This window comes from Anopheles bellator, chromosome 1 (genome assembly GCF_943735745.2).
Source record: "Anopheles bellator chromosome 1, idAnoBellAS_SP24_06.2, whole genome shotgun sequence".
NCBI lineage: Eukaryota > Metazoa > Arthropoda > Insecta > Diptera > Culicidae > Anopheles > Anopheles bellator.
The window spans coordinates 27,932,721-28,048,274 of record NC_071285.1 but is presented as its reverse complement, the minus strand read 5'-3'; the positions used below and the strand labels follow the sequence as shown (position 1 = coordinate 28,048,274).

The window sequence follows — 115,554 nt, the reverse complement described above, 5'->3', positions numbered from 1 at the left end:
TAAGAAAATTCCCTCTTGCAACGATGTCCCAAGACAATCGACCATCAAACAGCAGAGCGAAGAAACCATTTCAAATTCAAATGAGCCCATCCACAATCGGCCGATCGGTCTTCACGATCACGAGAGGCCCCATTCATTAAGTCAAAAGCTTCGGCCCGGTTAGATCAGACCCATCCGACAGTTCCCGTGCACACCGACCGAAGACGTTCTTCCACCGGACCCAGCGGTTGGATGCTGCAACTGTCAATTGGCAGGGCAGCAATTTTCCGCCGCGTTGTCCGCGTTTCGTTTCGTGAAGAATGGCGCGCGCGTGCGCTCAATGCTCAATTTGGCCTCATTTGCGTCGTCTGATTTGTCCAGCGAGGGTGCACTTCAATCGCCTCGGATTGCCCGGGATTGCCAGGGGTTGTAAATTAATTTACCTCACCGCAAGTACCTCACGGTGATCTCGAAGGTGGTCACGGTTGGCACGGGGAGACATTTAAATCGCTAACGTTCGCTTATTTTGCTCGGTTTCGGTGGCCAAAAGATCGTCCTACCTAGATGGCCGTCGGTACCACGGAACACACGGTGGCAACCCGGACTGGAGCTCAATTGTGCCGTGAGTCATAAGGCACGCGGTTGGTGCCCAGTTTGAATGTTCCTAGACCTAGCTGTAGCAGCTGGTAGCGGACTGGCCTCCGAGGGGTTCCAGGCAAGTTGTGGGAGGGTCTGGTCCTAGGGCCAGCCGGGGGCCTATTTAACACGCCCCGTGGCCGAGGTACCTGCGTGGCGTGTCGATCGGTGAAGGGCGACTCCGGTGGATCTAATTTATGACCCTGGAAGTGGCATTCCAAGTCCGGGGCGCTATCCCCGAACCCTGTGGCCCGGGCTGACCTGGGGACCAATTTGTCCGCCTGCCGCATGTGATTGTGATTCATCGAGCGGAATCCAATTCGCCTCGCCCTCGGGTTGCTCGCTCGAGCCGGTGAACCTTTTGTCAGGGGCTCACTCCTTTGAAGTCATTTCCACTACCAGCCTCCGACCACGAGGGGGGTTTCTCGCCCCTTGATTTGAAGTCTTTTCAGCTCGGACCCTGGTCGAAACACCCTTTTGCAATGCGAACACTTTCGGTCCATACAGACTCCACAGGCAGTGAGAGCAAGAGAGTGATCTCCCGAAGTGTTTGTCTCTCCGATCGACGTCTTCAAATCCCGCAACGCAAGTGACTGTGGTTCGTCGTCGGCGGGTTCTTCATTGCGCTACCGATCGCGGTCGAACTCGAGTAAGGGCCCACTAAGGTCAAGTGAGTGCGCGAGGCTTCGTATGGGCTTTTTCTGCCTGCCGAGTGGGTCCATTCTAGTCTGGGTGTTTTGCATATAAACGGGAAAAGTACACATCCACTCCTGGGTGAAGTAGACCCAGGAATGCTTGAGTTCTGTACCGGGCCCGAAAGGTTGACGAAACGAGAAGAGCTTTTCGAATGTTTCTCTGTCTGAAATGAGTCTCTTGAAGTATATGGACTATGGTTATAATGCAGCCAAATGGAGAGTGATAGTCTTTTTAGGTCACCTAGCCGTCAGCCATCAGGTGTATCATTCAATAGTTCAATTCAACAGGGTTCAATGAAGTGAAAATGAAAGAATTTATAGAGGTAACTTCCAATGTCCCCCTCACCGTTAGGTTTCCCGCTGAAAGTGAAACAAAGCGCGAAGGGCGCGAGGTCCTACCGTGACTTCAGTCGCAACCGATGCTAAATTTACCATTAGCTAAGTCTCACCTTAAGTTTTCTTAACTGTGCAACGAACGCCCTCGGTGCAGGTGGCTTCCGAAGTGGATCGGTCATAGGTTTTACCGCGGCTTGATGGATTCGCGTTCAGCGTTGCAGAACGTTGTTCGGTGCCCATTGATCGACGGCTTGGAACAGGGGCATAAGGCTTTATGAGTGTCTTTCTAAGCGGCCACTCCACTACTGATTAAATTACCAATCGCGCCCGCCATTCGTTGGCGGAAGCGGCTAATTACTGTGACGAAGCGGACAGCGAGGTCACCGTGGGTGTTAGGCCATTTGAAGCGAAATGATCAATTCAGAGAAACAAAAACAATAAATGGCTGCGATCGAATCACAATGCGGCGATGCTTGCGCCTTTCCACCCGAACGGTTTGTGAGGTCAGGAAAATCAGGAAGCACTCGGGAAGGTTGGATGGATTATTAAAAATTAAATTACGCCACTAAATCGATCGATGCCCCCGGCCCGGCGATGGGAAGTGATTTCGATTTATTGTTCCTCGATCCGATGATCCACTCACGGGGTCCGGGTTCGTACGAATGTTGGGTCGATCCGAAAAAGGCAATTGTGATTGAACCACCAAAAGGTCTGGTATCCGCATGGCGTTGGTGGAATTGCTTCGGCTGCGGAGCTCATCGACAAAATCAAAAGTGTTCCTCGGTTAGTGTCCTTGACTGTAGTTGGGCAGGGTGTCGTAAATGGTTTTGTTAGTTCCTTTGTCAATTTCAAATGCTGTTTCTCACTGTTGTTTGTTTTTCATTTGAAGTTCGTATTAGTATCTCCATTCGTTTGATGTTTGATTCGTTTCGTTCAACTGTTTTTAACATGTTTCGAATTTTGTACAGGGTTTTCCATCACAATCCATTCTATTAAAGTGGTAAAAAACTTCGTTATTTGTCAGTCGATTTTCACAAATGAACAAGATTTATTTAGTATATAAAATGCCGTTTATTGAAATAGCAGCAATTTCCGCTGTGATGTTAGCTTTCAGTTCTTCAATGGTCTTCGGTTGGCTGGCATAAACCTTACTCTTCGAATAGTTTTCACAGTTGAACTTCGGTCTGCTGTTTCACCAAAAAATGATTTAAAGCTTAAACGGCATAGATTGAAATTTTAGAAGGTGTCTAATTTGTCAAAATCGACTAACACATAGTGGAGTTATTTTACATTTAAATAGTTGGGTCGTGATGGAACACCCTGTATAATTTCTAGCGAATACTTTTTTTGGTCCCTTGCAATAGATCTAGAATTTGGTCAAAAAATATGTTAAAACAAACAAAATCTAGCGCGTTAGGTGCACTTAATTGTCGACGTGTGAACTCGCCCAATCGCCCTCATCAATTATGCAACTGTATTCACGCCATCACCCGCCATTGCGTCATTAGTTAATTGAGCAGCTTTAAAGCACACTGCCAACTGCTGTCAACAAAAACACTCAACGTCGGACAAGGTAAACAAAATCAATGCGCATCCGTTGTGGGATTTAATTGATCGCCAGAGCAGAGTGACTGGCCCTCGGCTCACGGAGGTAGGTGTTAAGGGCTCAAATGCACCAAACCGAAGGACGCAAAGTGATGTTCTTTTCCTCTCAACATTTTCGAAGTTGCAGAGTTTTATCGCTCCCAAAACGGACCGACAGTGAGACAGCAACGAAGCCCTTCCGAGGCCTTCCAATCCGTCTGAATGAATAATGAATTGCTGCAGCAATTGTTTGCGGCAACGATTTCTTTCGGTGTCAATTCGGAAGACGCTCACCGGCAGGCACATCCTTGGCGGGATGCCCTCCAAATGCCCCTGTCAACCTGTCAATCTCTGTGGTCTGGGTGGGCGATCTGCTGACGACCTGCTGACATTTTGCGGGTGCTGCGGTGATATTCAAATTGCGCACCACACCTTCGCCCATCGAACCAACCAAAATGCTCGTGGCGCACCTTAAAAAGAATGCTGGCGGAAAATGAATTATGCACTACGCCGCTGCACAATGGCTGCAGCGCCACGCCACGAGGTTACATAAGCGGTGGGCTCCCCGATGCTATGCAGGTGCCGCTGCCGTCGACTCCAAATCAAATAAATCTGAGCAGAAGCCGAAAAACTTACCAGGGGCCCTTAGCTCATGATCGTGATTTCGAGTGCCGGTCTGATTACTCCGGGGCAGCCCTTTAATGCTGCACATAACCAGGCCGACCCCCATGCACTTTCGGGTTGAAACAATGGAATTAGGTGAGCTGGGTGGAAAAAAGAAACCGTTGCGGACAAAAAAAGAATCATGAACACATTCGATTCTGTGTAGGCAAAAATAAACGCATCTCACGACGGATTGATGGACGTTAATCATAAACGTGTGTTTGCTTGTAATTAATCGCCAACATATCACCAGAGCCCTCCAGAGCCACAGAGATGCAGCGGTGTAGAAAAGTTTCGTTTTCCCGAGAAGCTGGCGATGCTGGAGAATCGCGGCCAAGTGCAGGGTGCCCTCGGTCACGGCGCCGCAAAAAGTAGCGCTTGAGAACAGCATGTGGCCGAACAGAAAAAAACGGCTACCATCAACCGTCAACCGGGTTGCGCACACCGCGAGAGAGTTACGACAACCGCTAATTGTCCGCAGCCATACGCGCGCGCGCCCACCGAGGCATAAATATAAAGTCTGTGTCTGGCCGCAAACGGTGACTGGAAGCGCAACTAGGAAACGGTTCTCTTTCGTTGGTCTTACGGTTACGCGTCTGGCGTGGTTCCGCTGAGGTGCCGCCGGTTGGTCACAGCATTACGTCACGATGCACACCGCGCACAGTTTTGCTTCCCGCGGTGGAGCTTTGTGTTTCGTTGCTTGGGGCCGGCGCAAGAATCGAGGAGAATCTTTCGTGGCGCAGAACTTTTGCTATGGCACCGTTGCTTTTTTTGGTGAGCGTTCGTTCGTGATGCTAATCAAATGTGCCGGTGGAGGTCCACCAGCTCTATGCAAACTATGAAACGGAGTTGTGTAAACTGATGGCTCTGGACTGTCATATTGGACTTCCTAATTATGCTTCTTTGGCAGCATCACCTTGTGTTTACGTCAGGCAAATGATTTCAGGTTGAAAAAAAAAGAAGATTGGTTTGCAACTTATCTTTGAAGACGTTAGACCATACCAACTTTTGTGCTTGTAAATAACGTTTTGTGGGGATCATTGCTTTTGTGGGGATCATTTCTGCTACGTGTTGAAGAAAACGGCTACAGAATCACATCAAATGTTTGTCGAAGATTACGGTGATCATGTTTTCGGAAGATCGCAGTGCTTTAAGCGATTTATATAATTTAAACATTAAAACTGATTTGGAATTAACAAGACCGGAAGATTCTAAAATACATTGTGACAATAAAGTATCCGGAAATTTGTGATTAAAAAAATTTAAAAAAAATTATTCGATTTTCGATACGTGTTGAAGAAAACGGCTACAGAATCACATCAAATGTTTGTCGAAGATTACGGTGATCATGTTTTCGGAAGATCGCAGTGCTTTAAGCGATTTATATAATTTAAACATTAAAACTGATTTGGAATTCACAAGACCGGAAGATTCTAAAATACATTGTGACAATAAAGTATCCGGAAATTTGTGATTAAAAAAATTTAAAAAAAATTATTCGATTTTCGATTATTTTGTGGCGTTAGATTGCTACACATGTCAGTTAGATTGTGGCGTTATGGTGAAAAGTTCGGCCATTTTAAACTATCACTTAATCTTTGACAGCTGTTTTACTGTGCTCGTGTCTTGGCCCATCGGCGATTTTTTTCTCTTCAAAAAAATGGATGGCAAGGAATCTAAATCAAACTTTGTGTAGAAAATGAAATTAAGAGAGCGGACGCATTCAAAATGTTGACTATGGCTAATGGTGAAGCTATTAAAACCAAAAACAGTGCTTATCGGTGGTTCATAAATTTCTCAGAGGACCGAGGAAGATGTAAACGTCGAAAAGCAAAGTTTGGTCGAATGTGAACTGTTTCTCTTACTTTTCAATTACAGGGTCTTGGTGCCACCTGAGTTGTTGCCGATAGATAGAACGGTCAATAACGAATATTACCTACATGTTATGCGCAATTTGCGCGAAGCAATCCGCCACAAACGCGAAATCCAAACATGAAAACATGAATGTCGTGAAATTTTTTGAACAGACCACGTGCAAGAAGCTTAAGATCGTTGCTTGTGTGCGAATTTTCGGCCAAAAACTACAAACTAATGATGCCAAAGCCACCGTATTGACCAAATCTGGCCCCCTATGGCTTTTTCTTGTTTCCGAAACTCAAATTACTGCTTCGTGGTCAATTTATTTAGGAGAAGGCAGAAATCGCCGATGAGACAAAACTCTTTCACGCAAAAAAACTGTAAAAAATTAACTGAGCTTTAAAAATAGCCGAAATTTTCAACATAAGTGAGTGACATATGTAGCAATATTATACAACAAAAAATCGAAAATCGAATAAAGCATTTTCTTTAAATCACAAATTCCCGGTACTTATTTGACAGAATGTTGTTCAAGAACGTCAAAATACAAGAGCTTTTGGGTGAAAGTGACACGCAAACGCAACAACAACTCATGGATCGACTAAATGTGTCGCAATACGCCATATCCTTATATTTGATGGTTCTGGGAATGATCCAGAAGATTGGAAAATGGCTGCCACATGAACTGAACGAAAAACATCAGGAAAACCGAAACCACAAAAATGAAATTCTGCTCACCAGGTACAAAAGGAATCCATTTTTCCATAAGATCGTGATTGGGGATGGAAAGTGGATTCATTTTGATAATCCTAAAAAGAAAAAATCATGGGTCAGTCCGGGAAAACCATCTAATTCGACTACAAAACCAGATCGATTGGGTAAGAAGACAATGCTCTGTGTCTGATGGGACCACAAAGGTGTGGTGTTTAAAAGGTTCTAAAACCTGGTGAAACCATTAACACAGATCGCTACCGGTAGCAAACGATCAATTTGAATCATGCATTGATCGAAAAACGATCAGAATGGGCCAGATGACACGGTAACGCAACTTTGCTTTGATTTGCTTCAAAAGACGCAGAATTCTTTCGACTTTTTCGATCCACGATTTAGCAGAGAGAAGGGAGAAACGTATATCTTGCGATGCACTTTGAATGAAGTAGAGTTTTTCATTTCAATGTATTTCGGAAATTCGGAAAGTTTAAGACACACCGCACATTTGACTGACAAACGGCGAGAATGTCCGAACGACTAACAGAAACGACATCATGTGCTGTGTGTCTCTTCAATGAGGACACCCCAAAAATAAAGCTGGGTCCCCATCTCAGACTCGGTAATGCCTCTCCCGTGAGCGTGTGACCCGCGATGTCGAAGAATCGTACGTCAAGCCCCCCTGGTGCTCGGTCGGCGTAAATCCGTGATGGTCACAATGTGCGTTGTGTGTGACACTACCGCTATCGAGCCAGTTCCCAAGGGGTGCCCTGACACGACCGAAAAAAAGGAATTAATAATGTACTAAAAATAGAGAACCCCATGAAGATGGCCCAACGCAGAGTCAAGTCTCAGGACCGTAATTAATTTCCGCAACGAGCTATGCCCGCCATCAGAGTACAGCGCCAATGGGTGGCTTCGTGGTGACCCTTCGAGGCCTTCGGGCCCCCTTCATCAGAAGGTGTTGGCGTGTTCTTCTGCAACCATCTTCTGCATTTTCTGGCCGATTCGCTGATTTCATTATCGCAACTCATTAATCTTAATTTCATTGTTGTCGGTGGGTCCGGCCCAGCGAGCTACAGACAATGGACCGGGAGATGACCGAAAGTCTGTGGGGCTGGCTGCCTGGTTTGTACACTAGCGTCCATCCCAAAGACTCCCTGACATCCGACAAGCCAGAGGCAGAAAGGATTAGTCTGGTGCAGAATGGTGACGCCTACCTCCTCAAGAACCCGGGATGTTATCGCCGGGGACAGGATTTGCGGTACCCCAAATGCTCTGGACCACAATTTGGAGGTTATGTCACGGAATTCACAACTCCACGGGACAGCCGTTGACGGCGCGCGAATGATGAGGCGGTTTCGCGGCAAAGTGCGGGTGTGAGATGGGATTTTTTGTGGACTTCGCGCACACACGCCGGATGCCCGGTAAGGGAATTAAAGGAGGCGTACGCGTAATTCAAAGCAGGACCGAACACGACGCCAGCCACTGTGACAGCCGTCACGCAGCCATTATGGGTGTCGAGGGTGGCTAGAGGTCGAGAACGTTCTGGTGTTGCGGCCACCGACAACTCCATTCGGCCCCGGAATGGAGCGGCCGGGGTAACGGGGACCGACAGTAAATGAACGCCTCACGATGCGCTGAAGGATTTGGCTGCGGTTGGCAAACATCCCTCTGCTTCGCCCCGGGGAGTTTGATTGATTTATGATGCCTTCTCGGAGAACTTGGGTGTCGACCCCGCAATGGAGGGCACACTGCAGATGAGGCAATTTGAAGAACTCGGGTCTCACCTCACCGCTACCCACACCTTAACGATAGTAGGAAGTGGTGGAAGATAAAAAAACACAGTTTGTTCTTTAACTGCTGCGCACACAGTGACTGGCGCGATGTCATTACGTCATCCGGCAAATGATGAGTTAATTTATGATTTTTTTTCTCCCCCGATGGTATGCAAGTATGTTTCCTAATGGGCTCTGAGCTGCACTTGGGACACTTTTGCCCCTACACCGTGACGTGTCGCGTTAAAGAAGTGCTTCTTCTTCGCATGCTTCACCCAAATGGGGTTGCCCTTCGCAAGGTTCAATGCGGTGAGGTCATCGAGGGACAAAGTAGTACTGTGCCCTGCAGAGGTCGCACCGTAAGAGGTACTCGAAGGTATTACATGTACGGACGAGGCAGTGGAACTAAGGTTTCGGATGGAAGCAGTGTAAAATAATAAACATTATCGAAAATTTTCGTTTAGAGAATGTAAATTGGGATTGACGGAATGGTACGCATAATAAAGAAATAACTAAACAGTAAATTGAACAAATATGCAAAGAATGATAAAAGTACATTGAAAGTCGTCAAATACGCTATGTGAATACTAAAACTGACATAGTAATAACAAATGGTAAAACTAATGGTGCTTGGGTTGGTTTAACTTTTAATTGAACGAGGAGCAAACAGAACTTGAAAAAGAAAAAATATACTGCGATGTTTGATAGACGGAAAACATTTGTTTTGAATGAAGAGAAGTGAAATCAACATCAATTCAATCAACTTTGGAGTGCAAGCATAACGTTAAAATAAATACATGATTGTTTGATTGAAAATACGAGATGCAATGCAATGCAAATGGAAAACAGAGAGAAAATAATGTTTTCCACAGCCACATAAAAAAATTACAACAAATTGATCAAACATTTTAAAAGCAATTCACGACCATAAACATTTTTAATAACCCAACGATTATTATGATCAATTGGAGCTAGATTTTTCTTAAACAAACAAGCTCAAGCGTTTCATTTTTATCAACTTGTCAACATCGTTCTTCTATTGTTTCCCGTGAGCCGGAACCGGATGATTAGCTAAATAGAGGTTCGTTGTCTGTGTTGAGTTACCATGCCACACGATATTGGAAAGAATACACAAAGGTAAACAGAACATTTGAACTAAATAGTGATGGACAGCATGGCTCCGATTGAATCGGGATAAAGGCCTAGAACCACCTAAACCTAAAAAAAACAGAGTTGGCTCAGTTTAAATGGTGTCCTGCCGTCACCAGCATACAATCGCTTGGCGCATTGGTCCCGTATCGCCCGACATATGGCGGGCGGGTCGTGGTCTGGCTTTCTGCAAAAACCAATAGAGCCATCTGTTCGATGGTCATGCTTCATATCAACTTACCCGTTCCACTACTCGTCAATAGGCTGGCCAGACAACGCTGGAAAATGATTTTCAGGAGCGACCAAGGAACCGGCGGACGATCTGCGAAAAATGATTGCAGAAACGCAGGATTAATAAAAAAAGAGCCAAACACTTGGAGGACCATACGAGAGATGGGTTTCAAAGTTGATTCGCAGGCCACTGACAACGACTGCGACGACGATGCCGACGATGAGCGGATCGATGGCCGTCGTCATCGTTTCCATTGCGAATCGATTTCACCGTCCGATATGGCGACTCATCCCTTGTCCTGGGGTCGGCTCTTCGGCTCGGAGAGCAATCGAAAGATTCTGATTCAATATTTGTAATCCTAACATTTGCCCAGCCATATTTGATCCGGCGTAAGCCGGGTAGCCTCCTGAAAGCATTGTCTTTCGCGAAACTTCAACAGTTGAGTCGTTACTCGTTGCCGTAGTTTTTTTTAAACATCCTTGTAAAAAAACCGGTTCTTGGAGCCGGCAGAGTTTGTTCTCCATTTTTATGCTGCGTTGCGGCGGCGAATGAGACGAACAATATCGATTGTTCGTACGCATGGGACTACCAAAATAGAAGTCTAAAATAATTTGAAAATAGTTCCAATTCTGGGCTCGCAATAGGACCAGCATTACTAAGGAATTGTTGTGTTTTATCTGTTTCCATGGTGGACGTTTACATCCTGTTTTGCTCACCCCAGTGAAACATGTCCAGGGGTTCATCGTAGAGTGTTAAGGATCAGGATCCGTGGCTTTATTATGTTTCTGCACATAAAAACACTTTCCAAAAGTTTTCATTCAATGTCAACTGTGAGATCTTAATTTCCAGCGGACTTAGCTATTTGCAAAACACAATGAGATCGGAACGGACTACGTTTAACGAGTTTCGCGAGGTCGAAAAAGGAGAGTAAGAATACTTTTGGTCGCCACAATTTCTGCCCGGGAAACAAGGGACAACATCATTAAAACCATGACGTAGCATAAAATACATAATAGAACCTTTCGGGCAGGGCAGGCATCTCTACGTGGGCACTGTGGCGGCTGTCAATCGAGTTCGAGCGGATGCCATTGCCCGGGGTCGCCGGGCATCCGGTCCACCTCCGGTGGGCTCTCCGAAGGCTTATCAACGTCGCTACGCTGCGGCTCCGACCGCTGCGTAACACAATCTAATTCGCCGTGTCTCTCTCACCGTGTCGTTTGGGCAGACACCAATCCGACACTAATTGAGAGCTCCCAAATTGACGCTAATGTAGTGTATCGAGCCGTAATTGGTTCATCATTTACGTGGGCAGAAGGGCTGCAGTTAGGACGGCAGGATACCAGCAAGGAATCTTTCCCGCGGCGGGCTAGCTAGTGACGGCTTTTGTTTTGCCATCAAACGCCGGTTGACGCATCGATCACCATTCCGGAAGTTCATTAGTCACGAGCGTAGGTAACGGAATACAGCCGAAGTACGCAAAGAAGTAAGAAGCAAAAAAAAAGTCTGTCGTCCGGCCATGCCCGGAGGGCGAAAAATGTTGCTCGAAAATGAAAGTTTTGCTGAAGAAAGTATGGCCGCCAGGCAGCAGGTCCTTGGCAGCTGGGATTGGCATCTGTCGCTTTGGTCGCGGTGGCACATGGCGTGGGCTCGGTAAAATGTTGTTCAAACAAATTTCGGATAGCAGGAAATCGCAAGAAAGCGGCACAGTGGCCACCGGTATGTTGATTTTCGGTACGCAACCTACTCACTTCGGGCTCAATTGTTTGTTGTATTTGACATGTTTTTCTTTTTACATTGTTTACATTTGTTCCTTTTTTTGGTATCGTTACAGGTGAGCAACAAAGTTCGTAATCTGACTGACGAAATCAACTCGAGTCAAATAAAGGTATTAATTAATAGACATCAAGACAATTTTTGAAAAATATGAAAATTAATTAAAGATATTTTTAAAAAAAATAAAATGAAGCTATAGTGAAAAAGAAAATTAATAAACAAGGAAAATCGTATGTAAAATAAGTAAAAGGAAATAGGATGAGAGGATAAGGGAATGAATGGATAAGGATGCAAGTGAAACAGAATAAAACGGGAAGACAATCAGAAAGAGAAACGGCAAATGAAACGGAAAACAGAACACACAAAACATGCTTTTAATCAATTCATTAGACACAAAATTGTCTAACTTTGTGATTCCTGAACCTATGCAACTGTTTTCGATTTATTTTCTCCACAAATTTAGGCTTCCCCAAATAAATTGAAATTTTTTTTATGTAAGTGAATCAAACGGTCTCTCAAATATGCATTCCCGATTGCTGTGCCCCACGAAAAACCGTAGATCTGCCGCTTCGTCACTCATTTGTGAAAAATACACTCCCCGATTGCGGCACGAGGTATTTATAGCGCAGCCTCGACCAGCATAGTTTCGGTTTCCGTCATCATCATCCGACCACCGCCACCGGGCGCATGCTGGCCATTAAATTGCGCGGCCCATCAAACGCACAAAACGGGCGCATCTGGCGTGCCGGGGCCGGGCGTTAAAATCCGCAATCTGCAATCCGCCGGCTGCGACGCGACGGGCACGCTGGCAATCCGGCCGCCGCCGGTCACTTCCGGGAGCGACGACGGGGCGACGAATTCAACACAAATCGAAGCGGATGCGGCAAGTGCCGGTTAAGTGCCGCCGGCAGCTTCCTATCGCGGCAGGAAGCAGAACGCAGCATCGATTGCATCGATCGCGGGCGAATTAATTTAAACAATTTGCGCAATTTTCGGCCTCGTTCCGGGGACGCTCGGGAGGCGAGGGGAACATTTTAATTATTTTTCTACCACCGGGCGCCGGAGCGCCGGGATGTGGGTTTGCTGCAAAGCGGGATGTTCAAATGGTCCGCCAATATTGGTTGGCGTTTGGCATTTGGTAAGATTCCTGCGCGCTCTGCACTCGACATTTCATCATCGACACCATTTTTGCGAATTTGTTTCTCGTGCTCCCTTGCTCTTTTTATTATGCTTTTTGTGGAACATTCTAATACGGAAAATAACACGCCATGCGTGGCGCGGCCAACGCGTCAATATTTAAATAACCGGGGGGCGCACAAGTGTTGGAGCACATTTTATTTGCAGCACACGCAGCGCACTCCACGGCCGCTCCGGTCTGAAATAATCTAATTCGCATCGCAAAGCTTAAATATTGACTATGTTGAAGGAATTATAATTATCGGGAACCGATTTGTGCTCTGAGTCTGGTGCGTTGGTTGCAATTAATTAAATACTTTGTTCTAAGCGAGCAAAGTTGTGCGGCTCTATTGCTACAGGCAGCATAATAGATAGAGTAATCAGAGGTGAGTGCACTTTAAGCACAGTTGATTGGGCGGTAAGCGATTTTCGAATTAAAAGAGTGGAATTTTATGCCGCAAGGCTGTCTGATTCTTAGTATAGATTCTTTTCTGAGTATTATCGGACAGCATGTTCAGATTGGTGATTTGTATTGCCCCCTAAATCTTTATTTCTTTATGATTAATACATATTAACAAGTATAATTGTAAATTTATAAGTGTGTCAATTGAAAAAGATCTTGTTGATTTTCAATATGATTCCAGTTAGACCGTTCGTTGCATTTTGCGTCCTTTTAAGCTTCCTAATTCTAAGCTCATCGCATTTTTTCAATAGATTAACCAACTTATTAATTGATTAGTGAGTATAATGAAAATATTGACAAATTAAAATTGTAGCTACTATTGCTAAAAATTAATGCAAGGATGTGATGTTTGCCGACTAGAAATGGCTGAAAAGTTCATTTAAAGAACGTATGGGTGTTGAGCTTCCTTTGCTGTACACCAATTTAATGCACATATACTAAAAGACTAACTTATATTTAAAATATTTGTTACATACAAGTGCTGTTCAGAAAGTTATAGGACCTTTGTGTTTGCCAGCAAAACGTTAAGCTAAAACATCACCTACGTCCAAATGTGCCTTGAAGGAATGTGGGAATTTGGCTCTTCGTCGTTCAAATTTTCTCAGAGAATATTTTGAACCAACGAGAACGCTGCTTTGGGTAATAATTGCTTCACTGTAAGCTATAGTAAATATTTCGAATGCGCTCTTAATTGCGTTTTTTACACAAAATTTGATACCGATGCGATGCGCCATCCATTTTAATTTATTTCTTTATTATTACAAAACAGTCAACGGCCAACTTAGCTTAATTGACAACAAACAACTTGAAAGATAACTTAGAACTAAAACTAATCACAACTGTCGAAACGCAGAAGCTGGCAACCGATATTTAAAGGACAGTACACAACAGTAACATCGATAAAACAGATACTAAGACGACACGAAAGCAAAAGCATCACGACACTGATCAAGGGACATGTTGAAGTCAAGATGACGATTAAGAGTATTTTTTTTTAATTGACAAAAATCGAAGAAGACCCAAAACACGTACAAGCAAAGCAACTGTCACTAAAATTGACTAATCATTCCAAATCGACATGAGTAGCATAGCAACATATCGCTACAAAAAATCGAAAATCGACGATACATAACCCGCGGAAGTTCAAAATTACCGATACTTTTTGAACAGGCTTCGTACATCTCATTTCAGAAAGTAGGACATAAAATACAAAATGCAAAACCAAGCATTGTATTTAATAATGCATCTTATAACAAGTAAATTAATCTCAAATTAAGGAAGGAAAACTGAAAACTTAGTACGATACTATGCTTCTAAATAGGTCCTTTAAGATTTAAACTGAAATCCAACCGACGGCCTAGCCACACACATTGTAACCTATCAGACGTGCTGATCTATTTCAACCGCTACGGTGCCGTTCGAACGGTCCGATTCAGACGCAGAGGAAACAGTCGTCAGTGTGTCACGTTTTCTTGTCCGCACGTCTCGAGTGTCCAACGCGGCCCATTGGTCAACTGCGACAACTTATTCGAACCCACTGCGCGACAACAATAATAATTGCGCGAAGTGTGTTGCGGGGCTCGAGGCTACGCAGCTTTCGCGAGAGCGCCTTTGATAAAACCGCCTGGCCCGGCGGCGAGTGACCAATTTTCGCGGAAGCAAAGTTCGCCTGTCACGCAAAAGGACACCGGGAACGCGATTGACACCGACTCACCGAGTGTGGCCGAGTGTCGAAATGTAAGCCGATCTTCCGTGGCTGGCCTCTGAGTGGACTCTTTCACTCGCTCTCGTTGAATGAGTGAAGCTTTCGCAATCCCTGTCACGATGGCGACATGGCGGACATGGCGGTGCGCTGAAGTGCATTACAATACGAGGAAACTCACATGTTGCCGCTAATGCTATTCGTCGAAAGAATTTAGCCACAAAATTCGGATCGGAGGTAGAATGCTTCGGCTTTTTATGCTTACCCGATGATGGTGATGGTATGCGCCGCGATCATGTTTTTTGGGGTCAGCTTTGCAATGCGCCTCCGAAAAAGGGGTCCCCGCGAAGCACTAACGAAACCCTCATCAGCGAACGATGTTCTCCCGTGCTCCTGCTCTCTGGCGCTGACCGGGGTTCTAGCGAGCGCTCTAATTCCAACGGTGTGCCCGGCGTGCGATTTGCAACATAAATCGTGCGTAACCAGCAAATCTGTCCCAACCACCCAAGCCTCCCAACAGGCAGAGAGAGAGAGAGAAAAGGGGGCGCACTACGGTGCGCGGTGTAATTTGCTAAATTGTTGTCTGCGGCCTCTGTGACTCGTGATGTTTATGCGGTATGCAAACGCCGAGGCCCACGGAAATGCAGCTTAACCAAACAACAAATAACATCGAGTGGCATCGAGGCAGCAGCACGACAACATAATCGCCCGCAGCAGCATAAGTCGAAAGGGAGAGAGAGAGCGCAATGCTCGGTACCTGCAGCGCCGTGGTGGCCGTGTCGTGATTTACAATGAATGACGCTGTTTAATGAGAGCTTTATTCCAATCGTAAACAGGAGCCTCCATGGCGCGCTGTCGTTGGTTGGCATTAGTTTTTCCCACGGAATGTTGGCCCGGTTCCGGAAGTCGCCGCACCGGTCCCGGTGCTCCCGGTGCTTGTGGAGTGATTGATTGAGAGCATAGCATACCGTTGAAAGCTGTGGGTGTGTTGGCCGGCTCGCGATGTTTTGCAGGGATTTTATGGCCATAGTTCACGCGGAGATCACGGGCGCTACCTGAAATAAGGGTGGAACGTGGTTTTAAATGTTAACACGCGTCAATAGTGATAAATCGTTGAAGAATTAATGAAGTTATTCGCAAAACAAAATGTGCTTCAATTATCCAAACATTTAACGTTTTATATTTTAATCTTTGCATCTCATTTGCCTTAGTTTTACAATTTATTAAGCATTGTAACACAATATCTCTTCTCTAAAATGACAATGTGATTATCTTTAGCGTTCTTCTTTATTTTTATTTTTTTTGATACATTTTTCTTGTTTGCTTATTATTTTTTTTTTATTTACGGTAATTTTGGTATTCTTCTTTACTTTCATAATGTTTTGTTGATACCTTTTTCTTGTTCGATTTTTTTTTACAGAGAGTTGTTATTGATTATAGAGCTTGCAAATTTAAATTGTTTGATTTCCGTTTTTCAATTCGCTTCAACTAAAAATTGAATGGAAAAGATGAGAAGTATTGACAGTTTCGTAATGTTGCTTGGTTTTGTACATTTATTTAGCCGATCTTGCTTCCATCGTTTTACGATTCTTAAGAACTCCAAAAACAAGAAAACCTTTAAAAGTGAATAACTTTTCTCGAACGAAAGCCATCAAAACTGGCAGCCGAACCGGGCCAATGAGCCCTCCGGGGCTTGCGATGATTTGTTTAGAGTCGGTGCCAAACATGACAACATCCACTCGACTCGCTCTCTCGCTCGGGGCAATGGTTTATTTTCGGGTTGGATTTTCGGTTGGAAGCGACAGTTGGTAGCAACGGCAGAGGACGGGCCCGGGGCCGGTGCCGGATGTCGGTCGGTAACTCGATGAATACCGTGGCTAATTTTTGCATCTCATGCTCAAGTGATGCGACTACGCTCCGGCAGACAGCATTCGATGGGCTGCCGTGATGTCGATGGCCAGGCCAGGCCAGGAGGGAGTTGTTGTTGATGTCCATTCGTCCAACCATTTCCGTCTGTGCGGGCCCCTGTCACTGGGCCGGTGATGATGATCCTTGACACGATCCGCTTCGACGCAATAATTCCAGTTCATTACAGCGTGAGATTTGCGACGGGCGGGCTCGGTCGGCTGGGCAGCGAAGGACTGGCCGGAGCCTCCTCGGAGAGCAATGGTAGCCATTATTAGCGCAGGAAGAAGTGGCACCGGGGTCGTCGTCGTGAACAAGGTTTCCTCGTTAGTGACGACGAAATCACTGAAGTCGGATGTCGGGGCCATCAAAATGCTGACGCTGGGCGGCGCTGGCTCAACAGCCGTCATTAAGGACTACCAGAGCGGCCGGGCCGGTCGGAAGGCCCATTGGTCGGGAAATAAAAGCAAATCATGTTTTCTGCAACGCCGGCACACTGAAAGGACTCCCGGGTCCCCGGGAGTTGGGTGGAATTATCATTCCTCTGGCATGAGGACGACTCCTCAGAGTGTCGCCAGTGCCATGAAGGATGATGACCAATAACGGTGTCCTAGCTGTGTGTGTGCGCGATGATGTCTTATCCTTTTCCGGGGGCTCCCGACGACGCTGAACCACCGGAAGACAAAAGTCCGTCGTATCTGGAGCGTGAAATAAGTACAGCCAGAACGGCCCGGTACCCGACTCTGGCCCGGGTTCCGGCCACCCTCGTGCGCAAGTATGCGTTCATGTGCCGACGATAAAGTGCAACCATATTTATGGACACACGGTCGAGGTCTACCGGTCCTCGTGGTTGCCCGGGGAACACGGTATCCAGGAAAGGATCCAGGATGGTGAAACTCTTGGTCTAGCAGCGCTTTGTCGTAATGGCCGGTAGGTCATCGTTCGGTCAGGGCTGACGGACGGTTTATTTTTACGAGAAGTGGATAATTCGACGGGTCTGGGTTCGCAGTGACCGTCTGTCGCGTCCTTTGGCCCCTATTTCATGGCTCGGATGTTAGGGCACCGAGTCCGCCGGAATGTCCTTAAAGTCCCAACTACTTGTTGAATGGCGGCTTGGCCGGGACTAGGGAATGCTGGATATAGTTGTTAAAAAGAAAATGGATCAAATTTGAACAGGTCGCCCTGCTCTTCTTTTAACGTACTGTCTCGACTGCGCGGCCCATCTGCTAATGTTTGCGTATGTTGTTCGTTTCTGTACATTTTCATAAGTTGAAAGCAGTAACGCAACGGCAGTAACGCTCGGCAACGTAACAAAAGACAACGGAAAACTGAGTCGAAGAGTTTTGTTCTCCTTTCTTCGCTGAGAAACTGACCTGGCCTAGTTTAGTAATAACGGACAGACATATGCAAGTGGTTCCTCGTCGTGTTCAGGGATATTCAGAGTAGTGATGAGCGTTAGCTACAACAAAGCGCTTCAATGCAGTGCGTGTTTTTAAAGTACTCGGTCAGCAGGTCTTTAATTCTAGGTAAGATCTTAAAGCACAGCTCGATTTGGAAAACCTTAGACCGAAATATATTTGCTAGGTATTTATGCTGCATTCAGCATTTATTCATGTAATAACTTCTGACTATAAGTCGCCCTGGGGTTTCGTAGACTCTCCATGAGAAATCCATTTATTGTTTCCAAGTCGACCCGAGACTTGAGTTTGTTGGTGGCATCCACAGTATCAGCGTTGGATTGATCGCATTGAGGCCTCATAACGCAAGATGACTAGAATTGCCGTTTCTAGAGGATATTTCTGGATTTGCTCAGCATATTTAATGATCCGTTGTTAGCTTTTTGGCGTACGTACCGCACCTACTCGTCACGTAGTAACTTTAATATGTCACTTAGTAAGTATCGTGGTGGTTTTACTTTCATGCCTCCATAGTCACTGTTTCATTCATTATTCAATAGTAGTTGCTACACCAGCAATTCAATTCAATTTCAATTGCTGCACCTACTGAAAACGTCTTTTCGTAAGTCTAACTCATCGTTAACACTTGCAAATAAAGGATAGAATGGTTTGACATCGTTCTTGTTTGGCAATAGTACCTCGGGGACTACAAGAAGGTAAGATCTTCGATTGACATAGTTGATGTTTTACATGTACGCCCGGTCAAGTGAGATCATAGCACAGACAGCAACCAACCATCTTTACAACGTTCCGTTATATGGGTGTCCTGTGAAACTCTATGGAAGGCAGCAGCTTTTGTTGGTGCTAGTTGTTTCAACCTGTAATCCGGCATCTATAGTAAACTGACATGCTGAGAAGAACCGTTTGTCTTTTGTCTGCCAGTTTGCCTATTGATTTTCGTGACATCAACAGTTAGCATGTTGTATTTCCATTGTCTATGTAATTAAATCAATTGCCATACGCTATGCTTTCAATCAACTACCTCTCTGATTCTTCTAATTCGATGTAGATATAGTGTAATTTACCATTCTGACCTGTGCTGCGTATTTATGTCCTCTGAAACGAATCAAATCAACCTAAGCCTGTGCCCTGTTTCGCCATTAATTTCCCAGTACCTTCGATAACTTTCTTCATTACATTAAGACGAATTACCCGGTCGTCGCGGGTTCGTTCGGAATTAATAAATTTCACCGGTAATTTATGTAGCGGTGGGCGGGTAACTGGCCCCCGGCACCTCTCGTCTAGGCAAATAGAAAAAAATAATCCACACATAAAAGTAAGGCCGCCCTGCTGGGGGGCCCTGCCATTAAAAGCTCGCGCAAGTTGTACGATTTGATTTTTAATGCCCTTAATGCCCGCCACCGTTCGAATCGATTTGTGCAATAAGTTTCGGTGGGCCCGGGACCATGTGCGGGTGTGCGGGCAATAAAAGAAGGAAAGCGGAATGGGTGGAAAACCCGCGGCACCGAACCGGAGGCCGTTTCCGACGACTGTTGTTAATGTTTGTTTCTTGATCGCTCGGACGAACGGACGCACCGTTTCAGAAATCGTCAGCCGAGAGATTCATCTTCTCGGACCTGCGATGTGATTTCTTGCCCTTTTTTATTTTTCCTCTACTTTTCACGCTTTCCCCCGGGGAGTTTTCTATGAGCCGGACCGGACCGGAAGGCGAAGATAAAGATCGGGGCCGTTGAGTTCTGATCGATTGCTCGATTGCTGCGTCGGTGTCCTGTTGTCGTTAGGGGACCTCTGAGGATGCAGAGGGACAAACTTCACCCCATGGGATGGGTAGCCCTCGGATTTACGCGCATTAAGCGCGCCCGCCGAATGACTTTTGTTAATGTGGTGCGCCTCCCTTTTTTTCTTTTTATTGCGAAACTTTCCCGGAACGAGGGCCCGTTAGGGCATAAATTGAATGAGTTTTTCGCATAAATCACACGATGGCACATTAATTTCCACCCACCCGAGATGGTGAGTTTTCCCTCGTGCCGCGGACGCGGGCAGCTACAGATTAGGTCCAGCGTAGGATGGGGGCACCAAAGTGACTCACTTGAAGTTGAGACAATAGAGCCAGCAGTGGCCAGGAAGTGGGGACACACATCAGGTGGCTTTCGCCTTGCTATGGATGGATGCCGAACGGATGAATTGATGGACCAATTTAAGGGACGTAAGTTTGTTGCCCGAATCAAACTTTACAAAACACGGGCGACGGGACGCGAGCAAATCGGAACTCACCTCACAGTTTCAGAAGCAGAAGCAGTTTCAGCCCTCCAAAGAGGCGGCCGAAGCCGAACGCATCCTTACGCAAGGCTCCACCAGCTGCTTGGAGGACTCGCGGCGCGGCATTAAAATAGATAAAATACTGCAAATAGAATTTTCATTCGGGCGTAAATAATATTTTGTGGCATTTTTGCGCGCACACAAAAAAAAGGGAAAGCTCACCCAGACCGCAGGACCTTGTACCTTTTCTCCGTTTCCGGCCAGAATAAAAGGAGAAGAAGAAAAGAACCAAGCACACCACCACGGGAACACATTTGTTGCCCCGATTCGCTCCATTCCGCCGTTTGTGTGGGGGTCGTTTTCCAATTTTCACCAAATTTTCACCACCACGAGAACCGGTCTGGTGGCCGGCAAATCTCTGTCTGTACCGCCGGAAGTCGAGTCACAGCGGACGCCCTGTTTGTGGCGCCTCCGTTTTTTGAATCCACAAATTCGAATCACACACCAAGTCCTTGCCACCCCCGGGACCAAGGTAGAGCTGGCTTGGGTTCCGGTTGTTCCGGGGGTGGCGAGTGTGCTCCACCGGGGTTTCCTGTTTCCTGTCGGGAGCCGAGTGCCGACGACGATTACCATCGCGCGCCAATCGCGTTTCGGTGGCGTCATAAACATATGTTATTACGATTACGCCCGGTTCCGGCGTTTCGCCTTCCGGTCAGTGCCTTTCGGTGGGAGGGTGGCTCGGGGAGCTCCGCTGCTCTGCTCAGCTGGTGGTCGGTAGAGAATTGAACCTAGCTCCCAGGCGGGCCGACTTAAAATGGTTATTTGAGCTGATTAACGCACGGGCGCTGACTTGAATCGGGTGCGGCAGTGGTCGATGCCCCGGGAACGGAGTGGTTTCTTTCAAGAAAGTCCTGCGGAGAGTCCTCTATGGAGTTTTCTTCCAACGTTATCCAGCCGTTTTTGCGTTGGATTCAGCTACCCGTATTAAACATTCTGTTAGAGGTTAGTTCTTCAATTTGTGGTTAAAATTGCAAAAACATAGGCTGGCATTTTTATAAAACATCGCTTAAAAAACATCGACATCGCCACCGGAAGATACACTTGGTTCGGTTTGAATCACATTTGAATATCATATTTTTTTTATTTTTGTGCAACTTTCAACGATCTCTTATTGTTATTTTCGGATCCATTTGCAATTTGAAAAACATTGAGAATCACGTGCGTCAGTAAGTAATTAAATTGAACTGTATTTACTGGCTTTCGACGACATTAGGTCGGCTTAGTCTGATCAATCAAGTGCATAGAAGTTTCAGCCACGTGTACCGAATTCTCCTCTCTGTTTATTTATTGATCATTAATTGCTTTTTTATGAAACAGGCTGTTGTTGTTTTTCTGGTAGAGCGTGCATAAATTATATCTAAAATTCTAAACAAATAAATAAATCCGCATACTGAGCTATTCAATAAGTTCGTAGCCTCGATAAGAAATCACAATTTTATGCTTGGAAATACTCTTTATTATTCAGTAAACTTTATTATTCAGTCTTGCACTAAATCTATTTCAGTGATTCGACGATTTTTCAATGTGATATCCTGTATTTTTTCTACGATTTCGGATGTTGTGTTTATTTTTGACTTCGATCGCCTTAAAGCCTCTTACGACCACGTTTAAACTCAGAAACACCTTTTTTAATCCACTAATTGAAGGTGACGAGTCCTTATACACTGGAAACAATCGTTCATAATTTTTGTTTGCTTCTAAACGATTCAAAAATAAATGAAATCTCTGCACGATACTTGATGTTTTACGTTGTAAAAAATACTATGACACGGCGATACTAAATGGCTTGTAAATAAAGAATTAAGTTATCGATTGAAATAAAACTTCACGTACGTTAATTTGAAGAGTGTATCAACATAGCAAAAAAAATGCGCTGGTAGCAGCGCCATCCGTTCGGAACGTAGGTTCGAACTCGAGCTGGTGACGCTTGAACAGCCCAGTAACTTTAAAGCAATTTATTGTCCAATACCTTATCCATTGACATCCTTTGTTCGATTTAAGGCACTAGGTAATAGTTGTAGAAAATTTCGAATCAAATTTCGAAATCGAATAACAAGTAGTAGCCAATTTATTGCTTGTCTGGAAAAATAACTAATGATTAGGCAGTTGACATGCAGCTTAATTCACGTTGACAGCATTGAGGTGAAGGGCATTGAATAAATGAATCATTTTAAAATTATTTCCCACTTTCAAGTCGCCCTATAACGTATGTTGTTAAATAGATAATAGATTGGTTTCGGTCATAGCTTCGTACTCAGCCATCTAGTTATGCCCAGTTTCTGTAACAAAATGTCCAATAATGCCAATAAAAAATCCAATCGAAAGTGGGTTAATAATCCTTCCTGAAAGCTGAACCCCCATAGGGATAGTGTCACTGACGCGCGACTAACACAAATCACAAATCCGGATTGAATTTCAGCAACACGGCAAATTGTTGGACGAAGAAGATGTTGCGGTACAAAATTGCATTCGCAACGCCAAGTCGCAACGCCGAAGCCGAACAGCGCCGCCGTCGGGGACATTATGATTGTTGTTGTCATGCAACCTGCCCGGTTAACAGCGAAGCGTGTTATCAGCGGAGAAAAATCGCTTCGCTTTCCGTTGATTAAGATTCCCGGTTGCCTTCCGAGACATCCCGTCTTAGCGCGGCGGCGTCTGGCGTCGGGGCGATAAATCTACCGCAACCGTGTAGCGGTACAGTCCAATGTTGATTATGTTTTGCCTCCTTAGCTCCCTGCTTCGGTGTGTGGGTGTGCCTTCGTAATCAAACCCCGAACTCCGGTGTCAACCTGCCAGCTCCTTGTCGCAGGGCAGGTGTGTTTGCCAGCCAACCGCACTCTGCGTCGTCTGCGTCGGGTGACCCGGTGCGGTGTGTCGGGGGCCACGTGGAGCGGTGGAATGTTATTAGTTGCATGGGAGCGACCGTAGAGACGGAAAGTCCCACGGGGAAGATCTCCGGTGCGGTGCCCGGTGGATCCAGCTGATTCGACGCAAACTAGCGCCGGATGACGTGCGTGGCAAGGTGCGCGAGGTGGGGTCCGGGGAAAGTAATGTTTTTCTTGCCCAGTTCATCATCGTCGCCAATATGTGAGCGTAAAAGTTGTCTCCCGAGTGGGGCATCTTCACGCTACGCTTCGCTCGCAACATAACCGCAGCATCGTAGCAACAAAGCATGGCGATGCTGTGACTCCGGCGACCCGGAGAAGGCCGGCCAGAGTCAAGTCGACGGCGGCGGCTGGGTAATAACCCGGCGGGAAACGTGACGAAGTCAGGCAAACATATTTACATAAAAGGCAATATAATAGTACAAATAATGCCAACCGACCGATGGTACAGCAAGGTACGGCCGAAGGAGGCCAAAGGACTCCGAGGCTCGACCGGAGAAGAGTTTAGACGGGTCGCTTGGGTTGGCCCGGAGTAGTCGGCAGTCAGAGCCGCGACGGGCAGCTCGGCGATAAGCCGAGACGGTTCGTATCGTCTGCCCTTTGCCTGGCGTTACTGCTGGGGCGGAAGACGCGCGGCTCGAAACCGGCGGCCGGGGGATCTCCCCCGGCACGGACTGAGATTTATTACGTTATCCATCAAAGGGAACGCGTGTATCGTCCGCCGGCCACCGGCCCTACCCACGACGGCTACGATGCTAACCCCTTGCCCGGCCGGCGAAGAAAGTAAAGACTCGGCGAACGCCACCGTCTCCGGCAGCGTCTTAATAAAGTCTTCGGGCCGTCTTCGAGGCGGTTTCAATGCGCTGGCGCTGGCAGTGTGCTTTGTTCATTAAGCGGTGTGTCTTACGCTTACGCTGTTGTCACGTTTTTTTGTTTCTGTTTTGCCCTTTTTGGGCCGGGGTTTTCTTTCGGAGTTCCCGTTTGAAGACTTTTGATGAGGATGAGCTTTGTTGGTGCATTTTTTCTAAAGAAGGATTTTCGGTTTCTTGTGGTCTGTTTCGTTTGCTTGTTTCTCCAATCTATTTATTAGAGTGTTGGTTTGATTTTGTAATCAAAAGTCGTTCGCTGCTCAATGTTGCTGGCAGCCATTTAATGACAAAACCGAAAGAGATAAGTGGGAATTTATTTCCACTTACCTGTTTTTGGTTTTATTTAATTAATACATTCTCTTGCTTTTAGTTTTCTACTTTATCCTATTTATTTGACTACCAGTTATAAAATTATCAGAAGTTAAAAAAAGAAAAAGTAAGTGAAAACAAGAATAAAAACATGAACAATGAACATAAAAATACTGAAACTTGAATAAGATAAATGAAAGCCAAAATAAATACGATCAAATATTAGTATACCATAGAAAAAGTAAATCACACGATCATGAAGAAAATAAATTCAAAAAATCATAAAACAAACGGATAGAATGCTTCTGCTAAAGAAAACCAATCAGAAACCCAATTAAATGAGAAAGGTTCAAGGATTCGCAATGTTATACAAACTATGAGTGAAGAATAGAAAAATAAAATCGGCTCGAATAAAACAGAAAAGCAAATCATAAACTGAAACAATTGTCAACACATAGAATGAAACTCATTTCGAACAGCAGAAATGTGGTCAACAATGCACCATCGTGACACACTGAGTAGACTGTTCTTTGCAAGTTGTGTTTAAGCGGCACAAAAATGAGCCTTCTACGAATGGCTTTAAGCGAAACGAACCGCAATTTGTCACAACTGCCGCAAACTGTACCGGTTTGCTGGGAGAGTAAGAAACTAGTTCCTGCCAAAAGCACAGAGTACTTTACTTGAACCTTTTGTTCGGCAACTGGCAACTCCCGAGCCCGAGCCGATCCGAGTGACACAGTTTTACACAGACTGGCGGCGCTTGCGTGTACCTCGCAACCGAGAATTAATCATCCTAATTTTAGCATAAATTTTTACCCTGCACAACACGAACGGGTAAAAGGCTGCTACTACTACTTCTGCTACTCGGTGGCTTCAAAGCAGCCCGCAATGACAAGCCCGCGAATGACATCATTCCGTGGGCACGTTTTGTCACTGGGGCAAGGTGAAACCCGAAACCCTGCCACATGCCACAGCACGGAGCACGGCTCCTGCAGGCGAGAGGACGGGCCCTGTTTGGTATTCCCGGCTGCACGCCAATGCGTTTCCGCCGACCGGCCTTCGAATGTCGGGCGTTTGTGTAACGCCGAGAGCCTCGCGGAGTGCAGAATCGAAACCGATGACGATTGTCTAATCGAAGGGCAGGCAGAAAAACAACGTTCCTTCGTTACGGCCAACATTATCATTCCAAACACGGGCCTCTGTCAACGCACGCTTTGCATCTCGCATCGGTAAAGAAGCCGAGTGGCCGGCCGGGGGCTTCGAAAGGGAATCTTCATCCCACTGGCGAAATTTGGATGCAATAAGGCGCGCGCAGCGAAAATATGTTACGGGCTTACGCAACGCTTACGCCTTCGGCTGGAGTGCTGGAGAGGCCCGCAGAAAATAGGATTTGGAAAAGGTCGAGAGGAATAAAATTAGTTCCCAAATTAGGGGTAAACAGTGTAGCTCTGATTCTATCTCTTTTGTTGCGTTTTTTTCAGTATTTGTTTACAAGATAATGTACGTAAGTTGCCAATATAAAAAATTGACAGAGCAGTTTGTTGATAAATATTGAGCAACACTGGCAATTATTATATTACCATTGCATCGTTTAAAATTATTTGTTTTTCATCATACAGCTTTAAAATTTAATTTTAAGGTTCTGGTAAAAACATTCAAAATAAGAGTAAATATGACCTCGAAGAATTAAGTGGCGTCATTGTTGTTTTTGTCCATCAAGATAAATCAAGGACTGGAAGTATTGTTAGCAAAAATACTTGTTAGAAGTTTTGAAGAAGTGTATTTTAATTGATAATTGGTATACATACATACTCTTTTGGAATTGCTCTCTTAAAATGTTGATTTAAGGTTCTTTTTCATCTTAGAAGAACGAACCGGCCGTATTTATTAAATTCAAGGAGCAAAACTGTGAGGATTGAATGAAATTTGTATTCAATCTCCTTTAGAGCTATTGGCAAGCTTGCTTGATTTTTGTTAATAAAGCTTGAAATATTCGAATTTTCACGGAATTTTTCAGATTTGGAATTAGCAATGAGAAGAATGAAGAATGAAGAATTCACAAGCCATTTTTCTGTTTCTCAGCTTTTATAAAATGCCAAAAACTTGGAATTTTCATACACTTTTCGAACAAGAATATCAAGTGATTACAAATATAGACTTTATCGGTTAACACACCAAGGATATTGTCAAAATATTCGACAACGACAGTCGCCAAATAATCAAGCATTATGATAATGAAGCTCGTAGAATAAAAGTTTGTTGTATGCGTGCCATCTGACATAGTCTGTATTATGCATGCAAATTTTGGATTTGTTTTCAAAATGTTTGTGAATCTAAGTGAGTCAGTTATAAAAAACAGCATGGTATTTTATCATCGGCATCCTTTGAATCCTGACTTATTCCGGGAAGCGATCCTCTCGACGGACGAGCTGTTGGTAAGACTCAACCCTTGAGCAACCTAGGAGTAACAGAATTTGCTTAATTAATCTAAACAATCTGGCCAACAATAATAACTGGAGGCTGAAGAAAAGGCCGCACGATAAAACCACACTGTTTGGCAATATTGTCTGAGCACAATGGAATTTCGTTTGTTCTAAATATGCGTATGGCTACAATATTTCAAGCGAATAAATCATCCCTCATAAGGGAGATATATTATTTACGAGACTTCAAAGTTTGTACCCTTTTTAATATTTACAAGACTTCACGTAAAAAAAAAACGTAAAAACTTAATGTATGTTTCTAACGGAATTTTGATTGATTAAAATTATGCACAATACTAGTAAGAATCGAAACACGTTCTCAACACTTCAATCATTGATTGTAAACTTACTTCCAACGAAGTATTCCACGTTCCGGTGAACTTGTGAACCTTGTTTCCGGGTTTTCGAAAAATAATTTCTTCCAGATAATCCAAACCTCGCGGCTCCGATCCGATTGCTCACCGGGGACCGGCGTGGAGCGATGTCCTTTTGGTGGTGGAAATAAATTTCACTTTCACCGATCGAGCGAGCGAGAGGAAGTAACTACCGCAGAATCGTGAAGCGGAACCGGATTCTAACGAGGCTCGTTAAAGTTTTACAGTCAACTGCAATCAATCACCGTTCCGTTTCGTCCGCCCGAAAAGTGGGGGCCCCCTGACGCCATTAGGAAATGACCCAATTAAAATTGGTTTCTTTGACCTTCACTCCCCGTAGTCGGTGGTCGGGTGCGAAGCTGCGAGTAGCGGGGAGGGGCTTTTTAACGAAAGTAATCCCTAATTTCCCGATGGCTGCCCGATTTTCGTTTTGTGATTGTTTTACTTTCCTGTTCTTTGTCGGTGTTGTTGTAGTTTGGGTTGGATTGGTTTTTCGGAGCATTTTAAAGCCTTGCGAAAGAGCGAAACCCAGCTACCCCGCAAACCGATGACCAGCATCGACCAGGCTCCTTAAGAAGATTAGGAAGACCAGTGCCGGCGGGTGGTCCACCCCGACAAAAAGGACAAAATACCCTCCGGGAGCCTAGCAGGGGCTAAAAGGGCTGGCGAGGTCCGCCGGGTGGTTTCGGAGGACTCGCAAGGACTCGCCGGTTCGATCTGCAAACGAACAGCGAAACCGATTTTTCATCCGATCTTCGGAAGGATGAATTTTTAGAATGCCACCCGCCTCAATCCACTCCCATACCAGCTTTTCGGCAAACTTCTGAGAAGGACTCTCGGAGAGCTTGAGTGCGAAAGAGAGAACGAGCGAGAGAGAGAGAGAGAGTGCGAAACGGCAACCAAACGGCGCCGCAGTGTGAGCATCGACATTTCGAATGATGGAAGGATAGAGGATTATTTGGCCCCAAAAGGACCTCGTCGTCCTGTTGCTGTGTGTGCCGGTTGGTGCGGCTGTGTTTATTCAAACGATTAAGCGGGATTTTCTCTTCAAACTCCTGCCCGACTCTGGCGGGGGATAAAATACCGACGCCGGAGCAGTTGTGGGTGAAACTGGTGATGGTGAAAATGGAAGATGGTGAAAAATTTAATTGAATTTACTCTGGCCCCCCACGGCGGGCCCATTGTGGCTGGGCAGGACGAGACGGGACGGGAACAATGCGGGTTTTCGAATTAGACCCGGAGCGCCACGGAGCGTGCGGGGTTTTAGTTTTTAGCTCTTTGTTAGCCAGACGAACCGATCCGGGATCCGGATGCTGATTAGAATTTAGAATGTTGCCTGCGCCTAGGACCATTTCAAAATTAACTAACTTCAAGTTTTGTTTTGAATTCGTTTTTTCAGAGTTTATGAGCAACCCACCGGGCGCTTTCTCGATCGAAGGACTCGTTTCAAGGTAGGCAAATGTCCTCCGTTTTTTATCCTCCGTGGACATCAACTGTCAGTGATGAACGATTCCGCAGCAGCCGCGGGACGACGCGCGCCAACAGAATTTATTTCGCGTTCGGCTTGAGCGCTTGCCACGACAGAAACTCTTCACGGCCGGGAAGATGATGTCGATTCATGTCGAGTTGAGTAATTGAATTGCCTCGCGCGATTACATCTCTTCTCGCGAGGTTGCTGAAGGGCCCAGCCCAAGACGACGGCGTACGATTAGCGACCTACGCGTGCTGCGTGTGCGCGATAATTTGCCATAATCTGCGTACGTAATTAATTGTGCCGCACGCGAGATGCAATGCGCGGGACGCGATTTTTTTCTCCCGCCTACCGCGGCCTTGTGCCAATTCGGGGTGCCAAAGTGGCTCCCTCCGTTCTAGGTCGTAATTTGTTAAGGCTTTGCAGGGCTCCGTCGGGAATATTAAAACGGTGGGCAACAAACGGATCTCTTACGGGCTGTGATATCGACAGTTCAACATTCTTCGTACTTTTTTTGATACGTATTTTGTGTCTTTGAAAATATTATTTATACTTTAGATTGAGAGTCAGAGCCGTATTGAGCACCAACTTAATGTTTTATATGCAGGTTGATCAGGTTTTATTGCTTTTATATTGCTTTTATTTTTTATATTGCTTTATTTTATTGCTTTTATATTTGTTATTTTTTTATTTACAAATTTCTAGAACATTTTAAAACCAGTTTATTTTACTTCGTACTTTGTGTGACACGTTACAGGAATAATTAAGAACTAATAACTCGACTGATTTAGGAACTCTTAAGCTTATTTTGCAATAAATTTGTTTTATGTTTACTTAGTAAGTCAGTATAATGATTCGTATGAAACCTACTCAGTTAAACCAATACAAATTGTCACACGGAGTCAGGAAAATAATAAATAATAATAAACTTGGAAAATAATTTAACATGTAATCCATCGATTTGTCAGTCTCAGTCTCAGATAGATTGGCATAATAAATTAATAAATGAATGCGTATGTTTCATAGATAAACACTTCGTGTAAACTCTAGGATTCGTAATGATGTTCCCAATAAAAAAATTACAATGATTAAACTATAACCAGCTATTTGTCTTGAATCATACCTACAACACTCTTCTCTGATAGAACTGCATGCTAATGTGCAATGTTGAAGTGTAATGTACCCTATCGTCTTCAGTTTCCGGTCTTCCAATGCAGGGTTTCCCAACAACCAGTAACGTGGCTTGGTGGTTCAAGATATCGTAACCAGCGCATAATTATTACATGAACTCGGCCCGTTTAATGGAGCACCGTTTTGTTTTCGAAAAAGTTCGAAAGCACAAAAAACGGGGAACGGGAAAATTTTTCAAAGTTTTCCTTTCGAGCTCGACGGCGCATACGGTGGGAAATCCATCTTGCAAAGAAGCTGTAAGCATGTAAGCCTCGCATTTCAGCCGAAGCCACGCCGTCGATGTTTTTATTCCCATGAAACGGATAGCCAGGACGACACACAGGCACAGGACGGGGTTGAACGGGGCCGTGCATTGGAAACCCGTTTCTTCGGGCAAATAAAGCACGCGCGCAGAGCGCCACAAAAAGGCGAAGGCGAAAACCCTAACCTCTCGTGTGGCAGCTGTGCAAACAGCGATAAATTGTCAGCTCAAACTCATCGCTCAGCCAATCCGTTCCGTGGCGTTCCGGTTTTTTTTTTCGTTTGCGCCAGCGAAGCGCATTTTCCGCAGCCAGCCAGTGCCGCGACTGAGACTTTCAAGCCAAGCCAGTGCAAAGCCCGTTTGCTCCATTTGCTCTCCATTCGACGGCGGCAACGGTGGCAGCGAAATGGTTCGATTTCTTTCCGGCGGTGCAGCAAAACCAAACACAACCGGAAGGCGTGCTGGGGGCTAGGCAAGTGAGGCAGATACGCTACGAGCGCAGCATTGAAAGGAAAAGGCTTTGAAGGAGGCAAGTGTATCGGCCAACGGAGTAAAGAATGATGTAAAACATAGATAAAAAGAGGGAATCAACCAAAAACCAAAACAAGAGCAGTAATGTGATAAAATAAAACGAACCATTGTGAGACAGTGGAAAGTGAAGTAGAAAATAAAACATAGAAACAACTCAATGAACTGTGCTGGGAAACGGGAAAGAGAGACCGAGAGAACCACACTGTGGCGCTCAAGCGCTTCTCGCGGACTTTCGCGTTAACGACGTACGTTCAGCTCGATCAATGCCAGGTTTAGGGGTACACAGCAGCTCTTCGGCACGCGTATTACGCCATAGTGGCCTTAGGCAGCCCAACGATTCCGCAAAGATGGCCGAATGAAGAACTGAAACGTGGCGTTCACGGCGGGCGGTTCAAGTGGTTTCCGATTTGAAGCCTTTGAAGACCAAACGATTTTACAGACCAACAAAGAGTGAGAAGCTGCCGAAGAGTGCGCTTACATACGGTTTTGGGCCGAAAAAGAATAAACCGGAAAGTGCCCAGAAATGGAAGTGTCAATGTTTGCACAAAATATGTAGGTAAACGGATTACTACTAGCGTCTGGTACCGTGATCCACCTTTCCACTTCGGTTCCGATCCCGGCTCTTTCTTCTTCAAGCTTGCGTTCTTGATTTGAGCTTATTACTTTTGTTTCAAAATTCGTCTTTGGCCTTAGGGTGTGGCTGAGGCACGCAAAAATAAAGAGATTCCTAGCTTTCCACACACAAAAAAAAAAAACACCTCACCGTTAATGTTTGGGAAGGGTGGTCATGTTTGCAGAACGTTCGCAAATAGAGGACACGAATGACCATTACCGTGGCGCGTCAGGAATGTGCCTCTTTTTTTGGAAACTCGTGGCAAACAGATTTAGCAAACGGTTTCTCAGTCTTCAGGCAATCTGCAAATTGTTCACCAAAATGGCCCAAAATGGCTTAGCTCTATCAGCCACGATTTTTTGCTTAGCGCTTCAGGTTAGGCTGTGTAATGTTTACGGCAAATAGAACCGGTCGAATGGCGTAATGTAATGATGTAATTGAATGCTGCGAAGATAAGCGAACACAGGGTGCTAAGTGGAAGGTTATATAGATTCAAATACATGTTTGTCTTTCTATTTTTGGCTCAGATAATCGTAGATTGGAATAACATCGGAATGTGTTCTTGCGCACTGTGACTTTACACTTGGGCGAACTTTAGAGTTTTGTGGGAATATCGTTTTAAATGTGATTTTATACAATGTACAACTGTTTTGTTACTTTGTTAAGTAGCTTCGTCGCATTTATTATTATCGGAATTTTATAACTTTGCTTATCGTTCAGTTCGTTTGAAATATTTTTTTTCATTCTAGAAAAACATTTCAATATTTTGTTTGTTCGTCCTTCATACTGTCCTTTTATGCAATATTTTTTCCTTTAGATTTTTGTCGTTTTGTACTTATTATTGTATTATTTCTAGCACATTTTAAATTTTTAGGTTTCTTCAATTATCTTATTTTAGGTTCTTCGTCAATTCTTAGATTCTTGCATAGTGGCTTTAGTCTGGAGCATACTTTTGAGGTTTGCGAGAATATCGTTGTATGATTCTGATTTTATACAGTTTTTAACGGTTTTTGTTAGTTAAGATGCTACGCCGCATTTATGATAATAGAATTTTACTTTTGGTTGTCGTTCAGTTCGTTTGAAATATATTATTTTTTGTAGTGGATTTTGTAGTGGACCAGTTATTTTAGTTCTATAGTTTGTTTGTTCGTCCTGTTTTGCAATATTTTCCATTCGTTTTTTCGTTTTACACTTATTATTGTTTCCAACAAATTGTCAATTTCTAGGTGTCTTTAATTCTTAATTGAATTTATACAATTAACCGTCTTTCATCAGCATAACAAAATGCTTCCTTAGCCTAGACCGATCAAAACGAAGGGTCCAAGCCCGTTCTGCTCCCCGGCACATTAACACCACATAACAATTAACTCATTCAACTCATTCGCGTGACTCAAATCATATCTGATCATCACGCAATTCCATCTTTCACGCAGTCCCGCAGTCCACATCACGTAGGATCACGAAGGCGTTGACACTCTTCACGGCACGCTTCACCCGTATCGGTTACACTTAGCTTGAGCGGTGCATGAACCATTCCGAGTGAGCACGGATCGGAACGGAACACTCCAGCGTAGACAGGCGTAATAGTGACACGACAGCTCGACTGTACAGTGAAGGAAGGTGTACTTCCTCTTCCTGTTCGGATTGACACCCTTCCTGGAAGGAACCTGGCACTCTCTCTCTCTGTCTCTAGAGTGCGGTTGGCGCACTCGGCGATAAACAAATGATCATCAATTAATTTACATCGATGTCGCGTGATAGGCTTAGCGTCTTCTCGGGGAACTGGTGCCGGTGCTGCAGCTGCTGCTGCCGCACACGTGACAAACGAGACCCGGTAGTCGTGGCCGCGCGAGAAAGCTCAACGAGCCTTGAGCATTAACGGGCCATTCTGGTTCGCGTGGTGCGATTCGCGCAAGGAAGTCGCCTTTCGCCTGTTTATGCGTCAGCATGTTGCATCTTTATGTGATCGGGACCACCGGGCCATCGCACCCAGCAGGAAGTCAGCGCACATCATTTAATGCCGTTTTATGAGCTCGTTGAACATGCGATTTAAAGTGTCTTCGATGGGGCACGATAAATGGCCCGGCGAGGGCTGGTGAGCGTGTAATGTGAGAGGTGCACCACCACGCTAATTGCTGTCCACCTCGGGCGGTCGGCTCTCTTGGTGGGCTCGGTGTCGATTCTATTTAGTCGCCTTTTAAAGACATGATATCCGATTTAAAGGGAATTTGTTTTTATTGTTCTTTTATCGCAATTCACCCAGAACTAGGAGGTCTTCTGCAAGTTGTTGGACGCAACAATTATTCACTCCTTCAGTGACTGTTCCAAGCCAAGGGTGCTTACGGCCAAGGAGCGTGTGTCTCTCAGCGGTGCGAATATACCTGCTCTGTTGCTCCACGTACGGCCAAGAAATGTCTGCGTGTACGGCACAGCAGTCGTCTCCGGCGGGGTGCTTTCTTCACGCTGTTGGACACCGAATTTCGTGGCCACCATCTCCATTTTAGCTTGCCTCGCGACACTGAATTTATGGTCGATCCAGAGCAAAGGGCGGATTATAAATATTGGACTGCGTGAGCTCACGGAGCGCGTAATGGGTACGTGCAGGTACGCCCAGGGATGTTCTCCGGGAGTGCAGTTCTTGGCGACACCAGACAGTGTGCCCGAGCATTAGCATTGCGACATCCGTTCGCTGCAATTCAAATGAGATCGTTGGAATTCGCACACCAAGTTAGTGCCGTAAGCGGATGGCCAATCGCCCATCTGCACTGCCACCCGTGGGGGAGTCGTGCTCCAAAATAACAAGCACATTTATCACCGCCGGAATGTACGAGGCTGACTTGCTAAATGATGCGACGATGAATTATGAACCGGCGGCCAGAGCTCTCGAGAACCGGCAGCACGTCGGATGGCGGGCCACAGTGGATTCGCGGATTATTACCTTTCGGGGGATCATTGCTCAACTTTAATTTGGGCGATCTTTGAAAACTGTACCATAAACGGCAACAGCCCGACTCTATGTAAAAATAAAACAAGACAAACATCAAAATTGGTTTAGGCTGTAGGATCGTTAGGAACTCCATAGGAACTATAGGATCAGATATTTATTTATGTCTACACACAATCATTTTTTCGTTTTTTGCAAATTGCAGTATTTATCTATTTTTTGTTTTAAGTCTGTTTTCTGAACAAACATTTTCTGTACAACATTTATGAAATCAAAAAAACTGTATGAATGGGTCTGCAAATAAAGAATAAATATTTTTCTTCAATGTTTCAAATATTTTGTATTTATTAAAGTTTCTATCGTATAAAAGCTTGAATCATAAACTAATCAATACCTAGTTTTTCTGTACTTTTCTCATATTAGTGAAAATATGTGTCTTTGAATTGGAGTGTAAGAAATATGTAAAGTTTTGAGTTTTTAGTACAATACGTTACATTTTAGTACACCAATCAAATCACCCTTTTAGTTGTGTTTCACAGCATTAAATTGCTTCCGAAGCTTAGGTAACGTAGCTAAAGGTTGCCCGATGGAAAAAATATGAAATGAGAGCGACGGCACAATGGCGATCGGATTTTCATTGGCCCCTCGCGTCAGGATCGGCTTCCGGAACACCGATTGATTACGTGACGGTTTGCAAGTTTCAGTCCACCGCATAAACCATTAACACGTGTAACAATCATCCATTGTGGTCGCTGCCATATTGGCTGCGTTGAATTTTCGCGGCTGCTTAAAGGTCCCCAAATTATCGACTCTTTTTTCGAACTCAAAGCGTATGTTTCATCTTTTTCGGCAACCAATCCGCTTCTTCTTGATGAAACCGAGTCCTTTTACCGAGTCAACCATCATAACCACGACCGGTGAGCCAACGACGCCAATCAAGAGAGAAAGTGGTTCACCCGGAGCCAGTTACTGACGCTTGAGTTTTTACTTTTTGACTTCCATCGTTATAAAATCTTTTTTTTTCCATCCTCACTCTTCACGACACATGTTTAGCACACGCCTCGGGCAGGAAGGGTTTGCGCATATATTTTGCATAAATGTGCATCGTGACGGTGGAAAGAGAAAGTTTATGCAACGCGAAGGGGTCGAGCTGACTGCGAACGGCGGTTGATTTGGGGCTTGAACTTTTGGGGTCAAATTATGCTTCGGCAGAGGAAAAGTAAAACAAGAAGCCGGCATTATGCACATGTCACAGTGACATTTCAGCGATACGCGAAATCGGGTTGCCGAAAGATCAATCTCCGGCCGAAGATTTATCGAACGACCGTTTTCGAAACAATGTAATGAATCGGCAACCATTTTATGGATGCCGATGCACCGAGAGGTTCGCATGAATTTGCATTCTGGTCGGCTCGGCTCGGTTGGCTTTCAAGTTCCGTTTTGTTGTTTATTAAGTAACCGAATCATTGCGAAAAGATTATGGTAAGAAATCAGGTTAACGAGCCCGTTGACGAATTGCGCGAAATGCTTCACGGTTCGGATTGTGTAAGATGCCAATGCCATCAAGCTGGTAAACAATTGAAGAACCAAAGTGCACACAAAATTGTGGAGCGACAAGTTTTCGGCTTCGCTTTCGATATGTTCTCATTGTTTCGATTAAGACCCTGTGTTATGGGAAATAAAAGCGTTTCTAAGAATCGTGAGTTTTGAACGCATATTTTACAAACCAAACCAATATTGGTAATGTTTTGATAAGTTTGAGTAAAATATTTTTGTTTAATTACTCAACAAGTCGAGCTTTCTTTGTAGGCAATATTTGCTTTAATTCTAAGACACCAATAAAGGAATGCCCTAAAACTTTAGTGACTTTAGTGTTCGGTTCTCGAAGAAAAGCAACAAACCGAAAGCACCGAACCGCGCGACACGGGGACCCCAAGTGCTAAGTGGAGTACCGCTTAAGCTCGAATTTGAGGATTATCGTCGAGGACCGACGGGCGAAGCGAATTCCGGGCCACCCTCGAACCTCGAAAGAAAACCTCGAAATTGGACCGATAAACAACATCGCCCAACCCACAGCACACAGACATAGACATTTTCTCAGCCCATCAAGCCCTGGGGCAACGGAAAACCTCAACCGTGACGGGGCCCTGAATGTTTCTATTTGCGTTGCGCTTCAGAAAACTGCAACCGGTCGCGCAAGGTACGCCAGGATTTTAAACGTAGCCACATCTAAGGGCGCAAATGGTCGCCGGGCCTCCCGGTCGGTGGATGCGGCTGCGGCTTGCTTCCTAATTTCCCAAGAGTGCATCCAAACGAGCGCTTGGCCGGACGGCCGCAAGCCTTTGCGATGCCTGCGGTGCCGCTGCCTAACGGTGGGATCTTCCGGTTGTTGGATTTTTACACCGCAAGGATGCGGCCCTTGCCGAAGCGCGTCACCGGAACCCGGATTCACCGTCGTTGCAGTTACCGTGGGAGATGAACTTTTACCATTCCCCATTGGAGTGACACCTACAGAATCTGGAAAATTCAGAAACAACACCACCACTAAGTATTTGCGATCTTCTTAACCTGTTCTCCGAGGCGCTCTAGAACGTGGCGTCCTCGTCGCTGGAGCGAAAATTTTAAAGGGTCTGACTTGTTTTCTTTTTATTCGGCCGGTTTGGGGATACAAACTGTGTTTTATTGTGACAAATGCTTGCCAATCCATCGGGGGTCTAAGATGTTCGTCAATCCGTTTGGAGTTCGCTTGCGTGTTGCTTTGTATTGGCAGCGGACGGAACAATTGACTGCCACCTGCTGTCGCTTTCGCAAATCTGTCCGGCAACATAAAAGGGTAATTTGAAGCACTACCACTCGGTATGGATGGATGGCAGGACGAAACGCTCCAAGATGGCCCATAAATGGCCCATAAATGGCCCATAAAGCCCACACTCGGCGAAGAGTGTGGCAAATACAAACATTGGCACGTGCAACCTGCCACGGCAACCGCCAAGACGGCAACCACTGCTTAGTGATCTCATTACCCGGCCTTATCCGTTTACCAGGGCCAGTCCGTTCAGTGTCCGGTGCCGCCTGTCGATGCTGTCCGGTGTGAGCTACGTCCACCGCGCGTTTAATGGGCTTGCTAATAAAACATAATGTTCTATTAAGTCATTACACCGCAACAGCGTATGCAATGGCGCATCCTGGCGGCTGGGATTGTGTTAATGCTTTCTCCCGATGCTGGCCGTTCTGGGACATTTCCCAGCCATTAGCCGTCACACGCAAACACAGTGGGCAACGATAAACATATGCCCGAAGGCCGAGCGACTTGAAGGCAAACCGGACTGAAGTACATTTAAACTACAGCGTTGTTGCTCAAGGTTCTTAAATTGTGCATCCAGTACTAGACTTAATTCAAACTCTGTTTGTTATATTCGTTGTTTTTTAGACATTTGGTGTTTTTGTTTTATTGTACATGCCTGCATACTGTTATTGTTTTATTTTCTTTTACTGGTACTTTTAGTGTTTCATATTTACGAATAGATTTAGTTGTTTTAGTTTCTTTTTCTGTATTGCACTATCCTTCAGTTTCCAAGTGATAACACGTTTTTTGATCGTATTGTATGTTACTTGCTCTTACCATTTCACTTTCATTTCAAATGATTATTGTTATAAATCGAAATTATTGTTTAATGTTTTTTTTACTGTTTCAGAATGAGTTATGCTAAAAAGTTTGAAACCTATAACCGTTTGTGTCCATTTTCACTTGAACAATTAGCGACATTAACTTTCGTGAATCTGACCACCCAAAGACGAAACAATAGAACGATTCGATTTCCCAATAATAGCCGCCGCCGAGTCGCCGAGTGTTCCTTCTAATTGAAACAATCAACCGACAATTGTTCGTGTGCAGTTGGCGTGCAGTTCTGCTCATTAAGGTTGTCAAAGTAAGCGGCGTGATAAGCAGTGAATCGCCAACACCCAAAGGAAGGGACAGCCCTGTTTGGACATCGTCTAAGGCAGCTTAGACACGGCCCGGCATCGGCATCGCAATTCCACAAAAGCGCAGCCCGCGCCCCAGGTTCGCCCCGCGATTAGCGTAAATCGGTGCCGCGCTGTTGGTCAATTGACCCATTGACTCATGGCGTGCCTCATCCTAATGGCCATTAGCACGTGATTTATGCGGGGTTAATTATTGCAACGCTCCCGGGGAAGCCTTTGGGGAAGCCTTTGGGGAAGCCGTTCGGTCCGGCGCGCCATTTTGTGGTTAATTCGTGGACTGCGCTAATGAAATTGTGTCCTGCGACGAGCGCTTCGGTGTAAAGCAAACTACTATTATCATTCACCGAGCGGCGATTGGTGGCGATGATTGGTAGGGCTTTGGGGTCAGTGCTGCCAGCCACGAATTGAGATGAGTCCTACAGAGCGCAGTGCAAGCAATGCGTGGGCACTTCGACTTCCGGAAGTTCGCCCATGTGTTCCAGACGATCTTGGTGATCGGTTCGGTTGGGACTGGGATGGGACTGTAAATTAGGGCCGCGTTGGTGGTTGATATCGGCAGGCCATAAATTATGCAACAAGCGTGAAATTGAGAGCGCAAAGTCTCGATGAACTGTGGTCGTAAACGAGAGCTAATGCTGACAGCTACCTTGGTAGATTCTGAGGTACACTGCACACTTGTTAACTTATTTTGATGTATACTTTTGGTATCTTATTGCTGTACTTGCTTTTCTTATGTTTCAGATATTAGATGTTGAATTGTTTAATCTAAACTTCATCATTTTTTACACTTACCTGTTTTTACAGTTACCCTTTACTTACTGTAAGAGAAAGGTTATTGAGAGAAGACGCGTTTACGTTTTTGTTATTTTGTCTAGTTTTTGAACACTTTTTATTAATCACCTATTTTTACTGTTTGCTTGTATCCAATAACTGTTTGTTGTTTTACTGTTTGTTTGTTCGATAAGAAATTTTCATTGTTTGATACAGTCGCCTGCATTTTATATGCCAAAGTTTTAAGTATATATTGATGGGTTTCAAAGTGCACTACGTTTCATCGTTTCAAACGACGATGCTTCAGTCAACTTCCTCTCACGACGGTGCTCGTTTTGGTAATTATAGAAAATCAATAACCTCTCGGTGGGCAGAGATGAGGTCCGTTGTCGGTGCCCGAACCTCGGAGGAAGTAGTTTTGGCGAAAATCAGCTTACGCTGCAGTCGCGAACATCGCGGAACGGCAGTCGCGATGTGCGTCTAAGCGGAACCAGCGGCACCAGCGCGTGAGAAGCGTGCACATCCTTCCGAAAACGGAAGCCCTAGTAATTGAATGAAAACTTGTAACACGAAAACCGTTCCGCGGGCGGACCACTCATTATGGTGTTTTCTAATAATTGACGAGCCCGCAGCGAGGGATGCGAAAAGCAACCGAACGAATGTAGTTTCAATGTAAAAAGCTAACAACACGAACGACGGGTACGGTTGGTTTTTCGTGTTTTGTGCATCAATCAAAGTGCTAAATTTTTTAACTACAAATGGGCTACAGCATTCCGGCGTGGGTGCTAATTACCGTAATGAAGTGAACGTTACCGAGTCGAGCTGAGGATACAAAAGTCGACCCACGGAACGACGCTAATGAAACGTGAAAACTTACCGTAGCCAAAATATCGCTTCAAACTGAACAGACCCAAGTAACGCCGCTTGGTTTAAAACTCGGCTAATGCACTTTTTGTAGTGTTTCGGATACGCGTAAGTCCGTCATCGTTTGCAGCCTTGTTTTACTTTTTTTTATATTTTTGATTCGGCTTCGCAGAGCGTTTTTAATATCAAACTTCCCTCCGTGCGTCACAGCTGGGACGCAGAAGATTTTTCTGACCGCTGGCGACGAGTTAAATTATTTTAAAATTGCCGTCAAATTTGACGTCAACGCACGGGCTTTCACGGACCGCGAACAATACCGGGAAGGATTGCGAAGGAAGGCAACGGTTATTAATTTTGGACTCTAAGACCCTTTTCTTGCTGCGGTCGAAGTAATAAACCCACTGGCCGGCCGGGGTTTGCGCCCGGAATCGAGGTGCCCCAGTTCCTCCGGGGTTCGGTCCGTTGGACTAAGGAAAACTAAGGCCCATAAAAAAGCGCAAACGTCAGGCTGGTTGGCAGGCGGGCTGGCTGGCTGGTGGAAAGCGCGCCAAGGTTTCCGGACCGCAACGCAAATTGGAACCCCTTCCCAGGACAGGTTAACTGGAAATGTGCGGCTCGCTCAAGATTAACGAGCCAAAGCCAAATTGCAGCGAACGCTAAAATTTCATTACGGTTTAAGCTTCCGTATGGTGCCGTAACGCCGGTGCCGATGGCTGCTCGGCGCTTTGGAATTGAGCTTCGTAAATATGTTAGAAAATAAATTAGACAGCCGAGTTTTATTGCGCTTTTATGTATTCATTAGCCCGGACTATGTTTTTTGCCAGTTTTATGAGTATTTGTTGCGCCGGAAGATGGTACGCTGATTACTCAGTTGAAGGAGTTCGATTAGCCCTTCGACAGGAGTACTAATTGAGATGTACCACGCGGTTCAATGAGTTCTACGTCTTGTGTATAAACAAGTTCGTTTCATTACTATCAATGATTTATATTGTGTAACCAAAGATAAATATTTATTTGTTGTGAACATTTATTACTTAACGAAGATAAAACAAAAAATTACGGAAATATTTTTTAATGAAATGAGATGATTTTTTAAAACAATATGAATGAGCACAATTTAATAGTTTACAAAAATGGAATAATTTGGTTTGTTACCCATTTGGGTTTTCAGGGAAAGAAATGTAATTATTCTTAAATGATTCTATTCTTAATAAAATTAAATTATTAAATTATTCTATTTTAATTATTCTTTTAAATTATTCTAAGCCTACGAATTGCTTACAAGTGGCTTCCGGCATTCTACTGAATTTGTACTCCCAAACAGCGGCTCCAACAAATGCCGCCACCACTTTTAAGTAAGTGTGTCACATCCGTCTGTGAGGGTCGCACTTAGCGCTTCTGAGTGCCAAAAGAGGAAACGGCCGCACGCATCGTGCACCGGCACGGTGAAAAACACGTTCTCGATCGAAGGTTAGCACTCGATTACAGGCCTCTGGTGGTAGTGGCCGGTGAAGGCATGAACTTGATATCGATCGCTCATAAATCTCCCGTTACTCCTAATGGGCCACATCGGTGCGGCCGGAGATTGCACGGCGAATGCAAACCGTTCAAGTTCAATGCACTTGCCGTGCGGACACCCAGCTGCGGACGAAGACGGTGGCCAGACTGGAGACGCTGGTGGCCGCGGTGGCGACGACATTCCAGGCCAAGTTGGAGAACGGCCAGCAAACAGGTTTTGGTGGCACGCTGCTAGTAACGAAAGTGGTCCAACCAGCCAGTGCCAGTGGGGTTCTTGTTGCAACTGTTCACAAAATGTGCAGCACCATATCGGAAATAGTCAAATATTTAAACGGAATATTAACGGAAACAAGACTGTGAAAAGGGCTAGATAACGGTTGGAGCTTAATTTCATAGGGAAACAGAAAATGAAATTGAAAAACAAAAAAAATATGTAAGAATAGAGTGTTGAGAGAGAAATTAAGTTGAAAATAACACAAACGACCAAAAATCAAATAATACAAAAAAAAGAAAATGGAATCATTTTCCAGGTACAAAATACTGTTTGAGAATATTAAAGACGAAAATAAAATCTTAGTAAATGGCTACCAATCAAAATACCTCCAATTGTAAGTTTAAACTTAAGGTAAAAATATAAAAAGGCGATGAAGAATGATGTAACGATAATATATAAATAAATGAACCTTCGAGACGCATATTCCTCTCGATGGAGTCACAGCGTTACCCTTTTTTTAGGACCAACGACAGTTAGTCTCTACGCTGCATTAAGTAACCACCGCCAAGTCAAGTTTCGCGATGAATGCCAGCAGGTTGCCTAACGGTTTAGTGCTTCCTTACGAGAGTGGAGCAGTTGATTACAAAAATATTGTTTAGGGTATTAACTTATGAAGCTAATGACCCCCATATGTGACGTCATTGCTTAAGCTAAGGAAAGAAAAATTGTTCCTTCTATTAAGAAATGTACGTCGAGTGAAAAGATAGTTCTACCGCGTTCAAGCTCACTGGGACTGGCGCTGTACAAACTGGTTCTGCGTGCCCATCAAGGACCTACGCGGTCGCGGTCAACCTCCGGACCGGTGGCCGCAAAGCCCGAAGTATTACGTCAAGTTTAAGGTCGTCTCTCCGAGCACGCTCTCCACTCTGGGCACCGATCTCTCCTACGGCACCCGCTAGCACTCACTCCGACCGGCAATGATGGCATATTTTGTGGGGTGTCATCGTTAATGGAAAACTGGCGCTAACTGTGCGGATACTTCGCTGGCTGGCTAACCTGGTTTGGAAAACCGTTTTCGGGGCCGCGTCGCGTCGGACAGCCCAGCTGGCAGCAAGTGTATCACATTCATTGCGGTTCGACGAGCGATCCGGAGTGCAGTTTGGTTTGGAGAGTTCGATTAACTTCAAGCCTGCGACACGCTGGGCTGGCCCCTCACGGTGAAGCCAGCGGAAACCAGATCAACCGCAATGCAGATTGCAATTTTCACTTGCAGGTGACTGCAGCAGCTATTCAATCGCCTGAGAGTTTCTATCGTTGTTTTCCCCGTTCGTCCTTTTTCGTCCTTGTGGCAGCACTTGTCTACCGTTTGTGCAACGGTGCAGTTGAGGTTGAGAGAAATCGTTAAAAAAGTAGAATTTCGAAAAAAACGGAAAACAAAATGGCGGCAAACAATAAAAACATTGTGCAAAAGTGATCGATCCGATGTATCCGGTTTCCGGGCTGGCTCCCGGGTGGCTTTCTGCCGGCCAAAAAGGCGACGACGTGGCGCTGCACTGATTTAAATTGCGTAGTGGTCCGGGTTGTGATTTCGGGGAAGGGTCTCGCCCCTCACGGAAAAACCTTTTCCACCGCCCAACGGCAGCGGGTGGCCCACGATACTGCTGACGTGCGCAGCATGTGGTGCGAATGATGATGATCCGTTTTTAAACAGAACGGGACAACCGGTCAGTGTTTGGGAAATGCGGTACGAAAAAAGGGAGGTCATTTTGATGCACATTTCCTGTTTGCCTGTGCACTTCTGATTGCGTTCAATGTTCGAAAACATGTGCAACTGCATGACTCTCATAACGAATTGGTAAATTCGGTGTGTCAACGATAACAGTTATTAAATTTAGTCTGTCGAACTAGTTTATTTGGAAAATAAAGTTTAGCATCAACATATCAATATCAAGAACTAACATATGTTAGAACCACAGTAGAACTGGAATAAACTGAACAGATTAAATTATAAATCTAAAACAAAACTCACAAAAACATCGAAACAGAGTTAGGGCGATACTTTCGAAACCGATATCAATAGTTAGTAAGTGAAGCAATTTATGCATAAATGAATGAAAGGAAGGATAAAAGTACTAACGTTGATTAGTAAATGTGGCAATAAAAAGTGCCGCGTTCTTGAAATAAGAACCGTCACGACTTTTTGGAAAACGCAACAGAAACCGACAAGGCACGTCCAATCCGACTGCCGGCCAAATGAAGTGCGCGCAAAGAGGGTGACCATGCTCTTGTTCGAAGGCCAATGCCAATGGCACTCCATCAGCTTACAAGAAATGTTTTTTAGGTTTTTTTTTGTTCGCCTTTACCATCACCATTCAAGGTATCAACAATTAAGTGCAGTACTTCTTTCTTGCAGGCGGCAGTAGTTCAAATAGCGGGTGGTCGGTTGAAGTGAACTGAGCGCGGATTTTCGATTCGCGTTCGCGCACTATCTCGCATCGTGAGAATAGTGCTACCCCTTTGCTACGCCGCCGGGGCCTTCCACCACGACCATGGGCTGGATGCTCGGCTTGCGAGATGCCGGCGTTCGCCGTAAATAACAATTAAAGGCAAATTGACTGAGCATAAACTGAGCATCGGAAGAGCAGAGAAGCCGGCTCAGTGGTCGGCCACGTACGGAGCAGGGGATATGGAGCCGTTAATCGAAGTGAAGTGACCGTCACTTTTGGGGTTAAACTTTTTTTAGGTTCGGATTTGGGTAACAATATTTACTGTTTCGATTTTCAATCATTTTGGTATGAAAATTGGCACCGCGGTGCTACACTTTTTCGGTGCATCGTTCCGAGCAGTGTCAAGCAGGTTTATGTCCCTGTTTATTGTCCGGTAAAGTGTGTTCTTTTTTGTTTCGGCTAAGCTCACCAAGGAATGATGTGGATGGATCAGGATTTCTGAACTTGCAGCATTCGGTTTATGTGGTGAACGGTTCACTCGGCTGAACGATGTACCCTATATATGGGGCAACGAGATGCGAATGACGGGCCCCATTGGTTATTTATGTGACGATGAATTGTTTGATGACTGCCAGTTGAAAACATTCGCTGGAAAGGCTGTTGATGTTGAAGAAGGTATCATTTGCATTTAATCTTGATGGCCAAAACAATCTTTTTAAATTTGGCCACCTCGCGGTGGTTAAGAATAGGTCAAAATTCATGGCATTGCTTTCAAACACACTACGAGTTCGTTGTGCACTGTAAATATTTCACTTTGAACTTTTTAATATTCGCTTTTTGGTCCTCTACGGGCACTTTGAAAGTAAAAAAAATAATTCGTTTTAAAACAGTTCAAGATTTTTTAACTTGAGTTTCAGAATTCGAAGATGTTTCGTAGTTCGATGCTTGTTTCGTATTTATTGTAATACATAACATAGAATAGATATTATCAACCAGTCCAAAATCTAGGTTGTTGAAAATTTGTACAAATTCGCTACGAATTTTCGATACTTTTGCATATTTTTTTTAAGGTTGTCTTCATTATTTTCACCGAACCCAGTGTCGTAATATTGTAATGCTAGACAATTACCTGGTAATAATATTTTAAAGTTAATTTTTATTAAATTTGCGGAAACCCGGTTAACGAGGCAACGTTAGTGAAGCCACGAAAGATGAAAGTTTCTGTCGAAATTAGAAGAGGCTGCAATTACACCTGAAAATCTGGCGACGGTGGAGCTCGAACGGTTTGCGAGTAGTTTGAAACAGTTTAATCTTCTATTGAAGTGCCTCCCCACAATCCCCAGGACTTGTGGAATTCCCCACAGAAATCAGACCCCAATCGAAATCATCAGCCGAATTGCTCCGGCTCTCGTTATCGAAGCCCGATAATGATTACGTCAACAGGGCCGTTCCCCAGTGCGCCTGGGGGCTGTGTGGCCGGGGCCGGTGCCGGGGGTAAAGGGTGAAGGTAAATGTTACCACAAATCGGCCAACCACCGAGCGAGTGATGAGATAACGAAATGAGCCGGAAAATCCTCATCATTTGCCAGTAACATCATCATCCTGACCGAGCGACCATCGAAGGGATCACACGGTGAGGACCCACAGGGCCTTTCGGTCGGTCGGTGTTGGGGTCGTTCGGTTTGTTCGGGGATTTCAGCTCCCGAATGATGTAGAGCAGGTCGACGGCAGGCTTACGGGCTTCTGCTGCACTGCTTCACTCGCCAGAATCTCGCCCGCGTTGTAGAAGCCACATGAAGGGATGCTGCGGCCCTCAGGGGTTTCCAATAAATGCACACATAATTATGTAAACCGGTCGGTGGGTCAGCGCATATTAGCGCCAGCGCGTAAGGTTTCCCCGTTTGGGCAGTTGGGCCTTCGGTGCTTTGAAGTAATGGCTGACGGCCCCTGGTCCCCGTTGAGGTCAATGTTGGAGTTAAATCCACCATTTACCACCCGCTCGCCAACGGGGCGTTAATAGTTCGGCCCGGCAAGGTCAAGTGACGTGCTTCGGTGTGTCATTTTCACGCCTCCACCTCCAGCCAGTGCGCTGAAGGGTGCAAGGTGCAACGGAGTGTCGGCACAGGATCTGGCCAGACTGGGCTGCGGTGACCAGAATCGCCGCCACCGTTACGGCGATCATTGGCGATCATTTCGGTTCCATTTCGGTAATTATCTGGCACCCCCCGTGTCGCACGGTAATATCTTCATCGTTCACCGTGGCCATTATCCGACATCCCCCCAGCATTAAGCCGGACCCGCCGGCCATTAGCCGGAGCGTTTTTCGGTGACGTTCGCCGCGGTTCGCGCGCGAAAAGAAATTACGCCCATAATTGTACGCACGGTGTGGTTAAAGTAAATGATAAATACACTCCCGGCGGGCGAAATGATCGTCGTTTAAGGGTGATTAAGTTATTCGAATGGTGCGGCTACCGAGCCGAAGGTAACGTCTCGGGCTGTAAAGCGTGTTTAATGCGAGCCTCCAGAACAAGTCACTAAAGAAGCGGCCTTAAAACTTGGGATTGATTTTTGATGGACGTCATTAAAATCAGATTGCAATTACAATGGATACGGGCGGTGAACGTGAATGAGTCAATTGTGGCCGTTTTTGATGAACGATACATTATAATTATGAAATCCTTCAATTTTTCTCAGTAAACATACAAAGTTGGTAGTTATACGTCCAACGTACGGTACGGCTATTAAAACACGGAAAGTAACAAAAAATGAGGACAGCTGGAATGTTCCTGGAAAATTGCTAAGTTAAGACGGTGAGAAATTTTAAAATTCTTTAAAGAAAATTGAAAAATGCACACAAAACTGAAACAAAAATAACCAAAAAAGAAATGAAGGGAAACTTTAAAAACAGAACATTTTATAAAACCACACTGTTTTGATGATTTGTTTTAGTAAAAGGTAAATACTATATCAAAGAAAATCTGAAACAAAGGTAAATTTTTAAATGTCGAAAACAAAATTTTCGGTTAGAAGACTGCCCACATGAAAAATAACGCTTTTTTATGTCGTCATCTGAATAAGCACTTTAGCTACTAAAATGTGATACAAAATTAGTGGGAATGATCGTATCTGAGTGTAAATAAATGAACAATAAATTGAAACATATTGGATGTATATTGGATTGGAAGAAAACAATATTCCTTATTCTCCCAAATATGTTTTAATTTTACGCTTGTTCCTTGAAGTTTGAGCATTCGATTCGAAGGCATTGTTTTACGTCTCACGATCGGATTATTGTTGTTCCTAATCTGTCTAGACGGTGTGGCCGAAACGCGGCCAACGAAACTGACTGGGCCCACATCAGATCCTAGCAATAAGATTATCCTTTCACTGTCACATAAGTTGACACTTAAAATGGAGCCCCCCAACTCGAGCCAGTCGCTTCCGTACAAACGTATCCCATACCAATCGGTTATGCTTATCGGTTGGCATTGCGAAATTCAATTACCATCAAATTTCGCTCCACTTTATCTGACAGCTTTCGAACCAAAAACGCTGGCCCTGCCCGACAGAAGCAGGCATTTCGATATTTTGTTTACGGAACGTAACCACAGAGTGAGCGAGAGAGAGAGATAGGGAACGAGCGAAAGATGGGATAAGACCAGGCTGTCCGTAGATTGTAGATTATGAAAAGTAAATCTCGTCCAAGGGGCAAACTTTATCCGTCGCCGTCGCCGTTGGTCACCGACGGATGAAACATTTCACTTTCGTCTGCCTCTAAGTGGCGGGCCCATCGGTCGGTGATCGGGTGAAAAGGATATGCAAAATTATTCCAGCAACACTTGATTATTAATCGAAAGTTTGGGCGACAGTTGGAGGCATATCGGGTCTGGCCCGCGGTCGGTCATTCTCGATTTCTGGCCACACGGTGGCGGTGGTTGACATGCTTGCCCTCTGTTTCGGTGATCGTATTTCTTCGCGAGTATAGCTAATCGATGGTTTTTAAGAATTTCAAACGGGACTGTCGGGCCTAAGTTAGGGACTACCGAGATGTCCGCTTTGGGGTATTGAAAAAGTTTTGACCGACGAAAGTCGGCTATCGACAGTTTTAATCGAGCTTAAATTGGGATTCTTTTTAATATCGGCGCTGCTGAGCAGGTGATTTATGAAGAAAATCGTCTTCGCGGATTTTGATTGAGTTAGAATTTGGGGTTTCTAGAGAAAGAAAAGTGTTTTATTATTGAAGTTCGGTATTGAAGCATCGCTTTTTCCAAAGACAACATTGATTTAGTTACCATAGTTGATACGATTTTGTTTAAATTATGAACTTTCCTATTTTGGTATATTTTATTAATATATTCGTTGTTTTCTGTTTCGTAGTTTTTTTTTTATATAAAGCCTGCGCTTTCTCAAGCGAGTTCAATGAAAACACAGCTCCAATCGTGTGTTATTCAGGCTTAGAACAGTTGTTTTGAATTAAAGCTTCCATTTTCTGCCATTGTAAATACGTCAACTTTAATCAAGAGCTTTAAAGTAATGGCCGCATGGCTCATGTAGTTTTCATCCAGCAACATAATCCACATCGTACTCGCAGTTAGCACAGAATTAATCCCAGCTTTCTGTAGCCATCCTCCCAGGGGTAAGGTTTACTTTTACTCAAACTCGCCCCGCCCGCAGCAAGGACTCGTTTTGCAAGTAAGCCGTTGTTGCTTCGCTGTCACGTGTCGCCTGTTGTTGCGTAAACGGTTCAGCGAACGGTTTTGTCGATGAACCCGATAGATGAGCATCGGCGTAACTGATTTGCAACATCCGCGGGAAGGTGCCCTGTAGGAGGTGTAGGTCGGAAGTAGATTTAACACCCGCACGTGGAGCGAGCTACAGAGAGCCGTGGAGAAGGAGGGCACGAAAGGAAGACAGGAGGAACGTGGCTTTTCGCCGCAAGTTCGGCTGTCCGGCTGCCGGTGACAGCTAAATTATTCGCTCGAACGCATCCATAACCGCATTAGTCTCGCTACGGCGGTGAAAAAGCTGCGGGAGCAGCAGAATTCAATTTCGCCCACCAGAGGACCACGGACCGCACCACGGACCGATGGACATTCGGCCCCGGGGCGGCCTGGGCTGGCTGACGTCGGGTGGTTCGGCCGGCTGGGTGCCGTAAAACAAATAAATTGTCGTGAAAATATGATTGCTGCAGACAAGCGGCCGGCCGGGCTGATCGAGGATACGCTTCGGAATGTCTATTGTGGGCATTTTTCTGTTAGTATGTGATTGTTTTCGTTGCTATAATGGTCCTTAAATCTCCGATGATTGACACCAAATGATATTGACACATGCTTCGGGAAACATTTTTATCCAGTGACGAACGCTTTAAAGGTGCTTTAAGACTCAAGAAACCTTCCACAAGCTAGGAGGTGTGGATGGAAATTGAGTAAATAATTGATAAAATAATTAATAAAAAAACAGAAAATGTATTATCAGTCATGTAACTGAAAAACATAGAGAAAACACTATTTAAGCGAAAACAGAATCTAAATGTCATGAATGAAAAAATATAAACCAAAGTGTAATAAGAATATCAGAGGGAATTTGTCGTGTTATAACACAATTGATCGAAATGAAAGAGTCAGGTATTAAGCTTAAGGCTGAAGAGAGAAAATAAAACAATAAACAAGACCTAAAGAGAAGAAGTCAATTTGTCGATTGAAACCACTTAACGGGGGATGAAACAGTTCCCAGGATAAAAATACACCTAAACTAAACGATACCTGAAACGAGTCAAACCATCAAAAAACGATGTACGAGTAATCGTTAGAAAGTGACTGCTTGAGTCGGATAAAGTTTCTGTTCGAAAAAGACACAACTTTACTTGCAAACGAAGCCAGTTGTTAGCCCCAAGAGTTCCAATCAACAAACCTTTTAAACTTTCTGCAGCTTTTCTGATGCAAAGCTGCTAAGATTGCTTCCTTCACAACAGCAGTGCGTCTTTCGTCGTCCATTTTCTTCGCCATTTCGAGCAATTTGTGGTAAAAACTACTCACACAACAAGCTTTCTTCGCGGGCCTCCGTTCGTCTTTCGTCGGCGCGCAGTCTGGTGACTGAAAGGATTAAAAACTTTCCCCGTCTCCGCCTGGCGGCGCTTGATGTTAATCACTTTGGAAAACATCCTGACAGGTGGCGAGCGATGTAAAAATGTCTGCCCGCCCGAAGAGCCCGGAAGAGCGATGGTGGTTCGCCGGTGATGGTGGTCATTAGTAAGCAGAATCTCCGTACCGCAGCTGCTTACGGCCACGATGAACGATGCATGCTAATTAGTTTTTGATACCAGAGGCAGGCGAAGAATCCTTGATCCGAATCCGATGCACCGGGGCGATGCACCACAGCTGCTGCAAAAGTTCGAGCTAAATAATGGGATGGCCATTGTGCACACGACGCCCTTGGCCGGCCCCTGACTGGAGTATGTTGTGATCGTTTTGTACGTTAATGGCGGTCGCAATCTTTACTTCTCGGAGGTTCTCAAGGTACGTCTCAGAGGTATCAAGGGGCGCATCGGAGACTCGTTGGCATTCGGGTGTCACGTTCGATTACTGCAACGATTTGTACTGCAATCCGCCAATCCGCGACAGATACTGGCGAAGGTTGTTTGTTCCGCTCCGCTGGACAAGCTCCGGCAGCATTGGAGAAGCATTTTTCGTCCATTTACCAGCCATTCAGGTGTACTATTAAATCTAATACGAGTGTCGTTCTCTCTCCATCTCCCCTCTACTTGCAGGTACACAGAGGGGTACAGTCATAAAACCTTCAAGCTCATCCCACCAGCGAGTGCCGGCCACGAGGAATGCTGAGGTCGGACTTGTTACCGTTCGAGTTCGTGGGGTATGCAAATGACACATTGTTAGGGGCTCAATTACACACACCGAGCGTCACCGTGACCGTATGTTGTCCTGCGAAGTGATGTGCTGAGGCCAGAAAAACACAACTCCTCCACACGGTACGCGAGTTTAGATTGCATCAATTTGCAAGCTGAAGATTCTTAACACACTTCATTAGTTCGAGACGGGAATCACCTCTCGATTGCCTGGGCCAATGTTAAGCGCCACCTTCAACGGACCATTAGTGTCCTCGTTTCTAGGCCCATTACTCGGGCGAGACACTGCACACTGGCCTTTGGAATCGAAAGTGCGTCACATTAACGGCGATCGATGCAGTTCAATAGGCTGACGGGTGTGACGAGCAATGGCCGTCAAATGTTAGTCGTTTGTTTTGATTACTTCACCAAGCTCAATCGAGAGATAGACAGCGTGGAATTGGGCAGATGTTCGTGTGCAAAGCTGGAACTTCATTTAACCATCGAATCGTCCTTAACAGAAAAATGCTACTGTTTGTTCAACTGTAGCTAGAAATTTAACTACACATTGTATTAACATGCGTAAGAAAAACTGCCACGTTTATTCTATTCGTTAGACTTCGTCTATTGATTGTATTGATTACCTAACTTCCAAGATTTTTAACGAATATTTCTTGTGTTGCTGTTCAACATGTGTTCAACATGTTATTATATATGTGTTTTTGTTTTTTAGTTTATTAATCGCTTGTTATTCTTACATTCGTTTGCATTCTTGTTGATAACAACTGTTTTTATTGGGTTCGGGTTTGAGTTTTAATTATTATTTCTTGTGTAGCTATCAGCATCTTATTATTGACGTAATTTGTTTTTTTTTAAGTTTATTATTCGCCTTATATTTTTACATTCATTCGCATTCTTGTTGTTTGCATCGGTTAAGAACTGTTTTAATTGGGTTTCGGTTTTCATCGATTACATCTTGTGTTGTTGTCAATTTGTTTCTCATTACTAATTTTTGTTCATTAGCTCATTAATCTCTATTCATTTCTAAATTTATAAGCATTCTTGATTTTTTCCATCTGTTTTCAATTGTTTTTATTGGATTCATGCGCTTTCAACAATATTTTAGACAGTTCCTCAAAGTTTTTGTATTCTGGTTCGTGCGTCCATAATCCGTCTGCGCTGTAACGACTAATCAGACTCTAAGCGAAAGACGTCGGTTAGAACCCTAACAGACTGCATCATCTGGAGGGTAACCATCTTAGCTTCATCTCTTCCCGGTCTAATAATAATAAACAAATATGTTTCATTTTATTGTAAGCCACCGTTGCGTTATGGGCATCGGGTTGGTGCGCTGTCAATCGGGTTGGTGCATTTTTCTGTCAAACTTGTCAAACACAGTGGGCACCGTGGGGTCCTTATCCGCTCATTATTCAAAACCGGCGAGGCTTGAATGCGGGACTCGGGCTCAATGGTGAACAAACTTCCGCATTGATTTGTGCACCGTGCGAAACCCGCGGCAACACCTCGGACGCGAAAGCAAACTATGTCCGAGGCTCGGCCGAGCGCGTCGAGTGTCCTGCCGCCGTCTGGCGCCCTCCGACCACCACTGTTCACGACATGACAAGGTCAGTAATGTTCCGGCGGCGTCTAACCATAAATCAAACCGTTTGTGTGCGGACTCTCGGGTATCTCTCGTGGTTCTGATATCTCGCGGCAAGGGTTCTCGGTGCTCGCGTGTTAGCGCGTTTACCGGATCACACCCAGCCCGTCAGTCGGGGGTTAGATGGCCGCCGCCGCCGAGTGGAGAGTTAATCACTGTAATCCATCATCCATCCCGGCGGCGTCATAGAGCCACGCGTACTTCCTGCTTTCTCCTCGCGGGGGGCAACCCGCACAACAAGTTGCAGGCTAGGACATCATTCTTTGACTTTCGCTGCGTTGTGTTCTAAGTGAAGACTTGGCGTCAGTTCCCCCGTAGTAGTCGTCGGGACTCGAGGGTGACTCCAGTCTCGCTGGCGCCGCCCATGTCTGGTCGATGAAGTTCACCGCCGAAGGGGGGACTTTTTATGTCCCGCTTCTTTGTTTCCCCGTGGCACCAGCCGGGGGATATGTACCGAAGCCGGCCAGAACTCAACGAATGCGCAGCAAATGATTTAATTCTGAAAGTTAATTAACTCCACTGCAGTTAAGCTTCATTTGCATAATCAAGACGTGTCGTTTATGGTGGTGGCGGCATCGCGACAACGTTGCCCCGCAGGACGCTTATTGAACTATGGGCTGACCCAGGGCTAGTTCAAGAACAGGAACATCCACTTGCGAAGAGGTGGAGCTTTTTAAAAATTAACCTGTAGTGATCGAATGCTGGAGCCTCGCCTTATTTTGCTTGTGGATCCCATGCTCCGTGGAGCAGCGCCATCTAGTGGCTACGACTTTGAAGGCTGAAGTGGCCAAGTGTCGCGAGACACAGCGCGACACAGACACCCACCAGTAATGTGATAATTTGCATTTCCTACCCTCGAACCGTTCCGCCCTTGGCTGTGTTGCGGACCTGACAGTCTGGAGCGTGACGTCTACCTGTGTTTAGGTTGTTGATCGGTAACACGCCTGTGTCCTAGCCTCGGCCCCTATCAGACCACACCTCTATGGAGTCCTAACGGTATCACTGGGCGTCGGTACCTGTCCTGGGCGAGCAATAAATGGCGACCATGGCGACCATGGCTGGGGGTGCCCAGGTCCCGTTTGCCGTTTGGTTGCGGCGGCTGCATAATTGGATTACTGTTGCTGCGTGCTATTTGGATAATTGAATTATGGTAATTTTTGTCAATCATACGCACCCGGACTGACAGTAATTATAGCCGCGCGTGTGGCGGCCACAATATGGTGCCGGCCGACGGGGAGCTATTGCTTGCTGGGAGTGCTGGAGGCGATCGGACACAGGTTAAAAAATGATTTGTGGGTTTTGCCTGCCAGTGGACCAGTGTCTACGGGCATCGATCTCTCATAGGAGCGTGATCTCTACAATGTCCGAAGGTTTAGCGACACTTTGCAGATTACGGTTATGCAAAAGAATTGATCGTTTCTGAATTGACATCTGGTGGGAGAGTTGGAACATCACTCCAGTCGTGCTGTCACGGAGTCTGACACTTGCTGTCAAAACAGTTTCGATAGTTTTTAGTAGCTTTTATCGTAGCTTTTAGGTCGATGATTTTAATCAGCAGTATCTGTCGCCGAAAGGCGACAACTTTCTAAGTGACAGAAAGGGGCCCTAATTAGGGACTTTGAAGTCTAATGGCGATTATCTGTCGGATCATGCATGACCGATCCCTAGAAGTCCAAAGGTGTCTCCCACGGATCTTCGTGTGGAAATTCACCCTCGTTGTCGGGCATTCGGGCTCGGCTGGTGCAATGTGACAATTCGTGTGACGCCTGAGAAGTACCGGACCGTAACAATCCCACGAATCCCGAGTGTGCCAGAGGCAGCTGGCAGGTGGAGCACTGACAAACAGTGGCCGATCGATCGCGACTGATTGGTGATAAAAGCTCCACCAAAGTGGCCCCTTTCGTAACCGTGCATTAGATTCGCCGAGGTCTCCTGAGAAATAGATCCTCCCCGGGAGATGGGCAGACCGGTAGCACTAGAGTCCGTGGGTCAGTGGACATCGAATCAGCGAGCGAAACCCACCGGAAACTGATGGATCAATCTTGCCAAGTCAGTACAGCTTGCGTTAAGCCACGGGAAGCTACCGAAACATGGCAGTGTTCGAGTTTCCAAATGCTTGTCACTGGCTGCCATTGATTTAATTTTTTTTCGAACCTAGCGGACCGATCTCAAGTGCTGGAATGATTATTGTAGATAGTACTCTCTGTCGTTTCGCTTCAATTCTGGTCCGGCACAGCACGTCACTGTAGCTCAGGACGACTGATTTGATTGATAGATTTATGGCGGCGATGATTGGATTTATGGTTTGCGTGAGTAACCAAGTGTCAGTGAGAGTCAGTGAGTGTAGAGAAGTTGACGAAATCCCTTCTGCGGCGCTCCCCGGACGTTGAAACCGGGGCACGAATCGATCGCTAACACTGAACCGTTCCGCGAATCAACGGGATTAAAATGGGATTTTATTTACGAAAGTGTTTTATTGTTAGAGAAAGTTACTATCAATTTCGCTGCGGGTGTGTTCAATTGATTTCGAGTGTTTTATCGATATTTAAAAGCAATGTTTTCAATTATATACAGAAGAAATACAGGGGGTGTTTGATGAAACAGAAGTTTGTAAATCGTTTTAAAAGTGTTTCACAATCAATCCCTTATTTGCATTACATTTTGAACTAATTGCCAAATGCAATAGTCATTAATATTTATTTCCCTAAAGTTGGCTCTCTTTCTCGGACCTTTAAAATAATCCATTACAGCCAGCCTTTAGCCAGAACCTTGTTACTTTGGCCAATACCATTAGCAGCTCCCGATTTTACATTTTAAGTGCAAAACGGTATTCCGCAATCGATTCGGTGTGTCCCGACGCATTGCCGACACGTGATTTGCATGTCTGATCGAGAATGGCTCTCGTTCACAAACCATTAGGCGTTCGATTTCGTCTTCGGAACGCAAGTCGAGCGTTGCGTCGGATTAAAACGTCAAATTATCCTTGGCTGGGTGGCTGCATTCTGTGTGGGGCGAACCGAATCACTGAACCGAAACGCTGGGGACCGACTCAAACCCATAACGTATCACTGAACGCCATCATCGATGCGAGTCTCGTGTTTTTGATTTTTTGTAGTACATCCGTTGAGACGTAAGGCAAAACATAAAGAAAATTTAGTTCAACTTCTATCACGGCTTTGTTGGCACCTAATGGCCGATAGTAAAATATTTTGCCACGAATTAGACGAGTTTTGCCACAAAGTGTCGAGATGGTGGCACGCCTCTATACCCGCGAGATGTCATCAGCATAAAGTTTACAATAAATTGTTCAACAAAATTAAAAAATAGCGATATAATACATATGATATAATTACCGAATTATATTGTATAAGAATAAAGATTTCAGAAATCCAGACAAATCCGAAGCTGCGCTATTTTCAGTGAGGTTGATATTAAATGCATAGAGTAAATGCAATCGCCACGCTACGTATGCGCTGCAAATATTGGCGTTGATCGATCGCCCATCGCATATTAGTAACGATTCGCATAAATCGAGTAAAATCATCCAGAACCAGTCGCCGGCGGTGGCAGCGGCCATAAACAAAATTTACGAACGCTGTTCCCTGTGCTGCTGCCGTTCGATCGGTTGTTAACCAAATTTCCTACGAATTGCTGGCCCATCGAGCGAGAAAATGAACACTTTTCCGAAATTTGGTCCCCACCCCGAACACTTCCAGCACCGGTTCCAGTTTTCGGCCGACTGACGGTTGGATCGGGGAGGAAAAAGTTTTCCTAGTGACCGTAAATTCTTGCGGCTTAATGCTAGTGGAGTATGTGGAGCTTCCCTCGCTCTGGCGGCTGTCGGTGCGAAAGTGGGCTCAACGCGGTGAGCCTTCAGTGCCTCGAACGCCTGAGTAATGAAATTATGTAACGTTATTTTGATAAAAAATGATTGGGTTTGGTGAAAACCGGCACAGCAAATTCGAACGCCAAGCGCTCGGTTTCGATTTGATCAGCAGCAGGGAGCAAAAAAAAAGTTTAGATTAAATCAATTTTGATACAACATATCAAATTAACGGCTACACGGCACAGCTACTGGAACGAGGGGAGGTTTACATTTCGCCCTCAGAGTCGCCGGTCCTGGTGTGTTGCTCTTTTTGTAACACTGGATAAACTTTAACAGACCATTCTAGCTTTGCTCAAATCAGTTGACGTTTAGGTAGAGTTTTACGTAACTTGAACACTTGAATGATATTCTATAGATAATCAATAATAAATTGCTGAATGAAAATAATGAAGCAATACACAACAACGGAAACATAGAATGATATAACTAGAACAATGATAGAAAAAAATTTACGGAAGATAATTAAAATAGATTTAAATTGCAACAAATTGTCGAAGTCAATTATTAACAAAAAAAATTAAACGAAACATGTTTAAATACATAAAACTATATAAAAAAATGAGCTTATGTTTATAAAAATAAGATATTACGGCTAAATAATGTTAATTTAAAATTGTTTCCATATTTGTAAGGACATGGAGATTTTAAAAACTTTAAAACAAACAAGAAAAATCGAGAGATTGAAAGTGGTAGATTTTAAATGCCTTCTTCAACAACTGTTACCTACGAACTGGTGTACTGCAAGCCATCTTTAAATGTGGCATTTGAAGACGTGAGCATACGTAAGAACCGCGACCAGGCTTGGGTGGCCCAACATATCTGGGTATGAGTAACAGCTGACAAGGAGGCAACCAGCTCCCGGCTCACCGTCTGTGCGCAGCGATGTGCCACGTGAGCAATCAAAAATGCATTTCACACAACCAATTAACTATTTGTGAAGATCATAATTAAACCGGATAAAACCGAGGAAGCAGTCGCGAGTATGCATCCGGCGGGCCGCGTGGTGCCAAGAGGCACTGCACGTACTGTCTGTCGCCCACGAGCTTGACATAATGAAGTTACCATTTTCCAGCACACCGATTACAACGAACGCACGGAAACGTGCCCGTCTCCTGGGGAGGCGTCTTCGAGGCTCGTCGTGGGCCGCCCGTGAAAGTGACACTAGTTTTGCAGTTTAATTAGTTTGGCACCGCTTCCCGGGCGCTGGTTCACCGAATCTTGCTGCTGGCTCCGAGCTCCTGGTGCCCGGCGCTCCGGTAATTGATATGAGCGGCAGTGAGCCGGCCGCACCCCGAGAAGCGTATGGGAAGTGTGCAGAAATAAATGTGACCCATTTATGCTTGTGCGACCACCGTGCGAAGCATAACAATGATGGAGCCGCCTGGTTGAATAAGTGCCGATCGGTTGCGTGAGCGGTTAACGGGTGGTGCCTAATGACTGCCGCCGTTTCTTAGTAAACTGAACCATTTATTTCAAAGGCACTGTTAAAGTGGGGTTTCAAATGTGAATAGTGTTGAAAGTAAAAGTTGTTGAGTAAAAAGTTCAACAAAGGAGGTATAAGGTTCCAAAATATAAACTAAAGTATTTAATTATATTAGTTGGAACTAGTAATCTACAACACTTTTAGTAATAAAGTTGTTTACGATTAATTAAGAAATAAATTAAAAAATTCATAGCAATTATTGAGAAAAGAAACAAAATACAATACAAAATGAAGAACCATGCTAGTAGTAGCCAAGTTAAAGGACAAAAAAAAAAAAAATTAAAACGACAACGATTTGACGACAAAAAATACGTTTATCAATAAGACTATTGCAATTGGTAGACAAAATAAATCGTTTCTTCTGAGCCAATTGGAAAGCATGACCTACGGCACAGCTTCCAGGAACTGCGAACAGCCCAGATCTGGAAATTTGTCGTTCGACAGGAGTCCAACGACAAATTTTACTTCGAGTCCTCATTCATTCCGACTCCGCGGTATTGATAGTTTTATGGGGCCCACGCAAAATAAACGGCTCACGCTTGACTGCCATTGCCCAAACGGCCAAAGAAAACCCGTCGGGGACACAGAAAATGGAGAAAAAAAGAAACAGCCTTTCGGTGTGCCCATCACGTCGCGCACACGCGGTGGTGTAATAAAACCATTATCCACCAAACAAATGCGGACCGGATCATCGGCGTGGAAAACAGCTAGTGGAAAGAGTGTCCAGACCAGAAGAAAAAAAAGGGTAGCTGCATACATTGACGCCATGGTTGATTTAGAAAGGATCGTCGAATGACGAAATCTTAACATCTTCTCCCGCCAAAACGGGAGGAAAAAAAAAATCCATAAGCGCGAATGGGTATGTGAATAAATTTCCCAACGTTCCAACGGTCCTAAGAAGCGACAGGGCTCAGGACCAGTCCGAGGTGCCATTTAGCGGTGACACCACGCTCGGCTTCAGATGTGGCGTAATTGCCAGTAATTGCTCACGTTTTGACGCTGTGGGTTGCCGTTTTCTTGAAAGGACCCGATTTGAAAGGAGGTTGCTCACTCAGAATGGCAATGGCACGAGTGGCCGTGGGGGACCTACCAGGTGGATCGGAATAAAAACTGCTTCAACTGGCATTGTTACATCTGCCGGGCGCGATTGCAGACGATCCTCATTTGCCAATTGTGGCGATCGATTACCTCGGGGCTCGTGGGCTCTAGAAATGCGATGATGCTCGACCTATGATTTGGCCGCTGCAGAGCTAGCCGATGAGTAATGGCACCGGAGAGAAACCATCTGGTCTCTGGACTTTTCGCTCACTCGCTTCCGTAGTTAATCTTCAATATGTGGGACTTCACGCTTCACGGGTCGGTGAAAAATGGAAAATCCTTTGGTACGCGAGAGCTACCTCGGGATCGCTGGATCCATTGACGCTCTGATCGATGGTGTCAAATGAGGTTGATGAGTTGCTGAGGTGGGTTGTAAGCCTTTTTTTGTTTCTGTAGGTGCGCCACCCAGGTGCATGGTGCGCTGCTGTTGAAAGGAAGAAGCCCACCGTGTTGGACACCGCCGGTTCCCAGCCGGACCGGTGCCACCGGGAATGATGAGCCAGCGTCGTCCCGTTTTTTTCCGTGGTCTGCCCGGTGACGGTGATAGTTACACGACGATGGCTAATGATTGTGTCTAATGATGGGCTAATGATGGGCCCGGATAATAACTGTGCCGTTGGCTTGGATGGCTTTTCTGCGACTGCGGAGAGCGGTTGCACTAATGAGGTTTGCCACTACGCTGGAAACATAAAAGAAGAGGAGGTGAACATTCCGACAACATTGACACGGGCACAATGTTGCAGCTTCATTCACCCGGAGGCGCGATTTGACGGGCTCGAATTCGGTGCACTCGGTGCAGTGGCTGGTTTGGTCCCATTGCCCTCCATTGAGTTAGAGGTCGGTCCATGCTAGATCCGAGCACTAGCTTTTTGGAGCAAAAAAAGCAAAAAAGTAACTTGGTTTCCTAAAGAGTTCGCTTTAAGATTTTTTTCAAAGCTTTTTAGGCACAAGATAAAGTTGGCTTAATAATTTCGTTACCCGAAAATACTCCCAAAGTCCCGCGTTTACGAGACACCAGAACACGGACTCCGGATTCAGTTTCATCTCGTTTAGTGATACCATAACTGAGCATATTTTTTCAAACCTTCAGCATGATTTATGGGGCCATGTTTTGGGCGTCGCACAGACGCATTCCCACAACGATATGGTTTTGGACACGCTCGGCCCTGGGAGTGGTTCAAATTTGTCAAACGGTTAACATGACACTTTCACCGTTCGACCCCCGGCCTCGGATCCATCGGACCGTCGTATAATGTTGTCATTTGTTGTAGCCCGGCCAGCCGCCTTCTGCATCACGTTCGCCTTCTTATCTAAGCGATGCGGGTTGTTACTCAACGAGGTCAAACATGCAGCCCGTTGCTACATCATGGTGCATTATGCTGCCCGCAGACCCGTTCCCGGGACCGATGCATCGATACCCTCATCCCGGGTTCCCATCGGTTCCGACGACAACTTTATTTTGCCACCGAAGACGATGTCTGGAACACGCGGGGGGCCGCACATGAATCGAGGGAAAGTACCGAACGGCATCGCCGCATCTCGGTGCATCATACCCTCGCCATGACCTAACCTTTGGGAGCCGGGTTTGCCGGGACTAGAGTCAACCCACCTGTCAAGTGGCAACTTGTGGTATAGCTTCTTCTTCCACACAGCACCTGGGCATGTGTGCCATGTTCCAAAAACGAGCCAGAGAGGCGAAAAAAGGTTCGAAAGCGATTGGGCTGGCAAGTCGAGGCGCACTGGCCGACGGTGCTGCAACGATAAACTAATCCGGGTGATCCGGAAATTGGTCCAAGTTGTGGCTAATGGACAGCTAAACTGAGATAATGTCGTTTTAAAAATTTAAGAAAGATTTGGGAGAGCAAAATTGGCATTCTTATGCTTGTTTCATCCTGCACATTCGTTTGTTTTTTTCAAGTGTTATGTTTTTTCTGTTTGGTCCGTTGAAGTTTCTATTTTATCTTCCATCGTTTACATCTTTAGTGTTATGATTTGGCTTATGAGCATTATTTTCTTTCAATTCAGTGTCCCATTTTATATTTTGAAGGTCATTCTTTTGTCTACTTGGTTCACTATGTTCTTATTCTCGATTCGTTGCGTTGATTTTCCATGTTCACAATTTCTTTATGCAGTTCAAACCTAGTTTTCACAATTTGTTTTGTGTTTTCTGTTAATTGTAATTAAATGCTTTGTGCGCAATAATGCAGATTTTATGTACCATTTTGTTTTTTTGAAGCACAAGTGATTCCTATAACAAGTATCACCTTTGCCTACGGAAATCTTTGGGGAATGATTTATTTCCATCGTTATTCTCGACACGACCCACTCATGTTGAGGAGCACTCCCCAAAAAAGGAACCCTAACTCGTGTGCGTTAAGTGCGTCCGTTCGAGCGGCCCCGCGAGGGCTATGTGTTTTCGAGAAAAGTGCTCGGGGAGCATTACCCGTGCTGTGACAATTACATAGCGTCGCACCCGCCAACGATAAGGCCATGGCATGCCACATTAATCATAGTTCGCGCAATAGACGCACATGTTGCTCGCGAGACGGTGCTCGTTGCGGTGGCGTTAAGTAAAGCGACATCCCACGCTCTGTTGGTTCCGCGTTTTTGTTTTCTTTCTGTTGCAAATAATCAACGCCACTAGAGAGACGGAGAGAGAGAGAGAGCGAGCGCCATTATGGGTGGGTCACGCAAAAAGTGCGAAGAAAAGAAGCGAGCATTACACACGGGGACACAATGCAACGTCGTACGTGGCGGGGCTTTCTTCGAAGATGGATGACGCTGCGAAGATGGCCTCGGACGCGAATGTCAATGAATCGGAATGAGGTGACGCCGGAGCCGAACTGTCCGAACCAGATCCGTGTGTCGTCGGCACAAACATATTTGGTGACACTGACAAGCTGGATAAGACGCTGTGGATAGAAGAAAGCGGTTCCTTTTTCTGTTTTTGTGTTTGGCCAGGAATAGAGCTTTCAATTAGTCGCATGAACGATGATTTCACAAAACAGCTTGCCCGTGATTGGGATAAATATAATAAAATATTATCGATAATTATTGATGATAATGTTGTTGTAGCTCGACTTCACTAGTGATGGTAATAAATTACGTTACGTTCCGTTTTCTATTTACAGATTGCAGACAATTTGTGAGGCCATTTCATCGCTACTACCGAGGTATGTACAATCATTATATGAGCGCCATTGGACGATTTGACGATTGTGTTAGGCGATCGTGCTAGGTTGTATACGAGGACTTTTTCATATTGGTTTATTTATGAATATCTGATTCGTGCCCTTAAAAGTAATCCCAAACGATATTATACATTTATGCCAGCGTATTTGCCAATCCTTCAAAAGAGCTTCATTTGCTATCAATTTGTTGAAGCAGACAAAAATAGATCAAGCAAAACAGCTGTCAAAATTAGATTGAAAACACAGAATTGCAGAACTTTTCACCAAACGAGGCGATAACTGCCTGCCTTTTAATCTATCAATTATAATTTCAACATTTATTGTGAAAATTTATTTATTTTAAATATTTTAATTTTGAATAACAATCAGATCACACCGAAAAACAATATGGAGTTTAGTACTACAAATGTTCACATTCCAGCCCATCCTTTCTCACAATCAGCACGAGCCTTGAAAAATATTTTACAATTAAATTTCGGCTATCAGTGACAAGCCCAAACTTAATCTTGAACTACATTTAAGGTACAAAATTTAGAACCTCTCGAACAACGTCGACCACCAGCTAGTAACGCAATTTCTTAAGCTGACAGCTTCCAAGAATGTCTCTCTGGAGCAGAGATCTCCTCCACAATTCTTCAACAATTGATTCTTCGTCATCGATGCCCGTATCGATGATGTGGATCCGTTGACTTCTTGCCTTCTGAGTGAGTCATTCGCTCCATCATTGTGGACTCGCGCTTCGGGCACTGAAACTGATTCAGTGACCATTCATTCCATGCAGCGGCCTTCAAGTTGCGGAAGTTTCCGAAGAATTCCCCATTGGGATTTTGTAGCCCTCTGGTGGTGACTGGCTCATGTTGGGACAGCATTTTAAAGTCTTCTGTGGCGAGCCAGCAGTCGAGCAGTTCTTTCCGAGCTTTCCACAGAGTGCAGTGGTTGTGAAGCAAATAAGCGTCCTTATCTGTCAGCTGTGTAATACCGCCCCTGGATCGAAGTGTCAAAACAACAACCGTGCGCGTGTAAGTCTTCGAAAGCTGTGTCGGTTGGCCCGGCGGTGTAATTCCTCATAAGACGCGGCTTCCCAAATGGACCGAAAACACGTGAAGGCTCGCTGTGGCCGCCCCATTTACATAAACCCCGATTGAATAATTCCCGGGAGAGCCGGCCCCGAGCCGAGCGAGAGCGTTATCGAAAGCGAGCGAAAGTGATGGTGCTAAAGCCCAACGGGGCTGTGACCCGAGTTCCGTCGATAAGGAAGTCCGATAAGGACCGCCCATCTTGGGCACCTGCAGGGTCCTATGGGCGTGCGCGGGCGCCCACCGGCGAATCCTTGCCGTTTGCGAAGGATTTAACGTTTAATTATTCATCACAATCCTGATGGCGTTTGGTGGTGGTGGCCTGTAGCGTGGTGGCTCATATTTCTTCCGCGGACGCGGAACCGAGATCGATCAGTGGCAGTGGCGCGAGTGGGAACCGAAATTTACAATTGTAATTTGGGCTCGTCCTCAGCCCTCAGCTTGACTGACACAGGTGGTTTCTCTCTGCGCGATGGTGGTGTCGCTGGCTCCAGTGCTGATGGTGGATCGGGAACATCGATAACGTCCAAATTAATGCTGATGGATGCTGTTTCATTAGCCATAATTGATGGTAAACATTTTATATTCCACGTCTCTAGCCGTTGACTGTTGGGGTGCGATATGATTGATATGTTGGCGGCGAAAGCTGTGGCGTTTGCGTGTCAGATTCTGAGAATCGTGTGAAGAATAAATCTCAATCTTCTAAGCCGAGCCCCGGGTTCATTCTTCGTAAATTGAACGTAATGCGTGTGTGTTGAGAGGAGGGTCGACGCTCGGTTCCTATCACTAACAATCCTTTTGATCTTCGCGATTGGCATCCTTAAAATAGGCTGAAAAAGTTTAAAAGAAGTCGAAGAGAAGCGGGTTCGAACCAATGACGGTTATCGTGAAGGTAACGAACGCCACCACCTAAGCCATCACTGCCTTGTGCGGGAAGCCTGTCGATTTGGGGATTGTTTAACCTTCTTCAACTCACCCAAAGTCATCATTTGGTGATGGTATCTTATTGCGAGTGGTTAATTTTGTCGCATGATAGTAATTGCTTTCGTAACCATCGAACAACTTTCGGTGAAGGGCACCTTTATCTGTCGTTCGATGGCTATCATTAGCTGGAATGGCTCAACTACCCATCCGGCTAACCGGACCACGAGCGGACTTTCTTGGACAACCCCCGATAAGCGATTCGAAGCGAAGTTCTTCCGGTCACGCTTCCGGTCAGATACGACCGGAAATTGTGTTCTTCATCCCCATTCTTCATCCGTTCAGTCCAACGGAGCCAATAGTGCGGTTGTGGTTCGACCCGAAATCCCGGGTCGCCGGGACCCGGAAATAGGGGACCCGAGTCGCAGAGATAAGGAACGCCCAGTCAACCGCCCCACGTAAGCAAATGTTGCTAATCGAATTACTGTGCCACCACCACCGCCAGGTGACACGTTTTACCCCGTATCGGGTGTAATTGTACTTTAATCCCGTGTCACCCTCAATCCGGGTCGCCCCAACTCCGGGCGGCCGAGAGAGCATAACAGCCCGGATGCAAGGGGCAGGAACACCCCAGCATAAAGTCCCGGTGGTCGGTCGGGAATACGACCGAGGCGCTGGCGCTGGGGAGAAAGCGAGAACAGAAAAGAACTGTTTAATCGGAATTCTTCCCAGCGCTTCCGGCATTCGGGGCCAGCCTCCAGCGAAAGCAGTCCGCTACCGGACCGGCATTGGCCTGCACATTTTGCAGCTTGGCCGAGGGCACAGTAACCGAGCCCGCCCAGAGTCCGGATATTTATTACTGGTTTAAACGAAGAAATACGTATGCACGTACACATGCTAAGGTGCTAATGAAGGTTCAGGTTAAGGCTTCCCACCCGGCTTGCGAATTATCAACGCCAACCAGGGCCCTCCCCGGGGGGTTGGAAGCATCTTTTAATCCTGTCACGGCTTATGGGGCACACTTTATGAGTTTTAATTTAATTTTGGCCCCTACTGGCTGGTGGCTGAAAAGGTGGCAAGTGGCGCCGGTAATCTGCCAACCGGATCACTGGCCAGGCCAGGCCCACGGTTTCACATTAAAGGCTCTTACAGTAAATTTAGACGAGGTTTTGTTTTCAAAGAAAATAACCCCTTCGCTAACACTGGCTTTTGGCTCCACAATAAACCCTTGACGAATGCCTTGCCCTGTCTTGGACCTAAAATCGGGAGATCCTAAAATTCGGACTATATTAGTTTTGTTTCGTTCGTTTGCACCTTTTCGTGGGGGGCGACTTCCTTAGGCTCCGTGCTGGCTCGTAACTTGCGTTTAAGAAAGGGTAATTTAATAAAATTAAAAACAATATAAAGGCACGTAATTGGCTCTGCCGCTGGAACGGAGGAAGCTAAGCCGGACCAAGTGGCACCAAGGGCTTCCCGCGGGCATGGACCCGGGGATCCGAACCCCAAAAAGAGAGGCTCGGAACAGCATTTTCTCAGTGTTGGCCACGGGACGTACTTTATGCGAACAATTCATTACGGTTGATTAGCCCGAACCGGGTGCCCTTTTATGGGGTCCTTTTCCTGTAAAGACTTCGATAGATACGTAACAATTGTTTATGGACAAGATCCAGAAAAAAGGGGAAAACTGAAGTCGAAAGGCTTGGATTGTGTAAAAAAATTCTAAAGGACTTCACAGATTGGCTGGTTAGGGGTTCCTGAGTATGTTTGATTGGTCCAATCCACTCCAATCAATCTGGTCTGGTCAGTCCAATCCAATTGCAATCATCGCCGCGACCCATAAACCAATTTTCGAGTCTGTGCGTAAACAACTTCATGTACGCTCCATTGTTCCGGGTGTCATGCTTTTGATTGGAACAGTAAGAATTTTGTATGCAAATTTAAATAAAATTATGAATTGCATTGTAATGCAATTCGATTGTGAAGATGTTACAAATTGTTCGACATGAACCGGAATGCGCCATTGGTTGCCGGATGACGGAGGTTTCGCGAATTGGTTTGGGAAGTCATTCTTTAATTTGTGGTGTAATGACACAAAGTTTGGACATTAATCCTCGTTTATTCGTTAAGTTTGTTAAACTTTAGGCGTGACCGTAAGAGCTTGAAAAACAATGAACGTTCAGGACGTCCAATAACTGGGCTAACATCGCCACAGCCACATCTAAATAAAAAATTAAACCGCTGCACTATCTGCCTTATTTATTACTAGCTTTACTAACCCCAAGTCACATATTATTTTGAACAGAAAAACGCTTAGAACTTTTTGGATGGGTTACAAAAATGGAAGCTTAATACATCATCCCAGTATGTTCTTATGAGTTTATTTAAAATATAACATTGCAACGATTTGCATGGAAAATTCGATCGGTTAAGGCAAAAGGCCTAGCTCCAGACCGACGCTTAGTGTTATCATACGTGGAAAGCGTAAATCAGATTTGTGAGCCACGAATTTGCATATGATCCAACATACGCAAATTGAAATGGCAACCGAGCGTCAATGTTGAGTATTGTTCGATTATCAAATCTATAATCCCGCCACAACTCTAATCCGCTTCTTTTGTTAGCCTTTTGTGTGACGTCATATGCACATCGCGAAACCCTAAACAAACACACTCTTCTGAATGGAGCGAGTCTAATTGTTTTCTAATATGATTTGCATAAAGCAAGCATAAAATGGAACCTTTCGATGGGCACTCCCGGGCTTGAAAGCGATAGCCCCGTGCCGGATGATGGATATAAATTGGATCGAATTAGAGCAGCGGATGCAGCAGCAACACCGGCGCTCTCCATCAGCGTTGCAGGTTGAACTTTTTATGAACTTCTGGCGGCGCTCAGCGATCCGCCGGCGCGAGTCAGTGATATTGACAGGAAAATTTATCGAAGCCATATGCCATACCTGGACCCGAGTACCGGTGTCTCTCTGTAAGCGGTCCGCTAGCTTGTTACCGGGGAAAAGTCCTCTAGGAAATGATCCTTTGATGAGTACCGACCATGCGGCAGCAGCGACAACGGACACTCCGGCTGGGCTATTCAGGCGAGGTTGACAGAGGACAAAATGATCTCATTTCCTATCCGTTCGTTTCGTCATCTCATTTTCCTATCCGGAGAATGTAAGTATATCGGCACTACAAAGTGACCCGATTTTAATATTTCACTTTTCAATAGAAAATTGCTGTCGAGGACGATAAGTCCTTGCCATTATGATGGTTGCGCTGGGGGACCGTAAAGATATGCATCATAATGGACGGCATTTTTATCAACTAGAGAGCCCATTTTGACACAAACACGCAGGCAGCAAGTACGTTGTTGGGGGAATTCTATTCGAACGAAGGCTTCGGAATGATTACTGGGTAAGCCGTAGCCAATCCTCACTTTGGAATCTCCAGTCTACGCTGCCGGCTGGCCTTTATCGATAGAGCCAGGGTGGAAAGTAAATTTTTCAAGACCAGAACTCGAGAAACTTGATAAGAACGGCGTCTCTCAGCATCTCGAAGAAAGTGTCGCCCAATCGCGACCGGAGGCCTCCAAGGCTGGGGCTTCCCGTGGGAGGCCTCACACACTGGAGCCTGGGTGGATAAGGATCGAAAACCGGTTGCGCTCCGTGCACAGGTCGTTGACTATAATGAAAGGGATGAGCATTAGTGCCACCTGACTGAGGTCCCCCACCGTCCGCCGTAAGAGTCCGCCGGAGGACTTAATCGAGCAGCAAAAGCAGATAACAATAACAATCACCGAGAAATGGCTTCGTGGCCTTTCGGAAGCCAGGAATATCGCTGTTGTTGTGCAATGTTTGGTCCCTGGGGCGGGAGGACATTCTTGCAGCGTGCAGGGGATATCGTGCTATGTACCGAAGTCACCGACGAAGTCCCGTTTGGGCTCGCCAGACCCTTCACCACCAATAGAGTCGGCCACACGTCGGTGCACTCCAGCAATCCGATCTGGCGATGGTTCGAGCGCGCAAAACCTCTAATAACAGACTTCCCCAGGGTCGGCTTCTCCAAAGGTTCCGCCGGCGGTTGGGATTTTACAGAACAATGGCACTCGCCCCGGCAGATAGAGGGTGCGCATACTTTGACCCAGTTTTCATCGCCGATCGATCCGCGGCGGCCCCAAATCGAGCTCAATCATCGAGCGGTGCCCACTCACGCGCGTTCCACTCGAGGTTGTCGACATGGCCCGACATTAGCCAGTTTCCTCTCGGCGGCGCGGATGTACCAATTACTATCGCGCACGCACGGTGATGGTGGCGGCGGCCGCTCAAACATCATACGGCACCCGCTCGGGCAGGCGCCGGCCCAAATGGGTACCGCAACGGGATCAATTTACTTTCGCTCTCCACGCCACGGCGGCCACAAAGCCAGAGCCAGCGCGTCGATCAGAAAACCACAAAATGCTGACCGGCCAAGGTGAGCATTCCCCAGCGGTGAGTGGCAGTTGGAAATGGGGAGGATTGTATGATGCATGGCCCGGTCCCTTGCCTTGGCATTGGGATGCTGGGTTGCCACTCGCGGTTTGGATTTCTGTGCCGAGGTCTCTCGAACGCTCGCGTGCTCGCCCGTCACCCACCAGGCGGCCGCTCTAATGAAGTGGTGTGGTGCACGTGCTTACGGTCGGTGGCCGCCGACCAAGTCTTGTCGGGAAATTGGGTTTTCCGAAATGGACGCCACTGTTCGGATTTCTCACGAGGTCATGTCGAGTCAGTGAAGAGTGTGATGAGTACGTTACGTTACGCCACAGAAATCAGAAAAATAAAGGGGTAACATAATAGAATCTGAAGTTTAATTTTCTTTTCTAAGGCAACTTGAAGAGATTTGAGATTTGACATTGAAAAGAAGAGGGATGTTTTATTGGGGAGGGAGGGGAGAGGGAAGATCTTATGATTTCGTAGTACGTCTTAAAGTATGCAAATATAATACTTTTAGTGCCAATGCTGTGTATTTGCCAAAATTATAAGACAGTCACAGAAACGCCTGGATGTATGTAATAAGAAATGCATACAGGTGACGCGTATGCTTACTTGTTGCATGCTATTAGCAAACTACAATTAAAGCTAAATTTTTCATGGGAAATAAAACATCCTTTGTAATAATAAACCTCCATTGTTGACACAGAAATCAGAATAGTAAAGAAAAAGGGTAAAATATTAATATTAATCTAAAATTATCATTTTCTTTTCCAATGCAACTTGAAGAGATTTGAGATTTTAGATTGAAAAGAAGACGGGTGTTTCAAGATTTTTTCACTTCACAGTACGTCTGCAAGTATGGAAATATAATACTTTTAGTGCCAATGCTTGTATTTGCAAAAATCAAGAGACACTCACAAAAACGCCGGAATGTATGCAATAAGAAATGCATACAGCTGTCTTTTGTTTGATGTTTTTTTTTACATGCTATTACCAAAACACTATTCAATTTTTCATAGGAAATTAAACCTCTTTTGTAATTATGAATCTCCATTGTTGACACAGAAATCAGAAAAGTAAAGAAAAGGGGTAAAATATTAGAATCTAAAATTATCATTTTTTTTTCAAAGTCATTACTTGAGGAGCATTTAAAGATTTTTTGACATCAAGGTACGCCTCGAAGTATGCAAATTTAATACTTTTAGTGCCAATGCTGTGTGTTTGCAAAAATCATAAGACAGTCACGAAAACGCCTGTGTGTATGCAATAAGAAACAGCTGACGGGTATGCTTACTTGATGCATGCTATCAGCAAACTACTATTAAACTTACATTTTTCGTAGAAGGTAAAGCCTCTATTGAATGTAAATTGGTGATACAAAATATGTCCAAACATCTCTAGAGCAGAAAGGCCCTAGGAGTGTTCCGTCGAGATCGACTGAACAACGCACAAATGGCGACCTGTATTATGCAACAAGCAAGAGAAATCGCACGTGTATATGTGCAAAAAGCAATAAAAAAGAGAACATATGTCAGTGCACAAAGCAACTCGCTTATTGCAATACTCGACAATGATTGCCAATTCGACGAAGATTCACTTAAGAGTGCGCACGGGTTGCCACGGGTTCGCTTCTTACACCGGGACGGAACCGGGTCTTCCGGGGCCGCGTTATCGATGGGGGCCCGCTTTACCCTCCACTTAGCTTGCTGGCGGTTACGGGCCGTTCTGAAACGTCAAACGAGATGATGACGTACGTGATTCGAATCATATCACCACCGGCTCCAGGTTGCTCTGCGGTTGCGGCCCCGTCGCCGCCAGGTGCTGCGTCGGTAAACACGCCGCCCCACGGCGACGGGTGGGACAGCATAAGCAGCGCAGTTGTGCAGGGTAAACATATTCGCCCTGACGGATGACAGTGTGTGGTGCCAAATGCAAGCCATAAGCCATGCCTCTGTCCGTACCTCACACACATTCCACCGCAGAACGCTGTAAGTGCAGTGTGGCCTCTCTTCCTCTTCCTCCCTCTCACTCCCACCCGCGACGCATCATAACGAGGACGATGTGGTCCGGGTGCCCTTTGCCTTGTGTTGGGTAGTAATATCATTTGCATATTGATTGAAATCGAAATTCGAAATTCAATCAATTTCCGCACGATATGAATTTTTAGTCAATTTCATTACACATTATACAATTTGTCTCGCCGAGTTATTTTATTCGCCGGAAATACGGGAAATACCGACACATTCGGGAGTTTCCCCTAATTTTATTTCACTTTCGGCGAATCGGCGCGAAGCCGGAGCGGCGAATGCACGTGATTTGCCACGTGGTGCGCTTATTGCTTATTGTGACATGTTGTTCGAGTTCGGCGCGTTTATTCGATTTGGAATTCGTGGGACCGACATTTCGCATCGCCGTAACGTTTTGTCTGTGACTTATTGTTGTTCGGGTTGCCACTGTTCGGAAGTGATCAGCAAAAATAAACAATGAAAACACCAGGCACCAGGCGGCTCCATCTTCATGCTGCTACTTTCGGGCCGGAACTTTTTGGAAACTTTTTCTCTTCGACACCCTCCGATTTTGTGCCTAAAATGTGTACCGATTTATGGGCCGTTACTCTTTTGTTTTCCCCCATCGAATGGTAATAGCAATGAAAAGGGATGTTTTAGGACATGTTCAGCAGGTGATCAGGAACTGCTCATTAGCCCCGGGAAAATTGGCGCCATGGGAAGTACCATATGCAACGGCCGCTAATTGGAGATTCATTAAAATCAAACGAAGACTTCTAATCACGTCAGACGGTGCAGAAATAGAAGCCCTTTTGCGAGAAAAAACAAAACAGGGAAAACGAATTTTGCAGTAGGGTTTGTTGCCGGGACCCTTCCTTTTTTCTCAAATAATCAATATAAAAGCGAAAGCAAAGGAGAACAACAATGTCGATATCGACTAACGAGCCGGGAATGTTAAATAAATGCATTAGATGTTGTATCGATTCGCCCCCAGGGGAGGGAAAAGCGTTAGTTGAAGCACATGTTAAGCCAATTTCTGCCAAGACGCTGAAAACACAATATCAGGTTTCTTTAATTATTGCCCCATAGTTTTTTCGCTCAATGGCTAAAAACTGTGCTTGGGATGAACATTGTAAGTCACGTTCTAAAATAAATGAAATTAAAATTTGAAACTGTCTAGTGCAGATTGAATTAATTCTAAAACAAGTTAAATTTTCATTGGACACAAAATATTCCAAATAAAGTATAAAATATTTCCTTCCTGGATAAAACAGTTGGCATTTTGTATTGCGTATTTTTTCGATAGAATAATTTCCTTTTAATGTCTTTCTATCTTTATCCCATATCTTTATCCCATCTATCTTTAAATCATAGACTTTAAACGTATCATAACGAAAGATACGAAAATAAAAAGCAGGCAACAAGTTTAAGAAATGATAAATGACGAAATGAAAGGAAAAAATACATTACAATATATTCAAAACACAATACAAATGCTTTAGGGACATAGCAGCGGGTCGTTGATTGTGGAGAGAGACGACAGCGCAATGATTCCTAGTTCCTGGTCAGATCGGCGTCTCAAGCAAGAACGGAAAAGTTGAATTGGGCCAGGAATGCCGTTCAGTTAATACGCGTCATGATCATTGAAAGGGTTGATTTCATAGAACCATATCTATCACACATAGCTTCGTTGGACATTTCACTTCTGTCATCTTCGGCCATATTCTTTGTCAAATATATACCAAACTATTTTCACACTTGAAACTAAAACACCAAGAAATGTAATCAATTTATGTCTTACTTTGCGGAGACCGATGGAAGAACGCAAACGTGAACTGGTCAGATGCAAAACTGAGCGTGTTGTACATAATTGGAACTGAAACTGAAGCACATTACTAGCTTTTGAGTGGACGCCATTGAAATACGGTGAAGCATTTTATGATTGGTCAATATTGGAACGATTTTATTCAACACTCTACATAGAATGCATAGTTTTCCACAGTAAGTGTTGTAAGCTGAATATCAAACAGGACCACTGTAAATAACAAAAGATTGAAACACGAGCACAATACAAACAAAACCAACTGTCGACAATATCCAACCAGCGCTGCGTTAGAGGCGCACGTCAATCAGAATCGTTTTGGGGGAAATTGCTCGGAGCCGATTCAATTTTTTGCATGTAACTCATTTATTCAGTATTATCATTTTGACGTCGGCAATAATATCTGCCAACTCGGGACTCGATCGTCTCGGTACGGCCCACCATGCAGCACGGTTGCCGCTCCTCGCATCGGCCGAGACATGTCGCATGTCGCGATGAATTACTGCTTGTCGGCCGCCCATCCTAAACCAATTGAATTCGTCCTTCGTGTCTTCTTGAGGGAGAGAGAGTGAAAAAAAGCTGGCAAAGAATCGACGAAGAGTCGCAAATAAAAAAGGAAGACACCGGAATTTACCAGCACCGCAGAAAATGTTGCTTTCTTCGCTTGTCACTGCAGGAAACAATGGTCGCCAACGTGACGCACGTGTGCGATTACGATGTGTGTATGGCCGGGCCGGGAAGGAATGCTGCGGCCAGGCACAAGGAAATTGTCAACGATCCGCAACGTCTGAGGACACGTTTCCCGAGTAGTGGCTCTCTCTCGTTCCCATTGGTTGCGTGGGTCCTTTTTTCCACTCATCATTACACATGGCGACGGGAACGGTGTCCTGTCCCTCTGTCCTGTGGCCTCCCCAAGCTGGCCCGCTCATCGTTCACCGGGAAGGATTTTTCTGACAGAAAGAACATTCTTTTCCCCGCGCTCGGTCCGATTTCCCGGCGGGGATTCCTGTGTGATACCCCGGAGCTCTCGAGGGAAAACTGATGAGCAAGATTGAATTCCGTTTCCCACCGAGGGGGTTTGGAGAAAAACCCACCGGCAGCCCGTAACTCAAGAGCAAACGTCTGCGCTAAAATATATGACAGGGACACACGGGGCACAGTTGCAGAAGGAACGGCGGCGAAATAAAAGTGCAGGCGAAAGCGACGCGGCAGAAAACAACTAAATACTTGAAACCGAACCGGCACACGGTGTGTGAAGGGGGCACAGCAACAACAAAATAATGTCATTTCCAGTGGGGAGAAATGTGGAAAATGTGTGGTCGTCCGGACCGGGCCAGACGGAGCACAAACCGGAAGACATCATCATCATCGTCGTCGTCGTCGTCGTCGCGGCAAGAAAACCGCGTCGCGTCGTAGACACTTGTAAAAGGGAAAACCCACTCACCAGCCCGCCGTTTTCCACCGACTCAGACCGCTCGCCGTTGTTGAGTATATCGCCTTCCGTTTCGCGTATGTGGCCGGCTGAGAAAAATGTTTCCGTTCGGCGACCAGGTCCGGCCAGGAATGTACGGACCCTGGTGTGACCCGAAGCAAAGTGTGAGGCAAATCTGTGACTAATAATGATCACCAGTCTGTGATGCTCAGGACAGGACTCTTTGTTCTTACAGTCTTGTTGAATTTAATCGAAAGGTACTCTAAAGCAGAGAAGGTTTTTATTATAACGAATAAGTTGAGTTTAAAATAATTCCTGCAATAGCAATGAGGCAACAACAAGGGCTAAGATTGAAACAGACACTTAATCATAATGCAAAACACGAAACTTTTGTTTGATTTTCGTAAAGTAAACATAATCGAAACGATAGGAAAGACTAAGCAAATTGAAACGAAACGTAAACGAACACTAACAACCAGAACGTAAAACAAAACCATGAAAGAAACAACAAGAAGAAAAAGATAAAAGCAAAACAAGGAAAATCGATGCAAAAACTAAAACGTCTCACAAACACCCCGGTACGATGTGAACTATTAATTAGAGTTGAATTTGTCCAACCAAATACGTTTAAGAAATGGTTATTTCATAAAACTTTGACACTGTTGATACTCCGTAACGATGTTGTACACCAAAATGGGAACGACTTTAAAACGCCATCGCCTCCCATCGAACGCGTTCCGAGAGTGTCGTGTAGCTTTTCGGTCGACAACGGCAGGAACGGCCCTTGCCACTGCCGGCTGCAAATGCGCCCGGAAAAAGGTGACGACGGAAAATAGTTGGAAAAACAATTGTCAGCTTCCCATCTTGGCTCGGCCAGAGGCGCCCACAGAGAGAGAGAGAGAGAGAGAGAGCGACCCCATTAGTGGCTGCGGGCAAGTGGTCGCTAATGACCGGCAGAACATTTTTTGTCACTCCTGTCTGCCTGCCAAAGTTTGTTTGCTGCCACTGCATCCTGTTTGGGCCTCCAGGATAAGGCGACCGAGCTGGACCGGACTGACAGGAAGCAGATACGGGCCTGGCGCGAAGACACTGTTGTGGCAACTTTCCGGAAAATTGCTGCGCTTTCGGTTGGAGGCGTTTTCTTGAAATATTTATGTGCCACGTTTCGTGTGTTTACAGCAAAATAGCAATCGGCAAAAGCATCGTGCTGTCGGAAGCACGACGCCAGTGAAGAAGTGACGTTGGTTGACGGTGTTTCAGGCCGTTCCGGGCCGCGGGCAAGAATTACGCCTCCGTCGGCATTGTCCTGTCCGTCAGAACCGGTGACGCTTCCGGGCTACATAAGACCCGCTTAATGAGCTTCATTTGCCACCCCACTGGGGACAACGGGTCCTGGTCTGGCCTCGCTCCACCCTTACCGGCGGTGATGGTGGGCTCGAAGCCAGGAAGCATAAAATTTCCAAAAATATTGCCCAAAGCTTGACAATAAACTGTCCGTTATCGTTGGCCGTTTCCGTTGCTCCGCGGCCGACGATGACCGGCCCGGCGTAAGGCCCAAAGGCGTCCGGAGGAGATGGCGACTAGGCGAGGGGCGCAACTGCGTGATACAATCCCGCTCCTCCCAAAAAAAAAAAACCGAAGGCGTACAAAATAATCATCACACGCCCTGGACCCCTGGAGCCATCGACCGGAAGCAGTAAACATTTTATCGAAGACGTCGTCCTTTCGTTTTCGGAACCGGAAGCAGCGGCAAGCGGTGCCGGGGCCGGCCAATGTCCGAGCGGTTCATGAGTTTGTCGCTGTTTTCATTCCCTCCTCTCTCGCTCTCTTTCAAAGAGATTGTTGGGCGGGCTAATTAAAGGCCTGGCATACCGAACGGGCCTAATGTATGGTTAGCGCCACGCCGCGTGGAAAAGAAGTAAACCGAAAGCGGAAAGGATACACAGACACCGACACAGAAAAAAGGACACAAAAGCAGCCCCCTGCCCCGAAAGTCACTGTTGCTTCCGCAAACAGGAGGGAGTTGTTTGCTCCGTTCAGGTCCTGTCCGCCGGCCGGCCGGCCGGCCAACCCCTGAAGATGATGAATATTTGCGTTTGCGGGTGTTGGCGCTCGGCTCGGACAGGGCTCGCGGGCTTCTCCGGTTTTTTTTCTTCTTCTTTCGCTCCCAACGGTTCGTGCCAAGGGACCCCAAGATCCGGGCCCGCTGATAATATGGGACCGTCTTCGTTCACCAGTCGCCTAATAAAGTGTTCCCTTTTTTTACTGCTATCGTTTCAGGCTGAGCTAATTACTGGAGAGCATACATCGTTTCTGGTACGTTCGGTGCTGCGGCGGCCCAGGGGGTTTTGTGGTTGTTTTCCGGTTTTTCCGGGTTTTAGGAGTGTTCGTAAAGATTAGGACGATTTGTAAACAGGGCTGGCTATTGGCTGGCTTGGTGAGGCTGTTTGTGAATTTGTGTGGAGCTATTTTGGCTGATTGTGGGGGCTTTTTAATGTTCCTCGAATGTTTCAATTGCACTGTGCCGTTCCTTTGATGGCCTCGGTTTTCTTTTTATATGAATTCTCACACAGATCAACAAGAATGTTGCAATGTGTAAAGAATGCAATTGTTTGGTCCTTTTACAATATTGCTCCATGATTAATCTTTATTTGTGATATGTTCTTGATATCTTCCAATGATTCACAGTGTTTCAACTTTGTTCTACCATTTTCAGCTACTTTTAGTTGTTTTGATTGATGCTATCCTTTTTTCCATTCTTATGTTGGTTCGTTTATGTTTATATTTACGTCCTATACTACAATTCATTCTGATACTCCCATTTTCACTTTCCTACTTTGTTAACATTAGCACATTTGTACTTTTGCCACACTATTCTTCCTTATGGGTATTAGTTTGTTTGCTTAAACGGTCGTTTGTTTGACGGTTGATCTAAAACAAAACAGATGATTAGTTGTTTGTGAATTGGTCAACACCGGCGCATCACGGGGCCTCGCCCGTTATGTGTACGATTTTATTTCCACCACTCGCGCGAAGACGCACACGACACACGTAACAAATGCAAATGAAGATTCATGGACCTCCTTCAAAGCAAGACGTTTCGCAATGGTCGACAACCTATGCGTTGTAATCGCAACTACACGCGCCACCGTGTGGCGCACATCTTCAACGCAACGTGGTGACTAATAAATTCAGCAGTTCACTACCTCACCAAGCCGTTGAGTCGTTGTCGTCACCCGTTTGAAGTTATGCTTGGAGGTGATGGATTGCTACTGTAGGCTGTCGGTGTGCCGCGCTACCTGCTGGAGGAATTTAATCGTTATCGATACACGGAGGTCTGAGTGCCGTGCATTCGATGGTGTGAATTATTTAGCTCAGTGCATTGCGTAAGAAGCCAATGTTGAGTTGAGTTGTTTCAACGATCCCAAAGATAATGGTTATTGAATTACGAAGATTAATAGTCTTTCGTCTGGTTGGTTGTAATGGCATTCGGGCCACTTTCATTCAATGGCTCATGAATAAACCACACTTTGGTACTCTGGTGGTCAAGTGTTTAAAAAGGGCACCTTTTAAGGCATTCAACGTTTTTGTTTGAGTCACACTCTCGATGTGACGTCGTCGAGTGGCAGAACTTGTGTGTGGCCTTTTTTAGTCCATTTTCTACCATCAACATTAATCTTGGCACACATTAATCTCAGCCACTTCAGGCCTGCATATCCTCTATCGATCACCGGCCAGCTCATTTGGCCAGCACCGAAGGAAGGCTCTCGTCCGAGATTCCTTGAACCGATTGGACCGGTGTTGGCGGGGGTTTATCTTCCGGAACGGACCGAACATGATTTGCAGTCTACACCAGTCGACACTCAATTCAATCATAATTCATTCGGTGTGGTTAGCCCCCTATTCTTGAAAGGACCTCGGCGGCCTCGCTTGGACAGGGTGGAAAATTTATGACTTTTTCGCATCCATACACTTCGGGTTCACTGTACCTTCACCGCTGGAGGTCCGTGTCCGCGGGTGTAACAGAAGTGCGTTTGTTTTTCCGTGTGTCCAAGCGCAAGCAGTCCTTGACAGGAACAGGAACCATCAGGCTACGGTGGCAGTGGCTTCGAAACGAACCGGGGCTTAATTAACGCCGGCCACCACCGGTGCGGATTTCCAACACTAGAATCGGCTTCAGTTTGCTAATGAGTGGCGGGTTTGCTAGTGCTGGGGTTGCAAAATGTCAAATTGTAGCAGCCGCTCTCGTTAGTGAATTTATTTATGCGCCACATGGTTGCTGATTATGCAGCGCCTTTCGGTGATGGTGATTGACAGGTCATAGAACACAGCTTGGGTGAAGGATTTTTCCTACCGCCGGGATTTCGGTCCGTGTCGGTCCGATGATGAGAACAGCCAATGCTGGCGATTTGTTGACCAATCGGAACAGTTGATCTGTGGGGCGACCACTTGTCGCTGGGCAAGAGTCAATTCTGTTGATTGGCTTGATTGAAGATTGGTTCTGTGGCTTACGATTTGTAGGCTCATTGACTGGCGGGAGGTTTTCATTCCGTCAGTTTTAGTATTTTACCATTTATTTACTCATTTATGTAATTAATAACATTTTTTTATGATTATTGATTTGCTCAGTTATCAATTCAATTTAAAGCGAAAGTATTTCAACAACTTAAATCTATTAAAATACCTTAGCAAAAACAATTGACTATCATTCACATTGCTATACATTATTTTAGCATTAATACCTGTGCTACGTATCTAATCAGTAAGGCGGCAGATTGGAACGCAACTTGTCTCGAAGATTACAGATTCTAAGACCGTGGGCAAACTGTGGCCGCAACGCTACTGTCTGTCTTTCCCTTTAATTCCCCCACGGACGCTGATGATGGCGCTCACTCAGGACTTTTGTCAGCATTCCTGCGACTAAATATCCCTCAGCTATTTTTGTGCGCCGCGTAAGAAGGTGAACTGGAGTCGAAATAAATCGCAATCGCTGAAACCGTGGAAACCATGGGGCGCCTACGCGTTCGCGGAAAACGGATCAAACGCCCTCTCGCCCGCGCTGTGGCTTCAGGTCAGGTGACGATCGATGACAATCCGGCGTGAGATTTGGAACCCGTGGGCGCGGCTCCCCTTCAAACACATCCCACCCGAAAATGGCTGGTGCCTAGCCTAGGATCCCGGTTCGCCGTTGCTTTGTTTATCCGGCCGCTCGCTGATTTCGGTAGACGCCAAGTCGGTTACGGCGGGCCTTCTGTTACCACGAGCTACGAATCCAGTTTGTTCACTTTCGAAATTAAATTTGTAATCAGATAATTGACGATTCGCTGGTCACAGTGGCGCGCTGGTGCCAGCTGTCACCGGGGTGGTTCGGTAGTTGACAATTTATTGAAATGCCATCTGCTTCCAGCGCACACACATCCGCGTTGGTGTTGGAGTCGAATTGGTACATAAATTTCAGATTAGCGCACCCGACGAGTACGTGCCGTACTGCTTGCCAATACGATGAAAGTGCCAGCGAGTGGCGCGTTAACGTTTATGGTGGTTCCGTTTTAGAAATTGCCGCCCATTCGAACAAGCGATGCTTGGTTTTCGTATAGAATCTGAATTAAAGTATGTCCAGGTCTAAGGAAGCATTCAATAGCAACGGAACGTTTTGCAACACCGATTGCCTATCTGTAGGCGCAGTAGTATATGAGCAGACACGCGAAAAGGTTTTGATCTTTGCAAAGTCCTCCTGTTAATTAGTTAGGTGCTTCCCATCCGCTTCCGTGGTTGGTGATTTGATTTGTTCAGCAAATTGTTCACACAGATAGAATTATCAGTTAGAATATAATCATTTATTTCTACAGCAAGAATATGATTTTAGTGTCAGCCTGTCAGAAGCCCAAACCCGAAAAAGGGACACAATTTTGCGAAAGAACCACCAGGTCGCGGAAGACGCTTGTCCCAGCAGATTGCTTCCAGTGGGGATGACAAAGTTGTCACACGGAAAATTAGGTCCGCTATGGCGGTTGGAGGCACGTGGACGCCGCTGTGCTCGTCTCGGGGAAACGATCGTGATAAGCTTTTACGCCACGAGACATCAGCAGCACCAGCTCGGGGCGCTTGGAAATGCAATCACTGACGCTCTGTCGCACCAAACTCGTCTCGAGATGCGCCGTGCCGTGCTTTTGCGGTCTGCGATAGCATCGGTCGTTCGGTCTTTCGAACCGGGCGGTTCGGTTTAGAAATGCATTTTTATCCCTCCACAGACAGACCTCTCTCCGGCAGGGGACTTCGCTTCATTTTGGCGAAGGCGAAACAAATGGCTGGATGGCCAAGACCGCAGACGTAAACGTCGTGCGTAACATTTGTCTTGCGGCGTCTTGAGCGCGTCTTCTTGCGACGACAGCTCCCACCGACGATGTTCTGTGTTTCGGTCGCTCCTTCTCTCCCCCTCTCTCTCTCTCTCTCTCTCTCGCGCGCGCTTATTTTTCGCATTTGCATTTCCTTGGTCCGTCGGTCGGTGGTGGGTCACCCCAAATTCCATGCTCCTCCTCGTGGGTCCACAGCATGATTTATGATGACATAATGTCCACTTATTGCAACAAACTGCAGATGAGCCAAGCGTTGTCAGGCCGCCGATGGCGTTGCTCGCGTGTCTCCTGTTTGCTTCTGTCGCCGGGGTTTCCAGTTTCTAGCTTCTGGTTTCTGGCCGGCTTGCGTCTGGTCCTTGGCGACGGTTCGACGAGCGATTAGCGTGATGGACTCTCAGCAACCGGCCACCCGGGACCACTGTCGGGAACCTTCTCCGGGGGCGCCCGGGGCCAACGGTGTAAGTAGTGGCTGATGATATGGCCTTACGCCCGGGGTCGAAGACGATCAGGAAATGAGGGTTGGGCCGTTTTGCATATGTATCGCGTTAGTAACAGCAGCACGCGCGCCAGTGCCCAGTTGGTCTTTAGTATGTTACGGCGTTTTTGATTGAAACACTAAATGGGTTTTCTATCAAACTTAAACCACCGATGGATGCTGAAGGTAGAGTAAGGCTAATTGTCTGCTTAACATCTGTGTGATCAAATAGATAGGAAGATCAGATAGAAGTTTGGTCAAGATACTGTGAATGTCACAATGGATATGTTTAAGTGTGGTGAACATGTGAAACATGTAAATTTCCTAAGTAAGAATAAGCCTGACAAGCATAAATTGTTCACAACACATATAATCGTTAACAGTTCCCATCCGACATTTTCGAGATAGGTTTTTACAGGTTTTGCGATGCGGGGCATAGTTTTGTCATTTTAAAAAATCATCTTATCATGTCTTTTATATCATTCTCATCGTTTTATGGCCAACACTTCACTTCAAATACATTAAAGCCATCTTCACACAGGGAACGTTAATTACGTTTCGACGCGACGCTTTTTCCGACCTTTCACACCGGTTACGACGGCGGCGACAGGCAACGGAAAAGTCTTTCGCCCTCTCGTTCGGGCGAAAACAATTAGACATCTTGGGTAGTTAAAAAATAATCGAAGATTACTCATTTGGCGTTTTTTTGTATCACAAGCATGCAAAATAATTTTAACTTAATTATTACTTGTAATACAAACACAAATTCATTATAAAACTATTTTAATTCTCGCACCAAAAATTCAATGTGTCTTGATCTTCCAAATATAAACACAAATAATCTGTCAAAACACAACACTTCGCCCCACTCACCCAAAAACCAAGTATACGAACCTTGGCCAAAGTTTTTAAGCGACACAAAAGGAGCGTTGTCTTTTCATACAGATTCGTCGCGCCGTGCGAAGTTTTCGTCGACGCCGGTGTGAAGGGTCCTATAGAATGCCATATGAGACAACGCGTCGTTCGCTACGTAACGTTCAGTTCATTTTGGTGTGAAGACGGCTTAATTGTTGTTGATGAGATTGTCTTTCAATAATTTCATTCGGTTTTAAAAGCTCACACTACACCACACTTTTCATTTACCAACATATTCGCAGCATAACCGTTGCGCAGTGAATATTTCGCTTGGTAGCAATGGAGCTGGTTCACCAGGCTGTACTAAGACCTTTTTGCATTTAGGATCCTTGTAATAAATTCACTTTTCATCATCGAATCATCCCAAACCATTTCTGACACATTCTCTCAATAAGAGCAAGTTCACCCTCAACAAGCATTAAAATATGATGAGTTTCGATAGCAGTTTTCGTCATATTGAAGTAATGAAAAAATACTCCCCGCGAAAACACTTAATCAGGAACAAAACTCGACATCTTCAGATGCTTACAAAAGGTGTTGTTTACACTTTAACAATTTCAATCTATACTACGTTAGATGCGTGATAATAGTAGCTACCAAACACATATTTCATTAAAAAAATTAGATTTAGTGACTAATGCCATCCATTTGAAAACACCACATGAATCAATTCAAAGTCCTTATATTAGAGTTGTGCCCCTTTAGACCGTCATTAGATTGATGGCGTGTTCCACTGCTACCCACTGCGCTAGCTCTAAACTTGATTACCTCACGAAACAGACGCGAATATAGGTATCAAAATAAAATGATGAAAGTGCTTCCGACTGCAAAATTCTATTATAATCGAGCACAGTACCCAAACTCAACCCAAAACGACGAATAAACGACGAAGGCTCCTGCTAGACTCCCGGCAGGCCACTTCATTTCAGCCCGCCGCCTCGAATTACATGTACGGGCCCGCGCTCTCTGTAGTTTGGCCAAATGGGCGAAGGCATCCTTCATAAAGTTGGCTGAAGTATTAGCATACGCGCACCATACGGCATACAGCGCCGGGTAGGGTTTGCAATTCGTTCCGAGCCGGCCATCCGTTTGACGTTGGAAAATTACAGGAAAAATACACATTATCAAATGAAAATTCTTAATTTCGTTAAAAGCTTTCCCCGCGTGCGGTCCAGCACACGTGTGGCCCACGGTCTACGCAGAAAAGAGGAAACGTTTATTGCCGTTTTTTTTCTTTCCCCGCCCAGTGAAACGCGTTCCCGGGAGATGCAGTTTTGTGCAGTGCTTATGCGGCGCCCGTGGCGAGTGCCGGCGAAGTGCCACTGAAACATGCGCGTAATGCGGTTGATGCGGTGCGGTGGTCTGCGCCGGGTGGATAAGCACGTTATGAAATCATAAATGGGAAGGCAAATAGCTCGTGTGCAGCGTCAGCGCCAGCGGTGAGCGATGCGTTGGAATTTTCGGGACGTTCCTGGCAATTCGTAGATGAACGTGGATTTTTTGCAAAAAAACCCGTCTCTCTTCACATTCTATATGAAAGTCGGTTTTTATGATCATCGGTTGCGGTTTAAAATGCAGCAGCTAAGCTTCCGGAGTGAATGGGAGTAGTTTTAGTTTATTTGTCGCATGAAACATTGCAGACTTTTCTAGTCACATACTAATAATTACCGAGGCAAATATTGCGAAAGCCTTTACATTTTCGTTCCGCTTTCGGAACTAGTTATTCAACTGCTGTTCATGTGACGTCGTTGAGGCCTTTCTTTCGAATGTTTGCGTAGAAAAATAATCGCCCAGATCCGCGCTTTCTGACCATTCCAGGCCGAGATTGATCGAGCAAAACTCATCGCTCAATTCATCGCCGGTGCTCGCGGCTGGCCTGACTCGTCGCTAATCCGACAATCATTGCTCTAATTTAGTTTCGTAATTAATAAAACCTTCACTCGACGTGCGCGAGACTCCCGTGAGAGCTGCTGCTCAAGACTTTCCGGGCCGCCAGGTCTTCCGTCTGGTTGCTTATCGTTCGCGCGAAACCGCATCAAGCCCTGGGCGGCGCAACCTTCACCCAGCGCCCGGGAACACAATTCCATTTTCCCCCCAATAAACCTTAATTAACCCTGTTTCGCGTGAACTCCACTCCTTGGTTCTTCATCATCATCGATCGGGCTCGTTGGAGTGCCAGTGCGGTGCTGCCGCAGTACCATGATTTGCTCGATCATGCCGGCTAGGCTGGGGCCAGAAAGTTTCGATCCCCTCATGAGCTGAACTCCCCGGTGGCTCAGACTGGCGCAAAGTAATTTCCGAAATTAACTTTTGCACTGCCTCGGAAGCACTGTGGTTCAAGTTTTTTGCTCAGATTGCGTACGTCGAACTGCGCCCCTTCAGTGTTGGTTGGTGGAAAACGGGACCCGGGACGCAAGAGTGGCCCTAGAAATGGTCTAGACACAAGAAAAAAAAAACACAAAATGTGACATTATGTTGCAGTCTATTTAGAACGCAGACGCAAAATGAGGTTCAAAATGGAAAAGCCACCAATGTTTACCTTTAATTAATAAACGAGTAACGAGAAGGTAACTCCAAATAAATAGACTGACAGGAGTTACTTATAATTTTTTGGGCCCCCCTTTCAGGAACGTGCATCCCTCCTTTTCTTGCTCTTTCATTCTTTGCCACGTGCAACGGGACCACCAAAAGCCTTGCATAAGTCGCGGACCACCATCAAACGGCTTGGCCGAAGTTGGACTTGGAGATTGATGCACGAAAACTGTTGGGACTCATCGCGCGGTGCGTGCGGGGTGCTCTTGGAAAACCAGCGGCGGACTTGGTGCTGACTGCACTGACCAGAATCAAATTAAAAGTAATCCGGAGAAGGAAAACTTTTTAATTTCTTTTTAATTATATCAATACTCCCCACCAAAGCCAAACGAGTTGTGGTGCGGTGAAAATTTCCAGAAACTTTTCCGATTGGCGTTTGAGGGGCCGGGGCCGGGCTTGGGTTGACCAGCGGTGGGAAAGGGAACGCAAATCGCGAGAGAAATTCTTTCGCTTTTCGAAGAAAACCGCCTCCGTCCGTGGAAAGCTCTCGGGGGTTTCCTTTTCTTTGGCGCCGAAAGAAGAATCGGATGGTTTGGCCATCTAGCGGGGCCATCAAGCAGCGGCATTTTTTTTTTCGTTCAGAATCCTTCCAGAATGGAGCAGGCCGTTGGACGAGCTGATTGCTGACATTTAATTTCCGTTCCGAAAACACCCGTCGACGGGCGCGTGAGTTGTAGATGATGGGGTAAAGTTCGGAAAGTAAGACAATTATTGCATCTATGCACCGGTGGCGGCCGTTCGGGGACAGCTGCATACTTTACGGATCGCAAGTATGCGCACGTGCTGCAAACAAGAAAATAATGCTAGGTTTATTGTATCACCTTTTCTGGTCGTTAAACCTGATGTTAAATCTCAAATCTGTGTTACAGTAGAGCATATAACACCGAATGTTACAAGCTAACGTCGCACGAGCTTCCCTTTCGGATGTTTTGCTTTTCTACATTAGGTATATTTAGGTGGTGTTTTACTCCGTACACAAATCTGTATTATTTCGTTTGCTTTGTATTTTCAAGTTAATCTTTATTGCTTTACAAATTTCAAAGGATGATTTTTATAATTGGATTGTTCCTGTTTTTACCCATAATTTTTTTCTCTTTATTTTGTGTTGTATTCCTTTATTTCTTTCAATGTTTATTCTGTTTTTTTTGTTACAATATTCAGCGATTTTTTATATTTCGTGATTGACTCTAGTAAGTTCTTATTCATTTTGCGATTATCGGATCAAACTCGTTAACGTTTAACTTTTGTCGTATTTATACATGTTTGTCTCAGTTGTTTGATATCATTCTTTTTAGGTCATTGTTAGTGTTGGGCAGCGTGTTGTAAGAACATCTCATCGAATGTGTTATGCCTGATTATACGAAATTTTAAGTTTCCAAAGTTTGAAAAAAGGTGATGACATGAGCATTTTGTAAAGCAAAAGCAAAAACAAAAAAAGTAATTGTAATCTATCACCGAGAAATTTTTCAAGTTCACCTGGTCAGCATGAACTGTTCGTCCTTCGACCGAAGCACCCATTTCCCGTAGAGAAAACTCACCGTCAACCCGGAAATAATTCCATTTTGGCCACAATTCTCGCAGGACTCGCGGTTCGCAAAAGCAAACCAAATTTACTGGCTTCCCTCAAAAAGAAAAAAAGGAAACGGACGCAAAGTCTTTATAGAGTGCAAGAGAAAGGAGAGTCCGTGCAATTAGGAGTTGGCAAAGTTTCAAATCCCTCGCGCGGATTATGAACATTATCCGAAGCCCCGGGAGAGCCGAAATTTTCGAGTTTTTTTCAACGGGCGTGGGGGTCATTTAGCGTCCCGGGGTGAGCCTTGATTCGAGTGCCAGATTCCTGGAGCGGCGAAGTGGGACTATTTACGCGTCGTTCACAAAAACTCACCAAAGGGGGGCAAATTGTTTTCTACGCAGTCGCGCAAAAGTTTTGCCCAGGTTGCCGTTGGCCGGCTGTTCCGGTCCTCTGGGATCGCCAGCATTCGGAGCTGAGCTCGAGCGATGAGTTCGAAGTAAGAATTTCATTGCTTGCGTGTCTTAAATTATCAAAATTCGTTTCCCGTTAAGAAATTTCTTTCATCAACAATTATGCCGTGGAGGTCTGTCCAGCAGGAAACAAACCCTCATCTACAACATATTGACAATGATCGACGGAACAGTCCTAAATTGAACAAATTGTATCTACAAGGACTTTGAAACTGCAAATGCATAATAATTTTATTACTATTAGTGACACGTTCAAATAGTAACGATACAAACCAAACGGTTTGAACATGAACAATTTTCTGATTGATTTTCTCTTTCTTTGGCTGATTTTATTTTAAGCTCACTTAAAGGTGACGCCTATCATAAGCGGCGTTTAGCGCGCACTTTTGACCGGCGAACTGTAAAGAAACGTTTGACGCACGAACAAAGAGATACTTCACCACCAAATCGGAAGCCCCTGCCCTTAACCGGCGGTGGCGGCCCACTATTACTTTGCAAATTATGAACTTTAAATTAATTTCGCGAAATTATCCCGCATCAACCCGTCGCTGCCGCCTCCGAGACGCCAAATTATGGGCCACACCTGCGCCGGGCCGGGGCCGGGGCGTGACAATGGCTTAATCGATACCCTGTATTCTGTACCAATTACACCAATCGCCCGGGCCCAGCCGATCCCTGGGCTGGACGCCGACGAGTTCGTCGACGATAGACAGCGCCGGCCGCCGTCCACATTCCCCGAGGGCAATTAGAGGGCTCAAACACAAGCTTTCGTGTTGCCGTTTTTTTGCGTTCCGATTCGTGGCGAATGGAAGTAAAAAGTGACAGCACCGCACCGACTCGACAGTTCAACTTTTGTGAGCGGCGGTGCCATTAAAAAGCGTCACCGAAAGTGGCGCTCGTTGATCATCTCGGAAAAAGGCGCCGCACCCTTCGAGAGGTGTGATTGATACTTGTCGCAACGGAGCGCGGTCACTCGGCGTAGAAGCTCGAATTCCGTTCACGATCGTGGATCGGGCCGAGGTAGTAACCCGATAAAAAGCACCTTCAGTGGCGGCGGCCTTCGGTGGCCAGTTGGGAGTTGCCCGGATTTTTTACGCGCCAATGATGAATTGATACATTTCACGCCAATGAAGACGTTTATGTAATCGGCACGGGCGCAAACCTGGCCAGCGATACAGTCGGTCGCCTTAATTGGCTAGGTGGCTCTCTAGTGGCCCTCGGCCGACTGGCCCAACCCGTGAAATTATCGTGCCAGCCGCTGCAGGATTAGCTGCATACATGGGGTGGCCCTTGGGGTTGTACAGTTCTGGACAGAGAGAAAGAACCAGTCCGCCCAGGATAGTCCGTAGAAACCAGCGAACACTCCACCGTAAAAGGAGGGAAAGAATCGAATCAACCTCACACATCATCATCGCCCTCTGGTGGGTGTGGGTTGAACTAATTGAACTCCCGAGTTCCACGAGTTCCACGGGCTAGAAAAAAACTGAAAACGGAAGCGCAGTGGAATCGCACGACTTCCGGTCTTGGGCTGGCCGTGTGAGACGTAAGTTATGCGCCACAGCAGACCACTCGGTGGCCAACAGTTTATTATCCAATTACTGCTGCTCCTGCTGCTGCTGCTGTAAAGACCGGGTGCACCGGGAGTCCTCCCGACACGGGTTCACCATCGGACCACCGCGCGCGTACGATCTACACTACTATCTACTTCCGCTGGACGTTCGGCCAACACGTGTGCAACTGTGTGTCCGTTCCATTCGTTTCGCCGTTTTTCTGGTTTCGATTCTAGCGACCAACAGCGACCAGTTTGCTGGCGGTGAGTTATTGTTTTGTCCAGGAGGTCCGGGTCCTCCGGACTGCTATTAGTTTAGCCGTCCGCACCCTACTTCATTTGTAAGGGGCCCGGAACCCCGAGCGATCCTGAAGCCCGGTTTTACAATTTAGAAACGACGGGGAGTTCCCTCCTACAGGAGCCGGTCGGTCGAAAAGTCGGTCGAAAATCATAAAACTAAAGTAATTAAAACTATTTACCACGGAGTCCCTGGGCCCTGGGCCCGGAGCACCGGCATTCGAGGGTAGCCGAGGTGCGATATTGAGCGCCGGCCAGTTTGGTCATTTTAATGCACTTTTAGCGTTCATCGTTGGGTTCGATTGTTCGGCGATTTATGGCGAAAGCGAAACTACTTCAACAAGTCATAAATAGTGTGGCAGCGTAATCAACGATATCGTTTCTGGACCTGGGTGCTATCAGAAGCTCTTATTTAAAGCAACAAATGTAACGGTGGCAAACAATGGAATAACATTGCTCTGCTTGTTCTCTTTCTTTACAGAATCTCTCTCTCTCTCCGCATATTTCTACCAGTCCTGAGTGGTTGGGAAATAATGTCAACAAGTTTCGTCGGTGCCAACTGTCAGCTAGATAATTGAAGCACCGTTCCGTAACACCGTTCAGAAGAAGACTCGCACGTAGCTCGACTGGAACTTGGAGAGAAGTTTATCAAAATGGCCAGCGAATCGCACAGAGTCGGTGTTTTCGCGAGGTTGGCATTACTGTGCTTTTGTCTAGCGAAAGGTGAGTCTACTATATATCGATTGCTTACATTACCCCACTTCTCAGTTGTTCCCGAAGAAATCCCCGCGAGTGACGTGTGAGCAAGACCTTAACCCCTGGGCCCTTCTGGTGGTTTTCATCATGCATATTAAGTGGCACACATTAGCGTCCTAATCAGTGATTAGTTTCGATTAGCCCCCATCCTTGCGAAAGTAATTTTTTGCGTGCGTCCCACACAGTTCCGGAGTGGTCTTGGTCCTTTTCCAACGGGCGCTCCTTCGGGACTGGCGACAATTTGTCGTAGCGATGTCGTCGCTCACAGTTGGGTTCGGAGGCCCAGTTTCTGCGGCCCAGTTAAGCTGGAGCTGAAGAATCGTACTCTGCCACCTGATAGACTGCACTTTTCGGTGGGTCTTTGTAGTTTGTAGAGTTGCCGGCTGAACAATTATCGGCACGCCATTACGGAGTGGGCAGAAAAAGTCGGTGGCGTGACTCGCAACTCAAGATGGTCGTGATCGTCCGGACACCACCACTACTGACTTTTTACCTCCCTGATACGCTACGGTCCTACGGCAGACCGAGACCGCAAAGGGGCGCTATGGAAGCGGTGTAGGTCAGCAGTGGCAGCAGCTGGACACCAAAAGTGGAACATTGCTCCGTCCTAAGAAATGGTTATGTTTATGCAAATGTCATTACACCACACTGTAAGACGCCATGGACTGGACCTCTCGCCCCCCTTTGCCACTCTCCCACCAGCCCTGGCTGGTGTGTTGTGGTTGGGCTAACAAAATTGTGTCCCCGAAAAGAAACATAGTTTGTGGAGCGTGTTTTGGGAGTTGCGTGGAGCGAGAGAAAACTTTAATGAAAAGTGCCATCTAACCTCCGGAATAATTTCGCTTCGGTCCCACTTTGCGGTTCGCCCAGCCTGGCCATATTTCTTTGTCTTGAGAATGGGGCCCCTGTCCGGTTCCCGGGGGAAACACACACAGACAGACTTAAGTCCTGGGTAGGGGAAAAAGATCCGGGGAACGCGAAGGTTTGGAACTATTCACCAGCAACCAGGCGGTGACCGTAGCACGACCGTAAGACGACAGCTTGGGCCTGACAAAGTTTATGACCTCGCAAGGACGGCACCCAGGCACCGCTGCAACTGGCATCATCGGTGAAGAAGAATTTGCCTCTATCAGAGGCAAAACAGACAAACGGCTTGTAAACGGCGGGAAGACCAGCTCTCCGGGAAGACACAATCCGACCAGAACCGGCACCAGACCACTGCACACAATAAACGCAAGCGCCGACAATGGGACTGCACGAGTTTGGGTATGTTGGGTCCGTTTTTGGGAGTTATGAAGCTCACTGTGGAAGTAAATAATCGAATCGGAACCACGGTCTGCGGTCGGGACCTAGCCCATCCGGCCCCATATGGAGCGTGCGTGCAGCAATTTTGAAGAATGTCTAGCACGTGTGTTTGCCCTAAGATAACAGACAGCGTCTTGCTCTGTAAGCTTTCGGGAACAAATTGCCATTTGTTTGTGTTTCTTCCGTTTTGCATGCGTCACTAAACTTCGGTGTTCGGTGCTGCAGCGTTAGATTCGATTTCAGATGAAAGTTAATGCCCGAATGAATCAAGACCACTCATAACTTTGGCAACTTTGCTCAAAAGACGTTGTACGCGAGCTGTTGTGTCCCATCGAACGTCGAAAAGCATAAACTAATAAGAGATCGTGTGTTACAGTTGCATACTTTAAGGCGTTAACGAAGCGGCACAACTCTACAGAAATATTATAGTTTTTCTGGTGACTAAATTGAAATGAGAAAGTGAATGGAATAGCTCTACATCTTACTTCGCTTCCAATGCTAATTAGGGGTCTACCAAGTTCTCCTATTACTTTTGTGACGCCTTTTGAAGTGAACTCACAGCAAACGAAGTGAACTTTCCACACTGCGAGCTGAACGATGAAGATGCTTCGCTCTAAGCTAAACGTACTCTTCGCAGCAGTCCGAGCATGGGACATTCTTCGTAGGCTGTCTTCTAGTAATTACTGCCATGTTGATTACAATTGAAGTTGCAAAAAGAGAAGAAAATCGCAGCTCCATCTCCAAGGACCGAGAAAATGGGCCCCGGTGATAGTTGGGCTGAGGCTTCGCATCAACCGAAAATGACCTTCTGAGGTTACCGTTAACAAAGCTCGCTGCTCTGCGTTGATTACTTCCTTCGGGCCCACGCGACAATGCCAATGGGGAAAATACTGATTTGGAGCAAACAATCCACTTACCCGACTTCCGATAATGGCCGGTTCGGGTAATGGTTCCAGGTCCGGCAGCAGCAGCAGCAGCAGGTGTATGTTTTGTAGCCAATTTCCGGTAATAGCATTAGGACGATGCGATTGCGAACCAATCCCTACCGAAGGCCGCCGGTCGATCGATCGATCGAAGGGCAGCCCCGGCCTATTACGTACCGGTGCCCGTTGAAAGGACGTTTCGTTCGTGATGGGTTTCTTTTCCCTCACGTCCTGCCAGCGTCGTTTCAGTGTGTAGGCATGGCCTTTAACTACTACTTACGTACGCCGCCTCGCAATAAAATACCTGTGTATGTTAGAATGATAGAAATTTACATAAATTTCTATTTCCCATCGTACCGCCCACCGCCATATGGTTGCATCCCCCTGTTGGTGGTGGTTTCTTGAGCCCCCAAGCTCCTTCAAAGAGGGCTTGCGGTGGGATTGTTGATTATACGAATGCCTCGCAAGCAGATATTCCCGGGACGAAGCAGTGCACTCTCAGACCACGATGGGCCCACCGTACCCAGCACACCGCCAATTATCGACTTTTGGCACAACTTTTGTGCTGCACTTTTCCAAAGGTAACAAGGGAAGCTGGTGCGATGCGGTACCGTTACAAGTACCGTTACCGAGGCCACACGGACCACACGGAAAGTAGCAAGTAGTGTAGGGAAAAGTTTTGTTTACCGTTTCCCAATCCCTCGTCTTGCCGCTTCCCCCCGCGGGTGGCGTGTGGCGTGTTTACCATTGTTTCGATTGTGAGCTGTCTCGTTGGCCCCCTCAGTTGAAAAAAACACCAAAAACCCATTCTCCTCGTGTGCAGGGAGATTTGAACATTCTTATCTTGGCCGGCCCACTTGTGTACACCGTCGTCGTTGTCGTAACGCCTCGCAAGCACCGTCGTCGTGGGGACGGCCCGGTGCCGTGCAAATAGTTTGCGCCCGAAACGCGGCACTCCGCATTGCAACGTGCTTTTTGGCGTGGCCTTTGTGCCACCGGTTGCCTGCAATTAGGCGCTACGGTATGCTTGCCGGGTATTGATTTCTCGAACCAGTGGTCGCTTTAACGAGCAAAAAGCGAGCATAAAAAATGGCACTGCTGCCATTGTGTTATTTTGTTACAGAAATACTAACAATAAACGTGGAGATAATCTTCAGTCGTAACGGTTCGGCGGTTTATTCACTAGGTAGAGTCAAGGATAAAACCATTTTGCAACAAAGACGATTCTTTAAAATATTGGACGTAATTTTACTCCTATGACTATGACTTTTACAATAAACGCTGCATTTTATAGTAAAATATGTAAGTCTGTCACTAGCATAGTAAATGTTATAAAAGCATGGAAGAATGTTATATAAATTTGACGTAATATAAATATAAATTTTAACTCATAAAATATGTAGCATCGGGCGTAACTATAGAATCTTCTGGTGCTTTCTTCTTAGGTTATTGTGTGTCAGGGGGCTTGTAAATAAAACTGTGACACAGCCCCAATGTTGGGGTCCATTTTTCATGCCACACAAAGGTACCATGCTAAATACCCTGCAGGCCGACCAAATTACACGAAGACCTGACCAAGGCTAAAGGAGAAAGAGAGAGAGTGCTAATGGAAGAGATGATTAGCAGGCTCGGAATGTGAGAACTTTCGGTTAATTTGCAGGTACACAAACTTACCCCTTTGCGATGAGGCTCTTCCGACGCTATCTACCGAAAGCTAGCCTTCTCCACCGAACCTGCTGGGAATTCGCCACCGGAGAAGTTATTGCCACTAATAGGCGGCAAGTTGTGCGTAAAATGGACCCAATAGTGTCTGGATTCGGAGCAAGGCTCCGATGTTGTCGTTGCCGGAAAACTAAGCAAGAACTAAGCAACGCCACGACTTCATTCGTTCGTTCGTTCGTAAAAACCCGGCACAGGTAACTCCCGTACTCCATAAGGACTCCCAGGCTGCAACCAGAGAGCGAGGCAGCGGGGCCGGCTGCAGTCCAATTAAATGCAAATTAAGTTGGAGAAAAGACTAATTAAAGTTAAATTTCAAACCATTTGCTATTTGCCCGGCTCCGGATCCGGCTACCCTCCGGAGTAGCGGCCATGGAGGTGCCAATACTGGTGATGATGTTGTTTCCGGCATTCCCGGTTTCTGCTCGTCGGCGACTCATGTTTCTTGTGTGGTCGGGTCTTTACCAACGCCGGAATGCGTCCCAGAGGAATGCATGGCCACGGTCCGGCCAGTGCGCTGCTGTCCATGTGAAGCCGGCCCGTAGATTCAGCATCTAGCAGCGGGTTCATTTTTCTTCCCCCGTAGCAGATTGACTGAGGAACTGAGACACCGAGAACTCCGGCACACCGGCCACCGGTCGGACGGCTGTGCTTTTGATATCACCGAAAAGATGAGCCGACGGATCCGACAGACGGACCCGGGAGCCAGAGGCAACTGTTTTCTGGCCAGCCGAATCGGATTGAAACACTTTCTCTCCCTCTCTCTCTCTCTCTGTCTCACACACTCTCCCTTCCTCCGGTGGCTGTGGTACTTAAGTTTTTCCATTAGTTCTCAATTTCGGCGCCGTAATTAAAGTTCAATTTTGTTGTCCATCGTACCGGCAGCAGAACGGTGTCCAGCGAGTGTCGGTTCTGTCGGTTCCAGTTGAGCACAAATTATCCCACAAAACTTGCGCCCCGAGGAGCCACCCCCGGAGTGGACACGGTGCCAAATTTATGCACCCTGCACCTGGCCAGGAGCATAATTTTCAACACGACCGTTCGCCAGGATTGTGTGCCGGGCGCAATGCGAGTGATTTTTCAAACTCTAATTTCAGTGCGGGCAGTGTTTAAAATTACTTTTAGAACTAGTTGGCCCATTGTTGGCGTCACCAGAAGCGGGTTTTGATGGCAGATTAGCTCAGTCCTGGCTCGATGTGTTAGCTGGTGTCAGGTTAGTGCTTGACTGGCGTAAATAAAGTCACTTAAAAGTCTACATGGCTATAAATATTAAACTTTGGTTTAATCATTAAGCTACAACGTGTTTAATAATTTTTGTTTTTTTTCATTAATAAAGGACCTTTTTCCGTCCATCTCAAAAGCATCATTTATTGTTATTAAGCGGCAACCCTTCATGATTTTGATGGTCGTCTCTTTGAAATGCCACGGCCCAATTTTAGAGCAACATATTCGAAGCAGGAAATCGACACCCAGACAAACAAGATGTTTGATGTTTATTTAAAACTATTAATAAACTGCTTCTGACAGTTGGCGAACCTATTAGTTTGGGCAATTATTTTGATGTATGGATGAGAACAGTACCAAAAGCCTGAAACCAAACGAAAACAATAAATAGACCAGAATCCGAAACGAGTAAAAATTTAATAAATTCTTTTCTTAGCTTTCCGCATGTCAACTGTCAAACTCAAAAAGAAGCTCAAACAGAATAAAAATTAGTTGAAAGATCTCAGAGTTTTGTTAGAACAAAATTTTGGGAGCTGAACGGACGTTCCTTGAACTCGGACTCGAATCGACGAAGATTTCTTAGTTTGGATTTTTCTGAAAACTTTTTGACCCACTTTTTGATTGAGGCTATCAACACGCGAATGCCATTATTTCCACACCTGATTCACGCAACTCAATTTAATGACATTGTTTGCTCCTCAAAGCCATATCTCAATCGCTGAGATTCGGTTGTGCCCGTAGGAGTTGCGGAAATTTCATTAGCCGCCCTTAATTGGGTTAGTAACATGTAGCGATCCGAAGCAATCCGGTGCTGAGGGTGGCTGAGCGGAAAACATAACCCATCATAAAACATGCGCCCGCCGGCATTTCAACCCCAAAGCAGTACACCTGAATCCAGCTTAAAATTCCTTCCGACGTGCCCTCTACTTCGCCGCGTTTAATGACACATTCTTCGAGAACCGCTGCGCTGCTTCGCGCGAAGTTACGGCCAACCGGTGAAAGAAGTGACACGTGTTCCCAACGTACCGGGTCTTTGGCAGGACTTTCGTGCCGCGCTTCTTTTCTGAGCGCGGTGAAAATTTCGGTGGCAAACGCGGACAAAGTTGCTGATTTGCTGAAGCGTGATTTCCGTTTTCCAGGAATGTGAACATCTTTTTTTTTGTCTTGTGTGGCTCAAACTTCCAGATTTCCCAGTCCGCCGGGAACGGGAGAACCCTACTTTCGGTTCCGTTTTATTTCTCATCGGCCCGGTGTTCTTGTCTCGCCGGCACTGGAAATATGAAAGTCAAAGATATGAATCCCACCTGGTGGGGTGGCTCCCACCGAGTTCCACCGAATTACATCGAAATCGGCCGACGCTCTGACTGACGACGGCAGACGCTAAAAGTGCCGCGCGCGCGATAAGATTCATTCGCCAATACGTCTGTCATTTTTCGTATTTCCTTTCTTTACAACCATTTCGGGAACAGAAATTATTCCACAACCACCGACGCAACACGGGCTTCCGGCTCCCGTCGCTGGGACTGGGGCTTTCGGCACCTTGTTCGTCCCCACCCGGGCACCGGCAATCGCATTTTGTTCCGCAACATAAATGTGAAGTGTTGTGGACGAAAAATGTTTTACGCCAATAAAACAGCAACTTCTGGCACGCCACGGGCACGGGCGAAAGATGACGAAATGAACGACACGGAAATGTGCGGCATTGTTTTGTGCGGTGTGTTTCTCGTGTTTTTTTCCTGCGTCCCTTGGGTCCCGTTGCTTCTGCCGGAACGAAGCGGAAATTTTTTGCGTAACCAAAAGAAACCAACATTAAAATGCTCACGGAATGCGGCCGGGTGGGCTTTATTTTTGTGGAGTTGATGTAATATTACAATTTTCGTTCGGCATCTCGAGGATCAGTTTGAAGTGGTTTTGCTAGAAACCCCCTTCAGCCGCTTTGGCAATATGGGGTTTATGTTAACAAAACCGGAGTATCCGGAGACAATTGGATTGAAAGTTTGTTTTTTTAGTTCCTGTTTTATTCTTCAAAAAGATAATACTACACACTAAGGGCAAAGGCAAAGGAATACGTATCAAACGAATAACTCGCTCGGTGCTGAAACTTGTTCGTATTTGCTTTGACTTTTTTACGTTGCTATTTCGTGCCTAAGTGGCACAGTTGGTAAATCTTTTATTAAAATCTTGAATCCTGCAGTAAACTTAGGAACCGTCCAATAGAAATGCGTCCTCAAAGATTTAATACGAAATTTGAAACAATTCAAACGCACTAAGCCATCCATCATCCCGGGCATCAAGTGTTTGCGCGAATGGTTCTGGTTTTATGTTTCCGACGCCAAGCATTCGGCCTGGCCCGGGTCCGGCCATCCGGGAGTCCTGTTTCGGGAGGGCGCCAGATAAAAGTGTCACTCGCCTCGCCGGAGGATAAACTTTTCACGGCATGACGCTAATAAAAAAAAAGCACTCCAAAGCATGGGATGGCTCCAATGGAGCTGTTTACATACGGCCGGTGTCCCCGAGCGGATCCGGTCCGCTTCAAGACCGAAAAGGAATGGTTTTTTTTTCCGTGTACGACACGGTGGCAATGTTCGGCTTAGTTTTGTGCATAAAAGAAACAGTCGCTTCCGCAGACTTTGATGAAGTACCCGGGTCCAGGCGCGCGCGCGTAAGTGACGCATTATTCCGAAGACTAAACACATTCGATCGTCAGGCTCGGTGTGTTTCCAGTACACCATCGTTGGTGCTGATAATCTGCCAGTGCACTTCAAGCGTACTTCAAGCTCCGGGGCGAGCCGAACCCGGCAGATGGGTGATGGTTGTTCATCAAATTTTTTCGTCCTCGTTACAATACCGCCGTCCGCCCGTGCGAGGTTGTCATGCATGCCGCTACCGCTTGGCGCTTTCATATGGTTTTTTTCGCGCTTCTTATCACGACCCGATCGTCCCGGCGGCGCAGGGACTAAACGAATAATGTGACAGACGTCTTATCGCCGGGCTCGGCAGTTTATTACTTTATCTCGGCTCGCGGATTCGCGAAGATTTTCGAGAACGACACCGCGCCGCCGCGGGAATCGGTGCGTTTAAACGAAGATTAAGTAGATTGCCAGACGCTAATGGTATACAAATTGGTGACTGTAATTTGTTTGTCAGCAGATTTTAATATGGATCAGCATAATCAGAGGCCGGGTAAGCGAAATCCACCCGAATGCGCGTTTGCCGTCGATACATATTCATTCGGTGGCCAAAACATATTCATTTATTCATGGAATATTCACCAAATATACGATTATTCCTGTTGTATTCGATATTTCGTGCTACGCGTGCAGCACATTAGCGTTAGAAGAGATTAAAATGCCATTACTTACCCCCAACAGTGCGCGCAATCAACAAGAAAATCATCAAAACATAGTATTGAGATTGGATTTTCATTTACTAACTTACCGAGCGAATCTCGTCCCCTGGGGAAGCAATGAATTATTGAACCTTTCATTACACTACGGGGCTTCTTGTCTGCATCGCATTGATTCGGCTACCAGGCCAGGGATTTTAATATTGATCCGCAAAGTTGCTTTGGGAAGCGATTGGACAGAAAACGCCTGAAGGTATGCAATCGCAATATGTAAAAGTGCCTCGAAACAGGATACGTTTTCCCAGTTACTTTTCGATGGCCCTTTGCTTAGCCCGGACCATTGTTCGATTGTTCCCGGTCGGTCCGCTTCGTGCTTCGTTAGGAAGCGTTTATGCATTTTCTATCCATGCCAGTTATTGAATTGCTTCCACCGGCACCAATAAATAATGACGCGCCCTATCCACCGACGGCCACCGATGTGCACGTAGGAGCAAGGTAAATCTTCACGACTTCACGACCACTTCAGTTGCCACGGCCATTGTGAAATACGAACTTGAGCCCCCCTGCCGCTTCCGGGCTCCGAAGGACATTAGCTTCGAAGCTAATCATTATGTATGCAAATCGTTGCCGGTTACTTATCGTTTGATCTAAGCGTCCTCGTTCGGGCGGGGACATGGCGGGCCATCGTTTGATATATTGTTACTGCATCCGCCGGTCCTGGTCCGGTTCGTCCTGCCCTGGGTGTCCTGGCCCTGAGAGCTGGCGACTGCCAACGCTCCGACGGCACGGCTGCAAAATTGATTCGCAGAAACGCCGGGCCCAACCGACCGCCGGCTTTGGGTGCCTCTTTTCTTACGAACTATGCGGATGCGTTCCCGCCATCTTCCCGGCGGAGCATCCCAAGAGGATGCTCCCAAGGGCAGTCCAACCGAGCGAGTGTGTGGAGATTTAGTTCGCCTTTCTTTTCGCTGCAATCCCCGGTGAGGATGTTTTGCATCCCTTTCGGACCCCAGCTCGCGTGGGGTCCTCTCTGTCGTGCATGTTTAGAATGGTGAAAGAATTTAATACGCTGGAAACGACGGTTTGTTGGGCAAAAGTTGGTAAAAGCTCGTTAACAATCCCATTTTTCCCGGAAGACTGAGGAAGGAGGAAACATGGGTGGGTGGGTGGGTGGTGCGCGTTGGTGTGTTGGATTGAAGACACACACACACATACACACTCGAACCAAGCAGCGTATGGCACGTTTCGGGCGTAAGAGAAACTTCAAGATACGTTAGTTACTCTCTCGCAAGGACACCGGGACCACCGGGGGGGGCCGCCTAGACGTCCTAGACGGCAGACCGGAAAGGTAAAAGGGAATGAAAAACCACCCTCCCGGCCCGGCCACCCACTCACGGCGCACTCGAGAAGAAGTCAAAGTCTGGTTACATTTCATTCGGACGATTACTTTTCCGTTTCCGTTCCGTTTCTTGATGCTAGTTTTTTTGTGCGCTTCACATGTCCTTTTTCGCAGCCGACCGCCGACTGCAGCCAAATGGAGTGCGGCCGAAAAGGGATGCGATACGCGACAGGTACAACTTTGCCGTTGTCTCGACACGAAATGCGGGGACACCAAGGGCCCACAGTCGGGTCTCTTTGCCAGTCGAACACTTCAATCAGTTTTCGGGCTGCTCCGGAATTCCCGCCGGTCGGCTTCGGCCACATCCGAACACACGGAGGTCGTCCTGTGGCGGCCCACATTTTTCTTCGGCCGGAACGACCGGAGAAAAGTTGGGTCTCGAGCGTCCCGGTCGTTAGGATGGCCACCACCCCAAAAATCCGGTCGAGGGAGTAAAACCGTATTCCGACACTCGATCTAACAACCAGCGCAGCAACTTTTCGTTTGCTTGCACAGTTGGCCAGTTGGCCGCACCCCATCAGCAGCCCCCGCATTGCCATTCCGTTTCGGCCAAACTTACAAACTTACGGGCAAGCAAGCAAGAAAAAAAACAACGATTGAAAAGTAGCTGCAATTGAACGAGATATTTGCCTGCCAACTTTCGAGCCCGGTTCGAAGTAGCAGGAGTTGAAGGGTGGCCAGGTTTCATCAGCCCTCGTTCCCCGGACTCGTTTGAAACACTTTTCAGCGTGTATGCAAAATGTTCCCCACATTTTGTTTCTAGCTCTGTTTGGTTTCGCTCCTAAAAATAATTCTAATTCGAATTCGGGCTCGTCACGCAAAATGCTAATTTCGGAGCATCCCTTCGAGGAGCAGGGCTCGTGGGGAAGGACGGGGTACGGATTACACATCGCTCATTGTGAGCCGCCCACTTTAGCAGCCCACTTCAAATCCACGGGCCCTTCGAGTCCGGCCACTACTCGCGAGGCTTGTGGGGTTTCAAAGTTTTATTTTTGTTTCGAACAGTTCCGTCTACAGTTTATTTATGGTTCGTACCAACACTGCTTTCGATCGAAATGTTTATGAGCGTGAATGTGGTCAGGAAAAAAGGAGGGACCCAAACACCACTTGCGAACGGAACTAGCACGTTCATATGAGTAGGGTGCCGTTGCAAATTACTACATGGAACAATAAGGTGCTGGAGGTGTTCAATGTTTCTACCAGTAATCATAATTTTGTCAAGAGTCAACATGTCTCGGCGGATCATTCTGTTCTTAGGAAAATGCCGTACAAACAGGAAAATGTCGAAAATTAACCTTAGAAGGCGAATCGAGCCCCGTTCCCGAATTGTGGAATTATTTTTACGCTTGACACAGAATTGTTGGACGTTGCTTAACGTTGAAGACGGTTTGGCAGTAAAAACCTAACTTATTTCCAGTATCGTACTTGACTATTTTTGAGCCTTATAGTAGACCACAAAAAATGTACCAACAGTGTTCAAACTTTCACCCAAAAGGGCCTCTGCCTGTGGGCCCCTGGGCGCCCGTGGTTACTTCGCAATGGCAACGCTTTGCACTGTTCGCAGAAAAACGCTCCATCGGCTCCGTCTAGACAGATATTTGATGGGCTTCGTGCCGATGGACGGAATAGATTTGAATATTCGGGCATTCCGCCGGAGAAAGAAATGTCTTGAAGGCAGACAGAAATAAGTTTCATCCGTCAGGACGAGACGGGCATTGAGAAATTATTCATTTCATCGCTTCTGCTGTTGCCGCCGGCTGCCGTTTTCGTTTGCAAATAATTCAGCGATATTGCAGTGCTTCTTGGCGCGCCGGCCCGTGCGCTGCACACGCTGGGTGGAATCCATTACGGTAATGAGAAGAAGTTGAAGAGCACAATTCCCGTTCCATTGCGTACTTCACTGAATAATGATTCACTTTGCGGTGAAATCGAACCTATTGAAATGCAAATTGGTTCGATCATTGCGCTGGCAGAGAGTAATGTTAATCGAAAGTATCATCGCTCTTTGAAGCGAGAAGTTCGCTAATGTTTCGCCCGGAAGCGGGTGAATGTTGTGTGAAGATCTTTCAATGAGCAGGGCAAATGAAGTGGTTCAGAACTTTTCCGTTTTAATGAAGGATTATTAAGCCAGCGTTGTTGAACATGTGATAGGAAAGCAAAATTGGTCGTATTAAGAGAAGAAGCTCAGCCAGTTATAAGCACTTTATAGAAAGTTCATGCTAAGCCTTAGAAGTTATGGGAATGCCGAAAACCGGTTGTTAATTTTTTATTCTGGCTCAGTTGGGCTCAGGCTGGCTGGGCTCTGGCTCAGATAACCTAGACCTAGACCAAAAACATGACTGCCTATGGAGAATGAACTATAGAACCTACGAGTAATGCGAGTAGCTGTTGGGCTTCTATCAGTCTCGGATATACCGTGGGCAAAGATCATAGAAATCTGTTTACAGTACAATAAATTCGGAAGAGCTTTAGAGCCAAGCTTAAGCTTCTGCAGGTAACCTTGAATTTGAATTATCCAAATTGAGCCATAGCTCGGTGCCTTGGTCAGAACCATCATGACTATGGTGACTATCCGCCTATCGTATCCATCAGCTGACCGTCTCAAAGCGAGTTGTTGATACTAGTTGAAGACTTTGGCGGCAACAAGACATATGCAAAGTATCAACTGTTCGTGATTAGTGGCGAAAGCGACCTGCTCAGGTTGAAGAACGTAACTGGATTCAGATCTGAACTCCAGATCTGAAGAATTTTGTAATGCAATTTTGGGAAGTTATAAATTCATATACAGCTCAGTGTAACTTCACCAACTGCATTCGTAAGAGTAAATGCATTCGGCAAATTTAGCGACGAATCGAAATTTGTGGCAACCAACATTAACTAATCAAATGTGTTCGGGGCGTGATACAGTGTCCTATAAAATTTACTATTGTATTCAAGAGATTACTACATTATTTTCATCTTGGAGTAAAATTATAGATTGCTGACAACAATGGTTCGTTCGCAAAGAAATGGTTTTGGTTGGTTTTATCAATGGTTTAATCAAATCAGTACAAATAGTATAGTTTATTTTAAGTCTTTCTCCGTCAAATATTTAGCCTAAAATATAACATCCCGCAGTAATGGAGTAATGGAATGACTGCATTGATTTTCGCATCCCACATTTCACAATGATTTGCTCAAATGATCACCGAATATCGAAGTGCTCTCCTACCCTCCTATCAATAAGTCAATCATTAAATAATCCATCTTTATTTTGATTTTCTTAATTCTTTATTTAAAAAAAAAGTACTTTAAAAATTTTTGGAGAAAAACCTAGACAACTATTAGTTCCACCCCAACAGCACTCCATAATTCTTTGCGACAGGAAGTTCCTCGTCGGTGTCTCGTCCTCGCTGCACGCGAAGGCGTGTGTAATTATCGTTTGCGAGTAACTTTGGGTGGTAAATTGCGTTCCACATCTTCTACTTCCACCACGCTCCATTTGATCCAGCAGACATAGCATTCCGACTGCTGGACGGCCCGTAACCGATGTGCCGTCTCTGCGGGTCTGTGTTCCCGGTCCGACAGAAGTCCTGACAAAAGTGTCGTTTGCGATCATTAGTCTGACTATGTTTTGCAACCCGGGGGTCCGAAGAAGACTGGCGGTCGCAAAATGGAGAGCTTCCGCCTCGCGCTCGGAGGTTGATAAATTGCGAGCCTCGGGAGTTGTTTGCGTATTGTTAGCGATTCGCGGCACATAAACTTTCGAACAGTCGCTCCCGAACTGGCTCCGTTCGTCTCCGTTGGTCTTTCTTAGAGTCACCCCCGGGAAACTTCGGACCTGGGGAAGCGGGAAAGTTGGCCGTCAATATTTGTGAAAATTATTATCCGGAATCGGTCGGCCGGGGGCCGGGCGCGTCAATTAAAAACCCGGGAGCCGGAAACCGGGACCACTGTTTGAGTTTCCCATTTGATCGACTCCTGAGCACCCGGGATGATTGACTGGATCCGTTCTGTTCTTTTCTCTTCGGTGTTCATTTCAGCACACGGCGCAGTCTACTCACCCGGCGGTGGAGGCGTTTACGGGGACTCGTCGTCGCCACGGGATGCCGGTGGCGATCCGGTGTTTGCGGTCGTTCCGAGCCAGGACGTCAACCCGGACTACTACATCACGCAGACGGTTTATGGGTTCCTCGATTTCACCACCACCATCGGCAACACGGTGATGATCTTCTCGCCACAGAGCGCCGCTCCGGCAGTAACAGGTAACCATCAGCCGCTCGCGAGGCGCTTAATTGTAATCCACTTTGACACGTCCGGTTCGATGCCGGTGTGAAGTGTTAATCGAATTGAAACTAAGCTCCAGTTAAGAGCCACAATCGGGCCGAGCCGAGTTTCTGGCTGACGGGCCAGCCAATCAGCAGCAACTAATTGGCGTGTCAATTCAGATGCAACTGCTAAGTTTGGTGCCAATCAGTTGACGTTTGTCAGCCTTGCCGATTGGGCTTTTTATTGAATTATTGAGTAGAGGTCTCACAATTTTGGCTGGAACCGAGCTGGAAGTATCAAATGCATCCCCATCATTTGAGTCGCAATTTGATTGTTTAATTTAGTTCCATCGTATGCTCACAGATGGCACTTCGATCAGTTCAATCCAAAGCTGCATCAGAAGCTTTGAAAGCTGAACGAAAAGCATTCCATGGTTTCAATGTAGCAGATCCATGTATGCTACCCTGTTGTTCTTTTAAGTTGCTGCGCTGTAGAGCCTAATTTTTCCAGCTTCACATAAGTAGTTAGTTGTCTTAGTCTTAGCCCTCTTCCCAATATCCGAAACCGAGTATCCAGCGAGAGGTACCTCTGACACTATCTGCACGGATTCGTGATCGGTTTTAATCTCTTTTTGCTCCACGCCTAGAACCACCGAAAACGACGGCCCCGCCGCCACCGGTGATCGAGACGACGCCCAGTACCACATCGACCACCGAGGAGGCGCTGCGGGAGATCAAGCCGAGCAAAACGGTCGTGCTGCCGGTGCAGCCGAAGGAGAAGGTCAGCATCGTGCAGGTCCTGCCGGAGACGCCGAGACCACTGCCCACCAAGCCAGCCGGACCGCTCAAGTTCATCCCGAAGGCGGTCCCGAAGGTGGCGATCAAGCCGATCCTCAAGCCGAAGCCCAAAGTTGTCGAGGTGACACCACAGAAACCATCGACCACCGTTGGCCTGCAGGAACCGGCGGAGCCACAGGAACCACGCTACATCGTGAAGCCGGTCCCGAAGGCGGTCATCATCAAGCCGGTGGCGCCCATCGTCAAAGTGGTGGCCACGAAGGTGGAACCATCGACAACGACGACGACGACGGAGGCAGCACCACTGGAGGAGGAAGAATCGGAGGAAGAGGTGGAGGAAGAGGTGGAGGAACAGGAACCGGTGGCGCAGGAAGAAGTGCAGGCTGAGGAAGCGCAGGAGTCGGCAGAACCAGAGGAAGAAGAAGAGGAAGTGGAACAGGAGGAACCGATTGAGGAACCCAAACCGGAGGACCCGACTGTCAAAGTGACAGACAAGCAAAAACCACACGTCATCGAAGCTGTCAAACCTGTCACAACGACCACCACGACGACGACGACGACGACGGAAGAGCCAGCGCAGGAACCGGTGGAAGAGGATGATGAGGAGCAGGTAGAGGAAGAGGAACAGTCACCGATCGTATTGTCGACCGTTTCCGAAACCCAAGCGACCCAAACGGTGACCGTGGTCCGGCCCGAGGACGAAAAGAAGACTTCCGTGGTGGTGACCCGGCAACCGGAAGTGACCCCGCAGGCTGCGGAAGACGCTGAGGAAGGGGAAGCCGATGGAGAGGAGGTGGAGGAGGAGGAGGAGGAGCAGGAGGAGCCGGTTCCGGTGCTCCAGATCGGGAACAACATCGGCGAACCGGAGTACGACTTCCTGTCCCGCCAGCCGTCCGAGTTTGTCGAGGAGACGTTCCGCGTCGTCAACCTGCGGCCGACGGCAACGGCAGCCCCCGCGGACGGTGGCGCCCGGACGCAGGGCGCGAAGGCGGCCAAGCCGAAGCGAGGTAATAAGCGAGGGGGCGCCGCGCACCCGACCGGCCTGGTGACGAAGCTGGGCGGCACCGTGGTGAAGGAGGGCGTCACCACCGTCCACGAGACCAGCGTGATCGGAACCTACATTTCAGGAAAGTATGCCCAGGTCCTACAGAGCACCTCTCATGTCATTCAAGGTAACAGCCCGGCCCCGGTGCCGGCGGCTGGAGCCGTCGCTGCGCCGGCCGCCGAGGGGCGCCGCGTCAAGCTGAACCCCAGCTCGACGCTGCGCATCCTCAAGACGGCGGCGCCGAGTCTGAACAAGACGCCCCGCTACAGCCCGGAGGCGGCCGCCTCGATCATTACGCCGTCGCCGGCCTCGCAGGCCCTCGACGACACCGGGCTGCCGCTGGAGAACCTGTTCGCCAGCGCGCCCAGCTCCAGCCCCCTGGTGCGACCGTCGCGCCGCCTACCGGGCGGCGGCATCAACTCGGGCGGCGGCAACTTCAAGAACCGCCTGAAGAACCGCCTCGGCAAGGACGACAATGAGCTGCAGGACGGGGCGGCGGCTGGTGAGGAGCCGACACCGGCGGCCGCCACCATCACGCCGCAGCCGCCGGCCGCCAGCGGCGGCGGCGCGTACGGCAAGAAGCCGGCCAGCCGCTTCCGCAACACCCAGGTCGTTAAGCCCGCCGCCAAGAAGTGAGTATATCCGACGGACCTCCCCCTCCGCCGCCATCTTTGCTTTGCAGATGCAAACCGGTGCCATTCCGTCGGCCATTTTGTAGTGACCCGAAAGCAATACCAAAGAATCTCTCATGTTCTCACCATTCCACTCATACTGCGCCGTGTAAGTGTGCCTGTGCCGCTGTTGGCGAGGAGTCAGCAAAGCTCCTCTAGTCTGCTAGAGCATCTTCGTCCCGCGTCATGGCGATCCGCAGATGGTGACGTTGCCCCACGACCTGTCTTTCGATCTGTCATTCGCTGCAGCTACTCCAAACTCTGTTTGACACTTCGACTTCCTCTTGGGCAGCGTCGCTTTGTGCGGGTTCCATCCATCCATCCTGTAAATTCTGTAAATTAGTGTGTTAGTGTGCGTGTGTATGTGTGCGTGTGGCTGAGTGCTTCCGTTCCGCAGTCTGTAAAGTATGCTTAACACATGGTCTGAAACGTCCCGAGGCTAAATAGAAAAAAGGTAGCTTTTTGGTTCAAAATTCGCTTTACTCATCAACGACATCACCAAGAGCCACACAATCCACAATCCAGCCCCGCTTTAACATTTCGACCTTTCCACCTTTTGTAGAACGATTTCTTTTTGGTCTCAAAACAGGCCTCAGTTTCAGCGACAATCTGTAAGAAGAATTCCAAGCTCAATTCATGTAGTTTCGCAATTGTTTTGATTGACTTGTCTCAAGATAGTTGAATAATGTTACACGACGTACATCCCACAATACCGAGCCCATAACTGTTCCAGACGATTTTGAACGTTCTGATAGTAAAATCTTCATTAAATAGAAAACTAAACACGTTCTTTTGATATCTATACAATGTCAGCTTACTCACGCCACTTCATTTTTTGATTATTCAAAACAATTTTGTGGATCATATTTATTCTTCTGCTGTTACCTCATTTGGGCCTCCTTAACCAACGTTTAATGTTGTTTCTGATGGAGCGGAGTCCTTATGACTATTTTCAAGTCATTGCTTCGCTTAAATGGTATTTTTCCCATCAAGATGCAGTGTAACAATAAAATACGAAATTGTGTTTAAGCCATCTCTTTGTTTCATTCAATAACTAACAAACTTATGAGCAGAATATCATGACATTTTATCTCCTTTCTTTTGAAGGTTTGTACTTACTGAAAATGCGATGAATTAAATAAGACTAGCGCTATTTATGGGTTAGGATCATGACTTTTCAGTCCATGTGTTACCTTGTGTTCTTTCATTTAACTTTATAAAAATGTTCTTCACATCACTTCATCTCTTCGTTATTTCGAGCGCTCTACCGAGTTTCCGAATGTTGTTTGATTGTGCGTGTTTGTGTTCTCCTTTCTTTACCTTTCTCTGTTTGTGCATTTATTATTTCGCTTTGTTACTTTTTAGTTTTTATCTTTCTTCATTTTACCTAATCTTTGTTTTACTTTTTGACTTTTTCCACTTTTGTTTGCACGTTTGATGGTACGTGTTTCTCTCTTTTCCGTGAATGTGTTGAGTTTATTGTTTTCGGTTTTACCTTTTATTTGGTTTGTGTGCATGACCCTCATCTCACCCTACCTCATACTGTCCTTCGTCACCTGCATGCACTTCGTTCCTTGCACTTCCTCATCACGATCACGATCATATCACTCACCACCGCGCTCATCACATCAACATCAACCCAATATGTCGGCTCCTTTTTTGTGTGTTTCGGGTTCCATTGTTCAGTGGCCAGGTTTTGCATGCAAACAACCAACCAACAACAACACTCCTACACGCCACCCGTGTGTGTTTGTGAGTGGGTGTACATATTGTATGAAAACACGACTCCCGGTGACAGTAAACACATGGTTTTCTTCTTTTCTCCCTCTTTCTCTCTCTCTCTCTCGCTCACCGACCGTTCGTTCGACCAACGCTAACCGTGTTTTTTGCAGTACAAGATTTAACCGCTATTCCGCGTCTAGTGTGGAGGTGGCCACTGTGGTGGTGGCGAGTGCGCCCGCCGGCGGCCCGGCCTACCAGAACCGACGCAATAAGTCCTCTCGTAACGGTTTCAAACCAACATCTGCCCACAGTGTCGTGTCGGCGACCGCTCAGTACCAGCAGCAGCAGCAACAGCAGCAGCAATACCAGCAGCAGCAGCAGGAGGCGGCCGCTAACCGGCGGTCGTTCAAGCCGAAACCACAGCCGTCGGCGCCGGAACAGGATGGGCCCGGCCACTCGACCAGCCTGTACAAGTTCAAGCTGAACCGGTCGCCGGGCCGCTGGCAGTACAAGTCGCCGGCCAAGCCGACGGTGGCGATCCGGAAGCAGAGCGCGGCGAAGGTGCCCCCGCCGGGCAAGGATCAGGTACTGACGACCGAGAGCCTCACGACGGCCCCGATTTCCGACCCGTCCGTACAGTTTAACGATATCGCGCAGTCCGGCGAGCAGTCGGAGAAGGTGGACCCGGACGCGGACCTGGACCAGTCCGGCTCGGTGCACGGCAACGTGCTGAACGACGCGGAAACCGACAACCAGATCGAGCGCCGCTACCCGATCGAGACGCTGAAGGTGGAGATCTCGACGCCGGCCGACTTCCGGGACACGTACTACGAGATCGCGACCATCAAGTCGCCCTACACCTTCCAGGTAAGCAACTGAGGGGGGTGATAAGAAGCCTTGCGGCCGGGATGTTACATCTCCACTCTCCGACTTCCTCCAACAGGTGGGAACGGTGAAGAACACCCGCTACATCACGGTCACGTCGACGATCGAGAAGGTGCTGGAGCAGGAGACGGCCACTATCACGCCGTCGCTGACGGAGCCCCTGACGGAGAACATTCTGGCCACGACGACGCACATCGACAAGGAGAGCAACCTGCTGGACTCGAGCATCGCGACGCTCCCACCGATCGTGCTCGGCACGGACACGGAGACGCCACCGCTCGAGACACTCACCGAGACCTTTAGCACCACGCAGGTGATGCTGAAGACGCACATCCTGCCCGTGATCCGAGATGGAGCGGACACCTCGAGTTACACCCTGATCCAGACTTACCACGTAACGCGCCTGGTGACAGCCACCAAGACGCTACCGCCGATGGAACTGTACCACTTTGTGCCGTCCCGTACGCTCAACGAGTTCAACAGCCGGCTGGACGAGGCCGGCTCCGAGCTTCACCTGGAGCTGGAATTTGGCGATGACAACGAGAACGATGATGGCGACGAGAAGCCGAAGCGCGAACGGTTGCCGTCCGATCTGGATCTCTCCAGTATCGGCTCCGATTTTGACCTGTCCGAGGTCGACAAGGCTAACCTGCCGGAGAACATTCGGCCGAAGAAGAAGGTTTCGTCCGGGGGTAACAACCGGGAGAATCGCATTACGACCGAAGCCCCGGTCACGACGCCGGCCCTTACACCGGAACAGCTGCAGCAGTTGGCGCTTCTGCGGCTCCTGAATCCGGCCGCAGCCGCCCAGATCCCGTCCGTCATCACGTCCTCCAAGCCGGTGGTCAAGCTGGAGACGGTCTACGAGTCGCACGTCCTGCCGATCGTCAACGGGCAAAACACGATCCTGAGCACCATCTCGCGGCCGATCGGGACGATCACCAAGACGAACTACGAGATTGTGACGACGACGCTACCGACGCTACCGCTGCCACCGATTCCGCAGCTGAACCCGTTCCTGCAGCCCCAGCAACCGCCGCAACTGCAGCAGCAGCAACAGCAGCCGCTCCAGCTCCAGTCGACGCCCGTCGTCACGCAGACGATCGTCACCGAAACCAACAGCAAGGTGCTGAAGCTGACGTTTGGCGCCAAGACGGCCTACACCACCCTCTACTCGACGACGGTCGTCCCGACGGTGCTGACCACCTACCTAACGCAGTCAGTCTCCGTCCAGCCGACGGCCGCCTTCCCCGGGTACTTCCCCAATCCCTACGCACCCTTCCCGTTCGTCGGTTAGACGGTCACGGCCCGTGCGAGAGGTGCGCGATGCTTGCCGAGGATGACGGGGTGTGTACTAGGATTAGCAAAAGGACCGAATTGTGGCCGCCCTCCGGCACAAGGACGACGGAATGGAATCGAGGTGAGTGATAACGTTTCGTTCGGTTCATGTCTTGGGTGATCGCATGCGTATGCCCCTGAAGGTATGCAACCCACGTCGCAGATAGCTCCGTTTGAACCGGTTCGGTTTGAACCGATCGAAAATTGTGACTTGAACGTTAACTTTGACCTGGGGTACCAACTAAGGTTCTTGTAACGTGCCTTGTGGGTTGTGATTTTTGCATTTAATGTATCGTTTTGCGTCTTAACAATCTTTTCCATGTTTTCAGTCAAATTTCCTTTGACAAAATTAGGAATTACGAGAATAATCGATGAAAGTTGCGATCTAAAATACCGGAAAGAGTTGTACGATGTAATGTGTTAGTTTTTGTGATGAAAAGAATATCTTCGTGAGCATTTGTTGAAAAGCAAGGCAATGTGCAAGTGAATGACATTTGTTGATCAGTAATTGTAGTCATCTATTGCCATTTGATGGCTTAAATTCTTTCTGTGCGCCGAGTTGAGTAAGCAAGTTCATTTTGATGGATTTTTTTGTTCTCTCTGTCAACTTTTAACACATTCATAGTGTTGCCAGTGTTGCGGGAATCTAGTATCTACCTAATTATGGGTACCTTAACATTTGATTCATTTTGAGAAGATACCACCACCAATTAATAACCTTATGATCACTTATAGAGCCCCCAATAAACTATGTTCGTGTGGTTACTAAAAATTAAATCAAATTAAACACCTTAAAATCGGTTCGCCGTCACTATCAAGGCACACGCCACAAGATACTCACGAAGGCTCACCGAGGATAGGAGCCAATGTTGACTTTCGGCAAACTACTCCGGCCACCGGAGTCCGCGCTCCCGGAGCCCGATAATTGAACGTTAAATAAACTGGCCGCGAGTTTCCACGCCGGTTTGTTAATTTTCCGCCCAACTTTCCAACTGAGCACGCGTATCGTGCACGGCAGAAAAAAAATGGGAACTTTATCCGCCAAAGGGAAACTTTTTCTTCGCCCACCCGTTTCCAATTATTGTCGAATGAGTATCTTTTCCCCCAAAAAAGAGAGAGAGAGAGATTCACACAAAACGAAGAAGGTATTGGGAATTTTATTGTTTCGAAACTGTCGAGGCCGTCCCGGTTTGCCCGGTGAGGAATCAGAAACCAGGCACAGAGTTTGGTTAGATTCCTTTTTTTTCTGTTGAAACTTTTCGAGTACCTTTCGAGCAGCGTCGCCGTGGCGGTGGTCGTCAGCAACAAGTTCCAGTGCTTCCCGGGGGCCGAATGCAACAAGGACGCCTTCCCGGCGGGCGTAGGCACCACTTCGATTGCACCTCTCGAGGAGGTCCACTCTTTGAGCTGCGCCGCCCGAAATGGGGTCCTACGGCGAGATGAAAAGGATCTGCTGATCTTTGAGTTTCGAAATTCGAAACTTCGAAAGTTCGAACTGGCTACCAACGTACCAACGAGCCGGGAAAAGGGGAACCCCTGCTGAATGCGGGACATTTCCCTATCGGCCTGCAAAAGGGGAAAAGAAACCCGGAAATGAAAGCAAAAGGAAAGGACATAAAGGACAAAGAGCCTAGGGCTCTGGTTGATTGGAACCGTTCGTCCGGGAGGCCGTAGGATGCGCAATGTACGCCAGCGGCAGATGTCCGGCTCATGGCGAAAGTTGCTAATAACAATGAATCCTCGCCCGTCGGCCCGGCCATTGCCTTCGAGGATTTGTGTGAATGCGCGCGCGCCTGCGTGTGTGTGTGTAGTGGAGCGCAAAAAAGGGCTCACTCTTAATGCTCTTGTTGTTGCCGCCGCTGCTGCCGCGAAGATGGAAGTTTATTGCGCTTCGCAAACTTTGGCCCGGGCCCCGACAATGGAATGATCATCGTGAAACTTTTGGTGCAATACGAGTGGGCCTCTTTGTGACAGCCCCGCTGTACCGCCCAGGCTCCTCCGGTCCTGTCGGTCACCAGCACCCAGCACCATCATCATCACCATCATTAAACCCGCCCAAGTCAATTGGCGTCGAAGTCGAAGTGGCAAAAGAAATAACAAGTCCCCGGACACCGGATTTCGCATCCGGAAATGGCACGCCGACACATGCCGTCTGGCGGCGGCGGCGGCGGCTGTGTAATGGGCAGGGATCGCCGAAAGGATAGAGGAGGCAAAGTTTGATGATTTTTTTTGTGGCGCGTTCTCTTCTTTACGCTCGAGAGATGAAGAGTTTGGCCGAGCGAGCGTTGGCTGGTCGAAGGGACGATCAACTTCCGGTTTGATTGAAACGAGCGAGAGAGAAAGAGCGAGAGCTGCTTTACGAGTTGCGTGTGGGGTTGGGTGGAAACCCTCCGGGGCGGGGAACTGATTTTTTGTTCTATTGTTTTCGCCAACCCACCCAATACACGTTGTACTTATTTTATTACTTTGCTCCGCTCCCGAGTTCAAGTCGGTAGGGAGGTTACTGTACTTACGTAGCTTCGAGTCGCATTATCTTCTCTCTCTTTCATTCACTCACCGCCGTCGACTTCGTTTCGATCAGTTCAATCGCGTCTAATCCTGGTTCCTGGCCCTTAATCCCGAGACCTTCCAGCAGATAATCGATTTTCTTCGTTTCCCTCATTTGAATTTCCCTCCCTATCTGAGGATGACCGAAGGAGAGGGAAGGCTTATACGCATCCCTCCCGGGACGAGGCCGATGCGGGAATGACAAAATAGCCACCCGGATGCGACATCGTGTGAAACCGGATCGGAACTTCTTAAACGGATTAGCCTTTCGTTCGCTTCTCGGCCCCGTAACGTCCTTCCCTGGCTTGGTAGTAAAAATAAATGCACGACGAAAATCAAAATACATCCTCCGGCGGAGAACGTCGAGACGTCGATTGATTTCGGTTAATGGTGTCGACCGCGTGTATTTCGCTTCCGGTCACTACCACTGGTCACTCAAAAGAGAATAAAATGGTGGTCCGTTTAGAGAGGGGGGTCGTGTTTCTGAACTGGCAGAAGCGACTGGGCCACTTCATTCACCTCGTCGTGTAACTTCGAAGCGTAACGATCAGGGGGTTTCGGTCGAAAAGTTTTGTGTACTACAATTTAACAAACCTCATAAGTATCGGTTTTATAGTAGGACACTTTGCCAGAGGCAATGCTTTCAATTCCATGAGAAGCAATACGTTAAGTGCCATGAGATTCCATGAGTTCGGTTCCATAAGATAAGGTGGTACTAATTGGAGATATCCTTTTTGACCCGCTTTCGCAATATTACATTCATCAAGAAGTGAGGATTGCATATATTTGCCCTTATGGTACTCGTGTTAGTCTGATTCGATAGCTCTCATTAGTCTCCCAATTCAAGTTCTATTCCATTGGATAACTTCAAGTTTATGTTTGTTTCAATATGCTGTAGAAAAGAAAGAACAAATTAATTTAGATCAATGGACCCTAACATTTACGATGGAATGATGATGGATCTAATGATGGATCAAAAAGCGTGCTGTTGAACGAGATTTACCATTGCTCAGTGCTTTCGAACGATTTGAAGCCGTTCAATTCTTATTCTATCGGCAGCAAAAGTGAGCGTGTTGTAATCTAATAATCTAAGTATTCTATAAAATACTCGAAGTCATATGGCTGTCACAAATGGGCTGTAAATGCCAACTTCAGTTATTCAGTATGCAGTTTCCGCTGCGACTCACTTTTGCCATTACAATCGTTACAAGTATGTGGATAATACCTAGAAAATGATTGCTCAGTAGCACTTCAATGAATGCCATGGAAATCAATGGTTTAATTTTCCTACTAAACTTTCAAAAGAACCAAAAGAAAGAATCCCAGTTCGAATGACCTGACCAATATCGGTCACCATACCGAAATTAAAATTGAATCGTCCTTGAATAAAAACGGGAGCTTAAGACTGGTTCTAGGACCACAAGCCAACCGAAATTGAATCAAAACACACTTGAAGTAGCGAAGCAGAAATAGTATAATCTAAGAAAAAAAACAGAAAAAAAACTATCAACAGTTAGAAATGGAGTGCTGCAAAAACCTGATACGCATCGAGGCCCAAAAGCCTCAAATAGAAAATTTTGGATATAATTAAAAAGGTCAAATTGACATCGACACTAGTTACAACTTGTCAATTTATGGGATTGAACTATTCAGAGTTTAATTAAAAGAAAGTTTATGCTGAGAGTTTAGAAGAGTTGAACAGCAATGATTTTAACACACATAGAGAAGTGTTTTGAAGAATCTGCAAAGAGTTGCCCATTTAAATGGTGGCTCCGTGTTGCCAGGTTTTTTCCGGACTAGTTGGTCAGTATGTTTACTTCCCACCGGTACTGGACGGTAGGCTATCTGCGATCCTTGCCAGATATGGCCGAATAATCGAGGCCCGTAAGGACAGCTTGAACAGCTCTGGAGTCTCGGTGCCCTTGTTCAGGTTATGAAGATAAACAATTGTCGTTATAAAAATACCGACTAAAATGGTAAATGGCAAGGACCCATCTGCTGCCATCGTACAATATTTATAGCGCAATGTGAGTGGTGGTTATTCACTGCTACCCCAAAACTCCCCAATTTAGTTTGAGCTCCGCTGTTTTGCGTGTCTCTTCCAAAAGTTCCAAGTCCCCAGTCCAACCACCACAAACCACACCCTAGCCCAGTCCGGCTGACCGCGCCGTTAATTGAAACTCGCACCAAGAGCGGATGAAGAATTCCAATTTCGCCCGAAAAGAGTTCCGGAGTCGCCGGAGTGCAAGAAATGCTTCGAAACCACATCAAACGGGCCGAACGGTCGGTCGGTTCGACCCGAAACTGGCTCCGCTTGGCTGGTGGCGCATTGTTTTCTCGCTGACAACACCAAACAAAGAGTGCCCGCCGAGCTGTCAACGAGCTGTCAACAGGGCAGCAGTGCCTCCTCTCGTTGGCGGCGCCGAGTCAAGTGACACTAATTAGTGTGACTTTATGTATATTCTCAACCGCGTTGCCTCGGCGGAGGCGTACACCACCGCATTATGTCCCTAACAACGTCTGCCATGGGCAACTGGGACACCCGTTAGAGGCTGGCTTTTTGGCTGGATCCAAAGGGGCGCAATGTTTTTCGATTATTTTATTCACACTCCGGACCCGACCTCCCGGCACTCTTCACCGAGGGCCTGGGGTTCCGAGGTTCTCAAGTGCTGGACATAGTGCACTTGCCCAGCGACACCGAGACCACAACAGAATGTGGTGGGAATTGTTGCGTGAATTGGTCTGCTCCGGGAGTCGGGCCAGGAAGTCGAGTCGGGCGTCCTATTTTTTCACATCGCAACGTTTAGCTTTCCACCCTAGATGCCCCGTCGTAGTAGCGAAATGGTGGCCCTCGTAGGTCACGCTCCCAGCACCTGCACTTGCAGTGGTTCCCCCGGACGGGTTTCGCACTCTTACCTTGTACCCTTGTGGTTAAATATCACTTCGCCCCTTTCGGAAGGCAGCAATTTGCTTCCGCTTCAACAACACTTGGTGCCGGTGCCGAAGAAAGGGAACGCGATTTTCTGCGAACGAAGTGGAGTTTGCGAATTTTCATCCCGCCGACCAACCCCTTGGACGGGGTCGTGAAGCAACGAAAACCGGAGCACTTTTGAAGTCCAGAGTCCGCGGCCCCGGGTTAGCGGATGATGGTCCTTTGATTTACGGTAGATCCATCCACACGGAGCCGCGCGTTCTTGGGTTGGGTTCCGCCAAGATTTATGTGTGCTTTGTGTGTGAAAACCCTTCTGAGCGGACGGAAAACTTTATCCCTCCTCTCCTACTTGGTTTTATGCAAAATTCTTTTTCTTCGGCTCGAAAAGTTCGCATTGATTGTGATCTGCGACAATAGGAGCTCCGTGGTTCCGTGGCTCGGGCTAAGCCGACCCGACTCGTTGGACATGGTTTTTGAAAACGCTTTGAAGTACAGAAGGGGGCTCGAAAAACGGATGGTGCAGCAATTGCCGAGTTCCTTCTTGAAATAAATTTTATGCACGCTCGGAAC

The 115,554-nt window shown here is 46.5% G+C and overlaps 1 protein-coding gene across 1 annotated transcript; it reads left to right on the top strand.

The window, feature by feature from the left end:
* The first annotated feature begins 16,897 nt into the window (after window positions 1-16,897).
* Window positions 16,898-109,464, top strand: LOC131215370 (titin). Its single transcript, XM_058209758.1, has 5 exons — window positions 16,898-17,072; window positions 102,822-103,043; window positions 103,694-105,521; window positions 107,453-108,149; window positions 108,226-109,464. The coding sequence occupies exons 1-5, from the start codon at window positions 16,898-16,900 to the stop codon at window positions 109,462-109,464; spliced, it is 4,161 nt and encodes a 1,386-aa protein (XP_058065741.1).
* The last annotated feature ends 6,090 nt before the right edge of the window (window positions 109,465-115,554 follow it).

Excerpts from the sequence above, each read along its gene's own strand:
- LOC131215370 (XM_058209758.1), top strand. The coding sequence starts at position 16,898 with ATGGTAGCCATTATTAGCGCAGGAAGAAGTGGCACCGGGGTCGTCGTC. Across the intron at positions 103,044-103,693 it reads CGCCGCTCCGGCAGTAACAG|AACCACCGAAAACGACGGCC; the intron begins GTAACCATCAGC and ends CTCCACGCCTAG. Across the intron at positions 105,522-107,452 it reads GTTAAGCCCGCCGCCAAGAA|TACAAGATTTAACCGCTATT; the intron begins GTGAGTATATCC and ends TGTTTTTTGCAG.